Source organism: Cherax quadricarinatus, chromosome 80, assembly GCF_038502225.1.
Source record: "Cherax quadricarinatus isolate ZL_2023a chromosome 80, ASM3850222v1, whole genome shotgun sequence".
NCBI classification, from domain to species: domain Eukaryota; kingdom Metazoa; phylum Arthropoda; class Malacostraca; order Decapoda; family Parastacidae; genus Cherax; species Cherax quadricarinatus.
This window is the reverse complement of record NC_091371.1, coordinates 12,375,959-12,499,984: the sequence shown is the minus strand read 5'-3', so window position 1 is coordinate 12,499,984 and position 124,026 is coordinate 12,375,959. Positions and strand designations below refer to the sequence as shown.

The following is a 124,026-nucleotide window of genomic DNA, read 5'->3' as shown; positions in this document are numbered from 1 at the left end:
CTAATTCTTTTGCTGTCCTGGACTCAGAGGTCCCTACCTCGGCACCTCATTCTGTTCTCACCTCTTCCTCTTCTCGTACAACACCTACTCCCCGTCGCCCCTCTCCTTCTCCGAAGTCCAAAACATTCCCATTGTTAAAATCTCTTCTCACCCCTCCTTCCATTCTGCAACCTGCTCATTTTTCCTTCCCAGTCTCTATACCCAGTTCTTCACCTCTAACTGGCTCTGTTACGAGTGTGGAGGTTCATCCTCCTCCTCGTACAGTACCTTCTTTCCCTGTCCCCTCCCAGGTTGCTTCCTCTTCAGATGTCCCCTCCTAAACTTTTTCTCTAGTTCCCTCTACCCTTTCACTCCCACTTACTTTGGCACAGTCCATTGTCTCCCCAATCTTTACTCACCCTCCTTTTTCCATCTCCAGTATTGTACCACATACAACGTCCTTGTATCTCAGAATATATTGAGGAGACTAGACCATTGATGGACACTGATCCACTTCCTGTTCCTCCTCTTCACTCTCCATCTGCAGAACTCCTTTCTTTGCAGTGTCCCAATCCTTCGCTGCTTAAAAGTTTTCCGCTACCTCCACATGTGGACTTTTCTAACCCTGTTAGTCCGTAGATACCTCTACCTTCAGATTTCTTGCATCTTTTTGCAAATCATGGCTTATATAAAGTGGAATATCCACGGCCTGAGGGGTGAACTCCATGTGTTGCTCTCCCAGTTTTCCCGTTTGTATTTGTTGACAAGAACCCAAATTACGCTTTGCTGTTATCCATCCCATCTCAGGCTATGATTTATTATATTCATTAGATCCTTTTCCCGCTGGAACCTTTAATAAAAGTGCACTTCTTATACGCACCAGTATTCCATATTGTGGCCGATGCCTTCGCATCGGCCACTCGTCTTACTCACAGGTATCTCATGGAGAGGTGCCCTGTTCCACTCTGTGAGAATTGTCAGGTTCCAGTTTCTGTTAGCCACATTCTGTTGGACTGCCCACTCTATCAACAAGCATGCAGAATTCACCTCAAACGTTGCCACCACTATACTGCCCTTACTTTACCTTCCCTTCTTGCCGATTGACCCTCTTTTAACCCAGAGTCTGTCATTGACTTTTTGACAGCAACTGATTTACTGCACAAACTCTGATGATGATGCCTCTAGTACTCCTCACAGCCCTTTCTACCTCAATCTCTTACTACCCTCTACCCCTGCACTATCCACTGCCCTCACTACACTCCATGACCTAATAATCATCCCTCTCCCTCTTGCTACCCAATACCCCTCCATCCTTCCCTGCCTGGCAGCGCTGTATGACCCTTGTAGGTTTAGCTCTCTATTGATTATAATAATAATTAACTAGTGAATCCTGCAACATACTAGTGACCACAAACTTGTTCAAGAACTAATAAATCAAATTGGCCAAGATTCTTCCACTTTGTAAAATGTGGGATGGGTATTCAACAGAGTTAATGGTGACCAAGCTAAGAATGCAAGATATCACACCATTAGCAGGACTGTGATTGTAAATCAACACTCCACCCTTAATTCATGCTATGAAACTGTTGTCATCCTTTGCATCATCATCATACTGTAAGACTTCAAATACGGTTTAGAACCAACACCTTCCTCTCACTGAAGTTGATATGTATGTTTTGCTGCATTCACAGACTGAACCAAACCAGTATAGCTAATCTCATCTTATGAAAGATGAGGTGAATCATAGAATTGATGAAGGGAAAAGGGTGAGCGGTGCACTTAGGAGTCTGTGGAGACAAAGAACTTTGTCCTTGGAAGCAAAGAGGGGAATGTATGAGAGCACAGTTGACCCCCGGTTAACGATATTTTTTCATTCCAGAAGTATGTTCAGGTGCCAGTACTGACCGAATTTGTTCCCATAAGGAATATTGTGAAGTAGATTAGTCCATTTCAGACCCCCAAACATACACGTACAAATGCACTTACATAAATACATTAACATAATTGGTCGCATTGGGAGGTGATCATTAAGCGGGGGTCCACTGTATAGTTTTACCGACACTCCTGTATGGGTGTGAAGCATGGGTGATGAATGTTGCAGCGAGAAGGCTGGAGGCAGTGGAGATATCATGTCTGAGAGCAATGTGTGGTGTGAATATAATGCAGAGAATTCGTAGTTTGGAAGTTAGGAGGAGGTGCGGGATTGCCAAAACTGTTGTCCAGAGGGCTGAGGAAGGGTTGTTGAGGTGGTTCGGACATGTAGAGAGAATGGAGCGAAACAGAATGACTTCAAGAGTGTATCAGTCTGTAGTGGAAGGAAGGCGGGGTAGGGGTCGGCCTAGGAAAGGTTGGAGGGAGGGGGTAAAGGAGGTTTTGTGTGCGAGGGGCTTGGACTTCCAGCGGGTATGCGTGAGCATGTTTGATAGGAGTGAATGGAGACAAATGGTTTTTAATACTTGACATGCTGTTAGTGCCTGCACTCTGAAGGAGGGGTGTTAATGTTGCAGTTTAAAAACTCTAGTGTAAAGCACCCTTCTGGCAAGACAGTGATGGAATGATGGTGAAAGTTTTTCTTTTTCGGGCCACCCTGCCTTGGTGGGAATCGGCCAGTGTGTTAATAAAAAAAAAAAAAAAATGTCTCCCTTCTAAAAAGGTAAGACTTAGCAGGTCAGTGCTTGTCACTGAGACCCCAAACCAATATCACAAAAGTGCCACAAATGCTAGGGATATGGCCACCCAAGAATATATTGCAAGCCACTGGAAGAATGTTCTTAACTGTGGTGCAGTATGCCTTTTGTATTTTCAGTGGCATCCCATATATTCTTTAAAAAAATGAGATTCAATTTTTGAGGAAGAAAGAGGGTTTGTAAAATAGTCAAGCTGTGAACCAACTCTACCAGAGTTGACACCCAGGATGATGACTGAGTAATATTGAAAGAATGATAAAATTGGCTAGTCATGTGTGTGTGGGGGGAGGGGGGGTGGCTGTTATGGTTTGGAAGATCAAAACAGTATGGCATAAGTAATATGCCAGAAACGGTCATGCACATAGCTCACAAACCCTGATGAATCCATTAAGTTACTAGTTTTGTATTTTTTTTTTTTGAGGGTTAGTGCTTAGTTTGATTATATAATTGTCTAAACATTTTATGAAAGAAGCCTCTTAGTACTGTGTACTGTAGTTTTACACGCATTTAGGTTAGGGGTTTGCGTATTTTTATTTTTTTTTTCTAAAAATTTTACTGCTAATTATACTGGGATAGGAGACAGGATGCCTCCCTTGATTACTATAATTGCCATATCTAGTGAATATTACATTTAACACTTCAGTGACAGTATAAAATTAATTCTAGTAATTTGCAGTTTACATAAATTATGCCTTAGGCTAAGCACTACATATACAAAATTCACACTTTATTTAGCATTCTTTACATGTATAAAACATTTTAAAAGGTGCATCACAAAATGGAACACAGGTCGACTTTGTCACATTATAGAGTTTTGTTTAAAAATTAGGATTTGCACATTTTCTTACTACAATGCTAAAAAATTATATTTCTAGGTTAACTGAAATGTACTTCATTTGCAGGGGTCATTAAGCCGTGCTCTAGGTCTTCGCCTACGTGAAGAGGCTGCCACAGCAGGTAACAATGGTGGTGAATCCTCATCCTCGGGAGGGCAGTCCCCAGCTGTAACAGCAAGAACTAATGCCCATCGTGTACTTCATGCTCGCCCTCGTTCCACTATTATGCCTTCTGGTGTTTATGTACATCATGAGACACATCGTCGTGTCAAGAGTATTGGTGATATCGAGACTATCACCGTGACACCAGTTTAGCAATACTCTTGCCAGCGACTCACATGGACGTTCGCTGAAAGGTGTGCCGAGGTTTGTTCATTTATGTGTTCTCCTGTTTTGAAAATTTTCAACTAAACACAATGTGTATCAACAGGGTGAATAGATATAGATACATTAAATATACAAGACTACATTATTAGTCAAACCTAATGACACTTAGAATAAATACTTTGTATGAATATTAGATTACTTCATTTTAAGCCATTATCATTTAGAGTAGTTTTTGAAGAGCATGAGGAGCACTGGTAATCTATAATGCAAAAACCAGTATAACTGCTGCAACTGCTTTTCCTGAACTTCTCAAAGACCACTGAGCAATTTCTATGATATAATTCTACTGCCACTGAGATATTTTGATATAATATTTGAAACACAGATTCATATCGAAATTTTTTTGTATAATTTGATACTATTTGAGTACAACTTGATAAGCAGCCACAGGGACCACACCAGATGGCCTTTCCCCGTGGGTAGTTCTCAGGCCAATAGTGTGAGGTGATTTACATACAGTGCTTATTAAATTGGTAAGTAGGCTCAAACCAGGATTTTCTTGCACCACAAGCAGAATAGCTAGTGTTTGAAAAAATATGCATGTCTGAGGTTTACACAAAGGTATCTTCAAAATGTAAACATCTCTATCTGTATTGTACATATATAAGCTACATAAATTCAGATTTAAATACCTGCTTAAATTGTTTAATATACTGCTCAATTTTTTCCATTAACAATAGAACATAGCAGTGATGAAAAAGACACCAGTAGGAGTGAAGTCCTTTGTTGATGCATTTCACACGAGTGAAAAGCTGTACTAGTGTCTTTTACACCACTAGTTGGTGTTACATCTCCAGTTTGCACCAGAACATAGCAGTCATGGGATGAGCATTATAAACAAAGATGTGGGACCAGGTACCTTCTATTTCACTGAAGGGTTCCATGTTTTTCACACAGGTTTCTTGTCAGAAATGTGGTCTTTCAGTCAGCTGCATCAATCATGTAAATCTGTCAGATTCATCACTGCTTGAGGTTTAGTAACAGGTAATGTAAATGTATATGAATATTTTAAGTAATAATCTCTTTAGAGATACAGTTGCTAGCCCTCAGGAGGTGTTCAAGAGTTGGAATTAATTTCTTGTACATACTGTGTAACTTTTGTACTTAATAGTATATGTGAACGTAATGCACTGTAAGTTATTAATTTATGCTCCTCATGATGACTTGGTTGTTGTGTGTTTGACTTTTATGTAAGCAATTATATAATCTCATAGGAAAGTTAAATTTGGACAACTAAACAGTCAAGTTTTACATACATACATATTATATATGTGGTGCTTTTTAGGCAGTAGGCCAGACAAGGCAATCTGCCATAATAGTACATACACAGTATTTAAAAAAATATTTTATACATTGATAGATTTTTGCAAATTGATGTGGTCACATTTTTAATTGTGCATCAAAACTCACTTATCAACATCAACTTGACCCTACTAAAATTAAAATAATGTTTTACAATCTTAGATCAGCCTACATCTAATTAGTATTTTTAACATCAATTAAATGTATTAATTTTGTATAGGTCAGACTAATTTTGCACAAAGCTGTTGCAGCAATGAAGTTACACTTTCCATATTTGATTTTATAAGCCAAAATTGCAAGCTCTGCCTAAAAAAGCACGACACACACACATACATATATTTTGCTTCAGAGTAGATTTGTAGTTATTAAAATGCTGATGAGCACAATAATGTTACAAGTTACTTTATAATGGATCATATTTATTAGTATTGTATTATTATGTTATAAAGATGCCACGTTAAAATATTATTGTGTGGTTTTCAATTATGACATTTCTCATAATGTGAATGTTACTAGTCAGATTTCTTTCTTAAAGACTGACCATGAGATTTTTTATTTCATGTATCAGTTGACATTGAGATATAAGCTTTCATTTATCAGTTGACAATGTAATTTTGTTCTCCTTTTGTGACTTTATCAGCACTTACTTGCTTATCTATAATCAGTCAGAGAGATTCATTGTATATACAATGAGTTGAGGTCTTAAGCAAAATTTAAGGTTGTAACTTAAAAATACTGAAAACTATGAGTTTGGAAAAATTAAATATGGACTTTGGATTAAGTTTTTTTTGTGTGTGTAGTAATGAACTACAGTAACATTTGAAATGACCATCTACAGGGAATATAATTTTATAATAAATAAAAAGGTAAAAAGGCCAGTAGTCAGAGAATCATAAGCTGTTGCAAAACTAATAGACACAAAATTGCTAGGCAACCAGTACATGTTGATATAGTCACAAGGTGGTGATTGTGTAGACTTTGCATTTCTGTTGGATACAGCCACTGCTAACCCAAACAATGTTAGTAAGTCAAGAATCAGGTTAAAATAGGATTGTTTAGGCCCCTAAATATTAAAGTGCACACCTCAAAATTTCTTCTGCAAGATTTATTCCTAACAGTAGAGAATAGCTAAACCAGGAATTTGCTTTGAACCAGCCTTGCTTATGCGGATAGCTTTCACTGTCGTTGCTCTTGTATTTCTCAGCACAAAAAAACATACGTCTTTCATTTTTTTGGTATGCAATTGTTGTATTTATAATGCAGTACGTACATAACTATTTTTATTCACTCATAAACATTTGATAACATTCATAGATTATATATATTAGTTTAATATGCAGTTCGTATCAAGAGGTATAAGTAATAGCATTGCAAGTCAGTTTAAATGTAAAATTATGAAAACTTTCAATACGTTAAGCTTTTTGTATTTGCATCGCTGGTTAGTCAAATCCAGTACACGTAATGCAAAATTGTGACAGGGGATAACCAAAAATTTATTTTATAATATAAAGGAGCAGTATCATACTATTCTCATGTTGTATCTATAAAATAAACTTAATTATCCTGTTGCAAACTGTACCCGAGTGAGAACAGAGTTGTCATCCAAAACAAGTGCATTGTATTTTTATATACTGTCTGTAAATTTATGATAGTGTGTTGAAATGTACATAAGACATCTACCATTGGCCGGTTCGCCATGACCAAACTACCTGAATGTGGTCCAATGTAGGGACCATAGGATATAAGGGTTCTGAAATACGTGTATTGTACACTGCATTTTTAATTTGTCTTGGTAAAATTATTTCTTGAGAATATGCTAAATCTACAAAGGTCATTTAGTACTTCCAAGCTAAAAAAAACCATTTGAATTTTAGTTTGCATTTAAAGTGATAATGTAAATTCTTTTTGAACATATTTAAACAGGAAGTGCTAAACCCACAGCGAGTCATGCACCTGGGAGGAAATCAAATTCAGTCCCATGTGGAATACAAGTCCAGTTCCTTGGATCAAGAACCTCTCATATGACATGCCTCTCTTGAGGGGTACTGAATGAGTAATTCTCAATTGCTCCTATTTTATCATCATTGCTTGTTTCAGATATCTTTTGAAGTAATTCATGTTTCTTGAAAATGTTAACTATATCACTTTTGGTTTAGAGCAGATGGTTTACCAAGATTTATCCTTGGCTACACAAATTTAGTTACCAACTTAAAAATGTTACTTTAAAGTTAAGGTAATTTAAATTCTTATGAGAAGAAAGTAGTGGTAATAAGAATTAAAGATGAAGAACACAGGAGAATTTCAATGTTGTTAAAAATAATCACATTACTAAGGTAATAATCTGCATGTATGGCCAAGAAAGTACTTTTATTATAAAAATGTAATTATGGAATGCAAGACAATGACAATACTGTAACATGTTGGTGTAAGCATACATTAGAAGCCATTATTATTACAAATCAAAACTAAGCACTACACCCACAAGGGGCCAGTGGAAGCCGTAAGTGATAAACTGCTGAGAATGTATAGTGCCAGAGATAGATAGTGTTTATTAATACTGCTAATATTACACAATTATGGTAGCAATGATAAATTCCAATAATAAGTGCTTCATCAACTTATGAAATTTACAGGATGCAACATTCAACTTACAGAATACGAGTTTTAATACCATGGCTGGAACAAATCACAATGCCCACACTTATGAAAGGAAGTTAGGACATTTCAGTCTGTTCTTTATGATTGTGTTACAAACAAGCAAGAAATGCAGAGGATAAGTCAGGAAGTAGGGGAAAGATGGGAGTGATGGTGGTAGCAGCAGCAATGCTACTACCATCCTTACTCCTGATCTGCTCTCTAATCTTGTTTTTTTTCCTTGTTCAACTGTGACTTTACAATTGTCAAGGACAAACTGAAGTGTCTTTCTTAACTTTTTTGTAAGTGTGAACATTGTGAATACATTTACATCAAGTACTCTTAAAATCTCGTATGTTACACCTGCACACCAGCTAAAACTGCTAAGGAAAAAATATTGTATATTTAAATAAGATTACTAATTCTAGGGTCATTGGCGAGCCGACTGTTTGACATTCCAGTTTGTCTTTTTTTTTTTCTGGAAACAATAAAAACTTTAGTTAATTTTGTCTTATTTGCCTTTAACTGAAAGGAAATAGACCCAAATGTATCCCAGTCCATTATTATTATTATAATCAAAAAGAAGCGCTAAGCCACAAGGACTATACAGCGCTGCAGGGCAGGAAGGAAGCGAGGGCATCAGGTGGCAAAAGGGAGATGGATGAGTAATAGGTTACGGATAACAGCGGGGTAGTGGATGGTGAAAGGGTAAAGGGCAGCAAGAGACTGAACTAGAAAGGGCTGAGGGGAGTGCGAAAAGTATCATCCAAGTTTGTGGAGTAAATCAGTCGTCAAGAAGTCAATGAGAGAGTCAGGATTAGAGGAGGGTCCATCAGCAAGAAGGGAAGGTAAAGAGAAAGTAGTAGAACGAAGACGACGACGGAGGTAAATTCTGCGTGCTCGTTGATAGAGAGGGCAGTCTAACAGAATGTGGCTAATCGATACTGGAACTTGACACTGCTCACAGAGGGGAACAGGGTGCCTCTCCATGAGATACCCGTGAGTAAGACGAGTGTGGCCAATGCGAAGGCGGGAGAGAGTGGTCTCCCAACCTCGGCACTGATGACAAGAAGACGGCCAGTAACCTATGCTCGGTTTAATAGAATGAAGCTTGTTACCGAGCAGAGTTGACCAACGTTGTTGCCAACGGGTGCGAAGGTGGGTAGCTATTGCAGCAAAATAGTCCAGAAATGGAACACCTCGATAGGAAATTGGTAGGTCATGTACTGCTGACCGCGCAGCAGTGTCTGCCTGTTCATTGCCCTGTACGTCGACATGACCAGGGACCCAACAAAAAACAATATCTTTGTTTGGTAGAGATACGGCGTAGCCAAAGTTGGATACGGAGAACTAGGGGATGAGATGTATCAAATTTTCGTATAGCCTGTAGAGCACTAAGGGAGTCTGAGACTACTACAAATGATGACACAGGCATAGATGCGATACGAATAAGTGCTGTAAGAATGGCATACAGTTCAGCAGTAAAAATGCTAGCTGAAGATAGTAAATGTCCCCGCACGACGCTGTCCGGAAACACTGCTGCGAATCCGACGCCGTCTGAAGACTTAGAGCCATCTGTGTACACAGCAGTGGCATGAGAATGGGAGTGGAAGTGATCAAGAAAAAAAGAGCGGGAAGCCACCGTAGGCAGTTGAGCTTTCGAGCAAAGGAGTGAGAAAGAACAGACCCGAACAGCTGGAACTTCCCAGGGGGTAGGGAAAAGTGAGATGCTACATGAACATATAAAGGTGGTAACTGAAGGGAAGACGAGTGAATGTAGGCGAAGAGAAAAGGGACGGAGCAAACGGGCGGCGAACGAATAAAGAATGTCTACTAATATCGGTGACCATTCTATAAATGGAAGGATTGTGTAGATCGTGAGAGCGTACATAGTAGCGAAGGCAATGGGCATCACGGCGATCAGACAAGGATGGAACATTCGCTTCTGTATAGAGGCTCTCAACAGGGGAAGAGCGAAAAGCACCAAGGCACAAATGTAATCCTTAGTGATGGATAGAGTTGAGGCTAGAGAGAGTAGCAGGAGAGGCCGCGGAATAAATCTGTTCACCATAATCGAGTTTCAATAAAACGAGGGCTGAATGTAGGCGAAGCAGAGTTCGACGATCAGCTCCCCAGGAAAGATGAGCAAGGGTTTTAAGAAGGTTTAGCCGGCTGTGACAAGTTGCCTTCAGAGAGGTAATGTGAGGTTTCCAGGATAACCGACGGTCAAAGAGAAGGCCTAGAAACCTGACTATCACGTTCGGGGATACGGGAGCCATAGAGATACAAAGGATGATCGGAGATAACAGAGCGTCTAGTGAAAGTAATTTGGTGAGTTTTGGTACTTGAAAATTTAAACCCATGCGTGGTGGCCCAAGTGGAAACACGGTCGACCGTATGCTGGAGAGAAACTGCAATAAGATGACAGTCAGCGCCTGCACAAGCAATAGCGAAGTCATCAACATAGAGTGATGACCAAATATTGGGTGGAAGAACAGAGGCCAAATCATTTATAACAAGGAGAAAAAGTGTTGTGCTTAGAACACATCCCTGAGGGACACCTTCAGTTGGACGAAGTCCGGGGAAAGAACATTATTGACTCGAACACGGAAATGTCTGTCAGTTAAAAAGTTCTTAAGGAAGGATGGTAGATTGCCTCGGAGGCCTAAGGAATGGGCCTGGGCCAAAATATTATACCTCCAAGTTGTGTAATATGCCTTCTCAAGGTCAAAAAATATGGCAATAACTGAGTGATTATTCGCAAAGGCATTACGAACATACGTATCCAAGCGTAGTAAGGGGTCTATGGTAGAACGACCCTTACGAAAGCCATATTGACTAGTGGAGAGACTGTTGTGTGTCTCTAAATACCACATCAAACGTCGATTTACAAGACGTTCCATCACTTTGCAAACTGCACTAGTAAGAGCGATGGGGCAATAGTGGGAGGCATCATGTCCTGTAGTACCCGGTTTGCGGAAAGGGAGAACAATGGCAGATTTCCACAGCTGGGGAAGAACTCCTTGTGTCCAAATAAGATTGAAGAGGTGTAAGAGGACTACAAGGGCTGACCGATGTAAATGTTGTAACATACGAATATGAATGTCGTCAGGCCCAGCTGCCGATGATCGGCAAGCTGAGAGCGTTGCCTCCAGTTCTTGAAGTGTAAAAGGCACATTATACTGTTCTTCTCTGAGAGAAGAAAAGTCCAAGGGTACTAACTCTCTGGCAGACTTTGAGGAAAGAAACGAGGGGCATAGATGGAGCCCTCGGGAAATACGGACCAGATGTGTGCCAAGTTCAATGGCAACGCCGAGAGGGTTTGCTACATCAACACCAGCGACCCATAGAACAGGAGCCAGGTCAGGAGAGTATTTACCACTCAATTTCCTCACTTTTTTCCAGACTGCACTCATAGAAGAAGCAGAGGTGATGGTGGAAACATAGTCTCGCCAACAAGTGCGTTTAGCTTCACGGATGACACGGCGAGCAATCGCACGCTTCTGCTTAAAATCAAGAAGTCTCTCAGCGGTTCTATTGTACCGGTACCTGCCCCATGCAGCACGTTTCAAACGTACTGCATGAGCACAAGCAGGAGACCACCAAGGCATGCACTTCTGAGAATGCCTGCCTGAGGTTTGGGGTATAGAATGAGAAGCTGCGGTATAAACTGACGTCGAGAAGATGTGTAGGAGCTCATCAATGGAGGATGAAGAAGGAACCTCACTAAAAGCAGTGAGGTGTGAGTAAAGATCCCAATTTGCCCGATCAAATTGCCAGCGAGGGCTACGGAAAGGTGGTGAATAGGAAGAAGTAAGAATGATCGGAAAATGATCGCTGTCATGTAAGTCTGGTAGAACAGACCAGGTGAAGTCTAGTGCAGTGGAGGAAGAGCAGACTGATAGATCGATGCAAGAGAGAGTATGAGTACGAGGATCAAAATGGGTGGGAGTACCCGTATTTAAAACATGGAGGGGTGAGAGGTGAGAAAAGCCTCCAACTGGATGCCACGTGAGTCACAATGAGATTCCCCCAGAGGAAATGGTGGGCATTAAAATCACCAAGTAACAGAAGTGGTGGCGGTAAGGATGAAACAAGAAAGGCAAAGTCTGGGATAGAAAATGCCCGAGAAGGAGAGAGATATAAAGAACATATTGTAAACCACTTATTCAAGTGGATACGGGCTGCAGTGTAATGCAGCGAGGTATGGACAAATAGTTGACAGTACGGAATATCATTGCGTAGAAGAAGGGCACTTTCATTAAAGGTCCCATCTGAGAAAGGATCCGAAGAATACAATAAATTATAACTGACTCAAGAAATCGTAATGACACGATTGCAAATAAACCATACCCCCGGCCGGGATTGAACCCGGACAATAAATTATAGCCTGAGATAGGTTGGAAAACAGCCGAGTGTAATTTTGGTTCTTGTAAGCAAGCACCAACAGGGGAAAACCTGGAAAGCAACATCTGAAGCTCACCCCGATTACCCCTGAGGCCGCAGATATTCCACTGTAAATAGGCCATGATTGGCGATGAAGAAAATACCAGGAATCTGTAGGTAAAGGCACCTACGGACTAGAGGGGTTAGAAAAGTCAACATGTGGTGGCATTGGAAGACGTTCAAGTAGTGAAGGAATGGAGTGTTGCGAAGAATGGGGTTGTGAAGATGGAGGAGAGGGAAGAGAAGGAACAGGAAGTGAATCAGTGTCCATTGAAGGTTTAGTCTCTGCAATATATTCTGAAATGGCTTCAAGTGTTTCTGAATTCAAAGATGTATGGGAGACCATATTGGAGATAGGAGGAGGAGGGTGAGTAAAGATTGGGACAGTAATGGACTGTACCAAAGTAGAGGGGGAGGGAAGAGTGTAAGGGACTGGAGATGAAGTGTGGGGGGGGGACAGAAGAGGCAGAAACCTGGGAGGTGGCAGAAGAGGGAGAAACTTGGGAGGGGACGGGGGTGGAAGGCATAGTACGAGGAGGAGGGTGAATCTCCATACTTGTAATAGAGCCAGAGAGAGGGGAAGAACTAGGTACAGAGACTGGAAAGGTAAAGTGTGGAGGTGGAAGAAGGGAAGGAAGGGGCAAAGAAGATTTGAGCAATGTGGATTTTTTGGACTTCTGAGTAGAGGGGCAATTGGTATTAGGTGTCGTACGAGGTCTTGTTGATACTGGGGCTTGTGAGGAAGGACGCGAAGATGTGAGAACAGACTGAGTTGTAGTCGGGACGTCAGAGCCAAGGACAGCAAAAGGATTAGATGCCGTAGTGGCTATGGGAGGGGTAACAACAGAGGAGGCTGCAGAAGATGGGACCCCAGAAGTGGGGGGATGTTTGGAAACACGAGAATAAGAAACACGGGGTAGTCTCCCTTGGAGGCGGAGATGAGTAACTGCCATAGCATAAGGGAGACCTTCTGCCTCTTTGAGGCAACGGATTTCACGTTCATTTAAGTAGACCTGGCAAAGGTGGGAGTACGAAGGGTGAGCTTCATTACAATTAAGGCAAGATGGAGGTTGACTGCAAGATGTATTAGAATGGTCGTTGGCACCACAGACTGGGCATTCGGCCATAGATCTGCAATATTTCGCTGGGTGACCAAAACGCCAGCAATTTCTACATTGTTGCGGTGTAGGTATCACCTTTCGAACTTGTAACCGATGTCCCGCGACATATACAGAGGACGGGAGTTCTCGGCTGTCAAAAGTTAAACGAGCCACATTGCAAGGGTAACGTCTCCGTCCCCGGGCAGGAAGGACATAAGTGTCTACTTTGAGGATTGGGAGATCCTGGAGTTCCAGCTGTTCAAAAATGTCATTGCCACATGACTGGAAATTCTGTTGGACTATGGTATGGGGCAGAATGACTACCACTACAAGAATTGAGAGAAAGATGTTTTTCAATAGTGATAGGAGTAGTATCGATATTCGAAAGAGAGAAGGATCATGAGCTTGGGTAGCATTCTGGACAGTGACGATGCGCATACCGCTCTTGAGAGCATGAAATGAAATATCTCTACCAACATGACGCAGGAGCGCTTTGCCAATACTATGGTCAGAAAGGTAGGCAGAAGAAGAAGTCGGTCTTAAAGTAAAGAATTTAGTCCATTGTGTGGTCCGAAACTGAGCGTGGAGAGGGAGTGCTTGACATGTCGGTCTTTTCCGAGTAGAATGGGAAGGTAACGAAGGAGCATCATCAGGAGATTGACGTTGGCGTTTAGGAGTAGGACCGGAGTTGGTCCAGCGTGAAATGGGCGGACGATTCGAAAATTGCCGTACCGTAGAGGGAGAAGCTGGAAGCATAGTCAAAGGAGAGCGGAGTTCAGACAAATCGAAGGAGTCAGTCGAAGCCCCGGTACCTGAAGCAGGTGAGGAAACAGCACCAGCAAGAGGTACAGGGGCATCAGGAGTGTCCGAAGAGTGGTCTAAACACAAGGCAGGGTCAGAATGGGGTGCGGTATCAAGAAGGGGCCCGGGGGTAGTGGGTTCATGGACTAGGGCTGCCATGGTTAGGTTACTCCTTTGCTTTTTGTTTTTAAGAAAAAAAAAAGAAAGAAGAAAAGAAAAGAAAAATAAAAAAAAGAATAAAAAAAGGGGGGAGCGGGGAGGAATAGTTCCCAGGAGGAATGAAAGGGCCGGAAATCTTCCTCCGCGCCCAAGAGGACCTCAGCACCGCTAGTAGCGCAGATGCAGCATGGAACCCGTGCCATACCCTACCCTTCATGCCAGTAAACCAGCAATCCGGGATAGCAACCTCACATCTGCCGAGCTACCTCGGTGGACAAAAGAGAGGGCGGCCAGATATCCGCCACAAAGCATACCTCCTTCGGCCACCACCCCCGGAATCCGAAAGGTGGCTTCCAGAGATACACCCGTCGCCCGAAAGACACCCAAAGCTACTCTGGGATACTGGAGAGGGATCGGGACATCCCCGGGCAATCCAGATTCCACGGCAAACTACGCCACCGCCAAGAACCTCAACGGAATGGGATGGACCCCGGTGTCCTTTCCCCTACCTAGGAACTAGCGCGCCTGTGGGAGAAATCCCAAAGGCCAAAAAGAGGAAGGGCAAAAGGGAGGGGTAAGGAGGAGGAGGAGGAATGGAAAAAAGGGGAGGATGGGATAGGGGAGGGGAGAATGGGGGGTAATTAGGTTTGGTCTGAGGAAGAAGACCGACAGGGCTAATTCTGCAGACCAAGAGCCTCTTCACCACGCCAAGGAGCCCCCCTTGAAGAGGTATCCCAGTCCAGTTGTTGGAAAATAAGGATTCATGTGCAGGACATTAAAGGGTTTATCTTATGGCTATGTCTTCAGGTACTAAGTTTTAATATACAAGCTATGATTTGAGAATAGTGTTGCTTTAAACTTGGTTGCTTATAGATTAGGTTAGCATCATGCCAACATACAAGATATTCCTGCGCATAACAAGCTGCAGGTGTATTTGTTCATAAATGTTTGTGGACAGGATTCTTCCAGGTTTCCTTGGCACACTGCTCACAGGGAATGGTGTATACTCCTATTTTTTTTAGACTAACTGGGGACTTTCTTGGTTAGATCAACTGAAGCTGTTGCCTACATCTAACCTCCTGACAATATATAGGCCACTAGTGGCCTACAACTCACCTCCTGACAGTATATAGGCCACTACTGGCCTACAAGGCTCCATACTGTCACTTCAACTTCACATTGTTTCAGACTATAGAACAAATACTTTCCTCCAGGCTGAGGGACTGACCACCTCAAAACTATGTCTTCAAGGGCGATGGACTGATTACATTGTCTTCACATCTCTTCTGCTTCAACTAACTTTTCTGTACTAGACCGAAGAAGCCTACTGTGTAGGCGAAACGTTTCATAATAAAGATACCTAACTATTGCATGTCTTACCTAGCAACCTGTTGGTATTTTATACCATATTATTATTCAATCCTGGATAAAATGAAAGGTGGGAGGACTGAAAATGAGTAAATGCTTGCTGAATATACAAGATGCATTTCTTCTTCCAAGAACTCTGGGTTAGTTATATGTAGAGCCTGCTGGAAAAATCCTATGACCACCCTGCAAATAGTGAAAGAATTGTGATGGGGAAAACAAATGTGCAAGCACATTCTTTTAGGACAAAATATCCATGGGTGTTCTGCAGTGTCAAGAAAGGGAACCTTATTTTTAATTTCTGGTTCAAGTGTAAATTTGGTTGGTTCTATGTTGAGTGCAAGTTTAGATGTCTAGGGGAGAGGGCTAGATTACATTAAGAAGTCGTGTGGTATCCAGGATTATGAAACTAAAGTCTTCAGTTTCCAGATTTTCCATGAAGAACATGGACAGAACAGTGCCTTTAAAAGAATTATCCATGGCCAAGCAAGAACACTGTTTGAAAAACTATTCTTTAAAGTAGAATGAGTTTGACACATAGGTCCTCCAAAAAAATGAAGTCAAGGTGGGGCAAAGGAAGATTGTATCTGTCAACATCAATATGAGAAACACAGTGTCCTTTGATGTTACTTCCCTCTTTACTAATATTCCCATTAACTCAATCATTGATATTTGCCACAGAAAGATCAATGAACACAATCTTTCGCCCTGTATATAGGAGTACAAAACTTATGACGTTTCGGTCCAAGTCAGACTGAAACGTCGTCATAAGTTTCATTTTCCTAAGTGCGTGTTATTTGTGCATTGTTCAAGTTGTGGTATGTTGCCTTTAAATTTTTTTGCTCTACTTTAACTTCACAGCCTTGGTGAACCTGTGCATCAGCTACAACTTTTGCTTGAGGAACATAAGAAAGAAGGAACACTGCAGCAGGCCTACTGGCCCATGTGAAGCAGGTCCAATTCTCCCACCAGCTTAAACCAATGTCTTAACCTAGTCAGGTCAGTCAGTCACAGTCACTTAAGAGAGGAGCACGGCATCTGACCTAGTAGCACAAGCTAGTCAGGTCCAACTCACACCCACTCATGTATTTATCCAACCTATTTTTAAAACTACACAATGTCTTAGCTTCTATGACGGTACTCGGGAGTTTATTCCACTCATCCATAACTCTATTACCAAACCAGTGCTTTCCTATATCCTTCCTGAATCTGAATTTTTCCAACTGAAAACCATTGCTGCAAGTCCTGTCTATGCTAGATATTTTTAGCACATTATTTACATCCTCTTTATTAATTCCTGTTTTCTATTTATACACCTCAATCATATCATCCCTAATTCTATGCCTTTCTAGAGAGTGCAGATTCAGGGCCCTCAGTCTATCCTTATAAGGAAGACTTCTGAAACACGGGATCAACTTTCTCATCATCCTTTGTACGTTTTCCAGTGCATTTATATCCATTCTGCAATACAGTGACCAAAACTGTGCAGCATAATCTAAATGAGGCCTAAACAAAGATATATAGAGTTGAAGAACAACCTGAGGACTTCTATTATTTAAACTTCTTGATATGAAGCCAAGGATTCTGTTAGCTCTATTGCGAACACTTATGCACTTATGGTTTCAGATTACTGCTAACCAGAACTAAATCCTTTTTGCAATCTGTAATATTAAGATCTACATTATTTAGTTTATATGTGGCATGGTTATTTTCCTGTCCAACATTAAGAACTTTGCATTTGTCTATATTAAACTGCATCTGCCACTTCTCTGACCACTGCATCAGTCTATTCAAATCATCCTTGAGTGCTCTGATGTCCTCATTAAAGAAAGGTTTTCAATGTTCTGGCTTGGCCATAGACAGTCCTTAACCCGTAAACGGTCCAAGCAGATCTACGTTCACATGTGTAGTGCTACAAAAGTAGATCTACGTTTTTTTACATATTTTCAATTATAACAACAAAAAAAGTAGATCAAAGTTTTTTACACATTTTCAAATGTAAAAAAACAAAAAGATCTACTTTTTTTTACATACTTTCAAATGTTGAAAAAACGTATATATACGTTTGGACCGTTTACGGGTTAAGTGCTGACCTGGCCAACCACATAATGGAAAAGCTGAGACAAGGTTTTTACTCCATGGTTCTTAAAACTGTCACATAGTTTTTTTTATGTAGATATCCTAGTCCTCTACCCCAGAAATCTAAACATACAAGAGCTCCTAAATAAAATCAACAATGATGAAACATAAATTTTAAGCTTGAACTTAAAGCTGAAAGTAAGCTTCCCTTCCACTACACACTTCTGCATAACACCTGAGGATACACTGTCCTTCAAGGTTCATATAAAGCTTACCAACAAGGAGAATTTCATACATTTTGCACTATGACTTATCAAAAACGGTGGTCACAGGACTTTTCATGAGGTCTCTCATATATTTCTAGACTTGAATTCTTGGAAGAATGCAATATATTGTGCTGACTTTAATTCATTCTCACTTCTCCTCTTATTTTATTCAAGACTGCAGACACAACTCAAACCATTTTGCACAATCCACCAGCTGCCAGATGTAACCAAAAATTTATGATATATTGCAGTGATGTAGCTACACGAACCACAGAGGCTTTTGACAGAAGTAATATCCAACTTGCCACTATTGTAACAGGTTCAATTGGTGACCTAACACTGATAATGTACCCATTTAATGTTCCCTCAAAAAAAAAAAAAAAAAGTATACACCATTCCTTGTGAACAGCACAACAAAGATTACTTGGGGAAAAGCTTGGAGAGGTTTGTCCACCAGAATTTATAAATACAAATGCACTTACAGCAGGGATAACACTAGCATTGCTTGCTTCATACACAAAAAGGATATTTCATGCACTGGCATGATGCTAAACTGATCTACAGGAAACCAGATTGAAGACAACACAGGTACCGTGAAGTGTCAGTCATCGTCACCCCCAGTACCATCATTCAAAAACCTGGCAGTTATAATATTTCCACAATCTTAGTTCATAGCCATACACTAAAACCTTCTCCATTTCTGGGACCCTGCACTTAATTACCACTTACAAGTACAATATATACTATATAGCCAATATTAATCTCATACCCATATATTTGAAGTGATTCAGGTCCCAAGACAAAAACATTTTAAATAAAGGTGTCCATTTAAATTTAGGTGGAAATCATTATAACTTGTCTTATTACATTTTCCCTTAATATTAACAAATATATGAAATAATTAACAAAATATTTTAAAATGTATTAGTGTTATACATGTCTAAAATTTAGATAAATGAGGAAATATCCTCTCCTTTTAAATCAATAAAATCATTCAAGGACAAAGTGTTAGATCTATATGGGTCAAACAGCACCTAAGGAAATTTGAGGCAATCAGGTTGAATCTAATGGGCAATCAGATCCAAATCCTTGGATTAGAGCCCCTTACCAACATCAAAGAATCTCTTGAAGAACTCTTTGGCACTTCGGTCCCCTTAACGGAGGTGCCTTGATGTCAGTGGAAGATCCTTGAATCTAGGAACTTTACTTATCCTTTCACTGGACTGAACCTAAATGCCTCTCATTCCCCAGGCGCTATACGACCAATACGAGTTTAGTACTTCCCCCGATTAAAATATCTCGTGTGTGACCAGTTTTGAACAGAGCACCAGGGTGGAGCCCTCTAATAAAACAAAGTAAAACTTAGAGAGAGCACAAAGGAATACATCAAGACTGGTGCCTGAATTAAGGTAGAATGAGCTACGAAGAAAGAATGCCATAACTAGGCCTCATGTCACTGGACAGGGATGAACAAAATGGGCTACCATCACTACATAAAAAATACTGCACTACGATGCATAGACAGGATAGATGAGGAGATTTTTAACCAGGGATGCAACAAAAATAAAGGGGGCATGACTGAAAGTTACACACCCAAGTGAGCTGTAAGAATATCAGGAAATATTTCTTCAACATAAATGGCAAAGACAAGACATGAGATGTGTAATGAAATTGAAAGCCAACTCAATAAAGGAGTTCAAGAATATAAATAACAGAGTTCAATCAAGTTAATTAAAAGGAGGCCTAAGAGCTCACACCTTGTAACTCAAATAGGTAATGACAAAAACAATTTGTGGGGTACTACATCTCTGATATGCTCCAAAACAAGGGGAATTAATGTAATGACCAAAGAACAGGGAAATTACTTACACGGAACTTACATTGTTATTCTCGGTAATCTGTTGCTGAAGTGAGTTTACAGCTTATATAATCATCTTCTTGGGGCTTGTAAATGTTATGGTTAGCTACATGTCAGGAATCATGTTGATCATTATTTTTACTGTCTGTGTGTTGCATTTCTGCATTGTTAACTTGAAATATTCTTTTTTGTGCATGCCAAACAGGAGATATTCCCTGGGGATGTAAATAAGACATCTGTTTAAAAACATACTAAGACAATATATGTTTTTCACACTAATATCTATTGTGAATGTTTATATATAAAATGTAAACTTCTTTCTTCTTTCAACACACCAGTCGTATCCCACCGAGGCAGGGTGGCCCAAAAGGAAAAACGAAAGTTTCTCCTTTTACATTTAGTAATATAAACAGGAGAAGGGGTTACTAGCCCCTTGCTCCTGGCATTTTAGTCGCCTCTTACAACATGCATGGCTTACGGAGGAAGAATTCTGATCCACTTCCCCATGGAGATAAGAGGAAATAGACAAGAACAAGAACTAGAAAGAAAATAGAAGAAAACCCAGAGGGGTGTGTATATATATGCTTGTACATGTATATGCAGTGTGACCTAAGTGTAAGTAGAAGTAGCAAGACATACCTGAAATCTTGCATGTTTATGAAACAGAAAAAAGGACACCAGCAATCCTACCATCATGTAAAACAATTACAGGCTTTCGTTTTACACTCACTTGGCAGGACGGTAGTACCTCCCTGGGCGGGTGCTGTCTACCAACCTACTACCTATAATAAAATGTAAGCTTCTTCTTTCTTTCAACACACCGGCCGTATCCCACCAAGGCAGGGTGGCTCAAAAAGAAAAACGAAAGTTTCTCTTTTAAATTTAGTAATTTATACGGGAGAAGGGGTTACTAGCCCCATGCTCCCGGCATTTTAGTCGCCTCGTACAACACGCATGGCTTACGGAGGAAGAATTCTGTTCCACTTCCCCATGGAGATAAGAGGAAATAAACAAGAACAAGAACTAGAAAGAAAATAGAAGAATACCCAGAGGGGTGTGTATATATATGCTTGTACATGTATGTGTAGTGTGACCTAAGTGCAAGTAGAAGTAGCAAGACATACCTGAAATCTTGCATGTTTATGAGACAGACAAAAGACACCAGCAATCCTACCATCATGTAAAACAATTACAGGTTTTTGCTGTACACTCACGTGGCAGGACAGTAGTACCTCCCTGGGTGGTTGCTGTCTACCAACCTACTACCTATAATAAAATGTAAATGTAAGCTAGAAATATTAATTTTGGAAGTTGGGCAGAGAACATTTTCTTTCCACAAATTTTATACTCAATGACATGCTTTAGGATCTACAGTAATCTTAGGCTGAATATGCTGATGGCAAATACACGAGAAAAAATATTTAAGCATTATTTTTCGTACACCTATAATGTATCTACTTTTTTCTTTTTTGGCTGGGGAACTGATCCCCAGTGTATCTACTTTCAGTTACCTGTAGCACTCAATAAATTATGAAATTTTTCATTCTATGTGGAATGACACTAATATAGTGTATTCTTAAATTTCTAAACATTTTAAACATGCAGTTACATTTATTGTTTTGAAAAATACATGCAGTTGGTAAACTTTTCAAAGTGGCATACTTCGTATAACAATTGATGAACATGGTTCAGTAAAAAAAAAAAATCCTAATAAAGTATGACTTAGCTCATGTTTATGCAACAAGATGCCATGAGGAATCAATTAAAATATGCAGAATTCAAAAGGTCAGCAAACATCATTCAACTTGACATTTGTAACTCCTTATTTTTACAGTTCACTCAGGTAGTCTATGTTACTAAATTATCATGTCCTATGTTGCTCAGTATTTAATAATAAAATAAGCTATAGAATAAAACTACAACACTGTTGTATAGCTGTTTCTCTTACCTTTCCATGACATACAACAGTTTTCAAATAACATTCCACAAATTGCATAAATTTAGGTACAGTAAATGTAAAAGCAAGTGAAAAGAGGCCATTTGTGAGTATGACCTAATTAGTAATGCCAACTTTAACCATCTTTATTAAATTTATTTTTAATTTTTTACTCTAATTGTGAATCCTATCTTCAATAAATATTCCTTTATAAAGTAAAGAAAAAACTTTCAACTAGTTAGTTATATAATAAGAAGTAACACATCTTTAACTAGTCCTTTTGTGACCTACATCACAGTGGAATGAACCTTGAGCTTTTCAATGCTGGTGTATTGAATTAATGGAATGTTTGAATTGTTTTTCAGCTGTGTAAGTACTCATTTGTTATTTTTAGTAAAGAAATTGGGATACACATTAGTTTCTTTGCCATAGCTTATGAATGCCTCTTCTAATTGGCTGATATTTAACTGCACTAGAAACTTATGTGCACTCTGTACTATTCCTTTCATGTGAACTGAAATAGGAGGCCTAAGCTAATGCAATATGGATACCCTTCTCAGATCGTACAGTGACTGAAACACAAGGGCGGTCTCACAATGCCAGGGAAATGGGAAGAGTTATGGGTAATCAGGTGTGATCCAAGAAAAGGAAGGGTAGCTTCTATTTAAAACCATAAAAGAAAAGTCTGCCATTTGCAAATGTCAGCATTATTGTGCAGAATTAAGGGTACAACAACAAGAGGGCCATAGGAACCTGCTACTGAAAGTGTTAGTTTAAGGGTTAAATGGTCAGTAAGCTATTTTGTGACTCAATGACTACCAGTGTCTTTCCAGGCACTTAATACATGTCAGGCCCATCTTGGAGACCTAAGCATCAATATGGAATCCACACCTGAGGAAGCATGTTAAGAAACTGGATAAAGTGCAAAAGTATGCAACAAAACTTGTTCCCAAATTAAGAGACATGAGCTACGAGCAGAGGTTAACAGAAATGAATCTAAGACATTGGAGGATAGAAGAACCAGAGAAGATATGATAGCATACAAAATACTCTAGGAAATTGATAAGGTAGACAGGGACAGGCTGTTTGAGAGGCAAGAAATGGGAACTCAGGGATATAGCTGGAAGTAAGGCGCAAATGAGTCACAGGTTTGTCAGGAAATATTTCTTAAGTCTCAGGGTAGTCGGAAATTGTAATGATCTCAGTGGAAAAGCTGTGGAAGCAGGCTACATACATAGCTTTAAGAGGTACAAGAGGGCCCAAGAAGCTAGGGAGTGAATCTGGCAAGCAACAAGTCAAGAGGTGGGCCCAGAAGTTACGACTCAACCTCTGCAGCCACACAGGGAAGCACTGCCACCCTTCACAACACATGACAAATTTCCACAACATATTCCCACCCTCACCACAATGTAAACTGTTTGCACTACTTGTAATGACCTATACATGAGAGTGCAGTAATGTACAAGTCCACCATCACAAATCCGGCAATCAGTTATTCAGTTCCTTCAGCTATTCGGCACTAATTTTGGCTAGCATAATTTCAAATTTCCAGGGTCGCCACACCAACCTGCTGGTACTGTTTGGTGGCGCTACTTGCTGCATAAGTCATTCCAATTTCTTTTTCTCCATTTATTGTTTTAACCTGCTTACTTTTAGCCCTAGCCATGGTTCCAATGAATAAAAGAAATGCTTCTCATTATGTAAAGCACCTACACAGTACATTATCCATTAAAGATAAGGTGGCTTTGAAGCCACTGTCAGTTGCCATGAACTCAGTCTCATGAAGCAGGAGAATATGCTTTATTATTACGCTAATATCAACACTACAGCTTATTTGCCTATCACAATTGATCTTTGACATAAGAAACAATATAAATAACATAAAACATGTTAAATACTCCAGAATGAATAATATTTGGCATAACACCGAGCAGTTCGACGGAGGTATGAAGAGGATATGGTATACAAATACCATTCTCCTATCCCTGTCTTGGGGCTTATATTAGAGAAAACAGAGTATAGCACAGGGCTAACTGTGATATAGACTTGTACTGCACCATAAACCTGAAACAAAAGTTATTTTCTTTATATAGATTATCACACATAGCAGCATATGTGTAGAGAACCTAGGATAACCCAAAAAAAGTCAACGTGGCTTATTTTTAGTACCTGGCTTGGGTTAGCCATATATGATTTTTGGTAAATATTCGATTCCCAGCCAGGGTAGAAACATTAGGCGTGTTTCTTTACACCTGTTGTCTATGTTTACCCATCAGTAAATGGGTACCTGGGTATTAGCCGACTAGTGTGGGTGTTATCCTGGGACACTGACCTATTTTTCTTGAAATATTCTGCATAACAAGCGGCTTTCTACACAGTAGTATGTCACTGATGTCAGCTAGGCCTGTATACCTTGTACATGTATGTGTAGTAAATAAAGATATTACAGTATTATTATTATTATTATTATTATATTATTTTCTCAGCTGTTTGTTGGGTTATCTTATTCAAACTTGGGCAATGTATGATGGAAAGATACTTCTTCACGTACACCAAAAATGAAAGAAATCAGACCATAAATAGCGGAGTTAACTTCTCAGCCATTAGCGGCCGCTTAGCGGTATATTTTTGTATGGTTATAGTTATATTCTCATTTTTGTGGTCTCATTTGATAGAATGAAATATATATTACAGAAATAGATATGATTTTGATTGCTTTCATGACGAAAAGTACCTTGAAATTGCGCTCACAGTAGCGAAAATGTTCTACTCTTTAGCGAAGCTCAAGAGTAAACAAATGACGTCACTGTCCAATACCTGTCCGCCTGCCAGTCTAAATTCCAGTACGGAGTCATGAATGGCTTGACATTATTTATACAATTATTACAATAATGCAGCAGTCTGCATAACAGTAAATCTTCTATTTTTTTGTGAATAAAAATTCCAAATGAAAAGCAAGAGTAATATAAGAGGGGCCTGTAGCCGTGACTAATGAGCAGAGAAAATGTTATTTTAGTGCCAGGAATGTCCGCATTGTTTATTCTGGACCCTATTTTGAAATTGGCATCTGTTGAAATTTGTGTGAAATTGGCCAAATTGCCAATTTCTGACTACTTTATTGGGTAGTTGAAATAAGTGAATGGGCGATTTCTTGTACTCAGTCGACAGACTAGAAGTAAGTAAATAAGTACATTATAGCACTACTAATATATTCACTGTTTTAACTATCCTCAGTACTTCTCACTTTCTCACTGTCTTTTACTTTCATTGTTAAGGGCTGTGTACTGGGGTAGAGTATTTGCAGTAGAGTACATGAATGATATGCACTAAAACTTCTTCCATAAAGGTCTGGTCTAGTCTGGTTGGGTCTGGGACCAGGCCACAGGAGCGATGGTCCCTGGAACCAGCATAAAGTAAATAAAATCTTCTCCTAAAATTAGGATGTGCCTAATACATAGATATTTGAATTTGACAACAAATTTAGTTTAGTACTAAAATATAATAATTTGACATAGTTTGGTAAAGAAAAATTGTGATGGCTTACGTGTGAAGGTCGTCTCTCCTCCTGCATCTCGGATATTCCTGCGAGCACATACGCTTCATAATCATGAAAATGTGGAATAACCAGCCATTTAAGCATTGCTTTCTCCTTGATTTCTTTGTTGACAATTGATCTGTCAATATACTGCTCACGGATTTTCTTAACATTCTGTGCGGCTTTGTCCCAGCTGAGAGGCTGAAAAATACACAACATTAAAAATAGCAGAGGTACCATTAGTTATACATACTCGTCATTTACAGATAAGGATAATTAATGCTGTACATATAATCAAATCAAACTACTCAACTTCCTGGTCAGCAGTGAATGGGGTTGTATTCATAGGTCTTAACCCTTAAACTGTCCAAACAGATCTACGTTCACATGCGTAGTGCTCCAAAAGTAGATGTAGGTTTTTTGCATATTTTCAAATATAACAAAAAAAAAAATGTAGATCTAAGTTTTTTACACATTTTCAAATGTAAAAAAAAAAAAGGTCTACGTTTTTTTACATACTTTCAAATGTTGAAAAAATGTAGACCTACGTTTGGACAGTTTAAGGGTTAATAATCTCTGCATGATTTTCAGATGCACATTCTTCCAAAAAAATTATACTTTCTTTTTTAATTTTCAAACCACCCAATATTCAAATTCCTTTATATGTAAACATTATTTCTTACTATCTTACAAAAATCTGACATGTTCTTCCTGATAACAGCAGCACAGTGCAGTATATTTCTAATTTTTCCTCCTCAATCCAAATATTCACCAACACAGGCTAGTATATCTTCCTCATTTTCCTAGTATCTCCAATAGCAATAGCACTTTTCTAGGTGCTATGGTTAATGGAAAATTGTGCATAGCATGATATAAAGTTCTATATACATACAGTGAACTTTCGGTTTTCCTGTTTAATCTATTCCAGAGCCATCAGCCATAACCAAAACCATTTTCCTCATAAGAAATAATGTAAATGGAATTAATCCATTCCAGACACCCAGAAGTATCAATAAAAAAAAATTTTTTACCTTAAAGATAGATTTACATGCACAAAAGAATGAGCATTACACATGACACTTACCTTTACTGAAGGCTGTTGTTGATGGATGGAAGACAGGGAGGAAGGGAGAGGGAAGAGAGGTTATTGTTTAGAAGGGGAATCCCTCTCCATAAGGACTCGCGGTACCAAGTCCTTATCAGGGGTCACTTCCCTAGCTTAAATATAGATTTACATGCAGAAAAGAATGACAAATAAATATAAAGCACTAATAAACTGTATAAATGAACATTTAACATCATACTTACCTTTATTGAAAAGACTTGTTGGTGTATGGCAGACCAGGCAGAGGGGAGAGGGAGGAGAGTTTATTGTTGGAGAATATGACACTAATATCAACTCTACGGCTTATTTATCTATCGCAATTCAACTAATATGACATAATAAACAATATTAATAACACAGAAATGTGGAATATACTCTAGAATGAATAAAATAAGTCATTATGTATGTCACAACTGGTGTTGTGTTGTTGCTATTGGGTGTACAAGGGCCACTGTGAGCATAAGCCGTACATAATGTTGGTGATGGCTGCAGCTGAGGCAGCGGTGTTTTCTGTACCCCTATATAACTCCAACAACATTGGAGGAATTAGTAGAATTGCTGAATCACTGAAGAAGGCACCCTCTACCACCATCACAAAACCACTACCACCCTCTACCACCATGACAACCACTACTACCCTCTACCACCATGACAACCACTACTACCCTCTACCACCATCACAACCACTACCACCCTCTACCACCATGACAACCACTACTACCCTCTACCACCATCACAACCACTACCACCCTCTACCACCATGACAACCACTACTACCCTCTACCACCATCACAACCACTACTACCCTCTACCACCATCACAACCACTACTACCCTCAACCACCACCACTTTCATATTTTTCTACAAACTTTTTCTTGAATTATATTGTGTTTCTCACATTCTTTACCAAAGGGTGGCACTAGAAGCTTTCTTTGGGCCCATGGTGGCTTATTTAGCAGTCACACACAATAAACAAGTGGCAAAAACAATGGGTTATTATGAAATGTGTCATATGGCCTGGCAGGATATGTTCACTCACCAAGAAACAACAATGTGTGTGGGAGGCAGCTTTGTCTGTGTGCTGGGCACTGGACAGGTTCCACACGATCGACAAAAATGGAGGTAATCGGCAAAAACGGAGCCAAAAAATCAGCGAAAAAAGTCGGCCAAAACCGAAATCGGCGATAATGGAGATCAACGAAAACAGGAGGTCCACTGTCCAAGTCTTGTAAAGGGGTCCCATTTTCTGAAGGGACCCCTGAGCAAAACTTGGCCAGCAGCACTTCTACAATCATTAATGAACTTGCTGCCTCCGGTGGGGCAGATGATGTACCAAGCACCTCCACAGTAGTACTTGCGTGTGGCCAGCAGTAACAGCCTGGTTGATCAGACCCTGATCCACCATGAGGCCTGGTCTCAGACCGGGCCGCGGGGACGTTGACCCCCGAAACCCTCTCCAGGTAAACTCCAGGTATAGGTAAACATGAAGTGAACGAGGCAGTACTGTTGTCTCGGAATTACTGTGGCATGGATGACAAAGGTGTGAGTATGAAAGGAGGCTTGTAGGAGAGGATCATGGCAAGCAAACATAGACTTAGCAAATCTTTGATTTAATGGACCTCAATTAGACGAATTTTGGAAATATGAAAACAAAAGACAATGTCTGTTGATCACAGAACTGTCAGTTACTGTTACACTCACATCAGCCCATTCCCCCTATTTATTAATTCATTAAATTGAAGGTTTGCTGTATGTACTTAAGTAAAAAAAAAAAAAAAAAAAAAGTAACCTATATTATAAACATACCTCACGTGTACCATCAGATGCATATTTCTTGTTATAATTGTGAAAATGTTGTTCTTCAAGAACCAATCCATGTGCTGGTGCAATGGGAAGATCCACAAAACCTTCCTTAAATGATCTTAAGATGGTGTCAGAACTGGCTAGTCCACGACTGATAGCTATAGTTAAAGCAATCATTTTACGAATTTGATGCAGCATGAAACTTTGACCTGTTAAAATGAAACTTCGCATATATTAGTTATCTGTTTTTTGTGAATACTATTTAATACATTCAATACTGTAAAGAAAATCTATGACATTTATATCAGTCATCTCAGCAAAAATATTAGGAAAGGAATTAAGAAAAACAGAATCTTCCATAAACATATGAGCCATTATCTTCATATTTTCCAGTGTTGTTTTAAACATCTGCTCTGATTCAATATATACACAGTGGTTTAACATCACACAAATGAAGTACAGCAGTTCATAGTAACTCATAAATCATTAAAGAATCAAGGCAAGAGGAAAAAATACAAAGACTGCAGGGGAAGACCAAGTATGTTTGGTCTGAAAAAACAATCTTCAGGACTGGGGAAAGTTTAGGGGGAATTATACAATGAATAAACTTTGCATGCTATAAATAGAATATCAAGGTATTTTAGTTCTTATAAAACTAACTGAATTTATATAAAGTAATACCACGAGTTTCGAACTGCTCCCAACTCGAACATTTATGTAAGTGTATTTGTTTAAGTGTGTTTGTAAGTGTATTTTTGGGGGTCTGAAACAGATTAATCTAATTTACATTATTCCTTATGGGAACAAATTCATTCGGTATTGGCACTCAAACAGCATTCTAGAGTGAAATAAGTTCAAAACTCGGGGTACCACTGTACTGTAAATTACTTGGACTCTAACAAAGAGTAATGGGATAAGAAAAATTTGAGAATGCTTTGCTAGATTGAGCATATTTTGGTAATTTAGCATGCATTTCTCTTTTATTTACCACCTGACTTTTAAAAGAGCAGTGGCTATAGTTTCTAATGTACAAAAAACCTTATTGGGAACATATGCTGAAGTTATGCATCTAATTATTCATGTTGCTTAACCCTTTCAGGGTCCAGACCTCTGACCTGATAATTGCTCTTAAGGTCCAAGAATTAAAAAAAAAAAAAAAAAAAAAAAGGTCATCAGTCTCAGCGATATTTACACATTGACTATTTCACCCACTTTGAGTCCTATTTTAGGATAATTTTAATGTTCCAGTTGACCAGACTCTTAGCTATTTCATTAGTATGCCTTCAATTCTATCAAGTGAGTATAAGAAACTGCCCATTTAACTATTTCAACCCTCTAATACAGTGATCAGAAATTGGTAATTTGGCCAAATTCACACAAAATAAAAAAGATATTCTTTCTGAAGAGTAAACAGCACAGTGCCATTAAAAAAAAAGAAAAAAGAAATGCAAAATCTCAATTCTTTACCTGTTATTTTGATGGTGATCCATTCTAATCCATCACGCTCAAATGGGTTACTGCACTCTGCATCGATAATTCTTCGCATAGCACATGCATCATGATATTTTCTGAAAACAATCATATCCACAGATGTCAGTGCAACCTTTCTAGGAATCTGGTGAATAATGCATACAGTGAAACCTTCATTTAACAGACTAAAAGAGGGAAGAGAGTATCTGGTAATGTTGATTGCACTTTCAGTCCAATCAACAATGATATTATTTTTCTATGATCATAACAATAATGGATAATTCTAGAAACAATGGACTTTGTCTAATGATAACGAACTTTGTCAAATGTCTGAATTTTGTTAATCTGAAATCCATTAACCCTTTGACTGTTTCGGTTGTACATACATGTCTTACGAGCCAATGTGTTTGATGTACATATACTACTCAAAAATTCTAGCGGCTTCAAATCAAGCAGGAGAAAGCTGGTAGGCCCACATGTGAAAGAATGGGTCTGTGTGGTCAGTGTGCACTGTATAAAAAAAAATCCTGCAGCAAGCAGTGCATGAGAAAAAAAAAAAACTCTGACCGTGTTTTTGGACTAAAACACCGACTTTGAGGTGTATTTTCGTATAGTATTTATGGTTACATTCTTGTTTTCCTGGTCTCAATTGATAGAATGGAAAACATATTACAGAAATAGAGATGATTTTGATTGGTTTTACTATGAAAAGGACCTAGAAATGGTGCTCAAAATAGAGGAAATGTTTGATTTTTGCAGATGTTCAAGAGTAAACAAATGTCCAATAAATGTCCAACTAGTCATTCTAATATGCAGTCATGAATTGGTTGACATTATTTATATAATGATTACAATATTGCAGTAGTCTGCACAACAGTAAATCTTCTATTTTTTGTTTGAATAAAAATTCAAAATAGAAAGCAAGAGTAATATCAGAGGGGCCTGGAGACGTGACTGATGAACAAAGAAAATGCTATTTTAGAGTCAGAAATGTCTGCACTGTTCATTCTGAACCCGATTTCGAAATTGGCATATTTTTTAATTTGCGTAAAACTGGCCAAATTGCAAATTTCTGACCATGTTATTGGGTAGTTGAAATCGGTAAATGGGCAGCTTTTTGTACTCAATCGATAGAACAAATGAAGCTCTAAAGAAATAGCTATGAGTTCGGTCGACTAGAACAATGGAATTAACCGAAAATAGGGCTCAAAGTGAGCGAAATCATAAATATCGCCGAGGTCACTAACTTTGTGAGAGAGTAATTTCATGAGTTTTCCATCAAATTTTGTACTTTTGGTGTCATTACCATCGGGGAAAGATTCTCTATCATTTCATAAGAAAAATAATTTTTTTTTTCAAATATTTTGCGACACCAGGAGACACCTCAGGATTTGGAGTTGCGACAGTCAAAGGGTTAAATCCAAAAAAACTTTAAGTCGAGGTTTTTACTGTACAGGCAAATACAGTACTACTTATAACAAGTAACCTTGATTCCAAAAAAGGTTAATGAAAAAAATGCATGAAGAGTAAAAAAAGAAAAAGAATCTACAAAAGTATCCAGCTATGTGTATACCAAGGTGGGTTTGAAAAAAACTGTATACCAAGGTGGGTTTGAAAAAAAAACTGTATACCAAGGTGGGTTTGAAAAAAAAACTGTATACCAAGGTGGGTTTGAAAAAAAAACTGTATACCAAGGTGGGTTTGAAAAAACTGTATACCAAGGTGGGTTTGAAAAAACTGTATACCAAGGTGGGTTTGAAAAAAAAACTGTATACCAAGGTGGGTTTGAAAAAAAAAAACTGGCTAAATAATTTCTGACATGGATAACACATAGGCAAACTGTTCCAAAGGCAAAGATGGGAAGGTATGAGAGTATAATGGTACCAACACTGTTACATGGGTGTGAAGCATGGGCTGTAAATGTTGCAGTGAGGAGTAGGCTGGAGGGAGTGGACATGTCGTGTCTAAGGGCAATGTGTAGTGTAGATATGTAGAGTATTATTAGTGTGGAAATTTGGAGATGTGGAGTTAATAAGGGCATTATTCAGAGGGTTGAGGAGAGGTTGTTGAGGTGGTTTGGTCACTTAGAGAGGCTGGAGCAAAATAGGATGACTTGGATGGTGTATAAATCTGTAGTGGAGGGAAGGGGTAGGGGGTCATTCTAGGAAATGATGGAGGGAAGGGGTAAAAGAGGTTTTGTGTGCAAGGGGATTGGACATACAGCAGGCATGTGCGAGCATGTTAGATAGGAGTGAATGGAGAAGAATTGTTTTTGGGACTCGATGAGCTGTTGGAGTGTAAGCAGGGTAATATTTTGTGAAGGGATTCAGGAAAATCAGTTAACCAGACTTGAGTCCTGAAGGTGGGAAGCATAATGCTTGCACTTTAAAGGAGAGGTTTGGAATTTTTTTTGTCTACAGTGATATCTGAACTGCCATAACTGCATGCCTTTGCAAAGACAGTGATTATGTGTGAATGATGGTGAAAGTGTTTCTTTCTTTTTTTTGGATCATCCTGCCTCAGTGTTGAAAATAAAAAGATTTTTTTATTATTTTTATTTTATTACCACATCGGCTGTTTCCCACAAGGCACGGTGGCCCGAAAAAGAAAAAAATATGTATATAATTAAGGTTAAGTACTAAACCCATGTGGGTCATTCAGCGCAATATGTGGTGAAGGTTTGATCCTCCATCTGCTTACCATGAAGCAGACTTGCTTCCTATTTATACCCAACTAGATGTTCCCACAGGAAGGATTAAACAAGTTGTGAGATGTGAAGAGCACTTTCAGCAATAAAAAATAAACACAATATAGGAAAAACTACATATAAAACAAATTTAAACACAAAATAAAAACTAATGCAAACATATCAAGCACACAATCACATCAAATTTAAATAACCTGCATTAGTTATAAACCCTGTTAAACCATCACTGTTAAAAGACTCTCCTAGGAATATTTCAAGATCCCAACAGGCACCCGATAATTACAAAAAAAGGACGTCACAAGTGACGAGGTCGAAGTCTACCATCCTTTTCATTCCTTGGAAACTTCTGCCCCTAAGGCCAAAAATATAACAGTAAAGGAAAAATATAATCTGTCCCAGAGAAATGAATACAGCAAAGGTTATTTAATCAACTTACACTCCTGATGTAAAATTGTGAAAATTATGAAGACCTTTATACATCTGCAGCATCTTTCTAACGTCTTCTAAAATATCCTGAGTCATACGGTAATCTTCACTTGCTGTCTGTGAACCACATATATTGTTAAAATATGAATCAATACAGCATTCATAATTAGCTCATTTACAAATGAATTAGGCACAGTATGGTAAAACTGAAAACTCTGTTATAATAAAAAGTACACAATTAATGAAGCAATTTTCACCTGGGCCAAAGTATGGGTTAAAATGATGGTAACTGCCCTAGCAAATACGGTAGACCCCACTTAATGAACATTCAAAAAACATACTGAATAAGACAAAAAAAAAAGAACTTTAAATTACCCCCACCTTATGCCCAACTTATACGTACAGTAGGGCCCCACTTACACGGCAGGTTAGGTTCCTGGCTACTGCCTTAAACCGGAATGTCATTTTTTCCACTTATAAATGCATATACAGTGGACCCCCGGTTAACGATATTTTTTCATTCCAGAAGTATGTTCAGGTGCCAGTACTGACCGAATTTGTTCCCATAAGGAATATTGTGAAGTAGATCAGTCCATTTCAGACCCCCAAACATACACGTACAAACGCACTTACATAAATACACTTACATAATTGGTCGCATTGGAAGGTGATTGTTAAGCGGGGGTCCACTGTAAATTGCCAGACAACAAGTTTGCACTAACTTATATTAAGTTAGTAATAGAACAATGCATTAAAAAAACACAATAAAAAGTAGAATACATACACAGTACATTCATTACTTACCTTAAAATATTTGTAGTCTTAATGTAAGGCAAGAGGCGAGTAGTATGTACTTATTTGTAAAAAGTCAGGTGTAGGTAGCCCTGGCTCCCCATCCCAAACTTAATACAGTGGACCCCCGGTATTCGATATTAATCCGTTCCAGAGAGCTCATCGAATACTGAAAATATCAAAAACCGAATCAATTTTCCCCATAAGAAATAATGGAAATCAAATTAATCTGTGCAAGACACCCAAAAGTATGAAAAAAAAATTTTACTACATGAAATATTAAGTTTAATGCAAAAGAATAATTACAATAACAATAAAATAATTGACACTTACCTTTAATGAAGATCTGGTGATGATTGATGGGATGGGAGGAGGGGAGAGGTGTTAGTGTTTAGAAGGGGAATCCCCTTCCATTAGGACTTGAGGTAGCAAGTCCTTTTCTGGGGTTTCTTCCCTTCTTCTTTTAATGCCACTAGGACCAGCTTGAGAGTCACTGGACTTCTGTCGCACAACATAACTGGCAGCCTCACCATGCCTAATCACACTATGTATGCCACTACGATTCTTAAATCTTTCACACCAACCTTTGCTGGCCTTAAATTCACTCACATCACCACTAGTTGCAGGCAATTTCTTTACCAAATCATCATGCAACTGCCTAGCCTTTTCACAAATGATCGCTTGAGAGATGCTATCTCCTGCTATCTGTTTTTCATTTATCCACACCAATAACAATCTCTCAACATTTTCTAACACTTGCGGTCGCTGTTTCGTAATCACAGTTGCACCTTTTGCAAGAACAGCTTCCTTGATTGCCGTTTTCCTGGTCACTATAGTAGAGATGGTTGATTGGGGTTTATTATACAACCTAACCAGCTCCGACACATGCACTCCACTTTCGTACTTTGCAATTATCTCTTTCTTCATTTCATAAGTCATTAGCGACTTTTTTCTCGAAGGGTTGGCACTAGAAGCTTTCTTGGGGCCCATGGTGACTTATTTTGCAGAAACAAGCACCAAACACAGTGATAATATGGATAATATGGAATGTACTGAATGTATCTTTAGATACGCACACACTGGCTGGCTTGTAAACACTGGCACACATGGGGCAGTTCAGGCCACACATGGACAGGTCTCGTATGAATCGTATTGAATACCGGGTTTTCAATCGAATACTGAGGAAAATTTTTTGCGATATAATGCATCGAATACTGGATTTATTGAATACCAATGCCATCGAATACCGGGGGTCCACTGTACAGTGGTATCCTGAGTTTCGGCCACCTCCCAACTCGAACAGTTATGTAAGTGTATTATTGTAAGTGCTTTTATAAGTGTATTTTTGGGGGTCTGAAATGGATTAATCTAATTTACATTATTCCCTATGGGAACAAATTAGTTGGGTAAGGGCACTCGAACAGCCTTTCTGGAATGAATTAGGCCGAAACTATGGGTTCCACTGTATACGATATTTAAAGCAGCCCAGAGAGATAAAATACACATACAGTACACTCATTATTTACCTTAAAATATGTGTAGTGTTAATGTAGGATGAGAGGCGAGTAGTATTTATTTGTAGGAAGTCAGGTATAGGCAGCCGGTAGGTGTAGCCAGCCTGGGCTACACCTACCTATGTAGCTATACAATATTTAAAGTGGCCCAGAGCAACATTATTACCATCGACCTACCTTGTTCGCTGAGTTTAATTGTTTCTAAAAACTACCTTTACAGTGCTAGTCACAGCATTATACCAGGTGAGTGCCCTGGCATAATGCCATGATGAAAATCAAAGGCCTACCATACAGGAGGGTCTTTTTTTGTCACGGCATCACGACTTGCCGCCACACTCCACAGTGACTCTTCAGTGCTCACATGACTGCCACTGTGAGAGGAAGTGTTGCACTTTTGTCTCTCATCCACCCCATCTTTTGTCCAGTGCTCCCTTTGGTTTTGGGGCAATACATGTTTGATTATGGGTAAAAGGAAGTCTTTAACCCTTTGAGGGTCCGTCCCGTAGATCTACGGCTTTACGTTCAGGGTCCAAACCGTAGATCTACGTCATGAGCTCAGCTCACTCTGATAAACTGTGAGTGGTACATTTGGGCCTAGATATGAGAGAATACATCTATGTGGTATGTGTGCACCACATAAAACAGATCCTGCAGCACGCTGTGTATAATGAGAGAAAAAACTGAAATCATGATTTTTCGATTAAAACAGCGACTTTGCAGTGTTTTTTCGTATGTTTTTTATAGTTCTATTTGCGATTTCTTGGTCTCATTTGATAGAATGGAAGACATATTACAGAAATAGAGATAATTTTGATTGGTTTCAGCACTGGAAATGGCTTGCAACTGAGCTCAAAGTAGCAGAATGTTAAATTTTTGCCGATATTCAAGAGTAAACAAACGACCTCACACATCTAATACACGCCAGCTGGTGGGTCTAATATGCATTCACAAATATGGTGATGATATTTATACAATTATTACAGTATTGCATAACAGTAAATCTTCTATTTTTTGGTGTGAATAAAAATTCATTATGTGAATAAAAAATCAAAATGGAATTTATTTGTAAAGCCTCAAAACGTAACTAATGAACAGAGGAAATGTTAGTTTAGTTCCAGGAATACCTACATTGTTTATTCTGGACCCTATTTTGAAATTGGAATATTTTGAACTTTGTGTTAAATTGGTCAAATTAACAATTTCCGATCACTTTAATTTGTAGTTGAAACAGTTGACTTGGCGATTTCTTGTGCTCAATCGATAGAATAGCAGTAATACTAGTGAAATAGCTAAGAATTTGGTTGACTGGAATAATGTAATTGGCCTAAAATGGGAGTCAAAGTCGGCAAAATCGCCAATTCGTAAATATCGCTGACACATCAAAATTCGCGAGAGCATAATTTCGTCAATTTTCCATCAAATTTCGTACTTTTTGTTTTATTACCTTCACAAAAAGATTCTCTACCATTTCATAAGAAAAAATAAATTTTTTTTTTTTAAATTCTTGGACACTGGGGCACCACTTCAGATCTGGGCCTTGGACCCTGAAGGGGTTAACACCTGAAACTATAACTCAAATCATAGGGCTTCACAAAGCTGGGCACCAGACAAAGGAAATAGTGGAGAATGTTGGTGTGTGTGAGCATTCAGTGAGGAACTGGGTGCAGTATTTCAAGGCTGGTGGTGGTGTAGTTACCGTCTGCCAAACCTCGGCCTGGCCCCTCGAAGAAGACATCTGTTCGTACCTTAACTGTGTTAAAGAAGCAGTTAGAGAGTACACCTAAGATAACTGCTAAAGAACTGAAAGAAAATAATCCACATCTTCTCGCAGAGGTGTCTGCAAAAACTGTTAACAGATGTGTGTCAGAACTGGGCTACAGTAGTCACTGCCAGGTTAAGAAACCAATCCTCTCCAAGTCACAGAAGAAATGTAGCTGGATTTTGCAAAGAAATATCTTCACTGGAATCCTCAACAGTGGTCTGAGGTACTTTGGAGTGATGAAGCAACCTTCACCATCACCTGTAACCGTGGGGGACATGTGTACCAGCCCAGAGGTAGTGACTCGTTAGACCCATGCTACACCTGTGGGACCATCAAACACCCAGACTCGCTCATGGTTTGGGGGTGTTTCAGTGCTCAGTGTTGGTGAAACTGTGATTCCCAAAAACCAGTTGGTAGACAGCAACCACCCAGGGAAGTACTACCGTCCTGCCAGATGACTGTGAAACAAAAACCTGTAACTGTTTTGCATGATGGTAGGATTGCTGGTTTCTTTTTCTGTCTCATAAACACGCTAAGATAACAGGGATATCTTGCTACTCCTACTTACACTTTGGTCACACTTCATAGACACGCACATGCATATATATATATACATACATCTAGGTTTTTCTCCTTTTTCTAAATAGCTCTTGTTCTTTTTTATTTCTTCTATTGTCCATGGGGAAGTGGAAAAGAATCTTTCCTCCGTAAGCCATGCGTGTCGTATGAGGCGACTAAAATGCCGGGAGCAATGGGCTAGTAACCCCTTCTCCTGTATACAATTACTAAAAAAGAGAAGAAGAAAAACTTTATAAAACTGGGTTGCTTAAATGTGCGTGGATGTAGTGCGGATGACAAGAAACAGATGATTGCTGATGTTATGAATGAAAAGAAGTTGGATGTCCTGGCCCTAAGCGAAACAAAGCTGAAGGGGGTAGGAGAGTTTCAGTGGGGGGAAATAAATGGGATTAAATCTGGAGTATCTGAGAGAGTTAGAGCAAAGGAAGGGGTAGCAGTAATGTTAAATGATCAGTTATGGAAGGAGAAAAGAGAATATGAATGTGTAAATTCAAGAATTATGTGGATTAAAGTAAAGGTTGGATGCGAGAAGTGGGTCATAATAAGCGTGTATGCACCTGGAGAAGAGAGGAATGCAGAGGAGAGAGAGAGATTTTGGGAGATGTTAAGTGAATGTATAGGAGCCTTTGAACCAAGTGAGAGAGTAATTGTGGTAGGGGACTTGAATGCTAAAGTAGGAGAAACTTTTAGAGAGGGTGTGGTAGGTAAGTTTGGGGTGCCAGGTGTAAATGATAATGGGAGCCCTTTGATTGAACTTTGTATAGAAAGGGGTTTAGTTATAGGTAATACATATTTTAAGAAAAAGAGGATAAATAAGTATACACGATATGATGTAGGGCGAAATGACAGTAGTTTGTTGGATTATGTATTGGTAGATAAAAGACTGTTGAGTAGACTTCAGGATGTACATGTTTATAGAGGGGCCACAGATATATCAGATCACTTTCTAGTTGTAGCTACACTGAGAGTAAAAGGTAGATGGGATACAAGGAGAATAGAAGCATCAGGGAAGAGAGAGGTAAAGGTTTATAAACTAAAAGAGGAGGCAGTTAGGGTAAGATATAAACAGCTATTGGAGGATAGATGGGCTAATGAGAGCATAGGCAATGGGGTCGAAGAGGTATGGGGTAGGTTTAAAAATGTAGTGTTAGAGTGTTCAGCAGAAGTTTGTGGTTACAGGAAAGTGGGTGCAGGAGGGAAGAGGAGCGATTGGTGGAATGATGATGTAAAGAGAGTAGTAAGGGAGAAAAAGTTAGCATATGAGAAATTTTTACAAAGTAGAAGTGATGCAAGGAGGGAAGAGTATATGGAGAAAAAGAGAGAAGTTAAGAGAGTGGTGAAGCAATGTAAAAAGAGAGCAAATGAGAGAGTGGGTGAGATGTTATCAACAAATTTTGTTGAAAATAAGAAAAAGTTTTGGAGTGAGATTAACAAGTTAAGAAAGCCTAGAGAACAAATGGATTTGTCTGTTAAAAATAGGAGAGGAGAGTTATTAAATGGAGAGTTAGAGGTATTGGGAAGATGGAAGGAATATTTTGAGGAATTGTTAAATGTTGATGAAGATAGGGAAGCTGTGATTTCGTGTATAGGGCAAGGAGGAATAACATCTTGTAGGAGTGAGGAAGAGCCAGTTGTGAGTGTGGGGGAAGTTCGTGAGGCAGTAGGTAAAATGAAAGGGGGTAAGGCAGCCGGGATTGATGGGATAAAGATAGAAATGTTAAAAGCAGGTGGGGATGTAGTTTTGGAGTGGTTGGTGCAATTATTTAATAAATGTATGGAAGAGGGTAAGGTACCTAGGGATTGGCAGAGAGCATGCATAGTTCCTTTGTATAAAGGCAAAGGGGATAAAAGAGAGTGCAAAAATTATAGGGGGATAAGTCTGTTGAGTGTACCTGGTAAAGTGTATGGTAGAGTTATAATTGAAAGAATTAAGAGTAAGACGGAGAATAGGATAGCAGATGAACAAGGAGGCTTTAGGAAAGGTAGGGGGTGTGTGGACCAGGTGTTTACAGTGAAACATATAAGTGAACAGTATTTAGATAAGGCTAAAGAGGTCTTTGTGGCATTTATGGATTTGGAAAAGGCGTATGACAGGGTGGATAGGGGGGCAATGTGGCAGATGTTGCAAGTGTATGGTGTAGGAGGTAGGTTACTGAAAGCAGTGAAGAGTTTTTACGAGGATAGTGAGGCTCAAGTTAGAGTATGTAGGAAAGAGGGAAATTTTTTCCCAGTAAAAGTAGGCCTTAGACAAGGATGTGTGATGTCACCGTGGTTGTTTAATATATTTATAGATGGGGTTGTAAGAGAAGTAAATGCGAGGGTCTTGGCAAGAGGCGTGGAGTTAAAAGATAAAGAATCACACACAAAGTGGGAGTTGTCACAGCTGCTCTTTGCTGATGACACTGTGCTCTTGGGAGATTCTGAAGAGAAGTTGCAGAGATTGGTGGATGAATTTGGTAGGGTGTGCAAAAGAAGAAAATTAAAGGTGAATACAGGAAAGAGTAAGGTTATGAGGATAACAAAAAGATTAGGTGATGAAAGATTGAATATCAGATTGGAGGGAGAGAGTATGGAGGAGGTGAACGTATTCAGATATTTGGGAGTGGACGTGTCAGCGGATGGGTCTATGAAAGATGAGGTGAATCATAGAATTGATGAGGGAAAAAGAGTGAGTGGTGCACTTAGGAGTCTGTGGAGACAAAGAACTTTGTCCTTGGAGGCAAAGAGGGGAATGTATGAGAGTATAGTTTTACCAACGCTCTTATATGGGTGTGAAGCGTGGGTGATGAATGTTGCAGCGAGGAGAAGGCTGGAGGCAGTGGAGATGTCATGTCTGAGGGCAATGTGTGGTGTGAATATAATGCAGAGAATTCGTAGTTTGGAAGTTAGGAGGAGGTGTGGGATTACCAAAACTGTTGTCCAGAGGGCTGAGGAAGGGTTGTTGAGGTGGTTCGGACATGTAGAGAGAATGGAGCGAAACAGAATGACTTCAAGAGTGTATCAGTCTGTAGTGGAAGGAAGGCGGGGTAGGGGTCGGCCTAGGAAGGGTTGGAGGGAGGGGGTAAAGGAGGTTTTGTGTGCGAGGGGCTTGGACTTCCAGCAGGCATGCGTGAGCGTGTTTGATAGGAGTGAATGGAGACAAATGGTTTTTAATACTTGACGTGCTGTTGGAGTGTGAGCAAAGTAACATTTATGAAGGGATTCAGGGAAACCGGCAGGCCGGACTTGAGTCCTGGAGATGGGAAGTACAGTGCCTGCACTCTGAAGGAGGGGTGTTAATGTTGCAGTTTAAAAACTGTAGTGTAAAGCACCCTTCTGGCAAGACAGTGATGGAGTGAATGATGGTGAAAGTTTTTCTTTTTCGGGCCACCCTGCCTTGGTGGGAATCGGCCGGTGTGATAATAAAAAAATAAAAAATAATTACCTGGAGTTATTGTATGACAATTTGCCTGAGGCGTTTGAAAAGTGTGGGCCTATGGTTTTTATGCAGGACGGTGCACTGTGTTATACCGCCAAATCTGTAGTTCAGTGGCTTAAGGACTGTGAAGAGAGGCTCTTTAATGACTGGCCAGGCAATTTCCCAGACCTAAACCCTATTGAGAACCTCTGGTCAATAGTGAAACAAAGTTTACTGGGCAAGGATATCAGCTCCATCCCATGGCTGGAGGCTGCTCTACATGAGGTATGGAATAATATACCTCCTCAAACCCTCAAGAATTTTTGTGTGTCTTCCTACACGGCTGAGGGATGTGATTAAGCGTAAAGGATGCAGCGCCAAGTATTAAAACCTCAGTAAGTGTGCAAATATATATATTATAATCTTTCATGGTATGTGTTTGTGTTTTGGTACGTGTGGGGGAGGGGCGGCATAATGCCGTAACTAGCACTGTAGATGCCATCATAAATGAAGGGAGAAGTAATGAATAATTCATGCAGAGAAATGTAAACAAATGCAGAGTGTTAAGGGGAGTGACTAGGCCAAACGCAGATTCATACACGTTTTCTCGGGTGTTGGACCAGAGAAAACATAATGTTTTCCCTCTGCCCGGATAGCATACCTCCATAGCATATAAACATAACATGTTTATATGCAATGAAACATGTTTCTTATATAATTTTGAAGAAAATGTCATAGATGGATTAATAAAAATGTTTATTTTAACGTAAAACAAGACATTTAATGTGCCCAAGAGTGATTATTATTATGTACTATTAATATTACTATGGTGTTAAGACTAGAGAGAGACTCTTAGTGATTTTAATGTGTACCTGTATGCCAGCAAAGAGTGCAAATATATTTAGGTACAGGTACACATAAGTATTATTATCGAAGACCGTATAAAATATGCAATAACTTTAATACACTTGAAATTTTGGAAAGTTTCCAGATATAATAGAGATGTGCTCATGAAGAATGCAACCAAACTGAGTGGGGCACACTGTATTAGAAAGACAGTTTGCCATATAGTGAGTTTTGGTCATAATTTGAAATCACCGTATTAGCAGAAAGCCACAAAGCAGAGCCCTACTGTACTTCAATGACCTCATGACAAGCAGTGACCATCATCAACAAAGAGGGGTGTATATACAGCTGCTGCTAGTTCAATGGAACATACTATTAGTATTTTTTATACCATATATCAGTGTACTTTATCTAAAAAATAAGTGAAGAAAAAATAGAAAATAATTGTGAACATCTTTCCTGATTAATCACAACAATAATTTAAAAATGCACACTTACTGGCAAAACTGTACCAATCAAATAAGAACCCACCACACCTATGTCAAACATAGTATCATCTCTTACTCTCACTAAATGATGTGATCTATCTCAATTATAATACCTGGCAATTGTTCCAACAAAAACAGAAAGTGATTTTTCTCAATGCTGTCTCATGGTTTCATATTTATGGCATTGATAAGTGATTCCAAGGAACAAAAACTACTGGAAATGTTTCACCTCTTGGCTAGGAGTCATATTCAGCTTTGAGATATGGATGAAATGACAGAGAAGGAAATGGCAGGGATGCAGGAAATGGAAGATGGGAGTGAGGAATGGAACTGGGGTTGGGGGGGAGGGGCGCTTGGTACTATCTTAGGCGTACAGCACATAATTATGAACTTCATGCCCTCCTCCTTGTATCTCTCCCCCCCCACTTCCCTAAAGACATGAAATATTGTCATCTCAGTCCACATCTCAGGTTATAACACTGAGTGTCTACAGAAAAATGCAATTCAATTAACACATTTTTTCCTTAACAGATGTTTTATTTTGTCCCTATCTAGAACGTTAAATTTAGGTCAACTGTACTAGTAAAGAGAGACTAACCCCTTTACAGAAATGGCGATGATGGTTATGTACCATCAGAATTTTACTTTGAGGAATTTTATAACGAGATTCAGGGAATGGTTGGAAATGGAATGATAAAACAGTAGTGCTTAGTAGTAGACAGTTTAAAGAGAGTGAAAGGAAATATTTTACCATGAGTGGTTTCTTCAGTCCAACAGAATGGAAAAAGTCACTTGTGTCAAAATGTTTCCTTTTATAAATGTTTTGGAACTGTACACAAGTGTTTTTGTCCACAGATCACGGGAATGTATAGGGAAACTGGAGAGGATCTAAATACTACGTGACATAAAATAATATGGCTGGACATCAATACATCAATGAAAAGGCTTAACATTCTGTAACATTTAACAGATAGATTCTACATGTGTGGAAGAGAAAGTAGAGGAAGTGGATAATGTCATTTCTACTGAAAATTGTTTCATGACCACAAGCTTGCTATTTGCTATCCAGAGCTTGCTATCTGCTATCCACAGTAAAACTCAGATATGTCTCAAGATTTATCTCCACTAGATTTATACACTCTCCAAGTTATTCTATTTTTCTCCATCCACTCTAAATGTCCAAAACCACCTCAATAACCCATCCTCAGCCCTCTAGTTAATACTCTTAGTAACCCACACCTCTGCGCAAAATCAAAGCTAAGAACTACCTGTAGAATTGGACCACTACTGAGAGGAGACTCGTATACTGACGAGTGAAATCCTAAAAGAACAGTATGAGTCAGTGTTCAGCAACCCACTAAATGACAGTAAGGTAGAAAATGCAGAAATATTTTTCACTCCAGAAGAAGGCTGCACAGACCAACTAACTAACATTAGTACAAATCCCATAGATTTTGAAAAAGAAATGGAAAACATGCCCACTCACTCAGCACCTGGACCAGATTCATGGAATGCTCTATTTATAAAGAAGTACAAAGTACCACTAGCACGAGCCCTCAGTATTCTTTGGAGAAAGAGCTTAGATCTAGGTGAAATACCGGAGGCCTTAAAGAGTGCAGACATAGCTCCTTTGCATAAAGGAGGTAGTAGGGCACTAGCTAAAAATTACAGACCTAACCTCTCATATCATAAAAATCTTCGAAAGAGTGATGAGACGGCAGGTTACAAATTTCATGGACCAGCACAACCAACATAACCCGAACCGGTATGGTTTTAGAGCAGGACGATCATGTCTGTCACAGCTGCTGAACCATTATGACAGAATTACGGAGGCACTGAAAGACGACCAAAACGCAGATGTGATTTACACAGATTTTGCAAAGGCGTTTGACAAATGCGATCAGGGAGTGATAGCTCACAAAATGAAGACCATGGGCAATATGGGGAAGGTAGGCAGATGGATTTTCGTTTCCTAACACACAGAACACAAAAAGTAGTAGTGAACAGGGCAAGATCCAGCATCAGCGAGGTCCAAAGCTTAGTGCCCCAAGGCTCTGTCCTGGCACTTCTGCTGTTCCTTATCCTCATAGCAGACATAGACAAAAAACACCCAGCACACTTTTGTATCATCATTTGCAGATGACACTAAAATAAGCATGAAAGTCAGTATGGTAGAGGACACTGAAAAAGTACAGGAAGACATAAACAGGGTTTTCCAGTGGGCAGTGGAGAACAACATGACGTTCAATGATGATAAGTTCCAGCTGCTTAGGTATGGAAAGAATGAAGAACTCAAAAGGAGCACTATATACAAAACTCAAGAGGGTCACCAAATAGAATGTAGGGAACATGTTAAAGACCTAGGAATAATTATGTCAGCAGACCTTTCTTTTAAAGACCATAACAAGACAAAGATCACAACAGCCGGGAAGATGATAGGGTGGGTATTGAGAACTTTCAAAAAAAGGGAAATAATGCCGATGGTGACACTTCAAATCGCTAGTGTTCCCTCACTTAGAATATGCTCAGTGCTGACGGCCCTGTTCAAGGCAGGAGAAATATCGGAGCTGGAACAAATACAGAGATCGTTTACGGGTCACATTGAGCCAGTAAAGCACCTAAACTACTGGGAACCCCTGCAAGTCTTGAACATATACTCATTGGAGCAGAGGAGAGAGAGGTACATGATAATATATACCTGGAAGGTACTTGAGGGCTTGGTCCCAAATCTGCACACTGCCATAACAACATACTGGAGTGAGAGATGTGGAAGGAAGTGTAAAATAAACCCAGTGAGGAGCAGGGGTGCGGTGAGGACAATAAAGGAACACTGTATCAATATCTGGGGTCCCAGACTTTTCAACATCTTACCAGAAGATATCAGAAACACTGCTGTAACAAGTGTAGAAGCCTTCAAGAGAAAACTGGACAAGTATCTTCACCAGGTGCCAGATCAACCAGGCTGTGATGGATATGTGGGGCAGCAGGCCTCCAGCAGCAACAGCCTGGTTGACCAGGCAAGCACTAGACGAGCCTGGCCCATGGCCGGGGTCAGAGAGTAGATAAACTCTCGAAACTCTTTAAAGCTACGAAATTTTGTGTGTGTGAGGCTTGGCCATGCAGCAGGCATATATGAATATGTTAGAAAGTAGTGAATAGAGGCAAATAGTTTTTGGGACTTGATGAGCTGTTGGAGTGTGAGCAAGGTAACATTCAGTGAAGAAATTCATGGAAATTGGTTAGCTGGACTTGAGTCCTGAAGGTGGGAAGTACAATGCTTGCATTCTGAGAGAGGTGTGAATATTTGAACTGTAGCATTTGCCTGCCTCTGGCAAGACAGTGATAAAGTGAATAATGGTGAAAGTGGGAGGCAGCCAGTGTTAAAAACCTCTCACATACTAATTTCTCCTTCCTCACCACCTTCTTTATATTGTCATTCCACAATCAATCCTCTTTTCACCAGCACTAACCCTTCTATAACCACAAATTTTTACTGGTCACTTTAGTACCACATTCTTAAATTTACCCCACTGCTCTTGAACCTCTATCATTTCAATGACACAAAAAAAAATAATTTTAATTTCAGGATTTAAACCAACCTCTGTACATGGAGCAAATGCAAAAGTAGGACACATATATGAGTAGGTACGCGAGTCACACCACGATTTGCTATTAAATCCTTTAATAACACGATAAACAGCCGTTACACGGATCTGATCACACAGATGCTTGTTGATTTGCTCTTGCAAGTCAGGCACAGATGCTGCAAAGAGGAGAGTATAGTAGTATTAAAAAGAACTCTGTGTGTGTGTGTGTGTGTGTGTGTGTGTGTGTGTGTGTGTGTGTGTGTGTGTGTGTGTGTGTGTGTGTGTGTGTGTGTGTGTGTGTGTGTGTGTGTGTGTGTGTGTGTGTGTGTGTGTGTGTGTGTGTGGTGTGTGTGTGTGTGTGTGTGTGTGTGTGTGTGTGTGTGTGTGTGTGTGTGTTACTAGGTGTCAAAGGCACTTACTGATAGACACTTGCCATGTTTTGTATATGTGCGTGGTTATATATGGATTGTGTGCACGTGTGTTAAAGTATATGTATATATACTGGTGTGAATGAGTGTCTTTTGGTGCATGTGTGTAATGGTGTGTGTCACGTGTTTGTGTTGTGTAGGTGTATGTTGCGTATAGGTGTGTACTCACCTAATTGTGGTTACAGGGGTCGAGACTCAGCTCCTGGCCCCGCCTCTTCACTGAACGGTACTAGGTCCTCTCTCTCCTTGCTCCATGAGCTTTATCATACCTCATCTTAAAGCTATGTATGGTTCCTGCCTCCACTACCTCATTTGCAGGACTATTCCACATCCTGACTACTCTATGACTGAAGAAATACTTCCTAACATCCCTTTGACTCATCTGAGTCTTCAACTTCCAAGTGTGACTCCTTGTTTGTGTGTCCCCTCTTTGGAACATCCTGTCTGTGTGTGTGTTGCTTGTGTAGTGTGTAGATGTGCTTGTGTCTGTGTGTGTGTCTCATGTATTCCCACAGCCTGGCCCCAGGGTAGGCTTGTCTGGTGCATGCCTGATCAACCAAACTGTTGCTGTGGTGACCCACTGGCCCACATATCTGCCACTGCCTAGTGATCTGGCATTTGGTTGAGGAACATGCCCAATTTGCTCTTGAAGATTCCTACAATAGTTCTTGCAGCATTTTTGATGTCTTGTGGTAGTGTTAAACAGTCTGGGAGCACAGATGTTAAAACAATCTTTTCTTACTGTACCCACGGTGCCCCTGCTTTTCAGTGGGTTTATTTTACACATTCTCCCATCTTTCCCACTCCAATGTGTTATGGCAGTGTGAAGATTGGGACCAGGCCCTCAAGTACCTTCTAGATATATATTACCTGGTACCTCTCTCCTCCATAGGTAGTAGGTTGGTAGACAGCAGCCACCCAGGAGTTACTACCGTCCTGCCAAGTGAGTGTGAAACGGAAGCCTGTAATTGTTTTACATGATGGTAGGATTGCTAGTGTCTTTTTTCTGTCTCATAAACATGCAAGATTTCAGGTATGTCTTGCCACTTCTACTTACACTTAGGTCACACTGCACATGCATACACAAGCATATATATACACACTTCCCTCTGGGTTTTCTTACCTGTTCTTCTTCTTGTTTATTTCCTCTTATCTCCATGGGGAAGTGAAACAGAATTCTTCCTCCATAAGCCATGCATGTCGTAAGAGGCAACTAAAATGCCAGGAGCAAGGGCCTAGTAACCCCTTCTCCTGTATACATTACCAAAGTTAAAAAGAGAAACTTTTGTTTCTCTTTTTGGGCCACCCTGCCTCGGTGGGATATGGCCGGTTTGTTGAAAGATCTCTCTCTCTCTCTCCTCCTTCATTAAGCAGAGAGCAAAACACTTTCCCCTTCTAACATTATTACCCATCACATTCACCATCATCTGAGCTTCATTAACCATAGTGTAGAGTTTGACCCAAAGGCAGATGAGCTCACTCTTGAAGCTGCATGGGCCTACTTGCAACTGGTGTATGAAGGTCCAGATTTCAACCATCTGTTGCCATACGTTTCATTGATCACAAGTTTGTCCTGCCACTGGCAACAACTTTTCATGAAGACTGCCACTCCTGGATCTGTAGGCAACCTCCAGAAGTACTTCCACCATCAATGGCCCTGCCAGATGGTTACCCGAATTCTTACCAGAGGCTCACCTGACACGCCCCAAGATGATCCAATTTCAATTGGGTAGAATAACCCAACCACCACAATATTACCAACAGATGCTACACTAGAACAGGGCCAATAGTGATTCCTTTTTATTTTGTGTAAAAGTGGAACTTCACAAAAAGTGAAATCATCTTCTTTCAACAAACCGGCCATATCCCACCAAGGCAGGGTAGCCCAAAAGAAAAAAAACAAGCGTTTTTCCTTTTAAATTTAGTAATATATACAGAAGGGGTTACTAGCCCCATGCTCCTGGATTTTAGTCATATTTCTTACGACATGCATGGCTTACAGAGGAAGAATTCTGTTCCACTTCCCCATGGAGAAAAGGTAAAATATCTGCACTGATGAGGCAAAAAGGAGAGGGAGGGTTGGAGGTACATTATTTAGATTTGCTCTGAAGAATGGGAGAAGTGGTCAGATCCCCTGAACAAGAGCTCCTTTTGTTATTGTAAGGAACTCCATCTGCTTTCCTTTCCTTCCAGGGGTAATGCATGTAGTGCATACCGGATTTTAGTTGTAGTTGCAAAATTTACCTGCCATCTTACGTATTTATGAGAAAGAAAAGACCAGCAATCTTACCATGGTAAAAGTTAACAGATTCTTGTTTCACATTCAAATGACTGGATGGTAATACCTTCCTGGATAGTTGCAGTCTACCAGCTTACTACAATACCTACAATTATTACTTGACTATTATTATTAAACTATTTATATATAGTGGACCCCAGAGTTTCGTCGGCATCGACTTTCATGAAATCTAACTTTCGGCAAGTTTTTTCGGCAAAATTTAGCCTCGTGGTTCGTGATTGGACTCGTGATTTGGCAACCATCCGGTACCCGTCCGCACGTCACTGTGCACACAAAGCCAGTCTCCCACACCATTCACACTCAGTGTGCCATTGTTTACCAGCATGTGACCATCACACCGCAGGTTCATACAATAAATTTCATAATAATCCATTGTTTTTTGTGCTTGCAACTGCTAAATAAGTCACCATGGGCCCAACGAAAGCTAGTGCAAGCCCTTTGGTAAAGAAAGCGAGGAACACGATCGAATTCAATAAGGAAATCATTGAAAAATATGAGAGAGGAGTGCGTGTTACAGAACTTGCCAGGATGTATGGCAAACCCCATTCAACCATCACTTCGATCGTGGTGAAGGGAAAGGAAATAAAGTGTGCTGTTGTTGCAAAAGGGGTAGATATGCTGACAAAAAAGAGATTGCAAATCCTCGAAGAAGTGGAAAGGTTATTGTTGGTTTAGATTACCCAAAATGTTAGCAGGAGATAGCATTATGCAGTCGATAGTATGTGAAAAGGCAAGGCAGTTGCATGACGATCTCATAAAGAAAATGCCTGCAACGAGTGGTGATGCTTGTGATTTTAAAGCCAGCAAAGGTTGGTTTGAGAGATTTAAGAAGCATAGTGGCATTCACAGTGTGATAAGGCATGGTGAGGCTGCCAGTTCTGACAAAAAAGCAGCTGAGAAGTTTGTACAGGAGTTTAAGAAGTGCATAGACAATGGAGAATTCAAACCCCAACAAGTGTTTAATTGTGACAAAACAGGCCTCTTTTGGAAGAAAATGCCAAAGAGGACCTACATCACGCAGGAGGAAATGGCACTCCCAGGACACAAGCCTATGAAGGATAGGCTTACTCTCATGTTTTGTAGTAATGCTAGTGGGGATTGCAAAGTGAAGCCTTTACTGGTGTATCACTCTGAAAATCCCAGAGTGTTCAAGAAAAATAGTGTCGCCAAGAGTAATTTCTGTGTGATGTGGAAGGCTAACAATAAGGCATGGGTCACAAGGGGAATTTTCCTAGAATGGTTTAATGAAGTGTTTGGCCCCATTGTGAAGAAATACCTCCTGGAAAATAAATTGCCACTCAAGTGCCTCCTAGTAATGGACAATGTTCCTGCTCATCCTCCAGATTTGGAAGAGCAAATAGTGGAGGAGTTTAGTTTCATTACAGTGAAGTTCTTGCCCCCTAATACAACTCCTGTCATCCAGCCCATGGACCAGCAGGTCATTTCAAACTTCAAAAAACTGTACACCAAAGCAGTGTTTCAACAGTGCTTTGAAGTGACCTCAAGACACTGAATTGACCCTAAGAGAGTTCTGGAAAGATCACTTCAATATCCTCACTTGCATAAACCTTATAGGTTAGGCTTGGGAAGGAGTGACTTGCAGAACTTTGAATTCTGCTTGGAGAAAATTGTGGCCAGAATGTGTACAAGAGAGGGATATTGAAGGGCTTGGGGCTGACCCTAAGGAGCCTATGCCAATTGTGAAATCTATTGTGGCATTGGGGAAGTCCCTGGAGTTGGAGGTGAGTGGCGAGGATGTGGAAGAGTTGGTGGAGGACCACAGGGAAGAGCTAACCACTGAAGAGCTGCAAGAGCTTCATCTGCAGCAGCAAGAGATCACAGCTCAGGAAATTGCTGCAGAGGAGGAGGAAGAGAGATCGAGGAAGGTGCCTTCTTCAAAGATTAAGGACATTTGTGTAAAGTGGACTGAAGTGCAAACATTTATGGATGAACTTCACCCTAACAAAGCTGTTGCAGGCCATATTGGCAACAGGTACAATGACAGTGTTGTGTCCCACTTCAGACAAATCTTAAAGAAACACCAGAAACAGAGCTCTCTGGACAGATATTTTGTGCAACAAGGGTCCAGTGACTCTCAAGTTGTTCCCAGTGTCTTTAAAAAACAAAGAAGGGAAGTAACCCGAGATAAGAACTTTGTACCTGAAGTCCCAATGGAAGGAGATTCTCCTTCCAAACAGTAGTGTACACCTTCCTCCTATCCCCTCCTCCCATCTTCCATCCACCCAGAAGTCTTCAGTAAAGGTAAGTGTAATGTTATTATTATCTTTTATATATATGTAGTACTTGATTTCTCATTGTTTTCAGTATGTAAATCTTTATTTAATTTGAAAAAAAAAAAAATTATTTTAATATTTTTGGGTGTCTGGAACGGATTAATTTTATTTCTATTACTTCTTATGGGGAAAATGATTTCGCCATTCGGCAATTTCGACATTCGGCAGACTCTCTGGAACGGATTAATCACGAAACTCGGGGATCCACTGTATCAGAAATACAAATTATTTCTTACGAAGCTCAGCAGACACCAACAGCCGAGCTGCAGACACTCCCTTGTCAGTTCGAGAAGACCGCTGGTATTGAAAAAATTGTGGAACACTGGCTTCCTCATCTGTTATCAAGTCTGCTGCTTGCATGGCTGCAAACAAATCTCCTTCAATAGTACGGCAAAACACGTTCCTGTAAGCGTAAAGATATCACATTATCATTGTAAGCAAATAAAATTTAATAAAAGCTTTATATTAGTTCCTATTCCTTGTCCCTCTGTCTAAACACCAAAGACCTCACACTTGTACCACATGAAAACTTGCAGAATTTTATAGATCACAAAATGTGTGTATTCTTAGATTGCAGTCAACCCTACAATTTTCTTTTGTATTGTACTAGAGTATATATAAATTAGTTTATTTTTATTATTCAAACTTTTTACTAGATTCTCCGAGTAAATTTTTTTTTTTGTGGTTCCCATTTTGTTTTGGCTTGGCACATGACCTTTAGCTTGAAAACTGACCATGGAATTTCACTATAAATATCCTTATAGAATTTCTCACACCAAAATCTTTCTTCTTTATTGATACTGTTATGATGAATGATGGTGAAAGTTTTTCTTTTTCGGGCCACCCTGCCTTGGTGGGAATCGGCCAGTGTGATAATAAAAAATAAAAAAAATGATACTGCTATCAATGACAATATTAATACAGTTAAAGCAATATGCAAAAATATAGTATAGCCTCTGAAACTCAAACTAAACCTAAAACTGAAGAAATTATTATACAGTATATAGTGATAACCAGCTAACCGGTTAGCCAGACTTGAGTCCTGGAGGTGGGATATACAGTGACTGCCCTCTAAAGGAGGGGTTTGGGATATATGTTTGGAGAGACATCTGAATTGCCACATCTGCGCACCTCTGGCAAGACAGTAATAGTGTGAATGATGGCGTTTCTTTTTTGGGTCACCCTGCCTCAGTGGAAGACGGCCAGCACATTAAAAAAAATTAGTAGTACTGCTTCTGGATTCACTAGGATCTCTAGGACATAACCCCTGCAATTTTTAGAAGCACTACGTAGTGACTAATAAACATTTTTTGCTATACATTTATATCTTCTTTCAACAAAGCGGCTGTATCCCACCGAGGCAGGGTGGCCCAAAAAGAAAAACAAAAGTTTCTCTTTTTTAAATTTAGTCATTTATACAGGAGAAGGGGTTACTAGCCCCTTGCTCCCAGCATTTTAGTCGCCTCTTACAACACGCATGGTTTACGGAGGAAGAATTCTGTTCCACTTCCCCATGGAGATAAGAGGAAATAAACAAGAACAAGAACTAGAAAGAAAATAGCAGAAAACCCAGAGGGGTGTGTGTGCATATATGCTTGTACATGTATGTGTAGTGTGACTTAAGTGTCAGTAGAATTAGCAAGACGTACCTGAAATCTTGCATGTTCATGAGACAGAAAAAAAGACACCAGCAATCCTACCATCATGTAAAACAATTACAGGCTATCGTTTTACACTCACTTGGCAGGACAGTAGTACCTCCCTGGGTGGTTGCTGTCTACCAACCTACTACCTATATACATTTATATATACTCTTTTATTTTAGTCCATGTTTCATGGACTAAAAAAAAATCAAATGAATACAATATAATGAATACAAATAATTGTAAAATAAAAATTCATACAGTATATGATAATCATACACATGAATGACAATAAATGATGTGGTATGAAAGTGCTCAGAGAGCCCGCTATGTTTGTTATTGTTTGTTTTTGAACTGCGTGGTGGTAAGAGGTGCTCCTTACAATTTTCGCTTTGCAAACATTTCCTAGATTTAACCCTGTTGCACTGAGTGCTCAAGGTGTGCTGTGCACCCCTGATGTCTATGACCACAAAAAACAAGAGAAGTGTGACATTAGAAACAAACCTAAAAGTTTTAAAGAGGTGCGAGGTGCGATTGCATTATAAATCGTTTTGCTTAAAGTCGCAGTTCCCAAGAACCTATCAATGACGTTAAGTGAGAACTTTCTGTATTCACCTTCATCTACTACAATAGGAAGTAAATGGCAACTGATGAGAGAGAAAGATTAGTAATTAGAAGTAAAGCAGATGGCAGAAGAGGTAGAAAAACCTGTATATAAGCAATCAACACTCTTAGTTACACAAGAAGTTCAATGTTATTGGTACAGTTGCAGGCTCTGAGTGAACAGGACCCTGACACATCTAGAAGTATTGCTGTGAAATGTGGTCAGGAGCAGGTTATGATGCTTTAGTGTCAGCAGTATAAAATGCTGCAGGGTAAAATAAACACATTACAGAATACTTGAGCATTCCAATACATCCAGCAATTACTGGCACCTTTGCATATGCATCTACATCAATGCAAGAACCATAGCCATCCACCTCATTCCAGTATGGCCTCATTAACCCTCTTCATTCATTGTCATTTAAGAAGCAATGCCAATTAGAATATAAAGTAGGAACAACTATAGATGCCATAGGATATATAAAAAAAAGCTGCTTTGAAAATTTGGAGGCATCTGTTATTCAACGCTTTTCCTGTATGTTTTTCACATCAATTAGAACTATTTTGGATTGGATACTAATTTTCAGAAATGTAACCTACACTTGAACTTACAATTTACTGCATGTGAAATGACAATTTACTGTGTATATCTAACGAAGCCTGCTTAAGCAATTTCTAATCTTGCATTTATGTTCATGATGGCGGTTTTCATTATGTCACTCTGCCTTGTTGGAAGACACCCAATGAGTTAAAAAAAAAAAAAAAAAAAAAAAATAATAATAATAATAATAATTATAATAATCATTACAATTAATAATCTTATCTCAAAGTTAATTTAAATATACCTAGCATTCAGACAATCTAACTTCACCTATACAATTATATAGTGTCAAGTAGTTTTAACCCTTTCAGGGTCCGTCCCATAGATCTACGGCTTTACGTTCAGGGTCCAAACCGTAGATCTACGTCATGAGCTCAGCTCACTCTGATAAACTGTGAGTGGTACATTTGGGCCTAGATATGAGAGAACACATCTATGTGGTATGTGTGCACCACATAAAACAGATCCTGCAGCACACTGTGTATAATTAGAGAAAAAAACTGAAATCATGATTTTTCGATTAAAACAGCGACTTTGCAGTGTTATTTCGTATGATTTTTATAGTTGTATTTGCGATTTCTTGGTCTCATTTGATAGAGTGGAAGACATATTACAGAAATAGAGATGATTCTGATTGGTTTTAGCACTGGAAATGGCTTGAAACTGAGCTCAAAGTAGCAGAAATGTTAAATTTTTGCCGATATTCAAGAGTAAACAAACGACCTCACACGTCTAATACATGCCAGCTGGTGGGTCTAGTATGCATTCACAAATATGGTGATGATATTTATACAATTATTACAGTATTGCATAACAGTAAATCTTCTATTTTTTGGTGTGAATAAAAATTCATTATGTGAATAAAAAATCAAAATGGAATTTATTTGTAAAGCCTCAAAACATAACTAACGAACAGAGGAAATGTTAGTTTAGTTCCAGGAATACCTACACTGTTTATTCTGGACCCTATTTTGAAAATGGAATATTTTGAACTTTGTGTTAAATTGGCCAAATTAACAATTTCCGATCACTTTAATTTGTAGTTGAACAGTTGACTTGGCAATTTCTTGTGCTCAATCGATAGAATAGAAGTAATACTAGAGAAATAGCTAAGAATTTGGTTGACTGGAATAATGTAATTGGCCTAAAATGGGAGTCAAAGTCGGCAAAATTGCCGATTCGTAAATATCGCTGACACATCAAAATTCGTGAGAGCATAATTTCGTCTATTTTCCATCAAATTTCGTACTTTTTGTTTTATTACCTTCACAAAAAGATTCTCTACCATTTCATAAGAAAAAATAACAATTTTTTTTTTTAAATTCTTGGGCACTGGGGCACCACTGCAGATTTGGGCCTTGGACCCTGAAGGGGTTATTAAGTTATAGTATGTCTGCCTGAAATACTCTGCATGCAACCAGCAGTAACAGCCTGGCTGTTCAGACCCTGATCCACCATGAGGCCTGGTCCCAGACCGGGCCGCAGGGGCAATGACCCCCGAAACCTTCTCCAGGTATACTCAAGGTGTAACCAAGGGCTTTTCAAAATGTATGAAATGTCACATAATTTTGTGATATTGCATTTTGGAAAATGGCCAGTGTAAAAAAAAAAAAATCCTGTTTGAATACATATCTGCAGATCAGTGTTTATAAATAATTAAATGGTTCTCTTGCCTTGATCACAAGTGCAGATGAAAGTAACTCTCATGACTGTGAGTCAGGGACTTGCTGTACATTACATATGAGCCAGCCTTACGTTAAACTACATTATATCACAGTACTTTAAAATGACTAATAAAAGACATTTTTATTTTAGGCAAAGAAAACGCTATCTCAGTTTGACATAATCCTTACTTTTGTAATCCCTGGTATCCTTGGCCACTGAAGGACAAAAGTAGGGCAAATTTCTTTTTCTGCTCTTTTGGAATTTCAAGTATAGGATTCAGTTTTATGTGCTTCACATCGGCCTCTGGTATCTCCTGCTCAGGTACGTATTTCACACCTGTACCTGTCAGAAATATCGAGTTCTTAGCTTGAATATTTATATGAAGATTATTAATTTTAAAGGCTAAGATCCAATTACATATACAGTAGGACCCCGGTATCTGTGGGTCCGGTATCTGCAGTTTCAATTATCTGTTTACCATGACCCAAAAATAACCCTTAATTTTGCTTAACCCTTTCACTGTCGCAACCCTTGCTCACAAACTTGCTCTCAGTGTCGGAGAATTTTCAAAAAAAAAAAAAATTCTTATGATAGAGAATCTTTTCCCAATGATAACAAAACCAAAAGTATGAAATTTTATTGAAAAACTTATGGAATTACACTCTCACAAAGTTGGTCTTGGTGATATTGACACATTGGTGATTTTGCCCACTTTGAGCCCTATTTTGGGCCAATTTCATTGTTCCAGTCAACTATATTTGAAGCTACAATGGAACCTCAAAAATCAAACGTATTAAATATCAAACGTTTCGAAAATAAGACCATTTTTTCGGACAAACTGTGTCCCAATTGCCGAATGCGCCCCTAATTTCAGACCGCCAGGTACGGGACCTGTCCGCTGGCCCGCTCTGTCCGCGTCCCCGCGCAGGCGCCGTGAGCAGTCTAGCTTTGTTTATGCTTGAGTGAACACTAACCTGTGATCTCATTCACACATTTTACGATTATTTAATTGTGTTTAGTGCTTGTGGGGCTGTGAAATAAGCTGCCATGGGCTGAAAGAAACTTGCTAGTAGTACCCCAGTGGTAAAGAAAGTGAGAAACACCATAGATGTGAAGAAGGAAATAATACAGAAGTATGAGATTGGAGTGAGACTTGTTGAGCTTGCCAGGATGTACAGAGGATTGTGGACAGTTATTTTGTGAGACAGAAACAGACGATTGTGGACAGTTATTTTGTGAGACAGAAACAGATGACTGTGGAGTACAGCATATCGTGCTGTAGTACAGAGTGAGGAGATAGCAGTGAAGCTTTTTCCCCAGCATTATAAATCTTCATATCAAAATGAGAAATATATTTATTCTCTTCCTCTAATGGAACATTCCAACCTTTTGTCATACCTAGGTAAGCTTTATAGTTTATATTAATTAACAGTTTGTCCTTAAAAATGTTCTATATTAATATATTCTAGTTTTATTTCAGTATGTAGAGGTGCATGACCTGTAATGTGACTTACTATATTAATATGTACTGGTATGTAAAAATATAGTAAGGGATTTATGTAATTTATGGAGGTATTGTTCAGTATTTTGAGAAGTAGATGTCATTGTGACCAGAATAATAAAAAGTTTTGGGTATAGACAAACGTTGGATAACTGAATCTAGTCTCTGGTTGTTCATCAGTACAAATGGATAATGAAAACTGCAAATAGAGAAGCCCACAAATGTGTAGGAATGACTGTACAGGCAGGCCTCACTTATACAGCAGGTTACATTCCAGGCTACTGCTGTAAGGTGAAGCATAGCCTTTTTTCACTCTCAAATGCATATTTGAGAGGTTTGATTGGTGTCATTGGGTACGAGAGTTAATTCTTGGGTAGCTTTAGGTAGAGGTCGTTTTGATAAGGACCTGCCTCGCATGGGCCAGTAGGCCTTCTGCAGTGTTCCTCCATTCTTATGTTCTTATGAGTTATTTTGTGAGACAGAAACAGACGACTGTGGAATTATTTTGTGAGACAAACAGACGATTGTGGACAGTTATTTTGTGAGACAGAAACAGATGACTGTGGAGTTATTTTGTGAGACAGAAACAGACGACTGTGGAGTTATTTTGTGAGACAGAAACAGATGACTGTGGAGTTATTTTGTGAGACAAACAGACGATTGTGGACAGTTATTTTGTGAGACAGAAACAGACGACTGTGGAGTTATTTTGTGAGACAGAAACAGACGACTGTGGAGTTATTTTGTGAGACAAACAGACGATTGTGGACAGTTATTTTGTGAGACAGAAACAGACGACTGTGGACAGTTATTTTGTGAGACAGAAACAGACGACTGTGGATAGTTATTTTGTGAGACAGAAACAGAGGACTGTAGACAGTTATTTTGCGAGACTGGGGTCCAATGACTCTCAAGCTGGTCCTAGTGGCATTAAAATACAGAGAAGGGAAGCAACCCCAGAGAGGGCTTTGATACCGGAAGTCCTCATAGAGGGGGATTCTCCTTCCAAACAATAACCCCATCTCCCTCTCTCCTCCTCCCTATCTTCCAGATGCCATCACCAATCTTCAATAAAGGTAAGTAAAAATGTTATTTTATATTACTATACATATTTAAAGACCATAGCATTTGTTGTGTGTATGTAAAACTGTAATTAATCTCTATAAAATGTATTATTTTTGTGAATATTTTTGGGTTTCTGGAACGGATTAATTGTATTTCCATTATTTCTTATGGGAAATATTGCTTTGAATTTCAGACTTTTCGAATTTAGAACTAGCTCCTGGAACGGATTAAGTTCGATTTTTGAGGTTCCACTGTATTTCACTAGCACTCCTTCTGTTCCATAGATGGAGTACAATAAACTGTCCATTTACCTATTTCAACTACCCAATAAAGTGATCAGAAATTGGTAATTTGGCCAATTTCATATAAAATTCAAGAAAGGACAATTTCAAAATAGGGTCCAGAATAAACAATGCAAACATTCCTAGCACTAAAATACCATTTTCTCTGTTCACTAGTCATGTCCCCAGCTCCCTCTTATATATTATGCTTGCTTTCCATTTTGAATTTTTATTCACACAAAAAATAGAAGATTTACTGTTATGCAGACTACTGCATTTTTGTAAAAATGGTATAAATAATATCAGCGCATTTGTGAAAGCATATTAGACCCACCAATTGACATGTAATGGACAAGTGACATGATTTGTTTACTCTCAAACACTGTAAAAAATCGAACATTTCCACTACTTTGAGCTCACTTTCAAGCTACTTTTGGTCTGTAAACCATTCAAAATCATCTCTATTTCTGCAATATACCTTCCATTCTATCAAAATGAGACCAAAAAAACGAGAATAAAACCATACAAAAATGCACCACAAAGTCGCTGTTTTAAACCAAAAACATAGTCGCAGTTTTTTTCTCATTATGCACTGCTTGCTGCAGGATTTTTTTTATATTGCACACATTGACCACTCAGACCCATTCTCTCATATGTAGGCCTACCACCAGCTTTCTCCCGCAAGATTAGAAGCTGCTAGAATTTTGCCGTAGTATTATGGGACTGACACTGGCTTCAAAGCCGTAATATTATGAGACCAACAGTGAAAGGGTTAATAATGGCCTCAGTGAAAAAATGATAATTCTCCACTTATTGTGCATAATTTATCAATTAAACTTTATAATAAGTATGCATGTAAATGAAAAACGACTTATAAACAGGGTTCACTACTATCCGCAGTTTCGGTGTCCATGGCAGGTCACTGGAATGCTATTTTTTTTTTTTTATTATCACACTGGCCGATTCCCACCAAGGCAGGGTGGCCCGAAAAAGAAAAACTTTCACCATCATTCACTCCATCACTGTCTTGCCAGAAGGGTGCTTTACACTACAGTTTTTAAACTGCAACATTAACACCCCTCCTTCAGAGTGCAGGCACTGTACTTCCCATCTCCAGGACTCAAGTCCGGCCTGCCGGTTTCCCTGAACCCCTTCATAAATGTTACTTTGCTCACACTCCAACAGCACGTCAAGTATTAAAAACCATTTGTCTCCATTCACTCCTATCAAACACGCTCACGCATGCCTGCTGGAAGTCCAAGCCCCTCGCACACAAAACCTCCTTTACCCCCTTCCTCCAACCTTTCCTAGGCCGACCCCTACCCCGCCTTCCTTCCACTACAGACTGATACACTCTTGAAGTTATTCTGTTTCGTTCCATTCTCTCCACATGTCCGAACCACCTCAACAACCCTTCCTCCGCCCTCTGGACAACAGTTTTGGTAATCCCGCACCTCCTCCTAACTTCCAAACTACGAATTCTCTGCATTATATTCACACCACACATTGCTCTCAGACATGACATCTCCACTGCCTCCAGCCTTCTCCTCGCTGCAACATACACTGGAATGTATCCCCCACAAATACGGGGGTCCTAATGTACAAGAGTAAATGATAAAAATAACCTACCGTATTCTTCGGCATATGAAGTGTGTTTTTTTTTTTTTTACCAAGAAAAGTCTCCTAAAATTACCCTGCACCTTATATACTCAAGGTCAGGGTCAAAGGTAAGTTTTGGGTTACTAGCAAGTGGAGTTTTATAAATGGACATGCAGTTCATTATGGCAATAAAGTTGCAATACTTGTAATGCTCGTGTGCTTTATATGCCAGAAAATATGGTAAATTAGAATGACAAGAACTGGTGCAAATGGATAAGAACACAAAACTGAGTCATTATGATTAGCTGCTTTGCTTATAAAAGAGTTTAATCATGTCCTGAAGACTTCATAAAACTTACACTTGCAAAAATGACATGTGTAAATGCTTCCTTTGTGTCTATTTCAACAATAACCTAATTACAAGTTATTGAATATTTCAGAGAATACAGTACTTACTTGTAAAATCTGATAAAGGTCTTTTATTTCTACCACTGAAGAAAGTCACTGCAACTGCAGGAAGATCCCAGATATTATGGGTAATGATGTAATTGCTTTTCTGTGCCCATGGTCCCCGCCAACTTAATTTCAATAAACCCCTATGCTTGAACATGCTGTACCTGAAATGGCAAGAATAATTAAAAAGAAAATGTCCAAGCAAAAAAATTAATATCAAAACACAATGGGGTACTTTAAAAAATGTTTACTGCAGTATGAAAATATTGTAATATACAAAACTACTACAACAGATCAGGGTTTTCCAGTTAGAAAGGAAAATCCAAGCAATGATATGTGGTAAAATACCCTTATAGGGTAATGTTCATAGTGGGGTACCACAAAGATCATGGCTTGTTCTAATGATGTTCTGGAACTAATCAAATAACAAAATGGATGGGGCCTGAACTCATGGCAGGCGAGTCCTAAATAGGCTTCAGCCTCACCTGTTTTGTGATTTGTTTGTAATCGTGTTACAGTATTACTATTTTATGATTCTTTATCTATATTGAAGAATGAATTAAAAAGCACAGTATTTGAACATATTCACCAATGATGCAAAAATCCTACAAACATTATAATGACTATTTCTGCAGGAATGCCTAGATAGATTAAGCAAGTGAAATAAGAGATAGATGACAGAATTTAACATGGATAAATGCCATATACCTCAATAGAAAATGAAAGCAAACACATTTCATTTAAAAACTATAAACTGTACAATAAAACATTAAGGACATACAATAGAGGAACAAGGTGTAATCACTGACAAATAGTTATCAGAAGATCCTGTGAAAATGTAAATCATTACTTTTTTTTTTTTTGAAATATACATGGAAAATACAATGGGTGGAGGAGTTTGCATTTTTCTTGGTTAGTTCTAATAATATTATGATAATTGAAATTGGATATACAGTGGAACCTCTACTTGCGAGCGCATCCACGTGCGAGTTTTTCCAAATACTATGAGTAGTTGATGGGTCGATTTTTTGCTTCCATACGCAAGTGAAATTTCCATAAGTGAGCAGACCTCAAGGAAGGTTCCTTGATGCTGGTGAGGGGCTCTTGCTCTTGATCTAGGGAATTGGATATCATTTGTTTGTTGGACTATCTTATTGAAACTTGGCCAATGTGTGATGGAAAGATGCTTCTTAATGTACACCAAAAATGAAAGAAATTGGAGCATAAATAATGGAGTTCACTTCCCAGCAATTAGCCGCCCCTTAGTGGTATTTTCGTATGGTTTTTATGGCTGTATTCTCGTTTTTTGATCTCATTTGATAGAATGGGATATATATTACAGAAATAGATATGATTTTGATTGCTTTCACGATGAAAAGTACCTTGAAATTGAGCTCATCGTAGGAGAAATGTTCGAATGTTTTGGCTATGTTCAAGAGTAAACAAATGACGTTACTGTCCATTCCAACATGCAGTCATGAATGGGATGACATTATTTATACAAATTATTGCAATAAGGCAGTAGTCTGCATAACAGTGAATCTTATATTTTTTGTGTGAATAAAAATTACAAATTATTTATATTGTTATAATAATAATAATAATATGTTTAATAATAATAGTAATACGTATAACAATAATAGTAGTGTAATAATATAATAATATAATATGTATAATAATAATACATACATAATAATAATGTACTACATAATAATTATAATAATAGACAGCTTCAAAAGGCAGTCACTAAGTGGCAGTATTTACCACAACAAAGAGGGAGCGGTTGTGGCCGCCTCCACCTGTTACATAATGACATTTTATTCATTCTAGAGTATATACATATACATGTATCGGGTTTCTGTTATTTATATTGTTTGTTATGTCATATTATATGAACTGTGATAGATAAATAAGCCCTATAGATGATATTAGCAAAATTATTCAAGAAGCATTTTGTCCGGTCTCCAGATAGACTCGTCCACCGCCGACACCGCCCATACCTCTACATGAATGACATATTTTATTCATTTTAGAGTATGTATCAGGTTTCTATGTTATTTATGTTGTTTATGTAATTACAATTATATCATATCAACAATACATGTTTTACCGAGTAACAGAATTGTAATTATGACAATAATCCATGAGCATTTACAATATAACATTTATGTCAGATATAATAGGTAATTTTCAATAATGTTACTAAAGCAGTTGGAAGAGAGGGGTACCTAAGGCATTTTCAGGCAGTGTTTTCCATATTTTTCTGGCCTGTTATCTGCATGGAGTTTCTAACCAGGCTGAGTCGTACATATGGAATATTAAAGACACTTGTTCCTTACATTGTGTCTGTGTTATGTTGCAGCTCTCTATGAAGGATTTGAGCATAAGTGCACAAGTATCTTATTCACTCATCCTAAGGAAGCCTGAAAATCAAAGTCCATATAGTACAACTATGACAGTGAGGATCATACCTCCACTGGGTATATACATGACCTTCATTTTTGTAGAAGGTGCTTCAACCTAACTATCTTGCAATATACTGTTTAAGCATGTCTGAGAAATGCTTTGCTGCACTAAGTGCTGAACTGGCTCTCCTGGTAATTTACACCTGCCTACTACTGGAGAAAAACCATCATATATGCACTCAAAGATCTTTGAGTGCGTATATGATGGCTATTAGAGAGGAAGCATTATTTATGCTAAGACGATATGATGATTACACACTGGGTCTACTTGACTATTACACCCCATAGAATCACAAAAAAAAAAAAAAATAAATAAATAAAAAAAGACCCACTGGGTCTTCCAAATTTCCCCTCCACACCACTGATCTGCTCATAGGGAGGAATTCAATTAAGTAAGTCTATTCAGGTACAGGTACACATAAATACAATTACATAAAGTGTCACATAGCAGCATATGTGTAGATTACCCAGGATAACCCAAAAAAGTCAAAGTGACTTATTTCCATTGGGGTCCTGGTAATATTTTATTTAAAAGTTAAAACAGCTAAGTAATTCAGCTATATAAAAAGAAGTTACAACAAAAGGAGATATACTAGGAATAAGATACACTGAGTTATTAACATTAATGTTAAAGAGAGGATCAGATCACAGTGATAATAATAATAAATCTTTATTTATTACAAGTACATGTACAAGGTATACAGGTCTAGCTGACATCCTTGTTATGCAGAGCATTTTGGGCAAATTAGGTGTTTTGTCCCAGGATGTGACCCACACCAGTCGACTAACACCCAGGTACCCATTTTACTGATGGGTGAACATAGACAACCAGCATAAGGAAACACGTCCGATGTTTCCACCCTTTCACCGGGAATCGAACTCAGACCCTCACCGTGTGAAGCGAGAGCTTTTGCCACCAGGGCACAAGGCACATATAGGTACATATAAGTTAGCTGTACAAGAAATCACTCTCCTTCCATTCTGTCACTACATTCAATAGGTACCTCTTGGCTCTCTTCCTGAACTGGCTCATGCTATAACAAGCTTTGACATGTGCAGATAGTCTGTTCTGTTCTTTTATTGCTGTACAATAAAAGGTGTTTGAAGTCTGACCACCTACTGTGGGTACTACAAAGTTGTGTTCCCTTCCCTTCCCTTCAATATGCTTCATAATGATCAAGTTCATCAACAAAGGCACAAGCCCCTCTCAAGGGGCAAGGAGCCTATCAAGGGGAGGAGCTCCTTACCCTTTGGATCAAGACCCTCTGTCAAAGGGCTCTTGATCCAAGGTATTGGACATACTCCCCCTTCCTTGAATCAAAACTAATTGCCTCCCATTCCCCAGGCACTATGTGACCCCTGCGGATTTAGCGCTTCCCCATATTTTAAGAAAAAAAGTGGCCTCCGTCTGGTAATAAGCTGCCATCAAGAGTACTTCTGTGTTGTAGAAATAAAGGCAATCGCAGACCAAGGCCACCACACCACAGAGTAAATTATTATTATTATAATCATGGGGAGCGCTAAACCCGTAAATTATACAGCTCCTGTGGGGGGGATGGAAGGTATTCAGACTCAATTCAGGGAGCCGGTGCACAGATCCAATTCCCTAGATCAAGAGCCCCTCAGCAGCATCAAGAGTAAGACCACAGAGTAAAACAATATCACAGGCCGGGGAAACTAAAATTTAAACTAGGAAAGCAAATGCAGTTCAATGGTATTCGTGCGTCAAGGTTGCAACAAATCTTCTCCACACACTGTCAGTAACACATCCACCTGAAATTCCACAGATCAGCTTAAATAAATAATAATTACCGTAATGTTTTTAAATAAACAGCCGCAATATTGCAATCACATGGTGAACTCGAGTAGTCTCACAGAATCATAGGGAACTTGTGTACACAAACCTTACCTGGGTAAATAAGGTATTTAATAAGAATTAAGAGAGTTGAATATCTTAAAGTATTAGATTTTGTAGGAGTGAGTGGCAACTAATACTACTGATCTCTCTCCTTATACCTTACAGATGCCAACTGAAAACAATACTTTATCATTAGTCATTCTCACACTATCTAGACTGTTAGGTCTCATCAGGGATGACTAACTCTAGTAAAGAAAAGAGAGTACTGTAAGGATCTGGGTGAAAGGTTAGAATAATAACGTCAGACGACACACCACCAGGCGGAATGTCCATCCTCGTCCGATTCTGATGTCGTCCTTATTTTCCATTTGCTGGGAGTTCTGTCCTGAAATACTGCAGTGCTTTATTTCAAAACATTTGTGAATCTTTAAACCCAAGTTTAACCTAATCGCGAATTTAGGTAAGCCTGGACGCTAAATTTTTCGACTGGTGCAAGGGTAAAGGTGGAGAGAAGACATTCCGAACACATCGAGCAGCTCTCACGGAACACATCACTGCTTGTAAACTCTCGGTTTTTCGCCTAATTCCGTGATTTCGACATGTCTTGGTGGACTGCCTACGTGGGGAGGACATGCAGATGACCTGGGCAGTTTGTGGGTGGCATCAGAGGTCAAACTAGTGCGTCAAAGTGGCTCTGGCCACCGATTCTTATGAAGACTTAGAATATGATGTCTTCTCAGAGGCAAAGCTTTGTCAGTGAGAGTGTTACAAACGGCCAGAGGAAAAGGTTTTCGTCAGGATCACCGGATTGCCCTCACCTCCAAAAGAAAATTTGCCGACAGACAGACATGATGGAGAGTCAAAAGCTTGCAAATTTTTCCGTAGCTCCTAATGGTGTTAGTAAAAGTACAGTCCTTGGTAAGAAGCAAGGTACTGAGAAGAAGATCTTGGCTATTAAAAATTTTAAAGGTAATCTAAATAATATATTTCTGGAATGAATTTGGTCTTTAGGTGTATGTGCTGCAATAGTATTAATTGTATTTTGTATTACATGGTGTATATTTGAGACATATGGGTAATATGTAAGTTTTGGGAATTTTGAAGTTTTTCCATTTAAACTTTACACAGGTTTTTACTATGTTTAATTTTATTAACTAGTAAGGTAGCTATGTTTCTGCTTAGTGTTCTTGAAGTTATTATAATGTAAATAACTTTATTTCCCCACAAAATGTGTTAGTTACAATAAGTGTTACATAGCTCAGTTGGTATCTACCCTGGTTCACACACTAAGGGACTGGGGTTTGATCCCTGCATGAGTGGAAATGTTGGCCATATTTCCTTTCACTTGCAGCCCTGGTTCACCTAGCACTAAGTAGGTACATAGGTGTTAGGTGACAGGTCACATCCTAGGGAAAAGAATTAAAGGATCCCAATGGAAATAAGACATGCAGCCTTGATGACAGCCTGACTTGATTATGTTATCAATGATAATTAAACCTCTGGGTTAATAATCTAGACTAAATCTAAGGTAACTATATAGTACATTATATCCCACAAGGGAAAAACCCTTAGTTATGCATGATAGTCAAGATGTTCATAGAATGTTGCCTAGAATGTAAAGACACCACAAAGCTTCTTAATACTGTAGTATTTCAAGCAAAATCTATGTAAGTCATATTGTTTGACTTCACTGAGTTATTGTATAATAAATATTTTGTATTAATGTTGGTAGAATTACCGACAATATTGTGTCCTTTTACCTAATAAATATTTTATAGACTAATGTAGGGTGCTGTATAAAATCATTGCAAAATTTTCAAATTATGTATCAGGCCGAAATGAAAACTTAATGTGAATTACCAAAATTGTCTTACAAAAATTAGACTTTGATTTTTTAACAATTGAAGTAATTCTCTTCGAGTTGATAACTATTGCAGTGGTAACTGCTGTTGATACTGTGCTAGTGTCATTAGTGTGTACACCAGCTATGTACACTTGCATGTGTACACCAACTATGTACACTTGCATGTGTACACCAGCTATGTACACTTGCATGTGTACACTAGCTATGTACACTTGCATGTGTACACCAGCTATGTACACTTGCATGTGTACACCAGCTATGTACACTTGCATGTGTACACCAGCTATGTACACTTGCATGTGTACACCAGCTATGTACACTTGCATGTGTACACCAGCTATGTACACTTGCATGTGTACACCAGTTATGTACACTTGCATGTGTACACCAGCTATGTACACTTGCATGTGTACACCAGCTATGTACACTTGCATGTGTACACCAGCTATGTACACTTGCATGTGTACACCAGCTATGTACACTTGCATGTGTACACCAGCTATGTACACTTGCATGTGTACACCAGCTATGTACACTTGCATGTGTACACCAGCTATGTACACTTGCATGTGTACACCAGTTATGTACACTTGCATGTGTACACCAGCTATGTACACTTGCATGTGTACACCAGCTATGTACACTTGCATGTGTACACCAGCTATGTACACTTGCATGTGTACACCAGCTATGTACACTTGCATGTGTACACCAGCTATGTACACTTGCATGTGTACACCAGCTATGTACACTTGCATGTGTACACCAGCTATGTACACTTGCATGTGTACACCACAACTGTTATAAAGATAAGGAGCTTATTGCATTTATAGATATAGAAAAGGCATATATAAGGTGGCGAGGGGAGCAAAGTAGCAGACATTGCAAATCTATGGAATAGATGGTAGGTTATTAATAGCATTATAGTTTTTATGTAGATAGTAAGACTCAGGGTAGGAGAGAAGGTATTTTGTATTTTCCAGTAAAAGTAGGCCTTAGACAGTGATGTGTGATGTTACTATGGTTGTTTAATATATATAAAAATGGGTTGTAAAAGAAGTGAACAGGAGGGTATTAAGGTGTGGTATGGGATTAAATGATAATTAAATGAATTCAGAGTTGGAAGTGTCACCATTGCTATATGCTGATGACATTGTTCTTATGGGAGATGAGATTAAGAACAAAATCTAGGCAGTGAAATAATGGATATCAGATTAGAGGGAGGGAGTATGGAGAAAGTATAATATTCAGATATTTGGCAGTGGACTTTTTCTACAGATGGGTCCATGAATGATGAAGTGAACAATAGAAGTGACAAGAAAAAAGGTGGATGGTGCAGTATGGAATCTTTTTAGACAAAGAACTTCATCCATGAATGCAAAAGGGGGAATATATCAGAGTATAGTGGTACTATCACTGTTGTATGGATGCGAGGTATGCGTTTCAAATGTTGCAGTGGGGGTGGAGGCTGTAGGCAGTGAAGATTTTTTGTTTTTGAAGGCAAAGTGTGGTGTGAATATTATGTAGAGACTTCGAAGCTTGGAGATTAGAAGAAGGTGTGGTGTTATCAAAAGTATATACTATTCAGATGGCTGAGGAAACGTTGTTTAAGTGAGTTGGACATTTAGAGAAGATAGAGCCAAATAGCATGACTAGGAGGGTATATGAACCTGGACTGCAGAGGAGGAGAGGTAAGGGTTGCCTCAGAAAAGTTTGTAGGGAGGAGGTAAAGGAGGTTTTGAGTACCAGGGCCTTGGACATCCAACAGGCTTGTATGATCATGGTAGACTGGAGTGAGTGGAGACAAGTAGTTTTTAGTAGTTGAAGTGTAAGCCGGGTAATATTTATGAAGGAATTCAGGGAAACTGGTTAGCTGGACTTGAGTCCAGAAGGTGGGAAGTACAGTGCCTGCACTCTGAAGGAGTGAAGATGTTGTAGTTTGGATTGGAGGGACATCTGAACTGTGATGTCAGTTTGCTTCTGGCAGTACAGTTATTGAGTGAATGATGGTGAAGATGTTTTCCTCTGTCAGGTCACCCTGCCGTAGTAGGATTTAAAATTATTATTATTATTATATATATATATATATATATATATATATATATATATATATATATATATATATATATATATATATATATATATATATATATATATATATATATATATATATATATATATATATATATATATCTTTTATAGGTAATAGGTTGGTAGACAGCAACCGCCCAGGGAGGTACTACCGTCCTGCCAAGTGAGTGTAAAACAAAAGCCTGTAATTGTTTTACATGATGGTAGGATTGCTGGTGTCCATTTTTCTGTCTCATAAACATGCAAGGTTTCAGGTACATCTTGCTACTTCTACTTACACTTAGGTCACACTACACATACATGTACAAGCATATACACCTACCATCCGACTTACGACCTGCTCGACTTACGACCACTCGACTTACGACCGTGTTTTTTATGCCAAATTTCTGGGAAATAAACAACTATTTCTGTTGTACACAGTGTTTATCCTAAACCTTACAGTATAAAATGCAGTACTAACAACATAAAAAGTAAAACATGAAATACCAAAATAAAACAATAAAATAAAGTCATTACAAAAATGTTTTTTTGATATTCAGTAGTAAAGTTCAACTTATGACCATTTCGACTTACGACCGGTTTCTCGGAACCGAACTCGGTCATAAGTCGGATGGTAGGTGTATATACACACCCCTCTGGGTTTTCTCTATTTTCTTACTAGTTCTTGTTATTGTTTATTTCCTCTTATCTCCATGGGGAAGTGGAGCAGAATTCTTCCTCTGTAAGCCATGTGTGTTTTAAGAGGCGACTAAAATGCCAGGAGCAAGGGGTTAGTAACCCCTTCTCCTGTATATATTACTAAATGTAAAAGGAGACACTTTCGTTTTTTCTTTTGGGCCACCCTGCCCCTTTGAGATATGGCTGATGTGTTGAAAGAAAGAAAGATATATATATATACACCTACCATCCGACTTACGACCACTCGACTTACGACCGTGTTTTTTATGCCAAATTTCTGGGAAATAAACAACTATTTGTGTTGTACACAGTGTTTATCCTAAACCTTACAGTATAAAATACAGTACTAACAGCATAAAAAGTAAAGTAAAACACGAAACACCAAAATAAAACAATAAAATAAAGTCATTACAAAAATGTTTTGTTGATATTTAGTAGTAAAGTTCGACTTACGACCGGTTTCTCGGAACCGAACTCGGTCGTAAGTCAGATGGTAGGTATTATATTATATTATATTATATTATTTAATCTTCATCCTTTATTATTTTCAGTATATACAGTAGAAACCAGTGTCTAGTATTTTTTGGAGCCAAATACTATACTGGACTACCTGTTTTGTTCTGCATATTTTAAGCTACTGTACCATGATTGAATCATTCACCTTTTTAATTACAGTGCATAACCAGCCAGCTGTTGACCATATTGCTGAATCTTGGAGGTTTTTGAGGGAAGCTGTGGTTGCCATTCAGGAATCAAGAAAATTAAGAGATAACCTCACTCAAGAGGATCTTTATCGCTATGTAGACAACCTCATAACACAACGGCCTCCAGCGCTGCTATATGCTGACCTTAGAGGTAAACTGTTCACTTGATCAGATATAATCTGTTACTTTCCTTACTTCATGTTTCACTTCATTCTGGATAAGAAGAGCTAGTAAAGTCCAGGGTAAAAATAAAAAAAAAATGAGTGACTATCTATTTAAGCTTTAGCAAGCCTTGCCCAATTCATAATTTAGATAACCCTCCTTCAGAGTTCAGGCACTGTCATTACTATCTCCAGAACTCAAGTTTGGTTGATCAGTTTCCTTAAATCCTTTTATCAATGTTACCATATTTACACTCCGACAGGATGTACATTACTAACCACTTGTCTCTATTCACTCCTATCTTACATGCTCATTTTAAGCCAGCTTATACTTAAACTCCTACCACTCAAAACCTCCTCTACCCTCTTCCTCTAACCATTCCTGGAGGGAACATAACATCTCCACTGCCTCTAGTCTCATTCTTGCTGTCTCATACCCATATACAAGTAATAGTACCACTAAAGTACATTTTTAAACATACCAGTCATCATCCCAGCAAATTTAACCTCAATCAGAACTAACTGGGACAAAATCTATTTGATTGTCCCAAAAGGCCATACTGATCATACAACTGACATAAGCACTAATCCTGTGGAATTAAAAACAAAAGATGGAAAACATGCCCACTCATTCATCACCTGAACTGGATCATGGAATTCCTTATTTATAAAGAAATGCAAAATACCACTAACACAAGCTCTCAGTATCCATTGGAGGAAATTTTTATGCAGGTGAAATCCCAGAGACCCCTAATAAGTGCAGACAGCTCCTTTGCATGTGGTAGTAGGTTGGTAGACAGCAACCGCCCAGGGAGGTACTACCATCCTGCCAAGTGAGTGTAAAACGAAAGCCTGTAATTGTTTTACATGATGGTAGGATTGCTGGTGTCCTTTTTTCTGTCTCATAAACATGCAAGATTTCAGGTACATCTTGCTACTTCTACTTACACTTAGGTCACACTACATATACATGTACAAGTATATATACACACCCCTCTGGGTTTTCTTCTATTTTCTTTATAGTTCTTATTCTTGTTTATTTCCTCTTATCTCCATGGGGAAGTGGAACAGAAATCTTCCTCCGTAAGCCATTCGTGTTGTAAGAGGCGACTAAAATGCCGGGAGCAAGGGGCTAGTAACCTCTTCTCCTGTATATATTACTAAATGTAAAAGGAGAAACTTTTGTTTTTCCTTTTGGGCCACCCTGCCTCGGTGGGATACATCCAGTGTGTTGAAAGAAAAGAAAGAAAGCTCCTTTGCATAAAGAAGGCAGCAGAGCACTAGCCAAAAATTACAGGCCAGTAGACTTAACATTGCACATTATAAATCTTCAAAGAGGTAATAAGATGGCAAATTTTATTTATCAGCACACCCCAAACAAACATGAATTTAAAGCAGAAAGATCACGTGTCTCAGCTACTAAACTACTGACAGAATTATAGAGGTGTTGGAAGAAACCAAAATGTGGAAAGCACTTGAGGGTGAAATCTGTTCAGTGGCTTCACACCTGTGTGGTACCCTTCTTCAGTTTCTGGCCAGGATATTTCCCCAGACTTGAGCCCCATTGAGAACTGGGCTGTGATAGAGATTTACTATGGGAAGGCTATCGGCCTATTCCCACAGTTTTAGGACACCATTCACAAGTCATGAGTGAATCGTGAGTGGTCGTGGTTTCAGAGGGTGCCATCATACTTTAATAACAAGCACTGTATGTATATCAGGAGTAAGGTACATTCCATCGAGGTAAAGAGACCCAAAAAAGAACCACTTTAACCATCACTCGTTCAATTACTGTCTTGCCAGAAGTTTGCTGATATCACAGTTCAGATAGCCCTCTGACCTACAACATCTCCACCCCTCCTTCAGAGTGCAGGCACTATACTTCCCATTTCCAGGACTCAGGTCCAGCTAATTGGCTTCCCTGAATCCCTTTAATGTTACCTTGCTCACATTCCAACAGTATGTCAAGTCATAAAAATTGCTTGCCTCCACTCATGCCTATCAAAGTTCTCTCATGGTGCATTTCCAAGCCCTTCACTTTCAAATCACCTTTATATCCTCTCCAGTCTTTCCTGGAACAACCCATAACCCTCCTTCCCTCCACCCCAGATTTATACACCCTCCTAGTCATCACATTTTGCTCCATCCTTTAAATGCCAAACCACCTTAACATCCTCCTCTCTTCTCTAGGAATAATACTTTCACTAACCTCACACTTTTTGATCTTTTCTCTGGTACATCTCAACATTAAATTCCATTGTCCGTATCTCACACGACTCGATTTACATACAATTTCTTCTAAGATGACTTAAGAAATCGTAATGACACCGCGGGTTCAATCCCGGCCGGGGGTATGGTTTAATTTCTTCTAAGGGTTTATACTCATTTTCATTACTTATTTTGCATAGGATTTTTGCATCAACAATACATACATTCACATTTATTATCATTGATTTTGGAAAGTTTTTTCTTATATAACTGTATATGTTTATATAATTTACATGAAATGTACTGTCCATAGTGCTGTGAAATGACCAGATATTGTTGCAGATTCGTAACTAGTGGTGGTAGTGGTGGTGCTAGTTATACTGAAGAATCTCTACATCTTTCACTCAGTTATTGCATTGCTGTCTACCTACCACTACAGAAATGATAAATGCAGTATTTGTCTTTTTCATTTTTTCCAGAACTTACAGAGAAGCACATTAAATCACGATTGAATCAATTTTTGAGTGGTACCAGTGATCGCTTGACTTTCTTACGACAACTAAATGACTGTTGGACACATCACTGTCATCAAATGAAGATGGTTTGTAACATCTTCCTGGCTCTTGACAGAGGTTATGTACTGCAGAATGCTCAGGTTTCTTCCATATGGTAAGGAATTTTGTAGCACCTCAAAATAAAAGTACCTATACAGATTTATGTACTTTGCAAATCTTTATAATTGTATCCAGCATGCTGTACAGTATCTCCATTATACCATGATATAAATTTCAAACTCCTCTTGTTAGCAGATTTCTACAGAATGTTATATGGTGACAAGCTTTGCTTCTGGCCAGATTCCTCTTCCACAGCTTAAATGTTGAATTTAAGTGACCAACATCGTTGTACCACATTTCATTCACAGTGTGGTATTTTTGCATGATCTGATTGTTTACGTTGTAACTATTGGTGTATGTGAACGTGCATGCATGTACTGAAATGGCCTTCTGTTCAGCAATAATTGGGATGTTTGGTATATCATTTTATGAGAGTGAGTGAGTCAGTATGTAAGTGTGAAGGACTGAGCAGTTCTGACTGTATTTGTGCATTGTGTATACGATTATTTTGTCATGCAGATAGAACAGCAGAGCTGGTCTCTTGGTGTCCCACCTTCATTGTTTAGATTGATGTATACAGTAACTAGTTTTCAGTGGTGGTAACTCATTAATTTACCACTTCTAGTTCTCATTTCTATAGCACCACTCTGTATTTTCTAGCTCTGTACCTGTATCCTTTTGGCACCTAATCTGTTTACAGTTATGACTTTTTTTTCTTCCTGCTCAGTATTATGAAATCTTAACTTTTTCCATGTTCTTTCTATGGAATTAGAAGGGGTTGTCATGCCTCCTCTTAACTAATGAGGGAGCTTTTCTTCTCTTTACAAACTTATTACTTAAGCTTGGTGTATTAGTACCAGGATGATATTTATTCTGTTACATGTCCCCTTTAAAAATTAATATACATATAAACAGTTTGTCTAGATGTTAGTAACCCTGTGACTCCATTTGATAATTGCTGTATTTTTATCTGTTTTCAAAGCATAAAACCAAATTACATGGTCTGCTTCCCCATCCCCTGAGATAAAATCACTTATTATTTCCTTTTCCAGTTTTATCTACAACTTTTTAACTAACAATCCTTGGTATTTTCTCCTGTGATACATGCCATATTAATGTAAAGAAAAATCAGGCCAAGGCAACTGTTTTACAAAATATTCTAAATTTTTTGTATAGCTGCATTTCATTCTCTGAATTATAGAGTTAATAAATTTATTGCTTAGGGCAGTTGATAACTTAGTTTTTAAAATTATTTTTTTTACTTGTGACCACTATTCCATTATTATTGAAACTTTTTTACTTTTTACAGGGACATGGGTCTAGAATTGTTCCGGCAACATATTTTAGAGGAAGTAGTAGTAGAAAATAGATGTGTTGATGGTTTACTAATGATGATAGAAAAAGAACGATCAGGGGAGACTATCGACAGATCACTCGTCAAATCCCTCCTTAGAATGCTCTCTTCACTGCAAGTCTATCACAAAGTTTTTGAAAACAAGTATGTCCTATTGAGAGATTATTCTTTTATAATTTATGTAGATTTATATTGTATTTTCTGCCTCTTCAATATTTCTCATTACCCTTACATCTAATTAGTCTAAAATCATTGGAGCCATCAGTTGTCTCATGTACAGTAGTCCCTAACTTTATGCAGAAGAGGGAGAAGGTGAAGGAGGTTTTAGATGCTAGAGGCTTGAGCATCCAGCAAGTTTGTGCAAGCTTGTTAGATTGGAATGTAGACAGGGAGGTTTTTATAACTTGAAGTGCTGTTGAGGGTGTGAGCAAGTTAACATTTATGAAGACATTCAGGGAAACGAGTTAGCTGGCCTTGAGGCCTGGAGGTGGAAATACATTGCCTGCACTGAAGAGGGTGAGTTGGTTGTAGTTAGGATGGTCATTTGAATTGTGATGTCTGTGCAGTTCTGGCAAGACAAGCAGCAATTAAATGAGTGATGGTAAATGCATTTCTTTCCTGTTTCGGGTCACCCTTCCTTGGTGGGAGAAGACTGGGTAATTTAATAAAAATACTATGTAATTTGGTAAAGTGTATGGAGAGTTATTATTGGAAAGAATTAAGAGTAAGATGGAGAACAGGATCAGAGATGAACAAGGAGGACTTGAACATTAAAATGGTATAAAATACCGATAGAGTGTTAGGTAAGACACATATGCAACAGTTAGGTGTATTTATTTCGAAACGCTTCGCCCACACAGTAGGCTTCTTCAGTCGAGCACAGAAAAGTTGATAGAAGCAGAAGAGACTTGAAGACGATGTAATCAGTCCATCACCCTTAAAGTTTTGAGGTGGTCAGTCCCTCAGTCTGGAGAAGAGCATTGTTTCAAACTTTGGAACAATGCTCTTCTCCAGACTGAGGGACTGACCACCTCAAAACTTTAAGGGTGATGGACTGATTACATCGTCTTCAAGTCTCTTCTGCTTCTATCAACTTTTCTGTGCTCGACTGAAGAAGCCTACTGTGTGGGCGAAGCGTTTCGAAATAAATATACCTAACTGTTGCATATGTGTCTTACCTAACAAGGAGGACTTAGGAAAGGTAGGGGATGTGTAGAAGCATAAAAGTGAATAATCTTCTTTCTTTCAACACACCGGCTGTATCCCACCGAGGCGGGGTGGCCTAAAAGGAAAAACGAAAGTTTCTCCTTTTGCATTTAGTAATATATACAGGAGAAGAGGTTACTAGCCCCTTGCTCCCGGCATTTTAGTCGCCTCTTACAACACGCATGGCTTACGGAGGAAGAATTCTGTTCCACTTCCCCATGGAGGTAAGAGGAAATAAACAAGAACAAGAACTAGAAAGAAAATAGAAGAAAACCCAGAGGGATGTGTGTATATATATATATGCTTGTACATGTATGTGTAGTGTGACCTAAGTGTAAGCAGAAGTAGCAAGACATACCTGAAACCTTGCATATTTATGAGACAGAAAAATGGACACCAGCAATCCTACCATCATGTAAAACAATTACAGGCTTTCGTTTTACATTCACTTGGCAGGACGGTAGTACCTCCCTGGGTGGTTGCTGTCTACCAACCTACTACCATAAAAAGTGAATAGTGATTAGATAAAATTAAGGAGGTTTTTGTTGCATTTATGGATTTTGAAAAGATACATAATAGGGTGGATAGAGCAGTATGGCAGATGTTGCAAGTGTATAGAATAGGTGGTAGGTTACTGAAAGCAGGTAAGTTTTTTTTTTTTTAGGATAGTGAGGCTCAGGTTAGGGTATGTAGGAGACGAGGAGATTATTTTCCGGTGAAAGTAGGCCTCAGACAAGTATGCTACATGTCACCATGGTTGATAAACACATTTATAGATGGAATTCTAACAGGTGTGAATGCTTGGGTGTTGGGGAGAGGTGGGGGATTAAACTGTATAGAATCTAATAAGTGGGAGTTGCCACAGTTTCTTTTTGCCTATGACACTGCTTTTGGGAGATTCTGAAGAGAAGTTTTAGAGGTTGGTGGAAGAATTTGGAAGGGTATGTAAAAGGAAATTAAATGTGAACATAGGAAAGGGAAAGGTAATGAGGATAACAAATTTAGGCAATGAAAGATTCTTCTTCTTTCTTTCAACGTACCAGCCGTATCCCACTAGGCGGGGTGGCCCAAAAGGAAAAACGAAAGTTTCTCCTTTTAAATTTAGTAATATATACAGGAGAAGGAGTTACTAGCCCCTTGCTCCCGGCATTTTAGTCGCCTCTTACGACACGCATGTTTTTCGGAGGAAGAATTCTGTTCCACTTCCCCATGGAGATAAGAGGAAATAAACAAGAACAAGAACTAGAAAGAAAATAGAAGAAAACCCAGAGGGGTGTGTATATATATGCTTGTACACATGTGTAGTGTGACCTAAGTGTAAGTAGAAGTTGCAAGATGTACCTGAAATCTTGCATGTTTATGAGACAGACAAAAGACACCAGCAATCCTATTATCATATAAAACAATTACAGGCTTTCACTTTACACTCACTTGGCAGGATGGTAGTACCTTCCTACTACCTATGTAATGGAAGATTATACATTATATTTTAAGGAGGAAGTTAATGTGTTCAGATATTTAGGAATGCACATGTTGGCAGATGGGTCTATGAAAGACAAGGTGAACCATGGAATTGATGAGGGGGGTAAAAAAAAGGTGGGTGGTGCAATGAGGCATCTGTGAAGACAAACAATTCCTAGGTAAGGTTGGAGGAAAAGGGCCAAAGAGGTTTTGTATGCGAGGGGCTTGGACATCCAGCTGGAATGTGTGTGAGATAGAAGTGGATTCAATTGGTTTTTATGACGATGTGCTATTGTAGCGTGAGTAAAGTAATATGCATGAAGGGATTCAGGGAAGCAAGTTAGCTGGACTTGAGTCCTGGAGATGGGAAGTATGGTGCTTGCACTCTGAGGGGTGGGTATGGAAATAAATGATATAAAATACCGACACAATGGAAATATAAATACTTAAGCATTATAATGTAATCCTTTATTGACAACGTTTCGCCTACACAGTGGGCTTTATCAAGTCACAAACAGATCTACCTTGGTGAAACATACGTGGCTATATATAGGATAGGAATGCTGGGTCAGGTGGAGAAAGATGCACGTGACAATCTTCGGAGTAGAGTGAAGAAGTCTAAAAACTTGGGTAGCTTTTTAAAGAGATTGGATAAGTACATAAGTGGATCTTCTGCAGTGTTCCTCGATTCTTATGTTCTTATGTGGGATAGCGATGAAGAAGTTTCTTGGCGAGGAGTTCAGCTAAGTTATAGCAGCCGTTGTTCTGGTTGAAGTTGTTGGATGCACAGGTAAATGATGATTCCAGGATTCTTCTCTGGCGATAAGTCTTGCATTTCTGTAGTTAATTAAATGGTTGTGTGAATTTCAGTGTTGAATACAGGCATTCCTTGGATCGTCAGATCTGCCTGCGTACTGGTGTTCTGAAATACATGTTTGGAGGTCTCTGGATGTTTCGCCGATGTATAATTTGCTGCAGTCATTACAAGGGATTGTGTATACCCCTGCAGAGGATTGAAGCTTGTCTTGTCTATCACTGGTAATGTCCTTGATGGTGGTGAATGTGGAAGTAGATACTTGGAACAAAGTTTTGGAGAAGATGTTGGAAACATGTTTGGTAATGTAGTTGGTGGGGACGACTATGTATCTCTTCTCGGCAGTGTCTTCTCTGGGTGTGTTTAATGCCCGTCTTCTGCAGTCTCTAATAAAGTGACGAGGATAGTGAAGTTTAGAAAATACTTGTTCAATAAGAGAGCATTTTTCTTCAAGGAACTCACTGCTGCAGATTCTAAGTGCACATAGGAAAAAGCCTATAATTACACAGCCCACCATGAGTGGGTATATTTGCAGTTTTGAGCTGTAGTATCGATGCCCCTCTGGCAAGACAGTGATGGAGTGAAAGATGGTGAAAGTATTTCTTCTGTTTTGGATCACCCTATGTCGGTGGGAGATGGCCCATATCTTGAAAAAAAAATATATTTATTTATTCCCAAGCATTATATGTACATATAACATTCTGAAAGCCTACAGTATCCACATTATTTGAATATGAAATGGAACTGAACCTGAAATAATTTTTCACTCTATAGGTTTTTGATGGCAACTGAACAACTTTACCTTCGTGAAGGTCAAAGACTCACACAGGATCGTGATGTTCCTCAGTACCTTCTTCATGTTGACAAGAGACTCACAGAAGAGAATAATAGGGTCCTTCATTACCTAGATATGTCGACAAAGTATGTATTATTTATAGGTTTAATGGTATATAATTTTATTAAATTAGGTTTTTCTATAAAGATAAACATTACAATATATGGTCACCCAGCAAAAGAAAAATCTTAAATAAATTTGTTCATAGATATTATTTTCATCCTCTTGTATAATCATTAAATTTTTGAACATTATTCTTATTCAACTTCATTTATAGTAATTTTCACAACTATTTTGAATAGTTTGTTACATCTTTGCTAAAACCTAGAATCAAATCAATGTAACTAATAATGTGGTTGAATGATAAAAAAGTTTTGTTAAAAAATCTTACGGTAGTTAATGTTTTTTCTATTCAATTAATATGATAGTCACAAAATTGTTTAAAGCCTTCATGAGGGCTAAATAAAATAAGTTTCATTAATCAAAATTTAATGCATTGCTTTTTGAACATTTTACAGATGCATTTGATAAATACTGTCATATTTCTCTCACAGACGGCAGTTGATATATTGTGTGGAAAAGCAGCTCCTAAGTGAACACAAAACCCTACTGCTGCAAAAAGGGCTTGACTCGCTCCTTGATCAGAACCGTCGTCATGACCTTTCTCTCTTGTATAATCTTTTTGCCCGTATTAAAGGAGGCTTGGAGGATCTTTGTACCCATTTTAATGCTTATATTAAGGTAAGGTGCAGTTTACTTTTCGAAGTGATGTAAACCTCGGTTCCTACAATTATGGCTGATTAGAACCTTTTTCTTTAATTTCTTAGTACACTTTTCTTCATTTTCAGTTTTGATCAGTGAGTTGAGCTGCACATGCTGAGGTTACCTAATTTCCATTATTGCATAATTATGCCTTCTGAAAATATTTTTTGACAGAAAGGTTATTGAGGCAAATGATACATTCTCATTAGAATGGTTTATTCTTATGTTTCACAACCATCCCTTTAGCAAATTCACATTTAAGAAATCTTCTTTATAAATATTTTTATTGTAATTTCTTCTATAATTTGTTATCCAAAGTGTGTTAATACTTATGCTTATTTTTTCACTTGTATTGAATCGCATTTAAGCTATTCTAATACTTTCAGTCATATGGGAAAACAATTGTAGTCAACCCTGAGAAAGACAAAGGAATGGTACAGGAGCTTCTTGATTTTAAGGACAAGATGGATGGTATTGTTAGTGAATGCTTCAACTCTTCTGATAAGTTTGTTCTAGCTCTAAAAGAAGCCTTTGAACATTTCATAAATCAGAGACTTAACAAACCAGCAGAATTAATAGGTATGTTAAACATTTGTGCTGTAAGTTAACTGTAGTATATAATTTCCATTGCTCTTTATATAGAAGAATAAGGTTCTGCTTTTGCCTTACAATATTATTCGTTCCCAAAGCATTCTTTCTTTATAAAGATTAACTTCAATAACTTGATGCTGTTGACTGTTCTGTCATCTGTTTCTATTACATACTTAACTATTAATTGCCATGTAACTTTTGCAAGAAAAAAATTTGCTGCAAACAATAGGTCATCAGATAATGCAAAATAGTCTGACTAGCCTCTTAGGGTTGATTACAGTATGAGCAGTTAGTTATGTAGTATGCCTAAGTCATGTATTCTTTCAATTGTATTGAACTAGTGGCTAAATTTTACAATCAATTCAACAAAAAATGAAATGTAATAAAGTTGGTAGAATTACCGACAATATGTAAAGTAAAAGGACACAAGTGCAACTAATGTGACATTTATTGTGGCAACGTTTCGTTCTCCAGGAGCTTTATCAAGCCATTACTTGGCTTGATAAAGCTCCTGGAGAGCAAAACGTTGCCACAATAAATGTCACATTAGTTGCACTTGTGTCCTTTTACTTTACAAAAAATGAAATGTAGGCACTGACAGTATTTTCATCACTAATACTGCAATATTCAGATTTACATGTGTATGTGAACCTTAAAATGTCCTGTGTTCTACACTGGGGAATATTCTTGGAATAATCTGTGTTTCTGGGGAGCAGGTGAATCTTAAAAATAAAAAAAAAATATTTTAATTTTTATTGAAGCTGTTTTATTTTAAGCTTATTTTACTTATAAAATATTATGAGACTGTATCTCCCTTATTGCTGGTACAGGTGCAGCACTAATTTTTTGGCAATGGATGGTCTGGCACCTCTTTTAGTCCAGATGAAATTACAAATGTATCTTTTTGCTAGAGTAGTTTACTGGTTTACCACAGATAGCATGTGTAGCATGTACCCACTTATAACGTTTATATTGCAGTTGTTGATGGTGATTCCTTGATTTTGTGAGATTCTTAGCATATTTTAATAACAATAACTCTAGCCATGGGTTAGCTGTTATCAAAATACCCTGTTAACCCTAGCCATGGCTAGGGTTAATAACTATACAAATAACTTATTAATAGCTATGGCTTTTGGCAAGTTAATTGAGTTGTATATATCAAAGGGCTAGAACAATATTCTTTTGTAACAGAAGAAAGATGTATTACATTTTAATTTAATGCATGAAAAATTATATAGGGAAAGACCAAAGCATATGAAATGACTTCGATTGGATGAAATATTTAAAACAGTAGCCGAGAAGAATGTGTCATATCAGTAGGCCTTCATCTGAAAATTCTGTGGCTTCCATTTCAAATACCTCAGATGTCTTCCCTAACTTTCTAGTAGACCATGATAGGTCAGAGGTGTATTATTGAATTATGTGACCTCTGTTGGTCCAGCAAAATCTGTATTACAGCAAGGCCTTGGAACCAGGGGTTCCTGAAAATCATTGTTGTACCTGTATACGGTCTTCTTCAACATTAGTGTTTTATCCATATCTCATTTACAGCTAAGTTTGTAGATGGTAAGCTGCGTGCTGGCAATAAAGAAGCAACTGAAGATGAACTTGAGCGGCTCCTAGACAAAATTATGGTTCTTTTTAGATTTATTCATGGCAAGGATGTGTTTGAAGCTTTTTACAAGAAAGTAAGTTTAATCATAATTGCTAACATTGCTTAACCCCATCCCCATCTTACCCTGCAACTGCTACTGCCACACTTCAATCATCTACACACACCAACACAGGGCATACATCGCCAGACATGGAAGCTCAATTTCTGGAGGTCCATCAAGCACAACAACCCACAGAACCCCTTCAACCCCTAGGCTTCCCTCCCACCCAAGCACAATAACCCAAAACGAACCATTCTCCACACCCACAGTCCCCATTCTCCCTAGCACAGATACTTTCCTCCCAGTAGCCTTTCATAAAATCCACACACCCCTTAGAGCTGTAACTCAAACCCTGCAACCACATATTGGTGAGTGTAGGATCTGAAGTAGGAGAAACTGGCAGACAACCCATTTGAAAAGAACCTAGGAATATTCATTACCTCAAACCTGTACTCTTTAGTATATATAAAAATATCAGATTGGAGGGAGAGAGTGTGGAGGAGGTGAATGTATTCAGATATTTGGGAGTGGATGTGTCAGCGGATGGGTCTATGAAAGATGGGGTGAATCATAGAATTGATGAGGGAAAAAGGGTGAGTGGTGCACTTAGGAGTCTGTGGAGACAAAGAACTTTGTCCTTGGAGGCAAAGAGGGGAATGTATGAGAGTATAGTTTTACCAATGCTCTTATATGGGTGTAAAGCATGGGTGATGAATGTTGCAGCGAGGAGAAGGCTGGAGGCAGTGGAGATGTCGTGTCTGAGGGCAATGTGTGGTGTGAATATAATGCAGAGAATTCGTAGTTTGGAAGTTAGGAGGAGGTGCGGGATTACCAAAACTGTTGTCCAGAGGGCTGAGGAAGGGTTGTTGAGGTGGTTCGGATATGTAGAGAGAATGGAGCGAAACAGAATGACTTCAAGAGTGTATCAGTCTGTAGTGGAAGGAAGGCGGGGTAGGGGGTCGGCCTAGGAAAGGTTGGAGGGAGGGGGTAAAGGAGGTTTTATGTGCGAGGGGCTTGGACTTCCAGCAGGCATGCGTGAGCGTGTTTGATAGGAGTGAATGGAGACAAATGGTTTTTAATACTTGACGTGCTGTTGGAGTGTGAGCAAAGTAACATTTATGAAGGGATTCAGGGAAACCGGCAGGCCGGACTTGAGTCCTGGAGATGGGAAGTACAGTGCCTGCACTCTGAAGGAGGGGTGTTAATGTTGCAGTTTAAAAACTGTAGTGTAAAGCACCCTTCTGGCAAGACAGTGATGGAGTGAATGATGGTGAAAGTTTTTCTTTTTCGGGCCACCCTGCCTTGGTGGGAATCGGCCAGTGTGATAATAAAAAAAAAAAATAACAGGCTAACATTGCAAAACATTCAGGAACCTTGAGAAAAATATTCAAAATATTTTTTTTTTTTACTTCATACATATAACTCATTCTTGAGTTCTAGTAAAGCACAAAGTGAAATTTGTGAAGTACAAAGTGTTCTTCACAAGTTGAGGGAAGTAGACTATGAAGAAAGAATAGGACACTTGGGCCTTTTCTCACTAGAAGAAGAAAGAAACAGCAGGAATATCACCACACACAAAACAGGGTAGACAACAATGTGATAGCATGGCTAGAAATTACTCTCCTAAAGGAGCCTTTAAATATTTGGATGGGAAAATGCCATGAAAACAGTTCACACCTAAAAATACACGAACACCCTATAAATAAAATTTAGAGGAGAGCTGTAAAATGCCTATACAGTAGTACCTTGGTATATATACATCCGCTTTGGAATAAGTCCAACTTGGTATATGTCCTGTTTGGACGTTTTGCACGTGAAAATTTTTGCTTGGTATACGACCTTTGTTTGGAATACGACTCACGAGCTAGAACTTGTATGGGTCAAAATGAGTCATGACACCGTGTGCTACCCTTGATTACCTCTCTTGAGACAAAGCCATGACTGCCCACTAGCATCAGTACACAAGTGAGGCTGAGGGTTTTGTTCCCAACAAGTTTTTAATTGTGACAAAACAGGCCTGTTATGGAAGAAAATGCTTAACAGGACCTATAATACACAAGGTCCAAATAGGGAAAAGAGACAGAAAAGAGAAGGGGACTCTCCTTCCAAACAATAACAGTTCCTCCTCCTCCCTTCTCAGCACTATCCTAGTAGGCACTCTACTCTTCAGCAAAGTAAAGTGAGGTTAAATTTGCATTTATTTCATCTAATTCTTCTGTATTTATAGATGTGTTTTAGTATTAAGCAGTGTTTAAATTATTTTATGCCACCCCATCAATGTATAATATGTCAATAACAAGAGGATTTATTTTTTTTCATGGGAACAGATACATTGTTTTTCCCTATATTTCTTATGGGAAAATTTGTTTGGTATACATCCTGTTTGGTATAAGTTCAAGGTCCTGGAACGGATTAAGGACGTATACCAAGGTACCAATGTAATTTCAAACTTTTAACAAAGATTAAAAAAGGACACTAAATAACACTTCTTCACAAACAGAGCAGTATATTTTTGGAATGGGGTCCAAAAGGAAATAGTAGATTGGATATATGATTGGAGGGAGAGAATGTGGAGGAAGTAAATTTACTGTGTTCAGATATTCGGGAGTAGATTTGTTGGCAGATTGGTCTATAAACAACTAAGCAAAGCATAGAATATACAAGAGGAGACAAAAAAAGGGGTAATGTACCAGAGTATAGTGCATGAGAGGCATAGATTTTGAATGTTGCAGTGAGGATGAGGCTAGAAGCAGTAGAGATGTTATGTTTGAGGGCAATTTGAGGTGTGAATATTATGCAGAGAATTCAGAATGTGGAGTTCAGGAAGGAGTGTAGTGTTACCAAAAGTACCAATAAGAGGGCTGAGGAGGGGTTGTTGAATTGGTCTGAGCATTTGAGTGGGGTCAGATGGCTTTTAAGACTTGGCATGCTATTGGAGTGTGAGTAGGGTAACATTTATGAAGTGATTCAGGGAAACTGGTTAGCTGGACTTGAGTCCTGTAGGTGGGAAGTACAATGCCTGAACGCTATAGGAGGTGTGAGGCTGTTGCAGGTCAGAGGATTATCTGAACTGGAATGTTAGCCCACTTCTGGCAAGACACTGATTAAATGAATGACAGTAAAATGTGTTTCCTCTTATTTGGGTTCACCCTACCTTGGTGGGAGACAGCTAGTGAGTTAAAAAAAAAAATTATTTAGCAATTCAAAACTGAAATTTAGACATTTTGAATACATACCAGCATAGCTTTGCTTCTGTAGCTACTAACCAGTAGTTACATAGTCATGGTGCATACATCCAGCTAAACCCTAGGTTGCCGTATGATGGCCTAGACAAGATCTCATGGCACAAGTGTGAATGAATGAGAAAATATGTATAGTATATACATTCTACTATTTGAAAGGATGGTTAGAATCCATTCTTAGTGAGCAATTTGTCTTGTAGAAAACTCCTTAAATGTCCTGGGTAAAAGACTGGTTATTACTTTCTCGATAATTAATAACCAAGCATGCAAAATACTAACCATGCATATTAAGTTCCTAGGTAGTAGGTTGGTAGACAGCAGCCGCCCAGGGAGGTACTACCGTCCTACTAAGTGAGTGTAAAATGAAAGCCTGTAATTGTTTTACATGATGGTAGGATTGCTGGTGTTTTTTCTGTCTCATAAACTTGCAAGATTTCAGGTATGTCTTGCTACTTCTACTTACACTTAGGTCACACTACACATGCATGTACAAGAGTATATATACACATACCACTGGGTTTTCTTTTATTTTCTTACTAGTTCTTGTTTATTTCCTCTTATCTCCATGGGGAAGTGGAACAGAATTCTTCCTCCATAAGCCATGCGTGTCGTAAGAGGCGACTAAAATGCCAGGAGCAAGGGTCTGGTAACCCCTTCTCCTGTATGCATTACTATAGTTAAGAAGAACTTTTGTTTTTCTTTTTGGGCCACCCTGCTTCAGTGGGATACGGCCAGTTTGTTGAAAGAAAGAAATATTAAGTTAATATGTTAAATTTCTTTTGAGTTGTGTGTTGTACATACACACATACACGTATAACCTGGTAGGCAATCAATATCCAAATGACAAGATAGTCTTAAAATTGTTGTGGCACTTTTCACTCCTGAAGATAACTAATCTTGTCATATTGCTGGAAGAAAATGTTTAAATGCACTATTGATCATATTTATAGGACCTGGCCAAGCGTTTGCTAGTGGGCAAATCTGCTAGTGTAGATGCAGAGAAAAGCATGCTGAGTAAGCTAAAGCAAGAATGTGGCCCTGGATTTACAAGCAAGTTGGAAGGCATGTTTAAAGATATGGAGTTATCCAAGGACATAATGCTGGCATTTAAACAGGTGAGACTAGATTTTTTTTTTGCATTATGATGTAAATTCCCTTTTGAATAAAAACACTTCAGTTTGGTGGGTGAATGTTAGAGATGTAATTACAGTACCTATTTGTAGCTACTGAGGTAGAACTATAATTATGGTTACCTATTTTCATTAGTATTTGTTCATCATAAAGGTACAGTGGAACCGCTACTTGCGAGCGTGTCCACGTGCTCTTGATCTCGGGAATTGTATCTCATTTGTTTGTTGGGCTATCTTATTGAAACTTGGGCAATGTATGATGGAAAGATGCTTCTTAACGTAAACCAAAAATGAAAGAAATCTAAGCATAAATAATGGAGTTCACTTCTCAGCAATTAGCCACCCCTTTGCAGTAATTTCAAAAGATTTTTATGGTTGTATTCTCGCTTTTTTTGGTCTCGTTTGATAGAATGGAAGATATATTACAGAAATAGATATGATTTTAATTGCTTTCATGACGAAAAGTACCTTGAAATAGAGCTCAACCTAGGAGAAATGGTCCATTGCTTGGCTGCTTCAGAGTAAACAAATGATGTCACTTTCCATTCCAATATGCAGTCGTGAATAGGTTGACATTATTTATACAATTATTGCAATAAGGAATAACAGTAAATCTTATATTTTTTGTGTGAATAAAAATTGCAAATTATTTATATAATAATATTAATAATAATAATATGTATAATAATATTATTTTATTTTATATAACCGGACTTGAGTCCTGGAAATGGGAAGTAAAGTGTCTGCACTCTAAAGGAGGGGTTTGGGATATTGGCAGTTTGGAGAGAGATATACATGTATATTGTGTATTTTTATACGTATATACTTCTAAGCTGTTGTATTTCTGGGCACTTCTGCAAAAACAGTGATTATGTGTGAGTGAGGTGAAAGTGTTGAATGATGATGAAAGTGTTTTCTTTTTGGGGATTTTCTTTCTCTTTGGGTCACCCTGCCTCGGTGGGAGACGGCCGACTTGTTGAAAAAAAATTTAAATAAAATACGTATTAATAATAATAGTATAATAATATAATACATGTTTATACATGTTTGTACATGTTTATAGAGGGGCAACTGATATATCGGATCATTATTTAGTTGTAGCTACAGTTAGAGTAAGAGGTAGGTGGGAAAAGAGGAAGGTGGCAACAACAAGTAAGAGGGAGGTGAAAGTGTATAAACTAAGGGAGGAGGAAGTTCAGGGGAGATATAAGCGACTGTTGGCAGAAAGGTGGGCTAGTGCAAAGATGAGTAGTGGGGGGGTTGAAGAGGGTTGGAATAGTTTTAAAAATGCAGTATTAGAATGTGGGGCAGAAGTTTGTGGTTATAGGAGGATGGGGGCAGGTGGAAAGAGGAGTGATTCGTGGAATGATGAAGTAAAGGGCGTGATAAAAGAGAAAAAGTTAGCTTATGAGAGGTTTTTACAAAGCAGAAGTGTTATAAGAAAAGCAGAGTATATGGAGAGTAAAAGAAAGGTGAAGAGAGTGCTGAGAGAGTGCAAAAGGAGAGCAGATGATAGAGTGGGAGAGGCACTGTCAAGAAATTTTAATGAAAATAAGAAAAAATTTTGGAGTGAGTTAAACAAGTTAAGAAAGCCTAGGGAAAGTATGGATTTGTCAGTTAAAAACAGAGTAGGGAAGTGAGTAGATGGGGAGAGGGAGGTATTAGGTAGATGGCGAGAATATTTTGAGGAACTTTTAAATGTTGAGGAAGAAAGGGAGGCGGTAATTTCATGCACTGGCCAGGGAGGTATACCATCTTTTAGGAGTGAAGAAGAGCAGAATGTAAGTGTGGGGGAGGTACGCGAGGCATTACGTAGAATGAAAGGGGGGTAAAGTAGCTGGAACTGATGGGATCATGACAGAAATGTTAAAAGCAGGGGGGATATAGTGTTGGAGTGGTTGGTACTTTTGTTTAATAAATGTATGAAAGAGGGGAAGGTACCTAGGGATTGGCGGAGAGCATGTATAATCCCTTTATATAAAGGGAAAGGGGACAAAAGAGATTGTAAAAATTATAGAGGAATAAGTTTATTGAGTATACCAGGAAAAGTGTACAGTAGGGTTATAATTGAAAGAATTAGAGGTAAAACAGAATGTAGGATTGCGGATGAGCAAGGAGGTTTCAGAGTGGGTAGGGGATGTGTAGATCAAGTGTTTACATTGAAGCATATAAGTGAACAGTATTTAGATAAAGGTAGGGAAGTTTTTATTGCATTTATGGATTTAGAAAAGGCATATGATAGAGTGGATAGGGGAGCAATGTGGCAGATGTTGCAAGTATATGGAATAGGTGGTAAGTTATTAAATGCTGTAAAGAGTTTTTATGAGGATAGTGAGGCTCAGGTTAGGGTGTGTAGAAGAGAGGGAGACTACTTTCCGGTAAAAGTAGGTCTTAGACAGGGATGTGTAATGTCACCATGGTTGTTTAATATATTTATAGATGGGGTTGTAAAAGAAGTAAATGCTAGGGTGTTCGGGAGAGGGGTGGGACTAAATTATGAGAATCAAATTCAGAATGGGAATTAACACAGTTACTTTTTGCTGATGATACTGTGCTTATGGGAGATTCTAAAGAAAAATTGCAAAGGTTAGTGGATGAGTTTGGGAATGTGTGTAAAGGTAGAAAGTTGAAAGTGAACATAGAAAAGAGTAAGGTGATGAGGGTATCAAATTATTTAGATAAAGAAAAATTGGATATCAAATTGGGGAGGAGGAGTATGGAAGAAGTGAATGTTTTCAGATACTTGGGAGTTGACGTGTCGGCGGATGGATTTATGAAGGATGAGGTTAATCATAGAATTGATGAGGGAAAAAAGGTGAGTGGTGCATTGAGGTATATGTAGTCAAAAAACGTTATCTATGGAGGCAAAGAAGGGAATGTATGAAAGTATAGTGGTACCAACACTCTTATATGGGTGTGAAGCTTGGGTGGTAAATGCAGCAGCGAGGAGACGGTTGGAGGCAGTGGAGATGTCCTGTTTAAGGGCAATGTGTGGTGTAAATATTATGCAGAAAATTCGGAGTGTGGAAGTTAGGAGAAGGTGTGGAGTTAATAAAAGCATTAGTCAGAGGGCAGAAGAGGGGTTGTTGAGGTGGTTTGGTCATTTAGAGAGAATGGATCAAAGTAGAATGACATGGAAAGCATATAAATCTATAGGGGAAGGAAGGCGAGGTAGGGGTCGTCCTCAAAAGGGTTGGAGAGAGGGGGTAAAGGAGGTTTTGTCGGCAAGGGGTTTGGACTTCCAGCAAGCGTGCGTGAGCGTGTTAGATAGGAGTGAATGGAGACGAATGGTACTTGGGACCTGACGATCTGTTGGAGTGTGAGCAGGGTAATATTTAGTGAAGGGATTCAGGGAAACCGGTTATTTTCATATAGTCGGACTTGAGTCCTGGAAATGGGAAGTACAATGCCTGCACTTTAAAGGAGGAGTTTGGGATATTGGCAGTTTGGAAGGATATGTTGTGTATCTTTATACGTATATGCTTCTAAACCGTTGTATTCTGAGCACCTCTGCAAAAACAGTGATTATGTGTGAGTGTGGTGAAAGTGTTGAATGATGATGAAAGCATTTTCTTTTTGGGGATTTTCTTTCTTTTTTGGGTCACCCTGCCTCGGTGGGAGACGGCCGACTTGTTAAAAAAAATAAAAATAATATTTTTTTATTTTTTTATTATCACACTGGCCGATTCCCACCAAGGCAGGGTGGCCCGAAAAAGAAAAACTTTCACCATCATTCACTCCATCACTGTCTTGCCAGAAGGGTGCTTTACACTACAGTTTTTAAACTGCAACATTAACACCCCTCCTTCAGAGTGCAGGCACTGTACTTCCCATCTCCAGGACTCAACTCCGGCCTGCCGGTTTCCCTGAACCCCTTCATAAATGTTACTTTGCTCACACTCCAACAGCACTTCAACTATTAAAAACCATTCGTCTCCATTCACTCCTATCAAACACGCTCACGCACGCCTGCTGGAAGTCCAAGCCCCTCGCACACAAAACCTCCTTTACCCCCTCCCTCCAACCTTTCCTAGGCCGACCCCTACCCCGCCTTCCTTCCACTACAGACTGATACACTCTTGAAGTCATTCTGTTTCGCTCCATTCTCTCTACATGTCCGAACCACCTCAACAACCCTTCCTCAGCCCTCTGGACAACAGTTTTGGTAATCCCGCACGTCCTCCTAACTTCCAAACTACGAATTCTCTGCATTATATTCACACCACACATTGCCCTCAGACATGACATCTCCACTGCCTCCAGCCTTCTCCTCGCTGCAACATTCATCACCCATGCTTCACACCCATATAAGAGTGTTGGTAAAACTATACTCTCATACATTCCCCTCTATGCCTCCAAGGACAAAGTTCTTTGTCTCCACAGACTCCTAAGTGCACCACTCACCCTTTTGCCCTCATCAATTCTATGATTCACCTCATCCTTCATAGACCCATCCGCTGACACGTCCACTCCCAAATATCTGAATACATTCACCTCCTCCATACTCTCTCCCTCCAATCTGATATCCAATCTTTCATCACCTAATATTTTTGTTATCCTCATAACCTTACTCTTTCCTGTATTCACTTTTAATTTTCTTCTTTTGCACACCCTACCAAATTCATCCACCAATCTCTGCAACTTCTCTTCAGAATCTCCCAAGAGCACAGTGTCATCAGCAAAGAGCAACTGTGACAACTCCACTTTGTGTGATTCTTTATCTTTTAACTCCACGCCTCTTGTCAAGACCCTCGCATTTACTTCTCTTACAACCCCATCTATAAGTATATTAAACAACCACGGTGACATCACACATCCTTGTCTAAGGCCTACTTTTACTGGGAAATAATTTCCCTCTTTCTAACGTACTCTAACTTGAGCCTCACTATCCTCGTAAAAACTCTTCACTGCTTTCAGTAACCTACCTCCTACACCATACACCTGCAACATCTGCCACATTGCCCCCCTATCCACCCTGTCATACGCCTTTTCCAAATCCATAAATGCCACAAAGACCTCTTTAGCCTTATCTAAATACTGTTCACTTATATGTTTCACTGTAAACACCTGGTCCACACACCCCCTACCTTTCCTAAAGCCTCCTTGTTCATCTGCTATCCTATTCTCCGTCTTAATTTTAATTCTTTCAATAATAACTCTACCATACACTTTACCAGGTATACTCAACAGACTTATCCCCCTATAATTTTTGCACTCTCTTTTGTCCCCTTTGCCTTTATACAAAGGAACTATGCATGCTCTCTGCCAATCCCTAGGTACCTTACCCTCTTCCATACATTTATGAAATAATTGCACCAACCACTCCAAAACTATATCCCCACCTGCTTTTAACATTTCTGTCTTTATCCCATTAATCCCGGCTGCCTTACCCCCTTTCATTTTACCTACTGCCTCACGAACTTCCCCCACACTCACAACTGGCTCTTCCTCACTCCTACAAGATGTTATTCCTCCTTGCCCTATACACGAAATCACAGCTTCCCTATCTTCATCAACATTTAACAATTCCTCGAAATATTCCCTCCATCTTCCCAATACCTCTAACTCTCCATTTAATAACTCTCCTCTCCTATTTTTAACTGACAAATCCATTTGTTCTCTAGGCTTCCTTAACTTGTTAATCTCACTCCAAAACTTTTTCTTATTTTCAACAAAATTTGTTGATAACATCTCACCCACTCTCTCATTTGCTCTCTTTTTACATTGCTTCACCACTCTCTTAACCTCTCTCTTTTTCTCCATATACTCTTCCCTCCTTGCATCACTTCTACTTTGTAAAAACTTCTCATATGCTAACTTTTTCTCCCTTGCTACTCTCTTTACATCATCATTCCACCAATCGCTCCTCTTCCCTCCCGCACCCACTTTCCTGTAACCACAAACTTCTGCTGAACACTCTAACACTACATTTTTAAACCTACCCCATACCTCTTCGACCCCATTGCCTATGCTCTCATTAGCCCATCTATCCTCCAATAGCTGTTTATATCTTTCCCTAACTGCCTCCTCTTTTAGTTTATAATAATAATAATAATATAATATGTATAATATTAATACATATATAATAATAATGTACTACATATAATAATTATAATAATAGACAGCTTCAAAATTATAATAATAGACAGCTTCAATGTGGTAAACATTGCCATCACTAGATGGCAATGTTTACCACAACAAAGAGGGAGCGGTTGTGGCCGCCTCCACCTGTTACATGACATACTGTATTTTATTCATTCTAGAGTATTTATCATGTTTCTATGTTATTCATATTGTTTGTTATGTCATATTAGATGAACTGTGATATATAAATAATCCGTATAGATGATATTAGCGAAATTATTCATGAAGTATTTTGCTCGGTCTCCAGACAAACTCTCGTCCACCTCCGACACCGCCCATACCACCACATGAATGACATATTTTATTCATTATAGTGTATATATCAGGTTTCTGTGTTATTTATATTGTTTATTATGTCATGTTAGATGAAGTGAGATAAATAAACCAAAGAGTTGATATTAGCAAAATTATGGAAGTACAGAATTCCACTGGAACGGATTAATTGCATTTCAATTAATTTAAATGAGGAAAATTGACTCTGCAAACGAGCAAATCCAGTTGCGAGCAAGGTCATGGAACGGATTAAACTCGCAAGTAGAGGTTCCACTGTATTTAAAATTTCCAATGGATGCAATTAGCAAGTATTACCTCCTGTTTTAAATTAATTCCATATTCTACCTTATTATTTGTGAAGAATATTTCCCAGTATCCCTCTAGCTCTATTTTTCTTAATTTATATATGTGGCCCCTTGTTATCTGTGTTGGAGGTACTAAAAGCACTTCTTTATTCTTTTATATCTTGTTATAACTTTGGGTCCACATGAATACATTATACTATTAGTAATGATTTGTTGGCAATATGCAAAGATTAGTTTCACATTTTTTTGTCTTTCCCTAGAATGTGGAGAATTTTACTCAGTTGTACACTCGTGTAATATAATTTCTTTTTTTAACTTATTGTGTTTTAATTAAATTTTATGAATGTTTTGCTACCCCATCATAGTAATTAATGTTTTTCTGTCATCAGAATTCTCAGCTGGGCAGCACGGCCATGGAGCTTAATGTGAACATTTTAACAATGGGTTATTGGCCAAATTACCCAGTAATGGAAGTGAGCATGCCACCAGAGATGGTTAATTATCAACAGATCTTCACAAAATTCTACCTAGCTAAACATAGTAACAGAAAATTGCAGGTTTGTGTAAAATATTTTTTTTTTTTTTCTCTCTCCTTGGGGCCATTTCTTTGTAATCAGTATCCAGTTGCTTGACTATGAGCAAGTTTAGGGTTTTGGCTTTGTGTGTCAGTATAAAACTACAGATATAATCTGAAAGAAAATTCAAGCAAAAGTACACTAAAGCAACTGTAGAGTGGTAAATCTATAAAAAAGGTTAATTACTTTTTAAACCAGGTTTTCTATGTGTTATCAGATTTGATGACCCTGAAAATATGCTTACCTTGCCACTTATACATAATACAGCTTTTAACTGATAAAACTCCTATTCTACTTTCAACAAACTGGCTGTATTCCACAGAGGCAAGTGGCCCAGAAGGGACACCGAAAGTTTCTCCTTTTAAATTTAGTAATATATATACAGTGTGTGTAAAGGTAGAAAGTTGAAAGTGAACATAGAAAAGAGTAAGATGATGAGAGTATCAAATAATTTAGATAAAGAAAAATTGGATATCAAATTGGGGAGGAGGAGTAAGGAAGAAGTGAATGTTTTATGATATTTGGGAGTTGACGTGTCAGCGGATGGATTTATGAAGGATGAGGTTAATCATAGAATTGATGAAGGAAAAAAGGTGAGTGTTGCATTGAGGTATATGTGGAGGCAAAAAATGTTATCTATGGAAGCAAAGAAGGAAATGTATGAAAGTATAGTACAGTGGACCCCCGCATAACGATTACCTCCGAATGTGACCAATTATGTAAGTGTATTTATGTAAGTGCGTTTGTACGTGTATGTTTGGGGGTCTGAAATGGACTAATCTACTTCACAATATTTCTTATGGGAACAAATTCGGTCAGTACTGGCACCTGATCATACTTCTGGAGTGAAAAAATATCGTTAACCGGGGGTCCACTGTAGTACCAACACTCTTCTATGGGTGTGAAGCTTGGGTGGTAAATGCAGCAGTGAGGAGACGGTTGGAGGCAGTGGAGATGTCCTGTCTAAGGGCAATGTGTGGTGTAAATATTATGTAGAAAATTCGGAGTGTGGAAATTAGGAAAAGGTGTGGAGTTAATAAAAGTATTAGTCAGAGGGATGAAGAGGGTTTGTTGAGGTGGTTTGGTCATTTAGAGAGAATGGATCAAAGTAGAATGACATGGAGAGCATATAAATCTGTAGGGGAAGGAAGGCGGGGTAGGGGTTGTCCTCGAAAAGGTTTCCACTTTGAATTTTTATTCTCACAAAAAATAGAAGATTTACTGTTATGGAGACTACTGCATTAGTGTAGAAATGGTATAAATAATATCAGTGCACTTGTGAAAGAATATTAGACTCACCAGTTGACATGTATTGGACGTGTAGCATGATTTGTTTACTTTTGAACTTTGGTAAAAATCAAACATTTCTGCTACTTTGAGCTCAATTTCAAGGTACTTTTCATTGTAAAACCAGTCAAAATCATCTCAATTTCTGTAATATGTCTTCCATTCTATAAAATGAGACCAGGAAAACTAGAATACAACAATAAATACCATATGAAAATACAGTGCAAAGTTGCTGTTTTAATTCAAAAACACGGTCAAAGTTTTTTTTTTCTCATTATGCACTGTGTGCTGCAGGATTTTTTTTATACTGCACACACTGACCATCGCAGACACTGCAAGGCTCCAGGCGGACATCAACCAAATCTTTCAGTGGGCTGCAGAAAACAATATGAAGTTCAACGATGGGAAATTTCAATTACTCAGATATGGTAAACACGAGGAAATTAAATCTTTATCAGAGTACAAAACAAATTCTGGCCACAAAATAGAGCGAAACACCAACGTCAAAGACCTGGGAGTGATCATGTCGGAGGATCTCACCTTCAAAGACCATAACATTGTATCAATCGCAGCTGCTAGAAAAATGACAGGATGGATAATGAGAACCTTCAAAACTAGGGAGGCCAAGCCCATGATGACACTCTTCAGGTCACTTGTTCTATCTAGGCTGGAATATTGCTGCACACTAACATCACCTTTCAAGGCAGGTGAAATTGCTGACCTAGAAAATGTACAGAGAACCTTCACGGCACGCATAACGGAGAAAAAACACCTCAATTACTGGGAGTGCTTGAGGTTCCTGAACCTGTATTCCCTGGAATGCAGGCGGGAGAGATACATGATTATATACACCTGGAAAATCCTAGAGGGACTAGTACCGAACTTGCACACGAAAATCACTCACTACAAAAGCAAAAGACTTGGCAAACGATGCAACATCCCCCCAATGAAAAGCAGGGGTGTCACTAGCACGTTAAGAGACCATACAATAAGTGTCAGGGGCCCGAGACTGTTCAACTGCCTCCCAGCATACATAAGGGGGATTACCAATAGACCCCAATAGCACCTAAAGTCGGTACCTGACCAGCCTCGTATGTTGGTTTGCGTGCAGCCAGCAGTAACAGCCTGGTTAATCAGGCTCTGATCCACCAGGAGGCCTGGTCACAGACCGGGCCGCGGGGGCGTTGACCCCCGAAACTCTTCAGGTAAACTCCAGGTAATAGACCCATTCTTTCATATGTAGGCCTACCAGCTTTCTCTCACTAGATTTGAGGGCGCTAGAATTTAAGCATACTAGTACGTCAAAAACCCTGGTGCGTAAGCCGTACTAGTGCGTCCGAAACCCTGAAAGGGTTAAACACGACATCTCCGCTGCCTCTAGCCACCTCCTTGCTGCAGCATTTACAACCCTTGCTTCACACCCATATGAGTGTTGGTACCACTATACTCTTGTACATTCCCTTCTTTGCCTCCATGGATAATGTTCTTTGTCTCCGCAGATACCTCAATGCACCACTCTTCTTTTTTTCTTTTGTCAATTCTACGATTTACTTCATCCTTCATAAACCTATCCCCTTTTCCCGTATAGCCTACTAAAAAGAAAAAGAAAGAAATTGTAAGTATTTTCTTTATATTTTGATTGTTTATACCAAAAGTTCATTGGAAATATTTTCTTAATCCTTTTCAGTGGCAACCAACACTAGGCCACTGTGTTTTGAAAGCAGCATTTACTCAGGGTGCTAAGGAACTCCAGGTATCATTGTTTCAAGCTCTTGTGCTACTACTGTTTAATAAAGCAGACACAATCTCATTAGCAGATATTGCAACAGGAACAAATATTGAGGTAAGTTTACTGGAGATTGGAAGTCTTTTAATTTGCTGTCTAATAAAAAAATGCAAATGGAAATTACATACTGTATTGTGAATGTAACAATTGCTGTACAATTTCTCCCACTTATTCTTACATTCACAATGTAATTTTACTTTAAATTGACTGGAATATAATGTCATGTGAAAAAATGCTGCCTATCACTAAAATTGGTACTAGAAATTCTGTCAAGGGTGCTCTGAAGTCAACAGTTATGTCTGTCACATTCCTTGGATTCAGCGAGAGCTCGTTAGAATTATATTTTTATTAATCTTGCAAAGACTACATGCTTGCCTCAAGGCTGCAAGATTGGCAGTTTGTAATCTGCACAGTTCTTCCTTTCTTGGAATGAGGTTTTAGACTAACATTTTATACATCAAATTTTATTATTCCTTTCAATAATATAGTTTTATAAATAAGACTACATATTAAGTGAAGGTTGTGCTTGTATTTGCTAACCACTTTAATTCACAGCATGTCTTCATGATGTTCCATTTCTTTGGTGTAAGCCATTGAAATGTTATAAGACATTTAACTGCAATTATTGGTTCCATACTCTTGCATAGTTTACCTCTTCCCGTTCGACTCACCTTACCGTACTACAATATTATACTTTGTCAAATATTTTTCGTTAGTCACAAATTCCTTTGATGTATCTTAAATTTAATATATTGATTTCAGCCCTCACTATACTATTCTTTACTATATTCAGAATTTCTACTGAACTTAACAAGCCGTGCTAGCTGGCACCCCATCTTTACCTTTCTAATGGTCAGGGCTTAAATCATCTTTAGGTCTTCACAGTATTCTTATTTTATGCTCTTTCCATTTGTTTATTTCCAGCACATACTTTTCATTTTCACTAAGTGATGCATTAATTTATTTAAAGGTTGCATGTGGAATATATCTTTAACTTAAACACACGAGTAAAAAATACAGAACATCATGACTCATGAAATCGTAATGACACGATTGCAAACAAACCATACCACGGGCGGGTTTGAACCCGCGGTCAGTCTCAAAACTCCAGACCGTCGTGTTAGCCACTGGAGCAGTGGCTAATGCGACGATCTGGAGTTTTGAGACTCTCTGACCGCGGGTTCAAACCCGCCCGTGATATGGTTTTTTTACAGAACATCATACTAAATTTATGCTGGATCCCCCAAAAAGTGTTCCATGTTTCTTTTTTTAACTTCAGGATGGAGAACTTCGTCGGACTTTGCAGTCTTTAGCATGTGGCAAAGCAAGAGTTCTCCATAAAACTCCGCGCAGTAAAGAAGTCAATGATGAGGATAAATTTATCTATAACAAAGACTTCACTAACCAACTTTTCCGTATCAGAATTAATCAAATTCAAATGAAGGAAACGGTAAGAAACTATAATTTGGAGCTCGAAGCATTTTGTTAAAAATTATAGACTGAAATAAATTGTGTAGTAAAAACCAGAACAGATGAGAGATCATTAAGCAATTTGAGGTAGAAAATAATAATGGCTGATCATACACAAATCTGTAGGAGACAAAAGGAGAGGTATTGGTTGTCCCAAAAAGGGTTGGAAGAAAATAGTGAAGGAGGTTTTGAGTGACAGACTTGAGCATTTAGAAAATATGTAGAAGCTTTTAAGTTCGATTGCATGTAAGTATAATTTTATGTATATTTAATCAGAGTGAAGAGCAGCAGCAGACAGAGGAGAGGGTTTTTCAGGATCGTCAGTACCAGATTGATGCAGCCATTGTCCGAATCATGAAAATGAGGAAAGTTTTGCCTCATAATCTCCTTATTACTGAACTTTACAACCAACTGAAGTTTCCTGTCAAGGTATTTGCCATTTTGATTTGTATTTTTGTCTATACACTATTAGGTATTACAGCAAAGTAGTTTATTCAGTTTACTTTAGGCTTCATTTCCTTCATGTATAAAATATTTCTACAAATCAGTCTTTTGGATGAAAGTGACAGAGTGAAGTTCTTTGAGAGGGGAATGTTGTACAAGAAAATAATTCATTAATTGCCTTTTAGAAGTTGTGGATGTGAGCTTAAACTTATGATTTTTGAAATGACAAGGAATTAAGTGAGTATTTTTTATGTGTGGGTTATTTGTGTATAATTAAGTGAGATAATGAAAAAAATATAAATTCATGTTAAACAGCTCAATGCTTTTAGAGTAAAAGATGCAGATAGTTTTTTTTTCCTAAACTCATCCCATCCTTTTAATTGCATATGGTACATTATTTGATATCAGACTTCAAAATAAATTGACAAGCATCCAGTGCCGGTCCTGGGCCTGATTCAAGGAATTCTGCAATTATAGAGAGATTTGAAATACCACTAACACAGACTTTCAGTGCATAGTGTAAGGGTTTATATTCATTAGTACTATTTTCATGGAAAGTGCTAAATGTTTAGGGGTGATAGTGCTTGGGGAATAGGCAACAATCAGATTCAATCCAAAGAAACAGAGGCTAGCCTCAATTCCTTGGTTCAAAGAATTTTACCAGTGTCAAAGAACCCTTTTAATTCATTTAACCCTTTTAGGGTCCGTGCCGTAGATCTACGGCTTTACGTTCAGGGTCCAAACTGTAGATCTACACCATGAGCTCAGCTCACTCTGATAAACTGTGAGTGTTAAATTTGGGCCTAGATATGAGAGAATACATCTATGTGGTATGTGTGCACCACATAAAACAAATCCTGCAGCACACAGTGTATAATGAGAAAAAAAACTGAGACCGTGATTTTCGATTAAAACCGACTTTGCAGTGTTTTTCGTATGTTTTTTATAGTTGTATTTGTGATTCCTTGGTCTCATTTGATAGAATGGAAGACATATTATAGAAATAGAGATGATTTTGATTGGTTTTAGCACTGGAAATGGCTTAAAACTGAGCTCAAAGTAGCAGAAATGTTAAATTTTTGCCGATGTTCAAGAGTAAACAAACGACCTCACACGTCTAATACACGCCAGCTGGTGGGTCTAATATACATTCACAAATGTGGTGATGATATTTATACAATTATAACAATACTGCATAACAGTAAATCTTCAATTTTTTGGTTTGAATAAAAATTCATTATGTGAATAAAAAATCAAAATGGAATTCATTTGTAAAGCCTCAAAACATAAGTAATGAACAGAGAAAATGTTAGTTTAGTGCCTGGAATACCTACATTGTTTATTCTGGACCCTATTTTGAAATTGGAATATTTTGAGCTGTTAAATTGGCCAAATTACCAATTTCCGGTCACTTTATTTTGTAGTTGAAACAGTTGACTTGGCGTTTTCTTGTGCCCAATTGATAGAATAGAAGTGATACTAGTGAAATAGCTAAGAATTTGGTCGACTGGAATAATGTAATTGGCCTAAAATGGGAGTCAAAGTCGGCAAAATTGCCGATTTGTAAATGTCACTGAGACATCAAAATTCGTGAGAGCATAATTTCGTCGATTTTCTATCGAATTTCGTACTTTTTGTTTTATTACCTTCAGAAAAAGATTCTCTACCATTTCATAAGAAAAAAATAACAAAATTTTTTTTTTTTTAATTCTTGGACCCTAGTGCGCATTTTGAAATTTGGCCTCTGGACCCCTGAAAGGGTTGAGATACCAGAGGCCCTAATTCCTCTGGGAGGGCATTTGGCTGATTGTGGCATCTCATTATTGGTTATATTTCATGAGTTTAACTACTGTATTTAAAGTGAAGTTGAATACATGGAGAGGTGAAAAGAAGAGTTCGTTTATAAATGAAAATCTGTAGGTAGAATTGTCATTTTAATTTATAATGTGGTAGTTTGTGGAATTCATTCCATCCACATAATTTACATTGTCTTTAAAAATAGACATTGTCAATGCATTCTACCGATATTTGTACCCAAGACTCATTACTTACTTGTTTTAACCTTGGACAACTGATAATTTATATATGTTAATGGTACCAGTATCCTAAGTGATATGTTAACTTCATGAAAGTTACATGCTCACACTCCAACAGCAGATTCCTTAAAAACTTGTTTCCATTCACTCCTGTCAAATGGCTGCTGGATACTCAAGCCCTTAAAACTCAAAGCCTCTTGTACCTCCTTCCTCCAGCCATTCCTAGGATGGCCCTCTTTCCTTTTACCTTCCACCCCAGGTTTATACACCCTCTTTGTCAACCTATTCCTGTTCATCCTTTCTGCATGCCCAGACTACCTCAGCAACCACTCTTCAGCTCTGGATCATACTCTTGGTCACCCCATGTTGCCTTTTAATTTCTATGCTTTGACTTCTCTGCATGATATTCAATTTGCTCTCTTGTATGACATTTACACTTCCTCTAATCTTATCAGAAGTCTGCTGACATCTTAATCAGGTTACCCTCCTATTGTAACATCCCTGCCCCTCCTTCACAGTGCAGGCACTGCCCTTCCCATTAAGATAATGGACTAGAATTCTGTACCCCCATAAACCGTGCATGTTGTAAAAGGTGGCTAAAATGCCCCAAGCAAAGTACTTGTAACCCCTTCTTCTGTATTCAGTTTATAAAAAGTCAGAGGAAAATTGATATGTATTTTCGCTAAATTTGATATATAGGAACAGAAGTTACAGAAGTTTTTCACATTTTTTCTTTCACCATATATTCATTGTTGTAGTGACATCTAAACTGTTATATCTGGGTCCCTCTGCAAAGACAGTGATATTGTGTGAATGACGGTGAAAGTGTTTCTTTTTTGGGTCACCCTGCCTCGGTGGGAGATGCCCGTTGTGTTAAAAAAAAAAAATTGAAAGTGTCATACAAAATCAAGGTTTTTAAGAATGAAAAAATTTAGTTGATTTATGATTGGAATGTACATATTGCAGGTACACCTGCATGGGAATAATTTAAATGCTAGTTTATATATACTTCTGCAAATGGGGTAAAATATTAGCAGTAAATTATGACTTCTTTACCCCTTCTTCCTTGGAATGAATCTGATTGCCTTTCATTCTCCAAGTGCTGTATGATACCTTTGGATTTAGCACCCCCCAACCCCCCTTTCCCTCCACCCCCATGAATGTTATAATTTACCTACATATACATATCCATTTGAAGCAGTGTGTAAAGTGGTTCAGTTTTTAAATTAATAAGCCTATATGTTTTAATTTTTTTTTTTCAGCCTGCTGACCTGAAAAAGAGGATAGAATCTCTCATTGATCGTGACTACATGGAGCGAGATAAGGACAACCCTAATACTTACAACTATGTGGCATAATTATCATCATATTGTTTACTCCTGGTATCCTTGTGATATTTCTATTACACTATAACTTTAATTTTGCCTCTGACATTCTAGTTGTTGGTGATAGGAGATGGGAGCCATGGATTGTGATATATACTGTGCATCACAGAACCTAAAACTTTATAGACTGTTTAGCTGACATGTTCCCAAGCGCCAAGAGACAGTTAAATTAATTGCAGTAGTTCGTTGCCATAGAAAAAAGTGTTTACCAAATTCTATCATAACTGAATGGGAGGCATACACTCACTGGTGAAGTGTAGTCTTAAAAGCTTCCCACTGCCCAACTGTGTACAAGATATCAGAGATGGTGTGAAGTGACTTACTAAGGAAAAACAAAGTTAGAAAAGAAATCAAGAAGAAATAGGCCCACTATGAGTTCTCAGTTTGTTTTTTGTAAAGACTAGAAAATGCAATGCAAATTAACGTATTTTCTTTGAGATTGTTGGATAGAGCTAAATTAGATGTAAATCTTGTGTTTAATTTCAAGTTTTTCATAATTAAGCATAAAATTCTCTAATTTGCTCATATTTCTTTGCTCATTTTGGTTATATCCATTTAGATCATTTAATCCTGGAAAATACGAATTTTGGTTATAGTATCATGAAGCTGAACGAATTATTCAGGTATAACTAATGAGACAGGATACATAAATATTATGCTTTACAGTTATGTATAAATCTTATAAAAGCACCAGTGGTGTATCTAAATTACTGGATTTTTTTTTTGTAGCATCTAATTTAATAAAGTATTGTACATGACATGTATGCAGATGAAATTAAATCAGGTATTATCTATTTACCTTAATTGTGTGTGCTTAACCATGGCTGCATTATGGTAATGTAGATTATTCAAACTTTTTCTGGAATATAATATTCATAAAATTGCTATTAGGCTATCATGTCCATTTTTAAGATTGGGCTCAGACACTTTTTTGGGGGGGATTCTGAAAGTAATTTTTAAACTCTGAATTACAATTCTTGGTAATATGTTGGGGCATTTTGCTAGAAAGAGTGGCAATAATCTTTCTTGTGTTTTTGTAGACTCTAATTTCTGTGGTCTGGCAGCAAATCATAGTGCTCAACCACTTTGCTAAACTGAAGCAGCCTTATAGTGGTTGTAGCCATCATCCTCATCTTGCACAGATCCACAGTCATTGGCAATGCTTAAGCCATCATTAACCAGTCAATAATATAACAAGATTCTTTTCATTTCCTCCTTGGATGTCTGAACAGAGGGACCTGTTAAGGCCGTTGAACATTTGAATTGTGACAGCAAGCTAAATAATGACAGTAAAAATGGATTTCAAATAGTAAACAAGAGTTTTATTGGATTTAGTTTTTCATTAAAAACAGACAAAAGAAGCTGCATGTTATTTTTTTACTTTAAACAAGATTCTTGCAATATGGTGATAAACATAGGGGGCATTTGTATTAGTATATGGTATACATAAATAATATTCTTGTATCTCTTCATTTTGTCTCTTATGGTATGGAATTGGCCACATTTATGAATTGGAATTTGATAAATATTTTCAAATGCAAGTCAATAAAATTCAAGTAAAATAGTATTCTGTACAGTATTAAGTATTTAAACACACTTAGCATTTTTTCCCAAGTGCTGTTGTGATGGTGGGCAATATTTAACATGGAATGCATATTTTTTTAAAAAATGTATCAAAAATTTACATTACAGGTCTTCCTCAGTTAGTGATGGATGCATTCCTGGCCCATGGCACATAAAGAGAAAATACTACACATGTATATGTGAAACACATTATAGTATCCAAGACTTTTCAAATTCGACATTTCATGATTTACATTTGCCAATAAAATTGAGCTTACCTCAAATGCACCAAATGGTTATACACACCAAAAAAATAATTAGTAAAAGATAGACTGAGGAAAAAAAAATAAAAAAGAAAAAGATTAAAAAAATATTAATTAATTTAAAATTGGGAAAAAAATCCTACATTTCTTTACTGATTAAAAAAAAAAAATAGTATCATACCAGATATGCACCAATGAGCCACAACAAAAATGCAATTGGTCAAAAAAAAAAAAAATTGAAATTTTTTTATCTAAAATTCATTCATAAATCTCCTCTTTTCATCTTCCTTTCATTACCAACCATCCAGCTTGTCTTTTATCTGGCTAGAAGTGCACATATGAGCCTGTGAATGCATATCTCCTTATTGTTTCCTCCCTTCTACCCCTAGTCCAAACTTTGTGTCAGCTTATTACATCTTTGTCTGATTGGCTGTCCATTTCCTTGTGCTTGCCTCAAAACACTTAAATATCAGCTGTAGGATTTCGTTCAAAATATGTTCATTGGATTTCACATGCTCGAATCTGTTATCCTAGTATTAAATCTATATCATGAATTTCAGTATAACCCAGATTAGAGTGACAGTTGAAGAGATACAGTATTGTTAAAAATTCAAGTGGTGCTGGGCTCTGGTGATTGCATAAGAGTGAATTTATACCTCATGTAGTAAATTACTGGTAGAAATGGGGTTGCTGCATATTAACAAATTCACTAATAGCTACAATACATGAAGCGAGGGGAAACCTGTTTTTTTTGGTTGAGTAGAAGAGGCTTTTTTTTTTTTTTTTTTTTTTTTTGTGTGTGTGTGTGTATGTATGTATGTGTTGCATCGTGTATGTGTGTGCATGTTTGATTATATTTGCTGTGTGTATACTTACATATAATATATATTTATATTTTATTTAAAAACTGCTAATAACTTTGCAATTTTCAGATGCTAATAAGATCAATTATAATAATTTGGACATACTAAAGGAGCAGTTGAATGTGGTTGCATGCTGCATTCACACTTTGGATTAAAATTAAGTCTTCCTATTGTTATAGTTGGCTTGATTCTCTTTCTCAAACTGTAAATTGCTGTTATCAACATTGAGAGCACTGAATTGTCATACCATTGAAAGATTTTCAGTAACAGCCAAAATAACGTCTGGGCAAGTTGAATTAAAATTATGAGTTAATATCTTCATTAGCATTCCACCCCTATTATTGTAGCTATAAAACCAATTACGAAATGATGCTTAGTGGGATTTCACTATTGGTGAAGTCAGATCATTTTATGAAGGCTCTATAAAAAAAAGTGTGAAAAACAGATACTGCATCCTGAGAGTGCATCCTACCCCTTTTCACTATCAAAGCCAATAAGTGAATTTATAATACTCTCACTTTTGCAAATACCATACTAATCATTTTCCTACTTATACAAATTAGGCTATATATATAGTATTTAAATCATTATTTGAATGACTGCACTTCAAAATTAGGCTTGCATATACATATAAAGTACGAAGAATTAATTACCACTTCACTAATGGATAGAAAAAACAGAGAGGTATATAGTAAATAGAAGAAAGTAGAAAAATACAATTGGAATACACGGGTAAGAGGAAATAAGGAACATTAAGCATGTAACAGAGTGAGCCTTTTTCTTAGAAAATGCTTGGCCCTGTTTTTCATGTGAAATGTTAAACCTGTGTTGGTCATTTAGTGCAATGGGTGATGGGGATTTGATCCTCCGTCCACTAAGCACAAGTAAGACACACTACCTAAGTTGTTTAGTTAATCTCAAGAATGAGAGAAATAAGAAATTCCTGAGCTGAGAGAATGTGGCACACCCCCCATGTTGTGCTACAAAGGGATTAAGGAAGAAAGATTCCTCATTTTTGGTAAAGGATTTTTCCCTGATAGTGCCTAAGTAAATGGAGCAAGATCATATGTATTTTCTAGTAAAGACTAGCAGATAATTACTAGGGACCCCCTTAAAAACATTTTGTCACTTAGAGATTCCATACTGCATTGATAATTTGCTTAATTTAAAATCAATATACTGTATATAATGGGAAAATACGTACTCATTACTTTATTAGTGCTTATTTGACCTTGCAAGAGAACACTGTGCATTTCTTTCATACCAGCAACTTAACCTTGAATGAAAACTGCTACAGTCATATGGAGCAAGTAAATATCCCAGTTTTGCAGTATGCAAAGTAATTATTATAGTCGGTTCTCTGAACCATTCATCTACAAATTATTATAGTAACTACATACTTTAACACGTAATTTCCTAATGCAGAAAACTAATGCCAAAACTATTAAAACATTAAAGGTGTGCCACAAATTAAAGATACTGTATTTATTATAGAACTGAGATACCATTAATGCTGTTACATCATACCTTAATGCAGAAGTTCCTCTTGAGATATCAGTTATCAACTATTTACATGCTAGGAAATTACTTTCATGGGGATTGTGTAAGCCTAGCCACTACTTTCTAAGCTATGTCTATGACATGTACATCCTCATCATGCAAATGCCTCACACTTTCATACAAAAATTTAGAAAACGACTCAGGGCAAACTTGGCATTTTTAAAACTTTATTGCTCATTACAAGGTTTTGTATATACTATACTATACTCAAAATTATTATAAATAGAGAAGTATGTTTTAAGATGTCAAAGAAGGAAATTGCTGGAAATTAGGTAAAAAATTATTTGATATTCATGCTTACTGGCTGCATACTGTTTGTAGCTTTACATTGCAGTCATAACTTGCCTTCTTCATAATATCAATGCTGGCTATTGAAATCCAACTAAATATTCACTTTTTTTTTTTATCACCAGAAGTATGTTCTTTTAAGATTAACCTTGCTTTTATGGGCTTACGTGCACTTGTTAGCTTGTTACTGGAGTTGTTACAGTAGTGAATGGCATGCCTAGCTTGATTTTAAATTTTTCAAGGATGCCATATTTTCTCCTACTGAAGTCATTCAAAATTCATGAGCTCTACCTTGGATTGGTGATGGTATTCATTGGTATTCACTAATTGCAATACAAGCAAACTTAAAGTTGTTTCAGTCAAATAATTGCAAAGATAGCTTTCAAAATGTTTTAGTTGTAATGCATAGGCAACTTGTGTTAAGTACAATATATGAAACTGCTTTTAACATATCAGTCCAGAAAAGTAAGTGAAAGTTTTTATGAACCATTGGTTTGTGATTTATGCAAAAATAGGTTGAATTTGGTTGACATGACAACCAAATAAAAAGAAATTGCTCAGACAAAGAGGATGGTATCCCAGGCAAGAAAGGTTTCTTTAATATAAATCCTTGACACAATCCAATTTCCTTATGCTGTGACAGATAACATTCTATCATGTACCTAGCTGAATCCAGAATTAAACCCTAGTCTCATAAAATTTATATATCTATTTTTTTTTTATCCTTCAAGTGAAGATTATACAAAATAAACAATTATAAATTTTGTAATTTTTTGCATCTAGGTCTCTTAAGGCTGGTAAATAATTAGCCTTTCATTGTAAAATACACACTTTTTTTTATAATGCACTGAAGAAACACTGTAGTCAATTTAGCATGTGTGTGATTTTTTCTAAATCTATTCCATTTTGATTACTGGTACATTATCTACAAGTCAATCCACTAAAGGCAAGTCCTATCAGAACTATCTAAGTTAATTACTTGCCATAGTAATGTATGATGGTTCCCTCACATAATCGGATGAAGAAGCTAATCAATTTCAAGAATAGCAAAAAAAAAAAAAAAATTAATACAGTACTCGGTTGTTTCTTCTCATCAAATTTTATGCAGATTCTCAGTAAATTTTCCATAATTATTAGTTATCTGGCAAATATCAGATCTTGACATTATCCTTTTCTACCTTCTGCCATCTTTCATATGTTGCCTATCTGTAAACTTGATTACAGGTTGAACAATATGAATGTTAAATTTAATTATACACCACTTGATTATAAATACAGTGGACCCCCGGTTAACGATATTTTTTCACTCCAGAAGTATGTTCAGGTGCCAGTACTGACCGAATTTGTTCCCATAAGGAATATTGTGAAGTAGATTAGTCCATTTCAGACCCCCAAACATACACGTACAAACGCACTTACATAAATACACTTACATAATTGGTCGCATTCGGAGGTAATCGTTATGCGGGGGTCCACTGTACAGTTATAACATAGTAATTACAGCATATTGTTGGTATGTTTCACTTTTCATATACAGTAAATGCACAACAAACTGGTGCCATAGTTTCTACTATTATTTTTTTTAGTATACCATTTTAATATTTTTTCTTTTTTTTCCAGTATCATTCCTATTATTTCTTGTGCAAGTTAAAACTGTTAGGTCATTGACTTTTTTATTATTAATTTATTATTATTATTATTATTATTATTATTATTATTGTTGTGTTGTTGTTGTTGTTATTAACCCATAAACGGTCCAAACGTTTATATACATTTTTTCAACATTTGAAAGTATGTAAAAAAAAGTAGATCTTTTTGTTTTTTTACATTTGAAAATGTGTAAAAAAACTTTGATCTACTTTTTTTTTTTTTGTTATATTTGAAAATATGTAAAAAAAACGTAGATCTACTTTTGTAGCATTACACATGTGAACGTAGATCTGCTTGGACCGTTTACGGGTTAACATATAGATTGTTTCCCACCAAAGCAAGGTTACTCTAAGAAGGAAACACTTTTACTATCACCTCTGTCCCTATCTGTCTTTCCAGAAGTGCATGAATATTACAATTTAAATAATTTTTTGAATTGCAGAATAGTACTTGCCAAACCTTCAGAGTGAAAGTGCTGTATAGTATTTTTCACCTCCTTATATCAAGCCAGGCTAATTAGTTTTCCTGAATCCTTTTATAGATATAACCCTGCTCATTCTGACAAGACCAACACCTCTCAAGGGAGGTGGCCTTAATGCTGGTGAGGGGACTCTCAATCCATGGAAATTGACCTGTCCTCTCTTTAAATCGAATATGATTGCCTATTCCCTACATGCTATATGATCTCTTAAGAGTTTAGTGCCTCCCCCTAATTATAATAATGATGCTTCAATTATTATTATTATTATCACACTGGCCGATTCCCACCAAGGCAGGGTGGCCCGAAAAAGAAAAACTTTCACCATCATTCACTCCATCACTGTCTTGCCAGAAGGGTGCTTTACACTACAGTTTTTAAATTGCAACATTAACACCCCTCCTTCAGAGTGCAGGCACTGTACTTCCCATCTCCAGGACTCAAGTCCGGCCTGCCGGTTTCCCTGAACCCCTTCATAAATGTTACTTTGCTCACACTCCAACAGCACGTCAAGTATTAAAAACCATTTATCTCCATTCACTCCTATCAAACATGCTCACGCATGCCTGCTGGAAGTCCAAGCCCCTCGCACACAAAACCTCCTTTACCCCCTCCCTCCAAACTTTCCTAGGCCGATCCCTACCCCGCCTTCCTTCCACTACAGACTGATACACTCTTGAAGTTATTCTGTTTCGCTCCATTCTCTCCACATGTCCGAACCACATCAACAACTCTTCCTCAGCCCTCTGGACAACAGTTTTGGTAATCCCGCACCTCCTCCTAACTTCCAAACTACGAATTCTCTGCATTATATTCACACCACACATTGCTCTCAGACATGACATCTCCACTGCCTCCAGCCTTCTCCTCACTGCAACATTCATCACCCATGCTTCACACCCATATAAGAGCGTTGGTAAAACTATACTCTCATACATTCCCCTCTTTGCCTCCAAGGACAAAGTTCTTTGTCTCCACAGACTCCTAAGTGCACCACTCACCCTTTTCCCCTCATCAATTCTATGATTCACCTCATCTTTCATAGACCCATCCGCTGACATGTCCACTCCCAAATATCTGAATACATTCACCTCCTCCACACTCTCTCCCTCCAATCTGATATCCAATCTTTCATCACCTAATCTTTTTGTTATCCTCATAACCTTACTCTTTCCTGTATTCACTTTCAATTTTCTTCTTTTGCACACCCTACCAAATTCATCCACCAATCTCTGCAACTTCTCTTCAGAATCTCCCAAGAGCACAGTGTCATCAGCAAAGAGCAACTGTGACAACTCCCACTTTATGTGTGATTCTTTATCTTTTAACTCCACGCCTCTTGCCAAGACCCTCGCATTTACTTCTCTTACAACCCCATCTATAAATATATTAAACAACCACGGTGACATCACACATCCTTTTACTGGGAAATAATTTCCCTCTTTTCTACATGCTCTAACTTGAGCCTCACTATCCTCGTAAAAAAACTTCACTGCTTTCAGTAACCTACCTCCTACACCATACACCTGCAACATCTGCCACATTGCCCCCCTATCCACCCTGTCATACACCTTTTCCAAATCCATAAATGCCACAAAGACCTCTTTAGCCTTATCTAAATACTGTTCACTTATATGTTTCACTGTAAACACCTGGTCCACACACCCCCTACCTTTCCTAAAGCCTCCTTGTTCATCTGCTATCCTATTCTCCGTCTTACTCTTAATTCTTTCAATAATAACTCTACCATACACTTTGCCAGGTATACTCAACAGACTTATCCCCCTATAATTTTTGCACTCTCTTTTATCCCCTTTGCCTTTATACAAAGGAACTATGCATGCTCTCTGCCAATCCCTAAGTACCTTACCCTTTTCCATACATTTATTAAATAATTGCACAAACCACTCCAAAATTATATCCCCACCTGCTTTTAACATTTCTATCTTTATCCCATCAATCCCGGCTGCCTTACCCCCTTTCATTTTACCTACTGCCTCACGAACTTCCCCCACACTCACAACTGGCTCTTCCTCACTCCTACAAGATGTTGTTCCTCCTTGCCCTATACACGAAATCACAGCTTCCCTATCTTCATCAACATTTAACAATTCCTCAAAATATTCCCTCCATCTTCCCAATACCTCTAACTCTCCATTTAATAACTCTCCTCTCCTATTTTTAACTGACAAATCCATTTGTTCTCTAGGCTTTCTCAACTTGTTAATCTCACTCCAAAACTTTTTCTTATTTTCAACAAAATTTGTTGATAACATCTCACCCACTCTCTCATTTGCTCTCTTTTTACATTGCTTCACCACTCTCTTAACCTCTCTCTTTTTCTCCATATACTCTTCCCTCCTTGCATCACTTCTACTTTGTAAAAACTTCTCATATGCTAACTTTTTCTTCCCTACTACTCTCTTCACATCATCATTCCACCAATCGCTCCTCTTCCCTCCCGCACCCACTTTCCTGTAACCACAAACTTCTGCTGAACACTCTAACACTACATTTTTAAACCTACCCCATACCTCTTCGGCCCCATTGCCTATGCTCTCATTAGCCCATCTATCCTCCAATAGCTGTTTATATCTTACCCTAACTGCCTCCTCTTTTAGTTTATAAACCTTCACCTCTCTCTTCCCTGATGCTTCTATTCTCCTTGTATCCCATCTACCTTTTACTCTCAGTGTAGCTACAACTAGAAAGTGATCTGATATATCTGTGGCCCCTCTATAAACATGTACATCCTGAAGTCTACTCAACAGTCTTTTATCTACCAATACATAATCCAACAAACTACTGTCATTTCGCCCTACATCATATCTTGTGTACTTATTTATCCTCTTTTTCTTAAAATATGTATTACCTATAACTAAACCCCTTTCTATACAAAGTTCAATCAAAGGGCTCCCATTATCATTTACACCTGGCACCCCAAACTTACCTACCACACCCTCTCTAAAAGTTTCTCCTACTTTAGCATTCAGGTCCCCTACCACAATTACTCTCTCACTTGGTTCAAAGGCTCCTATACATTCACTTAACATCTCCCAAAATCTCTCTCTCTCCTCTGCATTCCTCTCTTCTCCAGGTGCATACACGCTTATTATGACCCACTTCTCGCATCCAACCTTTACTTTAATCCACATAATTCTTGAATTTACACATTCATATTCTCTTTTCTCCTTCCATAACTGATCATTCAACATTACTGCTACCCCTTCCTTTGGTCTAACTCTCTCAGATACTCCAGATTTAATCCCATTTATTTCCCCCCACCGAAACTCTCCTACCCCCTTCAGCTTTGTTTCGCTTAGGGCCAGGACATCCAACTTCTTTTCATTCATAACATCAGCAATCATCTGTTTCTTGCCATCCGCACTACATCCACGCACATTTAAGCATCCCAGTTTTATAAAGTTTTTCTTCTTCTCTTTTTTAGTAAATGTCTACAGGAGAAGGGGTTACTAGCCCATTGCTCCCGGCATTTTAGTCACCTCATACGACACGCATGGCTTACGGAATAAAGATTCTTTTCCACTTCCCCATGGACAATAGAAGAAATAAAGAGGAACACACAAAATCTCAAACACCACTAGTATGGTCTAATACATTCACAAGCCTTTCCCTTAAGACTACCTTCACATTCTCCTTCCTTCTACCCCAGATTTACACACCCTCTTGATCAACCTATTTTGCTTCATCCTTTCTAAATGACTAAACTGTCTCAGCAACTCCTGTACATTTCCCTGAATTATACCTTTCATACCACCCTATCATTTAAATTTCTTTCATTCATTACTCTCTGTATAGTCAAAACACCGTAATCTCTTTTGCATCCATTTATTCAATGGACCTCAATTTAACAGACCTTGGCAATACAAAACAAAATCCTCTGCCTGAAATGTACAGGCATGTTAGTGGCTTTCTTTGTACTTAACAGCAATTTCTAAAAATGTAAATCACACATTGTAACCTTCGCAAAAAAATAAATACAGTGGACCCCCGGTTAACGATATTTTTTCATTCGAGAAGTATGTTCAGGTGCCAGCACTGACCGAATTTGCTCACATAAGGAATATTGTGAAGATTAGTCCATTTCAGACCCACAAACATACACATACAAACGCACTTACATAAATACACTTACATAATTGGTCGCATTGGGAGGTGATCGTTAAGCGGGGGTCCACTGTAATTTGAATTAGAAATAATTCAGAAACAATGAATGTATTTCATTAGTTACAGAATTGTTTATTATTGTTATGATCAATGCTTAAAGCTCATCTCTATCAACCGCAATCCCCATAACCAGCCACTTGCTCCCACCCTATTAGTCTATCAAATTGAAGGTTTCCTGAACGCTTGTTTTTACAGATGCCTCAACACTCGACCTGCCTATTTTCCCTCATCTAGCATTTGACGTACATGTGTACCTTATCTTTCATAGACCCATCTCCTCCTAGATATTTAAATATATTCACTCTCTCCATAATCCTCTCTAATCTGACATTTAATTTTTCATTGCCTATATGTTATCCTGAGATTTCTTGGCATTTTGGTCACTTTTTATCACACGCTTGACTTACAAAAGAACTGAATTATAACCCTTTTTTCACAAGGAATTGCAGATACTATCGGATAAAAAATATTAAGGAATGCAGATAAAAGTAAACATCATATGTAAACGAGATGTAAGTAGAATTATTATTATTATTGTTATTATTATTATTATTATTATTATTATTATTATTATTATTATAAAATCAGATGTAAAACTAGTCATGTTCTTATCATTATTAGCAGCCTTAGCTTTGTTTATTACAAATGCAGCATATATGAAATAGCAACTCTGATAAAATTGTTTGGCAACTTGATGTAATACTATATTTGAGTAACCAATTTCATCTGAAATCTCAGACATGCAAATTGTTCACTCAATTTTGTGCTTTCTTGTATTCCCATATGGGCAACTAGGCAGTAATATTTTTATTTGCCTATCTTAGAAGTGACTTTCTATAACATAAAAATAAAATGTTCAGAAATAATCAAAATTTCTCTGGCAGGAAACTAAGTTTAAGTCATAGAATAAACAATACCAATAAGAGAAAATATGGTGCAATAAGAGAAACTGCGATTGCAAAATAAGAGATTATGCACCCAGAACAGCAATGTGAGTTTAGCCAAGACTGAGCACCATTCAGTGAGTGGAATATAATAATACTATGCTTTATGCAACCATGTTATCCTTTTAGGGTTTAACTTTAAAAGCATGAATTTTCAGGAGTTTGTATGTGAAAATTATAAATGTATTGCTATTTCTCAAAAAATTGGCCTTAACTCTAAAAAAAAAAAAACTACAGATATCTGCCATAGCCTTGCTTCATGTATTAAATGAGCATTCTAAGTGTTAGATGTAGATGAAGAAAGTTACAATGTGTGATATATGAGACATTGTCTCAAAGGAGTGCTTGAAAGGGAAAGGTTGCATTGAAAATCATTTGATAAATTATTCCTTGGATTTAAGTATATGCCCTCCCTCCCCTCCATTAGCCATTTTATTTTTTTTATTATCACACCGGCCGATTCCCACCAAGGCAGGGTGGCCCGAAAAAGAAAAACTTTCACCATCATTCACTCCATCACTGTCTTGCCAGAAGGGTGCTTTACACTACAGTTTTTAAACTGCAACATTAACACCCCTCCTTCAGAGTGCAGGCACTGTACTTCCCATCTCCAGGACTCAAGTCCGGCCTGCCGGTTTCCCTGAATCCCTTCATAAATGTTACTTTGCTCACACTCCAACAGCACGTCAAGTATTAAAAACCATTTGTCTCCATTCACTCCTATCAAACACGCTCACGCATGCCTGCTAGAAGTCCAAGCCCCTCGCACACAAAACCTCCTTTACCCCCTCCCTCCAACCCTTCCTAGGCCGACCCCTACCCCGCCTTCCTTCCACTACAGACTGATACACTCTTGAAGTCATTCTGTTTCGCTCCATTCTCTCTACATGTCCGAACCACCTCAACAACCCTTCCTCAGCCCTCTGGACAACAGTTTTGGTAATCCCGCACCTCCTCCTAACTTCCAAACTACGAATTCTCTGCATTATATTCACACCACACATTGCCCTCAGACATGACATCTCCACTGCCTCCAGCCTTCTCCTCGCTGCAACATTCATCACCCACGCTTCACACCCATATAAGAGCGTTGGTAAAACTATACTCTCATACATTCCCCTCTTTGCCTCCAAGGACAAAGTTCTTTGTCTCCTATTATACTAATGAAATAAGGACTATATACCATTGCATGGCTACCCTGATCAATATGGCACTATAAGGCCAAAACAAAAGCTAACTATGTTTTACTAATACATCCATCAAGCAGGACTGTTTGACATGCATAGGACTGCGAAGCCTGGTGGCTATTGCTTGCAAACTTCAGAGTGATATGGTGGACCATTTTCCAGTGGGGCAAACCTGCATTCCTTGCAATAAAGGGGAAAGAGATTGGGCTGTGGAAATGGAAAATGTATTAAAAAATAATGATACACACAGCCTTCATATGGGAAGTACAGTGCCTGCACTCTGAAGGAGGGGTGAAGATATCTGCAGTTTGGAGGGGCATCTGAAATGTAGTTTCAGCACACCTCTGTGAATGACTGTGAAATTGCTTCATTTTGGGTCACCTTACCTTGGTGGGAGATGGCCATTGTGTTCAAAAAATCAACCATTTTGAAAATGGTTTGTCTGTACAGTTCTTGAAGGCAAGTACAAAAACTAATCTTGTGGAACTCCCAGTAAAATCGAAATTAATGATGAGCAAGTCATGTGTGCAACACCTGCATATTTTTTTTTCTGCCTACACAGAAGGCCTTATCACAGTTTAATACATAAGCATGAGGACAAACCCCTTTCTATTCAAGCCAGCAGGAGGAATGGAGAGGTGCAGCAGTTGAAGACATCATTATATGTAGGTGGGGGCCCACTAGTGGAAGCAAGTTAGATTCAGATGGGTCAGAGATTTTACTGTAATGGAGCTGTAGAAAATATTCCCTATACCAAAATAACATGGTGCTACTGCCAAACAAGTATCATTAGGTTAATGGTATAATACTAACAGGTTAATGAATAAAAACGTGCAGTAATTGCATGTATACTGTATGCCAAGAGCTTGCCTGCCTACTTTCATTAGTGGTCCCTACCTTCGTGTGATGTCTTCAACATCTGCTGCTCTCCACTTCCACGTGTTCCAGTGTAAAAAGCTTCATCATCATGTCCCTTAGATTGATAAAGCCTGCTGTGCAGGTAAAACATTTCAATTAACTATTATACATTCATGGAGAAGCACTAAACCCTTAAGGGTCATATAATCATGTTGATAGAGACCTGTGTTGCATGTCTTAATCATCAACTTGTCAGAATTATACCATTGATCTACTGATACTTGTCTGGTGCAGCAATACCATGAAGTTAAAACTTTAGTCTGTTTTTTCCCTATCATAATACATAGTATTTTAATGCCATTTTGACTTCTAACATAAATCTCCTTATTCATTCATAAATAGCAGAATTTTCTGAAAATTAAATTTTACCTTAATATTTAAAGTTCTGATAGTTATACAGGGCTTAAAATTTTAAATGAGATTATAGTACGTACTATGATACTCCAGTTCTGAATATGTTTTATGTAATCAATAATGAGTATTCGTGTTTAAAAATATAGTCTACCTGCATCCAAAAGGCTTTTCAAATAGTATTACAGTAAACAACATACAACCATTATTTTGCAAGCTCTGAATCCCTGCATAAGGTATTAATATTCTTGGAGACAATCTCTCTGTTGTCTGGCATTACTACAGTACAAGATTTTGTTGTGGAAGTGTGGCTGTTTTAAATGCTTGGTGAAAACCACTCATTTGTCTGAGCAAGATGATATACTAATACATATACTGTAGGAAAATCCCTAAAGTGCAGTTTTATTGTTTTTCCAAAATTTTCAGAGCAAAGTATTTAAGAATGTACATGATCCTTATGTAACAATGAAACCGAATATATAGTATATGCCGATTGGAAAGGAAATCATTAACTTTCCGCAAAGACACGAACAGCACAAACAAAATTTATCATTTACTGTATAAGGACATAGTGTTTACCATATAATTTTGCTGTGGAAAAAATGGGTTATATGTAGCATTATGGAAACTACTGTACAATATTTTTCAACAAGAATACATATGCCATAAAAACAGTTATCTGGTATCCAGTATTGCATTTCTGACTTGAGTTTCTTAGTCAGTATAATATACAGTGTTATACAGAGAGAGTTTAAACTTAGTGTTAGATCACTAATGTTAAAATTAACGGGTAAATATTTAAAAATAAACCATGTGTTATGTAGGAAAATTATCATATCAAGCACCTAAAACTGTTCTCATATTTGTAATGAAATCCTGTTAGTAAATTAGTTTACAATTTGTATTTTTAACAACAATTTTCATTACTAATATGGATTTGTTTAAGATGGTTTGAGATTCAACAGTTCTTTCTTTTTGTCCAGCTTTCTTTTTTTTTTTTTAGCTAATGCTAATTGAGTGGTGAGAATTAAAAATAAAACTACTGTATGGTACTGTAGTTATTTTTTTTTATCATCCAATGGAAAGTAATTTAATGATGAAAAATTCACTGTGGTTTTGTACATTGTGTGGCATAATTCCCATGTTCTGTCTAGCAGTTCCTCTGTGAGATATTCTTATCAATAAACTTTGTTGGAAATCAGAGTTTTATTATCAAATTGAATTTGAATTATCGTAAATGATTTATAAAAAAGACAAAATTGTTTACTTGAGCTTGGACTACAAGTCTGTATACAGCTGCAAATGCTTTGTAATAAAATGCTTATGTAAAATCACTACAAAGAGGCATCAGATGCTGGTAAGGATTATTGATCCAAGGAATTGGGGTTACACTTCCCTTAGATCTAGAGCTTCAAGGTGCATCTTCTGTCTCCCCTTCCAACCAGATTGAAATTCCTAAGCCCCTTCTATATACAAATTCTGGAACTGCTCGTGTTGGGATCAACCTGATACCTCTCGTTGACAGGTGTTGAAGATTGAGACACTTATGCAGCATATGGGAATCTTTATTCAGGAAACGTTTCGCCACACAGTGGCTTCATCAGTCCAATACAAAGAGGAAGACGTAAGGAGAGGAGGAGTATGAGGTAATCAGTCCCTCAGCCTGGAGTCGATGTGTTCAGTCCATCAATCTTGTAGAATGGATTTATGGATTGATGGACTGAACACATCGACTCCAGGCTGAGGGACTGATTACCTCATACTCCTCCTCTCCTTACGTCTTCCTCTTTGTATTGGACTGATGAAGCCACTGTGTGGCGAAACGTTTCCTGAATAAAGATTCCCATATGCTGCATAAGTGTCTCAATCTTCAACTTGTCGGTTTTTCTAACCATTCATCACAATTGACAGGTGTTGTATGAGCCCTACAGATTGCATTTTTTTTCCTAAGGGGTTCCTATTTGTAGTATGCATTGTTTAAATCATGGTACAGTATTTTCTCATTCTCATAGTGCAAGAAGCAGCTCACAGATAAACTGGAGGCAGGTTGAGAGCACAAACACTACAGTTTAATAGGTAGAAATTCAGTTATCAGTTCCCCTCCAGGAAGGTTCCTTGACGCTGGTGAGGGGCTCTTGATCTAGGGAATTGGATCTGTGCTCTGGTTCCCTGAATTGAGCCTGAATGCCTTCCATCCCCCCACCCATGTGCTGCATAATCCTACGGGTTGAGCGCTTCCCCATAATAATAATAATAATAATAATAATCAGTTATTAGTTTTACCCTTTCTCTGAGTAAATACTTAGTTTACAAGCAGTGTAAGCTAATCAATAGTTGATTCCTTAAAATGTCTAATATGAGGTGAGTTAGGCCCTGGACATTCGTGCTTTTATATTTTTAGAAATAGTAAGAAAGGTAACGAAAGGAAACCCAACTTAAAATAATACGACTTTACTTTGCTAGCTGTATAGTCCTTGTGGCTTAGCGCTTCTTTTTGATTATAATAATAATTTACTTTGCTAGTGGTCAAAATGGGAATGGTGCCTCTGCATACATTCAATGCATCTTTGTTCTTGATGCAGCATTCAGTCCAAAATAAAAATATTGTATCTGCTATTATTTCTCAAAAAAAAATCTGTCAGGTAATGATAGCTTGATTGTAATCAAAAAAAATAATAAAGGCTGAACTCAGACCATCACCTAAACTCAATATTACCCTTAATCTGAACTGTATCCCCCTCATGTCTTGATGCCAGCAATGGGCTCTTGACCAAGAAACTGGATTTGCCCTTCCCATCTTTGAATCGAACCTAAATGCCTTACTTTCGCAGGTGTTATACAAGAACATAATAAAGGAACTCTGTATTAGGCCTATTGGCTCATGCTAGACAAGTTTCTCACCCAACTAGTATACACACTCTTGTACCTATCTGAGTTAAAAAAAAAAAAGTCTCATTTATGGGTTGAAGTGCAGGAGACTGGAATTATGTTCACCCTTATGGATTTAGTGCTTAAGTTATGATACAATAATAATGGAATTATGTTATATAATCCCATCAAGGTAGGTGCCTTCATGCCGATTCCTCGATCCAAAAAATTGGACTTATCCTCGCTTTCCTGATCAAATCTAAATGCCTCCCATTCCCAAGGTGCTATATGACTCTAATGGGTTTAGCTCTTCTCCCCTCCCCCGTCCCCTAGGTCAAAATAAAACAAAAGTTATACAACACTCCTGGCTGGCAAAGTGACTGTAAGTTTAAGCTTTAAATAATTAAGCTGTATAGCCCTTGTGGCTTAGCGCTTCTTTTTGATTATAATAATAATTTAAATAATTAAATATTACAAGGACCCCAGTGGAAATCAGTCACTTTGATTTTTTGGGGGGTTATCCTAGGTAATTTACACATGTTACTATGCATGTTAATTGTACTTCAGTGTCCCCTTATGGAAGGTTCCTTGACGCTGGTGAGGGGCTCTTAATTTAGGGAATTGGATCTGTGCTCAGGTTCCCTGAACACCTTCCACATCCCCCTCAAGCGCTGCATAATCCTACGTGTTTAGCGGTCCCCCTTGATTATAACAACAATAATAATGTACTTCAGTGCACCTGTATAGTATAAACCTTGGTAATATATAGCGACACATTGGTTTAAACTTTAAAAAGACACGTGAGCAAACGCTACGGCATATTTATTATAAAACGTTTAAGTCCTGGAACCTTGATCACTTCTGAAATGATCAAGGTCCCAGGACCAAAACGTTTTCTAATAAATATGTCCTAGTGTTTGTTCACGAGTCTTTTTAAACCATGTGTACCTCTACCTAAATAAACTTATTTGTTTCATGGTTGATCATTCTGTTGGGTTGGAAGATTTAGATTAGATTTTGCCACCGAAGTGGATAGTTTATTGTGGAAGATGCGCTGATTTGCCCGAAATTTCTGGAGTATACCTGGAGGGGGGTTTGGGGGCGTTGACCCCCGAAACCCTCTCCAGGCCTCATGGTGAATATCAAAATGGTAAATAAGACATATAGGCAACATTTAGGCATCTTTATTCCGAAACGTTTCGCCTATACAGTAGGCTTCTTCAGTCGAGTACAGAAAATAGGCAGGAGAAGCAGAGATGTGAAGATAATGTAATCAGTCCATCACCCTTGAAGACGAAGATTTGAGGTTGTCAGTCCCTCAGCTTAGAGAAGAATTCTGTTTCGGAATAAAGATGCCTAACTATTGCCTATGTGTCTTACTTACCAACTTGTCGGTATACCATTTTGATATTCACTCTATCAGACACTGCAATACAATGGTATCTTGGTACAGAAAGTACCTTGGACAACTTTCTCAAGAGAGAATCAGTGATTACATTCTTTCTTCTACTCTACACCTCTCCTTCCGACAGTATATAAGTCTCCACAGTATATAAGTCTACATTGTCGCAGACTATAAAACAGAATTCTTCTCTAGGCTGAGGGACTGACAACCTCAAATCTACGTCTTCAAGGGTGATGGACTGATTACATCGTCTTCACATCTCTACTGATCCTCCCTACTTTCTGTACTAGGCCTCATGGTGGATCAGGGTCTGATCAACCAGGCTGTTACTATTGGCCGCACGCAACCCGACATACGAACCACAACCCGGTTGGTCAGGTACTGACTTTAGGTGCCTGTCGCAGTGCCTGCTTGAAGACTGCCAGGGGTCTATTGGTAATCTCCCTTAGGTATGCTGGTAGGCAGTTGAACAGTCTTGGGCCCCTGACACTTATTGTGTTGTCTCTTATCGTGCTAGTGGCGCCCCTGCTTTTTATTGCCGAGTCTCTTGCTTTCATAGGGAGTGATTTTCGTGTGTAAGTTTGGTACTAATCCCTCCAGGATTTTCCAAGTGTATATAATTATGTATCTCTCCCGCCTTCGTTCTAGGGAGTACAGATTGAGGAACTGCAATCTACATCCCTTCTCAGCGCTGTATGACCCTGATGGGTTTAGTGCTTGGTTTTTGATTATAAATATATATCCTTTCTGATAATTGTATATTATGCATATGCAGTGATTTGAATTAAAGAATCTGCATGACCCATACGAGTTTAGTGCTTGTTTAGGCTGTGATATTGCAATCAAAACTAAGTGCTAAACCCTTAGGGTGTAATAGTAATATTGAGATGAAAATCGCCAACTTTTTCCCGAGCGTTGTGATTTACCACGACATGAAATAAAACCGGTCAACAATATCAGTAAAGTGTGATTACGTTAAAATGGTATAAAATACCGACAGGTTGTTAGGTAAGACACATATGCAACAGTTGGGTATCTTTATTGTGAAACGTTTCGCCTACACAGTAGGCTTCTTCAGTCAAGTACAGGAAAGGTTGATAGAAGCAGAAGATACTTGAAGGGTGATGGACTGATTACATCGTCTTCAAGTATCTTCTGCTTCTATCAACCTTTCCTGTACTTGACTGAAGAAGCCTACTGTGTAGGCGAAACGTTTCACAATAAAGATACCCAACTGTTGCATATGTGTCTTACCTAACAACAAAGTGTGATTACGATTTTATTCGGTTTTATTACATATTTTTTTAGCAGTTGTTATATAGTAACGTGTAAATTAACTGAAGATAGCTTAATAAAGTCAAACACAGTGACATTTCCTTTGGGATTCCTCGCTAATAATTTTTATTGAGCCATACAAATAATGTAGATAAAAGTAGGTAAATAAGTAAGTTTATATATGTACAGGTACACATAAATAGTTATGCAAATCATCATATATACTAACATGTGTTTAAATTATCTAGGATAACCCTCCAAAAAAGTCAAGTTGACTTAATTTGCACAGAAAGCCACTAATTATGCAATATATTTCTGGCAACTAATCATAAGACTTACATTTGGTTTCAAGGGTTGATTCATAGTTCCTGGTCCCGAGTAAGTTTATTTAGATACAGGTATACATAAATGCAATTATCATACCTAATAACATATGTGTAAATTACCTAGGATTACTAAAAAAAAGGTCAGTGACTTATTTACATTGTGATCCTTGTAATATGCAATATGTTGTATTATTATTATTATTATTATTATTATTATTATTATTATTATTATTATTATTATTATTAACTGAACAACTGCACGTATCCTGGGGAGGTTAGGTTAGGTAACCTAACCTAACTTAGGTTAGGTTAGATTAGGTTAGGTTAAGTTAGGTTAGGTTAGGTTAAGTTAGGTTAAGTTAGGTTAGGTTAGGTTAGGTTAGGTTAGGTTAAGTTAGGTTAAGTTAGGTTAGGTTAGGTTAGGTTAGGTTAGGTTGTTAGGTTAAGTTAGGTTAGGTTAGGTTAGGTTGTTAGGTTAAGTTAGGTTAGGTTAGGTTAGGTTAGGTTAGGTTAGGTTAGATTAGGTTAGGTTAAGTTAGGTTAGGTTAGGTTAAGTTAGGTTAAGTTAGGTTAGGTTAAGTTAGGTTAAGTTAGGTTAAGTTAGGTTAGGTAAGGATAGGTTATTTTAAGTTAGGTTTGGTTAGGTAACCTAACCAAACTTAGGTTAGGTTTTTTCTCACAACATAAAACAATGCCCATGAGAAAACAAAACCAATCTAGTATTATTAATAATTTTAAATTATTATTTTTGTTTTTGTTGTCGTTGTTGTTGTTTTTGTTGTGGGTTGTGAGGGATAACAAAGCTTATTCCATGAGCTCCTAAGATTCCGGGAACATATATTGCCTAAATTTGAGCTGGAAATGAAGAGAAGGCAGTTTCTTTCACAAACCAAAACGAAAATCGTAGGTGCCCAATCACAACCTAATACAGGACAATTTAGGAATAAATTATGGCCATTAAATAAGAGCCAGTTCTCCATAATTACTGGAGAGGAGCTGCTCAAAACTCAATGGAAATGTCATTTTTCCGACTTATTTGGGTTATCCTGGATAATTTACACTTATAATTGCACTTAAGTGTACTTGTGTAAGATGATTTACGCACAGGTACTCATAAGTACAACTATCATACATAGTGTAAATTGCTTAAAATACCCAAAAAGTCAGACAAATTGACTTATTGGTGTATGGTGGCGCTACTCTGACCAACTGCTTCTTGCCTGGGTAGTTGTTCATGATGAGGACAATTATTATTATTATAATCAAAAAGCGCTAAACCACAAGGGCTATACAGCGCTGATGATGAGGACAAGTGTTTTGGGCAGAGTACAGGGAAAACCCGCCACATACACAGAGAAATGGTAGAGGAAGGATTTATTATTAAAATCAAGGGGGAAGCGCTAAACCCGGAGGATTATACAGCGCCTGGGGGGATGTGGAAGGCATTCATGCTTAATTCGGGGAACTGGAGCACAGATCCAATTCCCTAAATCAAGAGCCCCTCACCAACATCAAGGAACCTTCCTTGAGGAGATCACCCAGCCAGGAACACTGGTGCTACCACGCTTAATAAATTATTCATTTGTACCCGAATAAAAACTTACTTATCAGTCCCTCAGTCTGGAGGCCGAGGGACTGATAACTAAGTTTTACATATCAGTCCCTCAGCCTCCAGGCTGAGGGACTGATAGGTAAGTTTTTATTCAAGTACAGGTGCAAATAAATACAGTTAACATTGGGATCCTTGATTAAACTCCTGATTTTCACCATTCCTATTTATAATGGACTGATGAAGCCATTGTGTGGCGAAACGTCTCCTTAATAAAGATACCCAAGTGTTACACATGTGTCTAATTAATCAACTTGTGGATTTTATGAAGCATATAACTATATATCATGTCCAAATAAAAAATAAATAAAATAAATACTTGTTGAAGCCAGACTGATACAGCTCACAACCCTTGTGCTTTAGCGCTTCTTTATGATTATAAAAATAATACTTACAGTGATTCTGTATAGAATATAAGTTGAGGAAACTCATGTGGAGCCAGAAACATACAAACATTTACTAAAGAGAGTATTTTTTAGCTAACATACGTGTAAATTTTACCTTATTCCTAGTAATGACCCTCGTATTGTAGATAGTCTTAATGACCCTCGTGTAGTAGATAGTCTTTTTAGTATGATAGTAAGATGTTATCTTCATTATAGAATAATAAG

At 38.1% G+C, this 124,026-nt stretch overlaps 3 protein-coding genes across 8 annotated transcripts in view; 2 read left to right on the top strand and 1 right to left on the bottom strand.

Moving 5' to 3' along the window:
* The window catches only part of Liprin-gamma (liprin protein kazrin), a 537,537-nt gene extending 529,208 nt beyond the window's left edge, over positions 1-8,329 (top strand). For 5 of the 6 annotated variants that reach the window (XM_070102133.1, XM_070102129.1, XM_070102128.1 and 2 more), the window contains one exon: positions 3,569-8,329. In XM_070102133.1, the coding sequence (XP_069958234.1) occupies positions 3,569-3,817 (249 nt within the window). In that variant the 3' untranslated portion in view covers positions 3,818-8,329. The remainder of the gene's footprint in view (positions 1-3,568) is intronic. The other variant, XM_070102132.1, reaches the window with a different exon arrangement.
* Positions 8,330-19,921: 11,592 nt separating this feature from the next.
* On the bottom strand, positions 19,922-64,980 carry LOC128702440 (pseudouridylate synthase 1 homolog). Its single transcript, XM_070102135.1, has 10 exons — positions 64,916-64,980; positions 60,282-60,442; positions 55,568-55,721; positions 51,104-51,270; positions 45,859-46,022; positions 32,892-32,998; positions 29,746-29,846; positions 28,282-28,487; positions 25,380-25,571; positions 19,922-20,114 (listed from the first exon to the last, which is right to left on the bottom strand). Exons 2-10 carry the CDS (start codon positions 60,433-60,435, stop codon positions 20,013-20,015), a joined length of 1,347 nt encoding a protein of 448 aa, XP_069958236.1. The 5' UTR covers positions 60,436-60,442; positions 64,916-64,980; the 3' UTR covers positions 19,922-20,012.
* Cul4 (cullin 4) lies at positions 64,808-102,483 on the top strand. The gene is made up of 14 exons (XM_070102134.1): positions 64,808-65,570; positions 69,913-70,092; positions 72,790-72,979; positions 74,234-74,422; positions 78,534-78,680; positions 79,149-79,335; positions 79,743-79,935; positions 81,499-81,635; positions 85,795-85,959; positions 93,086-93,253; positions 96,246-96,401; positions 97,624-97,794; positions 98,091-98,243; positions 101,557-102,483. The coding sequence occupies exons 1-14, from the start codon at positions 65,327-65,329 to the stop codon at positions 101,650-101,652; spliced, it is 2,376 nt and encodes a 791-aa protein (XP_069958235.1). The 5' UTR covers positions 64,808-65,326; the 3' UTR covers positions 101,653-102,483.
* The last annotated feature ends 21,543 nt before the right edge of the window (positions 102,484-124,026 follow it).

What these genes read in the sequence shown, in the direction of transcription:
- Cul4 (XM_070102134.1), top strand. Translation starts at nt 65,327, where the DNA reads ATGATGTCTTCTCAGAGGCAAAGCTTTGTCAGTGAGAGTGTTACAAAC. An exon ending in TAATGCTGGCATTTAAACAG is followed by an intron (nt 85,960 to 93,085) that starts GTGAGACTAGAT and finishes TTCTGTCATCAG; the next exon opens with AATTCTCAGCTGGGCAGCAC. An exon ending in CAACAGGAACAAATATTGAG is followed by an intron (nt 96,402 to 97,623) that starts GTAAGTTTACTG and finishes TTTTAACTTCAG; the next exon opens with GATGGAGAACTTCGTCGGAC.
- LOC128702440 (XM_070102135.1), bottom strand. Translation starts at nt 60,435, where the DNA reads ATGTTCAAGCATAGGGGTTTATTGAAATTAAGTTGGCGGGGACCATGG. An exon ending in CACAATTTTACATCAGGAGT is followed by an intron (nt 29,847 to 32,891) that starts GTAAGTTGATTA and finishes GATTGTTTTCAG; the next exon opens with AAAATATCATGATGCATGTG. An exon ending in AGGAGAGACGACCTTCACAC is followed by an intron (nt 20,115 to 25,379) that starts GTAAGCCATCAC and finishes TTACATCCCCAG; the next exon opens with GGAATATCTCCTGTTTGGCA.